We start from the raw sequence: 144,179 nt of genomic DNA, 5'->3' as shown, positions 1-144,179 counted from the left end.
AGGTAGTACCAAATTTTAAGGGTATATAGTACTCGTTAAAACAAATCAAAAAGTCTTAATGAACAGTACTTCGAAAACCTTTTATTTCTGAGTTATGAAGCATTTTTTTCTGCGAAAAATAGAAAATAACTTAAATTTACAATAAATGTTCAATGTGCCCTTCGTCATTTCAACACACAATTCGGCACGTCTCCTCATTGAAAATCGAACAAGTTCAAAGATGCCGGGTTTATTCTGTATTTGTTGACAACAGTTTTCAATTCTCTGAGTCAATTTATTGTATCAACTGATGGCATATACCATGCTCTTCAAGTGTCCCCAGATAATAATTGAACAGATTTAAATTCGGTGAGCGAGGTGGCCATACAACTGGACCGCCACGCCCTAGCCTTTCTTGAAAACGATTGGTTAAATAGCGTCTGACATTAACAAGGAAATGGACAAGGGCACCATCGTGCATGAACCACATTCGTTGTCTATGTTGTAAAGGAATATCTTCCAAAAGTTCGAATAAATTATTTTCGAGAAAATTAAGATACACTTACACCTAAAATTTGCTATCCTTTGAGATACCATCTTTTGGGAACACTCTGTATGTATGTATATATATATATATATATATATATATATATATATATAGTGTGTGTGTGTGTGTGTGTGTGTGTGTGTGTGTTTATAGTGTACACTTGTCAAAATTATCGCAACAAAAATGTATATCAAAATTTTGCATAACTTTAAATAAATATAACTTCGTGAAAAATAGTCATATTTAAGTTTTTTTCATCTTCAAGAGTAAAATTTATACTTTGAGAAACTTTCGATAAGTTTTTAATTTATTCTTACTTTCGTTTACTATCTTTTTTAAAGTATAGACTTGTTACGTCTCTAAAAAATTGCATAGTGTGAAGTATGACGCATTGGAATACAATAAATTTTTTTCGCAAATATCATGATAATTATCGTATAGATTTTTTCGTGCAAATTGAAAAAAATAAATCTTTTTACGATTTTTTGTTGCGAAAATACGTATTAAAGTTACCTATGTATTTTGTTTAATTATTTTCAACATTAGCATTAATCGATACGCATCAAGAAAAACTTGCTATTCAGATTTTGCGCAACATATGCATATATGCACAGATATGTATGTGTAAGTATGTGTGCGTGTGTTAGAGTTGACGCGTGGATACGTTGACACTTCAAAATCTCGTACTCCCGTTTCGTCTTTAAATGATTTCTTGCAAATGTACATACATATATATTGATGTAAGCTCTAATTGTGGCCTGAGAAATTTTTTATCATATTCAGTATAATGCTACTTTTAGTTCCTCAAAATTCGTTGGTAATTCTTTTTACATTTCATAGTCTTCTTCCCATCATCACACACATAAACGATAGTTAGTTTAAACGAGTTAGTTTAAACTGAAGTAAATACTGTACCATAAAAAATTTATTGCCATAAAAAAATTATGATGTATTAGGTGTTGGAATTAATTCGTAGCGTTTTTTAATGAAAGAATGTTATTTATTTCACATGAGCATTAAAAAATACATTAATGAAAGTACTTCCCATCACTTGTAAAACGCTACGAATTAATTCCAACACCTAATATATATATGTAATGTAAGCTATAGTTTTTTCAGCACTGAATTTTGAAATAAAGTCCATATACCATAACTGTCATTTTTTGATCACTTGATGTCATAAGTACGAACATGTCTAGTATTTGATGCCAAATGCACTTGTTATCTGAATAGTTTATAACTTATAATGAAATTATTATAATTTTCAATTCCAGGTCCATTCATTTCTAAAGAGATTAAAAAAATTTTTTATTATAAAAATCCGTTCAGTGTATTTTTTAAAGAATTATGTAATAATTGTTCAATTTAATCCTTCTCAGCTCCATATAAAAGTTAAAAAAAATGTTTTTATAAAAGAACATTTAAAAGTTTTAATATACTATATACTATATATAACTGTAGTGTCACTTTACCTTTTGTAATAATTCATTGTTCTTTCATATTTCAAATCAAGATTAAATAAGGATAGTGTTAAGCAACAAATGAAAGCTATAAACAAAATTGTTAATTTTTAGTCAACCGCTTAAAGTTTTAATTATTTTAATTAATCGCAAGAATTATTATTAGGTGTTGGAATTAATTCGTAGCGTTTTTTAATGAAAGAATGTTATTTATTTCACATGAGCATTAAAAAATACATTAATGAAAGTACTTCCCATCACTTGTAAAACGCTACGAATTAATTCCAACACCTAATATTATTTAATTTTCTTTTAAATATGTATATTCAAAGACATTTCATGCAGGTAACTCGAAATATACAATATATTTTTTGAGACTAAGAAATAAGAAAAAGGCATTAATATTTTGATCATTTTCAAAAGCACTCTTTCACACAATGCGCAAGGACAACATTCTCTTATTTGTAATCTTACAATTAATATAAAGTTATGATATATTAATTAATTACTTATTTATATATTTTGGAATAATATAAATTTTGTCAATTTTTTTCTTTATTGTATAGGCTTGTGATTTACCCTTGTATTGGAAAATACCACTTTTCCTGGCAGCAGGCGGTGAGCAAAAAGGATTTGTCGAGATGAATGTCTTTCTAGAATTTTGGAAAAAGTAAGTTATAGATTGCAATTTATATTTTGTATTAAGAATGTCTATTGTGAGAAATTGTATTCACTTCTTGAATTCTTATATTTTGAATTTATACAGTAAGTAAGAAGACGATTGATGCCGTATCTTAAGTACTTTAAATAATTCCATATGAATTTATATCATATTTATAGTCTCTTGAATTGCGCGTCGAAAAAAATTTATGGTCATCGCAATTACCCATCCGATCTACAACCTTACCCGATGCTTTACCTATATGATCGCGAACCCGAACTACTATGTTATGATGATACATAAATACTTAATGTGAATGGAGATATATTGGGTCATCTAAAAAGTATCCGCGGTTTTTTGTCACTAGATGATGTTGACCACAAAAAACCGCGGATACTTTTTAGATGACCCAATATTATTAAGTGTGTGGTAGAGTAGGTATACGTCAGTGTCTAACGCCATGCTTAGTGTCGAGACACTAGCAGTGTCTCCAGATAAAGAGAATGACGCAATTCCTCATCTTAATCTCTTCTTTCTTTAACGTTATCTTCTTTCTAACTAACAGTAAGGACACTAATGGCGAAGCATTAAGCGGGAAGCACAGACTCTTGCATAAGGCATAAAAGATGAGGCATAAGAAAATCAATCAATCAGAGTTCTTTATTTCATGGAAAGGAAGGAAATAAAGGACTTTGAGCGGTTCATTTTCTTATGCATAATATATGAGGCATAAGAAATTAAATCAACCAGAGTTCTTTATTTTATGAAAAGGAAGGAAACGAAGGATTTTGATTGGTGCATTTTCTTATGCATAATGCATAATGCATAGTGCATAAAGGAATCATTCAATAAAAATTCTTCTTTTCCGTGAAATGGCAGGGAAGAAAAGATTTTGATTGGTTAATTCGCTTATGCGTTATGCGTTATGGAAAAGTCTGTGTCGCGGCCCTCAGATACATGCATTGACGCCACTCTTTTTATACTCACTCTAGTATGTGGTAAAGTTACTAGATTTCCAAAGTACCGCAATTGATTTCAGAAATGTTGTATTAAAATGGCCGAAGTGCATTTAGAACACGATTTTGCATGGTGATTGATGGTTCATTTTTTAAATTACACTTGTCCCTTCATGTACTTTCATGCACTAAACTCTACGACAAATATACCTGCATTAAACTAAATAATACATAATTTAAGCATATTACATATATTTTTATGGCTATAAATAAACTAATTACAATTAAAGAACATATTTATTTACGTATTATTTAACAGTGTTATTTTCCAAAATAAAATGCGTATATATTGGGTCATCTAAAAACCGCGGATACTTTTTAGATGACCCAATATAATACAAATGCATAAATTTGAAATAGCCGCATTTCAGTCAAAATGGATGCGAGTTTACGGTACTTTAGAAATCTAACAACTTCAGTGTGTATACGCACGCGCGCGCGCGTGTGTGTGTGTGTGTGTGTATGGGATAGAATTCTTCTAGTAAGAGCCCTAACAGCACAAAGTCGACTCTAAATCGACTCTGAATCGACTATAGCTTCTAGACGTCTGAAAAATGAACGTAAGTCGATTTTAGATGATTTGGAGACATCTCTAAGTCATACAATGTCCCACTTCAAAGGCGACTGTAAGCCGACTTTAAATCAACTATTCTAGGCTGTGGTCCGATTCATCCCCATAATGAACAGCATTAATCCTTGTTTAATTATAATTAAACAATAAGGACGAAATGATTCCACATTTAAGCTTTGTGAGTATAAATCGCACTAGACGTCCTAGAATCAATATTGGAAGGATGTCTTTACAAAGTCGACTTACAGTCGACATATCGACATTTGTGGTGTTAGGGAGATAAGACATAAGAGCGGAAGGATGCCATTGCTGGGTATCGGGTATCGGCCGGAAACAACACAATTCCACCATGATTGACAGTTGTCCGATTTCATATTCGTGCCTTCTATACCATGAAACACATTGAAAGTATCTGCAAATGGCGGCGTTTAAAGAGACTCGAAATCTGACTAATCAGGAGATGCTCCTCATGACTTAACTCTTATTAGAGGGACCTTAGTGTCATACAATAATGCCATCTAATGATTCTGGGGAAGAAGCTTTTAACAGGAATCTTAAATCGGTTCTATATTAGTTGCAAGCCGATCGCAAGTTTGTTGCGACAGCCAATATTTCAAAATGCAAGCTTCAGATTGGCTGTCGCAACAAAACTTACGATCAGCTTGCAACTAGTGTAGAACGGCTTAAGGAATCGGTTTATAAATAGCAGCTTTGGACCGTCTGCTCTTATCCTCCTCGCCTCTCACCTCCTTAAACCTTGTCCCTCGCTCTTCCCCCTCACCCCGCCCCTCATAACCGAGCTCCTCATTCCCCTCGTCCTGCTGGAAAAATTTTGTTGAAATTATTCCACGTTTTGGAACATTTTTCAGCAAATTTCAGTATTTCAAGAAAATTTCAGTTTAATTTCAGTGATTTTTAACTGAAAAATTCATTTTCAACAAAATTTCATAAAAATTTTGCAAAAATTTCAGAAAAATTTCAATTCAATTTCAGTAAGTATGTTAATTGAAGAATTCACTTTCAGTGGAATTTTAACTTTTCAGCAATTTCGCTGAAATATTCCAAAACGTGGAATGATTTCAGCGAAATTTTTTCACGAGGACTATGTTAGAATCCTTCTGTATTACCTACTAGCAGTAAACAAATTTTGAATTTATCCTTACAGATTAACAACTATTCATCATGATCCTGCTAATAAATTTATCACTATAGTTACTCGGGGTCTTCGAAACAATATACTCCCTGAGGACCTGATACCACTTGTACAAGATGTAGTAGAAACACATCCAGGATTGACATTTTTAAAAGAAGCAACAGAATTTCATTCTCGCTACGTACACACGGTTTGTAAAATAACTTACATTTAATTTTAACTTATATTTTATTCTTTATTTATTAAAAATTTTTCTATTAATTATATTGATCTCTATTAAAATCAAATGTTATCAATTCGATTATTGTCGTACGAACATGAGAGAAATATTCGATATAATTATAAAGTTTTGGTTTAATATTCACCTAGAATTGCTTTAATGCATTTTTTTAAATAAAAATAAAAATTTATTATAACGAAATCTAGTTTTATAATCATTCCATGTATTTCGTTTAAACATTCAGATTTAAATAACTTTATATATTTTTATTTTTGAAACGATAATTCAGCTGTGCAATTAACAATGAAATCTTTTGGTATTGTATACGAGCTAAATTAATTATTTATGGATATTTATGAAAATAATTGCAGGTAATTGCCAGAATATTTTATTGTGTGAATCGAAGTTGGAGCGGTAAAATTTCAATTGCGGAATTAAGGAGAAGTAATTTATTGGCAATGATCGCTATGCTTGAGCACGAAGAAGATATTAATCAAGTTACAGCGTACTTCAGCTATGAACACTTTTATGTGATATATTGCAAATTCTGGGAATTGGATCGCGATCATGATCTATTTATAGATAAAATAGATTTAACAAGGCATAATGATCATGGTGAGAACATGATATTTAATGTGTAAATATGTATTATAATCATGGATTGATCTATTTTATTTAAATTGATTTTCCGTTTGATTTGTCAAATTATTTGATTCGTCAAATTATTTTCAGCGTTATCTACCCGAATGATTGAACGGATATTTAGTGGTGCTGTGACGAGAGGTAGTAAAGTAAAAAACAATAACGACGCGCAACAAACGGAAGGTAAGATGAGTTACACGGAGTTTGTATGGTTCCTTCTTAGTGAAGAAGACAAGAATCATCCAACTGCTATTGAATATTGGTTTAGGTAATTATTTTGCATTAGTCATAATATCAATACAATAAATTGTATTAATACTACTCCAATCGAGTCTTAATACTCATTTTATTAATTATATCAGTCATAGTAAGCAATAGAATTTATATAACCGTTTGTCATTTAATATACGTTAAGTTTTCATCATGTAGATGTATGGATCTCGATGGTGATGGATACTTGTCGATGTACGAATTGGAATATTTCTATGAAGAGCAATTACGTCGAATGGAAGCGATTGGTTTAGATACATTGCCTTTCGAAGATTGTCTTTGTCAGGTATTTAATATTTGTGTAGCTTATTAGTTTATTTCGTTAATTTTTAAAAATAATTTTATATCTTTAACCTTCACCGTGTATACATTCTTTTAGCTTGCCATTAAGTGTGTACGGGGGTCGTTAATGTTCGGCGTATTTTTTTAACGGATTATGGTTTACAAAGAATATTAAAAAATTCATATAGTTTCCTCAGTTATTATAAATGAAAGATTTATACGGAATTTTACAAATCTATTTGTTTAAATATTTTATTTTTGCAAATATATGAATCAAAATGTAAGTATGGTAGTGATATTTAAAAATTTGTAACTTTTGAACAAATCAATAAAATCTAATTATTGAAAATGAAAAATCAAGTTTAAGGTACATATATTTTAATTTAAAAAATATATGCTAACAAATTTTTTTTAATTTATATATAATATTTATATATGTACAATGCTTAAGTTTGGGACATGAAGTCTTACAATTTTAAAACTTATAAAAATAAATGTTTGTATGAGAAATTGACATTTAACTCTAAAAAATTAATTTTTTATTCTTTAATTTTTTAATTTTTTAAATCTATAATCTCATACACTTTTTTTAAATGTTTCGGGATGCAGCCTATTCACCTAGCGATTGGTTCTTTTTTATGGATATAACCACAAATTATAACTAATCACTCGGTGAGCAGACTTCCGAAACTCATGGAAAAAAATGTGTTGCAACCTTTTAGATGCTGACTGTACCTGTCCTCACTCCATAAGTTTTTTTAGGAACAGAACGACGCGTCCATACTCATGTTTTCAAAATATTCATAATTTAAATAAAATATTCAATATTAAAAAAATCGTCTAAACACAAATGACTCCCGTTTACACGAGGGTTAAATTTAAATTTTTGGATAATATCGAAAAGAATAACTTGAATCAAATGATAACAAAATACAAAATATTAAAAAAATAACATGTCTTAGATGTTGGATATGATTCATCCAGTGATACCAGGCAAGATATCATTAAATGATTTGAAAAAATGTAAAATGACATCCATCTTCTTTGATACTTTTTTCAATTTGGAAAAGTACCTAGATCATGAACAGAGGGATCCTTTTGCTTCTACAAGAGACCATGATCCTGATGGCCAAGAAGTATGTAATTGTATTTATTGTATTTATTATATTTAGTTTTTCCAAAATTTTAATTTAATTTTAGCACTACGTTGAACGTATTGCGTTTCAAATATCATGATTATAGTTTCTAGATATAATTTGTGCATTAAACATTTATCAACTTAAAACATTTATAAAGAAATATTTTCAAATTAAATTAATCAGAAAATTATTTATTACAGAAGTATAATAATATATTTTTTATTAATATAACTGTCATAAGTACACACACACACATACACACACACATACACACACATCCTATCACAGGGACTATTTTAATTTATTCAGTCGATTGTCTTAAAATCTGTAAGTTTAAGACATAAATATTTCCAACAAAAATTTTAAGGGTTTCAAGGGGGAAATAAGTTGGTGATCTTAGTTGATTTTGAAAAGATGAATTAAGGTCAGATTACATAAAATTTCAATGTTACTTAAAATTTTTTAATGGAATTCCTCTTTTTTATTATATATTCTTATAGCTGACTTCAAAACTTTTTCAAACTACTATGAAATAACCGTTAATCTTATTCACGAAATAACTCTTTCGAAGGATGCGGAAATAAGATCAAGTTCGTATCGAGGAGGGGGGGAGAGAGAGAGAGAGAGAGAGAGAGAGAGAGAGAGAGAGAGAGAGAGAGAGAGAGAGAGAGAGAAGTGCTTTTACAAAAAGATGATACGAGTCTTAATATTATAACAGAAATAGTATTTATTAAGTAGTTATGACGAGATACAAGAGAACGTATTGTATAATGTTCGCGGCGTGTGTGCGTGTGCGTGACATTTGCGTGCGCATGTGTGTGTCGGATGGTGCGTGGTAACTAAACACATACGTGTATGTTTATGTGTATATGTACGTGTATATGTCGTCTTGAAGTCAACTACAAGAATATGTAATAAAAAATGGGAGGTTTCCTGGTGGAAAAGTTTTATTGAAATTATTTCACGTTTTAGAACACTTTTCTGTAAAATTTCAGCATTTTAAAAAAATTTCTATTTAATTTTAGTGATTTTTAGCTGAAGCAAATTTTCAACAATTTCACTGAAATGTTCTAAAACGTAGAATAATTTCATTGAAATTTTTTCACCAAGGTTCCAAAAAAAATTTGAAATTATCTTAATATGATTTTAAGGATATCTTCTCAAATCAATTAAAGTCATCAATTAAAATCTTCTTTCCCCCTTAAAACCATAAAACTTTTGTTTAAAACATTTTTGTTTTAAACTTACAGATTTTGAGAAAATCGATTTGATAAATTAAAATGGTCATTCTGTATATATGTATATATACACACATATTTTTTCTAATTATAGCTCTCAGATTGGGATCGATTTGCAGCAGAGGAATACGAATTATTGGTTGCCGAAGAAAGTGGCAATGAACAACAAGAACAAACGTAAGTATTATTTACAATTTTAATCACAATATTATAAATCAATCTAATTTTTAAATCACGTTGTGATTTAATTTTACAATTTATACATAATATCCTATTACTTGATTATATGTATGTGTAATGTTATATAACAGTCGAAACTGAATGTTTGATATTTAAATAATTTAATGTGAATTATACAGGATGATTCAGAATAACCCCATGTCATTGCATAATCGTTTGACTGAATTCTGAGACGATTTTTCCTTTACGAAAATTTTATCCGACGCTTACTTTTGAGTTATTAAAAGATAAAGTTAGCGAATTACAGGCCGCGTATAAACGGTAAACAACGGCGCACTCACCGTCCGCCGCGAGCGATTACGAGGGGTACTCGTTCGATCAGCTGTCCAAGAACATAGGATTATTCTGTTTCACATAACGCGCACGCGCGCGCGCACATACGCACGCACGCGCGCACACACACACACACACACACACACACACACACACACACACACACACACACACACACACACACCGCACGCACACGCGCGCGCGCGCGCGCGTATATACATGGTGAAGAAAAAATACTCCGAAATATCTCGAAAAATATAAGAATTGTAGAAAATTATTTCAGATAAAAGTTGTAGGATTTAAAAACATCTGGCTTTAGATTGACTTTAAATGGCATGGCCAAGGTTAGGTCAAGATCATATCGATTTTTTTGTAATGAAAACTCTTATTTTTCATTGCATATTCTTATATTGAGAGCTCTTTAAAACACTATATTAAAATATTTTTTCATTAAATATTTTTCGAGTTATAAGGCTTGAAAGTTACAGTACCACTGGCACGGCGTTAGCATTATCTAAGATGTTCGACTGATGATTAAAACCTCTTGAATATTGTTCAAGGTCATGTTTTGAATAACATTTGTTAAAATCAATGGTATTGGAGCTTGTTCCTCTTCATTTTGCCGTTCATTTTTATTTTTACGTAAAAATTAATTTTAGTGCAAAAATGAAAATAAGAGGAACATATGGTATGTTACAACACAGATAGAGTATTTCTTAAATACCGCTCATATAACGTTATTTCTAATAAAAAATTGAATCAACAAGTTGCATTATAGAAAAAAATGCCTCAGGATTTTTCGAATCAATTTTTGATTACGAATAGCATTATGACTAGGTATTATTTACAACCTGGTATATATATATATATATGGTTCCGATATTAAGTCGCGCGTATTGCATGCGTTGTAAATAGATATTTTAAACTTCGCATTTCGATTAACAATATATAGGGTATTTTCCAATAGTGTACACAGATGGTATAGTGTAACACTGTGTCTTACATAAAATGTTTCAAGTATGAAACACAACTCAATTACACTACTCAATATTGTAAAAAGTTAAATATAAGCGTATAAAACATGTCAATATTAAATACCAACTTTTCAAAAAGTTATTTGATAGTCATATTTATTTTATAATAAAATTATCGAAAGCTTATCCTATAATCGAGAATGGATTGAAATAAATTGAAATGGATTCAGATTTTCAAAAATATGCATTCATAAACTGTTTCCCATAATTCCCGTAATTCCTTAATCTGACGCAAATATCCTAAGCAAGTACACTCTCCTCGCCTCTCTTTCCGGGAAATTTTTCGCTTTTCATGCCGTCCACTTCTATCAAGACGCACCGACCCTGCGCACGATCTGATAGATCAGAGAATATGCTTACAGCATTAAAATAAATCCTTTTCAATCCGGAATGTATTTTTATTCATTTATTGGAATTGCGTGAAGCACATTTCTATGCCTTTTAATCTAAAAATAATACTTATCAGCTTTTTCTGTGCATCGTGAATATTGCTAAATTCAAATTTTTGAATAGGAAATGCAATTTTTTAAACGGATTGCATTTAAATCTAATTGAATTCAATTATATTTGGATTTGAGTTCAATTAAATTTAATTGAATCCAAAAAAGTTTTTGCTATTTAAAAAGTACGCATTCGGATAGATAAAATTTCAATTCGTTTTAATCCATTTTCATTTACTAGATATAATTTAAATCTAAATGAAAATCATAAATCTATATTCATACGCAAAATATACTAAAAATAAGAATGGAAGTCTACAATGCTCTGATGTACAGTATGAAACTAAATTGCTTTCTTACAAGTATCTTACACAGTAAAACAGTGTAGTATCTCTGTGTTCTAGCTGGAAAATAGCCACTCTCTTCCTTTGTACTATAATCATAATGGTAATAATACGTTTCTTGCAGGCTGTGTGATGATGAAATGTAACCATCATCTACAGCTCAGTAAGTAAAGTATAAAATAGTATAATGAAAAAATGCACGTATTTATATAAATTAACATACTAAATTAATATTTAAGCTTATTTCATATTTATTTCATTTTACTTAGCAAAACATACTTTGCAAATGTTTTTTCGCTTGAATAGTATAATACAGTTAGAGAACATTTTTTGTTGTAACTATTTTAATATTTTTTATACATAGAGTAAAATTAAATTTGTGCGTTCATGTCATATGACAAATGTTTCAAATTTGTTGATTATAACATAAAGAGATCCGAAAACTTTTCTTCCTGCAACTTTATTCCTTAATTGTTGTACAACAAAAACGGATAAATGAAATAGTATCCAACATTGCAAATTTTGATTGAGTAAAGTTTTTTGTATATTACATTGTCCGACAAAAGACCTTTTTCTTTGTGAATAGTTATTGCCAACATATATTTGCCTGCTGAACATGAATTCGTTAGCAAAAGTTGCCCATCATGTCATAATTTTGAGACAACTGCCATTAACAAGGCCAAAAACAATTTTTTGAAGGTTTTCAAGACGTTGTAGCATTGGCAACTAATTTTTTTTGCATTGATTTCATTAATGCCATATGAAAATATCAATTTTTATAGCTTTAAAATGCATTTTAATTCATTTTTATATGATGTTTCTGAGATATAGCAATTTGAAAATAATTTTTTTTTCGTGTACACTATTTAATAAAATTTAACTGTTATTTAATACACGAATATGAATAATTATTTTCCTATTTTTGCATAATAAATGTGAATTTATTTACAAAAATTGGCTATCACGTCACAATTTTGAGAAAAATGTCATCAAATGAGATCATGTTTTTTGGCTTCTTTTTTCTCAAAATTGTTATGTGATAGTTAATTGTTGCCAACGGATTCATATTCAGCAAGTAAAAATACGTCAGAAATGACTATTCACATTCGTTTGATAAAACGATTGTTGACAGTGTTAATTATTGTTCTTATTATATACATTATTTTATATTATTAAATATTGATTAATATTTATGTTTTCATGTAGTTTTTGGCACGTGGTTTTTATAATCATTTCTAATACTCCATGAAAAATATGACAATTTTTTATAATTATATTGCCTGAAAAAATAAATTTTAGGAATAAAAAGATATATTCTTTATATAATTTGAGATTATGCTTGCTCATAGGTTACACACTATTGTCTCCTGGAAATTATCACCAAATGTGGATATTTTAATCGACAACTCAGTGGATATGGTCAAAGATTCAAATTCATTGATGAATTCATTGGATATTCATGTGCAACAGTCGAGACATGATAGTGGAGATACTGATTACGCTGACAGCGATAATTAACTTATTTTAATAAATACATTCAATATATAGTTAGAAGAAAAAGATAAAAATTATTATCGGATAATATATTTGCTCTCATTCCAATTTTCTCCTTTCACAATCACGGAATGCTGCAATATGTCGTATATATTTCAGAATAAGGAGTTTCCCAATTTCACACAAAAAATCTGGATCCTCAGAATACTATTTCTATCAAACAGTTGTTCTCCATCAACTGCCATTATCGCCTTAACAGGAAGATGTATTTTTTAACATCTAAATAACTTGTCTACAGTTCTTAAGATGATTCTCTGCGTATAAACGATCTACATCTACAAAGAGTGGCACTTGTATTAATAATTAGATATTACTTTTTCTTTGTAACAATCTTCATCAGCTGATAATCACATTGCTTACAGCAATGTAATATTAGATCTGTTATTTGTAACTGTACTAGTATATATTGTACTTAAGGAGATCCTAAAGACAATTAGTCACAGTATAAATAGAACTTACAGGCATTATATAATAAGTCATTAGTCATAAATCAGAAGGTAGAAGCTGAAAATTGATCAATCATAGTCATCAATTTTTAGCTTCTGACTTATGACTAATGTAAACTTATGACTTATTGTAAAAGACCCATTACACACAGACGTTTTACGTGTCACTGACACATCATACTACATAGAATAGTATGTAGTACATCAATATCTTACGCATACACACACATAAATTTTCGCATAACAACAATGTTTTACTTAGACGTTTAAGGCCCGGTTCCACCAATGTTATTTTGATTTTAAGCGAAACTTAAAACTCTCTTGTTTTAAAACCGAAAAGAGACAGGGACAAAGAAAGTTTTAAGCCTCGCTTAAAATTAAAGTAATGTTGGTGCAACCGGACTTAAAAACATTGTTTCTTCTGCAAACTTTTATTAGTCTTTTCGTAAGTACAGATTGCATAGCTTTTATATGAAATAAATGTCACGACGTCATGATCTTTAGAATCCCCTTAAGATACACACACACACACACACACACACACACACACATATTTACATATATATATATATATTTGAAGTTTGGAAAAAACGAGAAAAAACTGTTGGTGCAATGACAAAGAATAAATATGTCATTCGTGCCAATGATATTGGATATATTTGAAGTCCATAAGCTCATAAATCTCCAGTCGTATTACAGCAATATCATGAACAAACATTTGCAATAATATGTATTATCACGTTTATCAAAATAAAATCACTCGAAATAATTTTACAGTAAACTGCTAATAATATAATTTTTACTGCGATGGTACTGTCACAAAAATATTATATTACAGGAATGTCTGAAAATTTGACAAATATTTACTCACTCAAATTTTTGTAATTATCAAATATTGTATGATATTCATCAAGGCATATGAGTATTCATAAATATTCGTAGGGATAACGCAAGTGCGATTCTAATGGACATGTCATTGCTGCAATTTGACAATTTGCTGAAAAATAATTTTAAAACTAATTTTGTTAATCTTTAATAAAATTGGAATCGCTTGACACAGTCTCTGGTTATAATTGGCCGAATTTCTGAATAAAAGAAATGATCAAGTTATGTGTACATTCAGAAATAATAAAATTGATGTAAAGTTATTGAACCGATATTTATTAAATGATAATTTTTTTCTACACACGTTATCTTTAAACTTTTTCTATTGCTTTTTCCATTCTAGGTTCAGTATCTTTTGTTTCTTTTTTGCTTATATTATAGACTTACACTCTTTAATAATTTTTTCAAAAAATATATATAATAATTGATCTCTTTTTACTCAAATACGATATTTTTTGCCGATATATGCATATTTGTTTAAATTTTACATACACATGCGCGCGCACACACACACACGCACGCACGCACGCACGCACGCACGCACGCACACGCACACGCACATACACATAAATACACTCGATTAGGTATGCTTTAATACACCAATTATATATGCAGAATGGGAGGATCCCGTTTTCCTACAATCCCGATTGCACATTCATATTAGTGCCTAGTAATTTTTCACTGCTTTATCAATGAAAATATTTTATTTTTAAATTGGCCAATTAGCGATGCATGTGTGCAACATGTAATGTGTGCAATCGGAGCCTTCCCCAGAATATTATGTACAGAATATTAACATATATAAACCGAAGGAGTATATTTCGCAAATGTAAATTGAAATAGAAGAAAAATTGAAATAGAAAAAATTCTATAAACATTAAAGTTTACTTAAACTATAACATACTGGCACTTTTTTTATTGAAAATAAAAAGTGAAAAAAAACCTAAAGATCATATAAATTATTTAAATTCGATATTAATACATATAGTACGATCTAAAATAGCTGAAGTAATTACGAAGAATATCATAATTGTTTCTTGTTTATACACATCATTAATATACTATTAGTTTAACTTAATTATGTAACCTCACAGATATAAATTAATCTGAAGGAATGAAATACAGCATCTCAGTGAGTCAAAGTGATCATTTGTAGATGAACCGTTTTCAGCTCATGTTTATAAGAATTTTCATATTATTTTATATCAAAAATATATTATTTCAATTATGTCATATAATACTCTATATATATGTATCTCAACAATGCAACATTCTATTTTTTTTAGCTAAATTGATATTGTTTATTCTTGTTTATTTTACATCTAATCTTTTATCAAATACACTTCTAAGTCATGACATATGAATAATTGGACATGACAACTCTAGAGGTCTAAGTTGCGTTCCGTTTCATGCATGATGCGCCAATGATGCGCATGATGCATCATTTATCCTTGTTTAACAATCGTGAATAACAAGGATAAATAATGCAGCATGCGCATCATGCGTGAAACGGAACGCAGCCCTAGATAACAGAGATGCGATATTGCGTCGATTAGGTTAGGTAGTCACCGCCATTTTAATTTAGTATAAGTGCTCCTAATCTTATAAGCTGATGACAATAGGCTGCCAAGAATATCCATTTATTTGCCTTACATTAGTGATCTTCATATTTCTTATCTCAGAATTTATTAGGAAATAACGAAACAAAAGGAATGAATTTTCTTCTTTTTGGTGTTTCCCTTTTTTGTATACATTTTTACAGCCAAATACACAGCACTTTCTGCACAAAAAAAGTTCTCTAAAGAATCATAAGTCAAGACATAGATTTCAAGAAAAGATTAGATTAGATTAAGTTCGATACTAAATATTCACACAAATAAGAATACTTACACCATAATAATAGTTTTCTATTGCACTTTGTATTGTCTTAATTTTTCTGTACATAATCTATATGTATGTACAATACAAAGTTGTATCTTGATGCATTAGATGCAATAGTGAATTAAAATGGCGCTCTGATCACGTGATTCAGACAGCCAATTAGATCATACCGTTCTATGTCTCATCTCTGTTATCTAGGTCTCAAGACAATCCTAAATGTGGACATCAGTTTGTATGTTAAAAGCAAAGAGCTTGTATATATAGGCAAGGCATAGGGGTCCCTGTAAATGAAAATATTAGACAGTAGAAAAGGAAAGAATACGGGATGGCCAGAGAGAATCAAAGGAGAGTGGAGCGGTTGCACCCGGAAGCCGCCATGTGCACCGTTGGAAATATGGTAGGAATGTGATGAAACATGGTGCTGCGTACACTAGTATTGTACCGCACTAGTATTGTGTGTATGACATACATATACATATACACACATGCATATTCGCGGAAGTGCTTAGTGCATTAGATGGCGGAATCAATCAGAGAAGAGAAATCAGAGAAGAGAATCACTATCCGCTCCACTCTCCCTTGATTCTCTCTGGCCATCTCGTCTTTTCTATTCACCACGTATTTTTAGCTGGCTCCCCTACTCTATACACATATATATATATATATATATTAATATAATTATTTATTAATATATTATTTTATATATATATATATATATATTAGGTGTTGGAATTAATTCGTAGCGTTTTACAAGTGATGGGAAGTACTTTCATTAATGTATTTTTTAATGCTCATGTGAAATAAATAACATTCTTTCATTAAAAACGCTACGAATTAATTCCAACACCTAATACAATCTCTTTGGCCATAAGGGCACAGATTTTTGCATAACGCATAAAATATGAGACATAAGAAAATAAACCAATCAGAATTCTTTATTTTATGGAAAAGAAGGAAATAAAGAATTTTGATTGATTCATTTTTTTATGCATTATGCGTTATGCAAGAGTCTATGTTCTCCGTCATACCTAATGAAGATTACACATATATAACTGTGCATAGTATAAATAGAATTATAGGTAACGAAATAATTCACACACACACACACACGCGCGCGCGCGCGCGCGCGCGCGCGCACGTACGCACGCACACATGCACACCAGACAATTCATGTCCAAAATAAAAATAAAGACGTCAAAAATATGTAAGCATATATTTCTGAACATGCATCATTTCCTAGCTGAACATTCCTATTGTTCATTTGCGCTATCAAATATTTCGCGAGTATTGAATATGCTCTGGAGACAGAGTCTAGCTATGCTCACAAAATAGTGTACATAGATGTGAAATATACGTGCGTGTGTGTATGAGTAATATAACATTAATGATATATATATATATATATATATATATATATATATATATATGTATATACATAATTAATATATTAATTTTATACACATGCACAAACATAAACGTTTGTAAGAATGCATAGTTCATTAGGAATCTGATTATATAGAGAATTTCAGACATGGGAAAACCAAAAATTTACTTTTACACGAAACTTATTAAACGATACAATAAAACCAATCTTCGAGGACTTTAGCAAACTTTCTTGATATTTTTCCTTCCAGCTTCTTTCATTTGGCAAGTACTGTTTACATAACTAGTGCATTTCGACAAATTTCAGACAAAATACAATCGGATTTTTATCCTTTAATGTACTAAAAGATCTTTTAATAATATTCGTGTACGATTGGACTAAAAAAAAATACAAGACATGTTTCGTTGCTCTAAAGAAAGTTTCGGCTTCTTTTGATAATTACAATTCTTTAAGTTCCTTTTTTTTTTATTTTTTATCCCTCCAAAAAATATATTGTAATTCAGTATGAAAATTATTTATATAAATTATAATCAGAAAAAACTGTGTGCTTTCTTTCTGTAATTTTCTAATGTCATATCCAACATAATAAAAGATTAGTTTCATTATAGTGTTACTAATAATGAAAAGTTCATAAGTTTTCGTCAGAAAATCACTGCTTCAGTAAAGCAATTATTAAGGAGATGCTGGAGTGATCAAATTGTTCGGACATTGCAGATTGATATAAATCTCCGAATTTACTGAACAGAATCAAAAATCTTTTTACAGAATTAAAGTATAGACGCAAAATTGTGGGAGGTGCCGCAGTGGACTTTATACTACAATAAAAAAAAAATTAAAAATTTTTTAACTCGTAGAGCTATCATCTAATGTAAATGTTTCCTTAACAAAAGCTTTATAGCTCATATGGACAAAATGACAGTTCTGCACCCAGTTTTACGTGCACAAACAATACTGAGTTTAAACTAAGATTAAAAGCTTAAAAAGAAAGATTTGCAAATTACGTGTATACGAATGCAATTGAGTAACTGACTTGGAATGATAAATAAAGCAGTAATTGTGTCTAGTAATAGGTGTTCGATCTTAAAACGACGTTGCAATATATTAAATAAGGACAAATGTATGCGTCTGAATGAAACAGAACGATAATGTAAGAAATGACTTAAAGATATCACTATTATCAACTTTTTTTTATTTGAAATTTAAAAAATCTATACTATGGACGTCGATCAAGTTTGGCCGTCACTCCAGCATCTTAAAGAATCTAAGTAAAGAATTATCAATGATCTTTTTTTAGTTCCTTACTGGATCTAAATATATACACCAATGATATTAAAGAATTTTACAATAGTTACAACTTTTTATCTAATAATGCTACTTTTTATCTAAACGCAGCCATTAATTTCCATAATTTAATTATTTCTTCTTGCCAAAATTTAAGAAGAAAAATGCCCCCCATTTGCGTATGCCCATAAATCTGACCATTATTGTCCCAATCATATAATGACACAGAATGCTGTTAAATATGCTCACTGTAGACACTGCATATATCAGTTGAGGTTGTAAATAAAATATACTGGAAAAATTTGTAATTTACAATACTTTTACAAATGAACTGCAATAATATTTTTTACATATTCAGTGGAATAATATTAACGTATATTTTGAATTATATAGACATATATTTAAGAAATGACAAAAATTTAATGGAGAAAGAAAGAAAGAGAGAGTAATAAATTATTTTGTAGAATAAATCTCTTCTGTTAAAAAGAACATTCTATAAAACTTTAACGAATAACACTATAACGTTACACAAACAAAATTTAGGATTCTTCTCTTTCCCGCCTCCCTCTCCTTCCTCTCTCTCCCGCCTCTCATCCCCCCCTCTCACCCCCCCCTCTCTTTATCCATCCTTCTCTTTCTTCCTTTTCAAGTCCCTTCTTTGCGCATTACATGCTACTGTGATAATTCGAATTAATAAGACGATAGAATAATGGAAAAAAAAAGTCATATATTATATTGATGATTACAAACACTAACAAAGTAAAAATAAGTAATAAACAAATATGCATTTATTATTAATTTATTCATCTATACATATAGTCCGGAAAGTCGCGTGAAAAAATCATGACTGTTTTATAAAAACTTATTTTTTGAAATTTTATTGAATTTAGAATAAAAGTCAAAATGCTAGAATCAGCAGGTCAGGTGTTAGAACTTCTGGCGCCGGCACTTCTTCACAGACATCAAAAATAATAATTTAACAGAATAACAAAAATATTTTATAAAAGCTGAAAATTTATGTACAAATAGTTTTTGCAACAAAATTTAATACTATATACAAAAAAATAGTCAGCTTTCTGATGGGACTTCTGATGACTAACATCTTGCGTCAGATGCAATCTGTATTGATCCGAAAAACGGACACTCATTTTTAAATAAATATCAACATGATTAATATTTAAAAAAAGTTTTCAATTTCTAAATATAAATTTATTGTTTATAATTATATTTTATACATATATACTTTTGTTCTAAATTTTTCCTTACTTTTATCGAAAAGTTTTTAAATTAACACTATTTAATTAGATGTAAAAGTTATACAATAAAAACCTATTATATAGGATGGAGAGTAGCGCAAGTCCATGCAGCCGCACGCATATACTTTGATTGGGTCTGACTGTTAGTCCCATTAGAAAACTGACTGTTTTTTTCGTTTATAGTATTAAATAATTTAGTGCTTTACCAAATTTCAAATTTTACGAAATAATTACGTTGTGCTTTTTTTCATCTTTAAGGTAGCGCTGACGCGACATAAACCGATGCTGAGTTGTTTGATTATATTTTACAATATGATTATATTTGTACATTTTGTTGCAAAAATTATTTTCATACATAAATTTTCTTTCATAAAATACTTTTATTACATTACTTTTTTTGATATCTGTGAAAGAGTGCCGGCGCTAAAAGTTCTAACACCTGATCTGCTAACTTTTATTTAAATTCAATTTTATCTAAATTCAATCAAATTTTAAAAAACTAATTTTTGTAAAATAGTCACAATTTTTTCACGTCGTCTCCTGGACACTTGATGTATTTCCAAATACTATATTCTTAAAAATAATTTTTTACAAAAAATATTTTACTGTTTTTCTGAATTATTACATGAAAAATTACTGTTTTTGGTTGTATTAAAGTATGCTCTATCCTACACACTGCACAGCTATATACATTAGATTAAGAAAAAAAAATTTTTTTTAATCAGTCTCACACACAACTCAAAAACTTCTACTTCATGCCAAAGAACACCTCTAAATTTTTATCAAGAAAATATTATGATTTAGAGGTCGCTAGTAAATGATTTTTAAATCAAAGTTTCGATTTTCCTTAATACATATATTTAATTTGTTACAAAAATGACTTAATCCGGATTTTGAATGTCATACAGTATTTTTTTTTTTTTTGATCGCTGAACATGATGCAACAATTCATTTAGTTCTACGATATACACCTTAAGAAATACTACTTGATTAATTTGAAAAAAATAACCAAATTTCGATTTCAAAGTTGATTTTAGCAAGATTCCAAGCGTTCAAATGGGTCATTACTCCCCTCAAATTGTAGGTCTGTTCACTTAGAACAAGATCCAGTTTGAATTTTCCCGGGACCTCCTGTAAGGTCTTTAAAAATTACATTTAACTCGATTATAAAACATTTTTATGGATAGAAAAAATTAATTTTTTCACATTAAAATAGAGCTATATTTCTTAAAGTCATAAAACTAAATGAATGTATTGCGTCCAGCGATCAAAAAAACATACATATCATACAGTATCATATCACATAAAATCCGGATTAAGTCATTTTTGCAACAAATCAAACATGTAAGGAAAATCGAAACTTTGATTTAAAAATCGTTCACGAACAACCTCTAAATTTTAATTTTTTTTAAATAAAAATTTAGGGGTGTTCTTTTGATATAAAATGGAAGTCTTTGAGCTGAGAAGCCGATTAAAAAAAAATTTTATTTTTCTTGTCAGTCTAATATACCATACATACGAAATTACATATAATTACATATATGACAATTTCTATATACTTTGTCAAGAATGATAATTATAAAATGTTTTCATTTCCTAGTCATATGCTTAATTTAATCTCAATTTAAAAAGGAGGAAGAAATATACAAAAGAAATATCTATATACAAAAGAAATAAATTTTATGTCAATTACATATAGGATTACATATTCATTTTAATTGACGCATTCAAATATCTCTTGAACAGTGCATTTTAAAGAAAAATGTTTCAGACAAAAGTTATATGGTTTGGAGGGAGATGAGATGATAAGATGGTGCTACTGATAATTTGACCTGATAAAGTTATTTAAAGGTCACATAAAGGTCATCATCAATTTCTTAAATGGAATCACATATATTTCATTGCATATTCTTGCAGCTTACCCCGAGAGTTTTCCAAAACATTATAATTAAGTTCATTTTCATTAAGTACTTTTTAAATTATAAAGCTTGCAATTTACAGCACGCCGGCATTAAGCATTACCCAAGCGTCCGACTGACAGCTAAAATCTCTTGAATGTTGTTCATCATAATCTGGATAACATTTGTCAAGATCAAGGCCATTGTTCCTCTTCATTTTCATTTTTACGTAGAAATGTAATTTTTAGTGCAAAAATGAAAATAAGAGGAATAACCTCTAATAGCTTTGAGCTTGACAAATATTATCCAAATCATGATCCTGAACAACATACAAAAGATTTTAGTCGTCGATCGGACATCTTGGGTAATGCTTAATGCTGTGCTGTATATTGCAAGCCTTATAACTTAAAAAGTACTTAATGAAAATGAACTTAATTATAGTATTTTAGAAAGTTCTCGAGGTAAGCTTCAAGAATATGTAATGAAATATATGGGATTCCATTTAAGAAATTGATGATGATCTTTACGTGACCTTCAAACAACTTTCCAAGGTCAAACCATTAGCACCATCTTATCATCTCATCCCCCTCTAAACCATATAACTTTTTTTCCGTTTTTTATGGTTTTATTTAGAGGAGGTTATTAAAATTTCAACACAGTCATTATGAAACATTTTCACAACTTTCGTCCGACAATTATCGACGCGCAATCACATTTGGAACAAAAAATTGATTAAAAATCAATCCATAACATCTAACTTTAACCTTAACGTTCGGCGTTCTTTATTCCATATGACTTTTGTCTGAAACATTTTTCTCTAAAATTCTGTTCAAGAAATAGTATAGTGTGTCAATTAAAATGATATACCTTGTATATAGAGTGAATCAGAGTCGTTGAACTAATTTTTTACCCTATAAGAAAATTATCGACTTCATATCTAATTGAATTATAACATCAATTATTTTCTCATAAGGTAAAACAGTTGGTTCAATAACTCTGATGCATCCTGTATTATATAATATATATATATATATATATATTTTTTTTTTTATGTAAAATGTCACAACTGTATATGTCCAATTTAAGTTAGATAGCAGACTTTTTTTTCAATGATTATTCGAAAGTATATGTTAATTAGAATATTTATGTAAAATAGAGTGTTATATGATGTCTAATCATCATCATATATCAGTATATATCTATTTTATAAGTTCATATATGTATAATATTGTATAATAAAATAATATTAGTTCGTTACATTTTATTATATAATTATAATGTATATTCTCGACTCTGATTTTTTTTTTCAGTTAGATATTATTCAAACTATTAATACATGAGTATCAACATTTATATCCTGTAGCTTCTATAATAAGATTAATCGGCGTGCAAATGATCTCTGACACATGACCATATTTTAAGTTTCATAAATATGAAATAATATAAAAATCGTTAATGAATCTTTATTTAAAACAATTAATAACGATATTTATGATTAATTTTTTATTGCTAAATATTATATTGTATCATTATATCATATTGTTTTATCTTAAATAGTTTTATAAAAAAATATATGTATAAGCCGAATATGTTTCTTGTTCTCTAAATGTACTAAATAACTATATATTATGAAGTTATTAATTTATTTAAATGACAAATTGTAAAAATAAAGATATAAAAAAATATGTACGTGTGCATAACTTTTATTCAAATAATTATTATTCTTCCAAAACATATGTGAAATTTACATTTAATATGTTTTGTTTATCGTAGCATTACAATTTATCGTGTAATACATTAAATTACTTAAATAAAAATAAAAATTTTGCCATAACATTATTGATTGCGCATTTTAAACTTTTAATTTTTGTATAATAATAATAAGTCATCAATCAACTGATATGTGAATAATATAATTAATAAGCGAAGTGAGTCTTATATTAATTTTATTTTTGCGTGATTTTTACAATAACTAGAAATTGCAATATGTATATTAAGAATTAAGATCTGCTTCGACCGCGCGAATAAGATGTTTTCTCTTATTTGTATTTATATACCCTATTTATATTCCTATTTATTACACCCTATATTTTTATATCCTAAGGATATATCCACACAAACTTGCTAGCCACATAAACGTATGTGCAACGAAAATTATCCAATCACATTTTACGTGATATATAATCACATGATATATATATATAATATTTACAAAAGAAATACGATTGAATAATTTTTCTTTATGCATACGTTTATATGCAAGTTGTGTGGATATACTATCCGGTAAAAAATTTTTCATGCATGAATATGTATAAATATGTATAAACGTATATACACGCATAAATATTCATAAACATGTATAATTATATATGAAATATGTCCATACATGTTCATACATTCTTCTTTCTTTAAAATTACTTTTTAGTATATTTGAAATAGTAATAGTAATGTGAAAACATAAAAAATAATTAAAGGGATCATTTTCGCATTGTTTGTTTTAGAAAAAAACAAGTTTGCAAAAAAATATAAAAAAATTGCTCATACATAATTATGCATAATTTTATATATAATTATACATAAATAATTTTTTTACATTTCTTCAAACTTGATTTTTTCTAAAACAAACAAAATAGTGCGAAAATTATCTTTATAATTATTTTAATGTTTTTACATTACTATTATTATTTTTATTATACTAAAAAGTAATTTTATAAAAGAAAAAAGGACATATTTCATATATAATTATACATGTTTATGAATATATTTATGCGTGTTATGTATGTTTATATATATTTATATGTATATATTCATGCATGAAAAATTTTTTACCATGTTCTTCTAACTTCTAACAACGAAAATGTAAAATTCAAGCACTAAAAACATATCTCCACCACTTTTTTGACATTTCGAGAGCATGGCCATCATAAAACTTATAATAATGGAAAAGGAATAGTCTATCCAACTAATGAGTGGAAAGTATGAGCAAGACTGAGAGAAGATGTATATTTTTGTCCTGCTCAGTAACTTTTCTTCTGTCTGCGCATGTGCCAATAAGACGATAGAAAAGGATAGAAAGATATTTCTGTCCTTTTGATCTTGCTCACAGCTCGACGTCCGTATCTCTTTCATTACTGATGCAAGAAGACATGGTTTCCCAGCAAACGAGAATGGATTAAAATGGATTGGTATTTTTTTCTATCCGAATGCGTATTTTATATATATAAATAGCAAATATTTTTTTTGGATTTAATTGGATTCAATTAGATTCAATTGGATGCAATTGGATTGAAAAACTGCATTCCTAGTCAAAATTTTGAAGTGAATTGAACAGTATTCACAATTGTGTTTGTGTGCACAGAAAAAGCTAATATTATTTTTAGATTGAAAGGCATAGAGATGTGCTCCACGCATCTCCTATAAATGAATAAAAATGCATTCAGAATTGAAAAGCATACATTTAACATACGTGAATCAATATTTCTGAAAATCTGAATCTATTTCAATTTATTCAATCCATTCTCATTTGCTGAGGTGTTCTTGCGCATGTTATCTGCTGCAACCAATCAAAGTTTGACCTTTTTTCGCCATTTTTCGGTGGATTTTGTTTCAATATGCCCGCTATGACAGTAAAACTTAGTTTCATACATAGTAAATAATCGTTCAATAATAGTAAATAATTACTTATTTATTGTTTTTTTTACTATTATTTATTATTTTCCACTTAATATTTAATATATTTTTTAATCATTTCAAATCATATGACAACCGTGCGAATATATATGTTGTAAAATAAGAGGTTTGTTCGTTTGTAGCATGCTCCAATGTGCTCCTATTATAGTTTTTACACTTCAACGTCACGTTAGAGTGAGTAAATATTATAGTAAGAGCATTTTAGAACATATCAGAGCAAACAAACCTAAGATCAGTGCGTTGCTGTGGACAAATTTGTCTTAATTACAAACGCACCATGTCCACTTGCATCATGGGGGTTACGCCGTCTCGAACAAAAAAAAAATAGATTCTACTCGCTTTGGAACCTAATCGCCTAGAAGTTACAGCGTAGACAGTGTCCGCTTGGAATATTTCTAACTCATGAAGACAGTGGGATGTGAAAATAGTCTTTTTAGAGCAGTCTTTTTACTGTCTAGGATGCAACTTCTAAGCAATTAGGTCTCAAGCGAGTAGGATGTTATTTTTTTTTTGTTCGGGGCAGCGTGGAAATTGAATCGAAAACGGAGTCTTGCCCCTACATATTAGGTGTAGTAAAAAAAAATTCATTATTTTTCCAATAGATGGCTTTAGTAATCTGTATCTCGTCTACGCGTAATACAGATTACTAAAGCCATCTATTGGAAAAATAATGGATTTCTTTTTACTACACCTAATATATCCTTATAGTGTGGCCAGACCATGGTGGAAGAATTTACATGCTCTCAAATCTCGTGAGACCATTCGAGCGGGTCGGACGTGTTTCCTCTCGTCTCGGGTGTTATGTCACCTTATATTTTTGAAAAGCGCTGCTGCCTTTGACTGTGTCGTTGCATTACACTACTCACAGTCTCTTCATTCGTCTTGGCGCGCGGCGTGGAAGCGTCGCAGTCGCAGGCGTCCAGTATTTGAAGGGCCGCCTCGCCATTTTCATTTTGATTACATCATTTTTTGTTCTATTCATTCAGTTTGAGGTAGTCGGTGCATTGCATTCAATTTATGATTTGTTCAACTCCGAAGACCATTAATTTATGGCTAGATCGCGACCGGGTTGGCTGCGAGAGCCAATCAAAAAAAGAAGAAGAAGACATGATGCTCAGTTCGGGTAAACCACGCCTCTTTTGCGGATCGAAATATCATAGATTCAGGTTAGCCAACCTTAGTTGTATTGATGTCAACACCATCTAGTGATAAAAAACCGCGGATACTTTTTAGATGACCCAATATGTTTATTGGAGCTATAATAGAAATTGAAACATCTTTTAGAAATATACTCAAAATATTTGTTTTTCGAATTTTTTACATATATAAATTCTAAAATATTGTAAGAATATAAAAAAATTTGAGATATTTTCTAAACAGTTATAAAATGATACAGAAATTCTAAAAATTCTGAAATTTACATAAAAATTATGGAAAATTATATAAAAAATTTTATAAATCTGATGGAAATTTTTCCCATATCTTTTATATAATTTTTCAAAATTTACAATTTTTGTATAATTTTATAAGTTTTAGAAAATTTTTTTATACGAATCTTACAATATTTTATAATTTACATATAAAAAAGTTCTGAATTTTTAAAATTTCTTATCATTTTATAACTGTTTAGAAAATATCTCAAATTTTTTTATACGACTTTAAAAGCTTAAACACAATAGGCAACAGGGAATAACGAACCGTCCAATCAGAGCTCTGATATATGTAAGTTCGGTATTATATCCCAGAGTTCTGATTGGATGGCTCGTTATTCTCTATTGCCTGTGCCTATTGCCTGTGCCTATTGTGTTTAAGCCTTTACAATATTTTAAAATTCATATATATATAAAATTTTATAAAAAAGTATAGATATTTTGAGTATATATTTCTGAAAGGTGTTTTAATTTCTATTATAAAGCTTTAACGAATGCATTAAAGTGAGTAGGAGCTAGAGTAGGAGCATATGACGCTAACAAACATTGGTAGTACAAGGTAGCACATAAAAAAAGACCGAACTTAAATAATGTGCATGCGACGAAGCCAACTAAGGTTGGCTAACCTGAATACACACGATCACTGCGAGAGGGCAGAGAATTAAAGAGAGACGCTTGCAAACTGAGCACACCATATAAATCCTTCCATGGACTCTTTTTTTATAGACATAATAAGAATAGACCGAGTATCAGGTTTAAAACGTGAAGACTAGGTAGAAAAGAACAGACAATGTCGTATAGCTTTCTCTTTTTGACGAGGAAAGAGTAGGGGGAAGGAGGAAATAAGATGTGAAAAAAAAAAGAGAGACAGTTGAGTATGACAGAAAGAATGATGATACTCAACAGAAAAAAAAGCTACACGGCATCTGCTCTCTTTTTTTCTGATCTTTACGCCAAAGTAGAAGATGTGCTTGGTCTATTCTTAAGCGGAAAGCACAGACTTTTGCATGACGCATAAAACATGAGCCATAAAAAAATCAAAGTCCTTTATTTCTTTCTTTTCTATGAAATAAAGGATTCTGATTGATTGATTTTCTTATGCCTCATGTTTTATGCGTTATGTAAAAATCTGTGTCGCGACCCTTATTATGTTTATGTATTTTTCTAGGAACTCTAGCCAATCATAGACATACATTTACACGGCATTCTTATGGCTGCCGCATACAAAATTCCGCAATAATAATAGTGACTATAAGACGTAAACTTAAGCCAATCAGGATATTTCTTTAAGTCTACGTAATCTAACGGAAATGGAAATAACAGTAAACTTATTTATAACCTTGTAATAAAGTGAGTTTCAAATTTATCTTACCGATTGAAATTTACCTTATTGCGAGGTTATGGATACTATTATTTCCATTTTCGTTAGATTACGTAGACCTAAAGCAATATCCTGGCTCTTTGGCTCATCGGCTTAAGTCCACGTCTTATAGTTATTGATGCGGAATTTTATGTGCGGTAGCCCTTAATCGGATTTAATAACATCCGTAGTTGTGAAAATGGCCAATTATAGCTATTCTTCCGAAGAACACTACGGATGTTATTAAACCCGATTAAAAATGCCGTGTAAAAGTATAGTTAACGCAATGCTACAAATACTTTGAAGCGTTTTTTAATTGATCAATTTGCAAAATTCTTTTTTCTAAATTGGTCAACCAAACGCTTCAAAGCATTTGTAGTGAGACGTTGACCGTAGCCTAAATGTAGCATAGTAGAATATAATAAAAAATTATCAACTATGATTGATTAATTTCTTATGGCTTACGATCCTATTGTAGACCAGGCTTAAGGCTACTTTTAAAATTGACGCATCAGATTAGCAACAAGCTTGCGACCTGCGACCATGGAAAGCCATTAAGAGCTGTCTACATAAGTCGCAAACGTAGAATGCATTTGCGACAGCCAATCAGAAGTGCTAATAATACTAATAACAGCTTTTGATTGGTTGTCGCAAATGCGTCTGCAAACTGCGTTTTGTGTTTGCGACTTATGTAGACAGCCTTTTACATGGTGCAGTTCGGCTAAACCACTACTTTTGCATTGTCTATATATATATATATATATATATATATAAGCTATCAACTGTGAAACACGAAACATGGGACGGTATTTATAGTCCGTTCTTATTTTAAAACTGTCTTAAATAATGTCTTAAGATGCTAATATCAGAGAGAAACTTGAAAGAGGACATGATGGTCCAAAATCTGTAACCGCAAAATGCTGCCGCGCACTATCACCTTCTGAAGAAGTAAATATTAACTACACAACAATATCCATCTTTTTGCAGTGCTCCTGAGGAAATAAATTGCTGAAATTGTTAAAATTTTTATTAATTTAATAGATTTTAGTTATTTTAGCGATTTTAACTATCTATTTCCATCAGGAGCACCGCAAAAAGATGGCTATTGTTATGTAATTAACATCCATTTTTTCAAAGGGCGATAGTAGTGTGCGACAGCATTTTGCGGTTACAGGTTTTGGTCCGGCATATCCTCTCTCAGGTTTCTCTCTGCTAATACAGTCCCCGGATTGACTTATGACATCATTCTGGTCTAAGGCCGGAATTTATCAGTCAGTTTTTAATCTCAAGCAATGTCTAAGATGCCAATATGGCTTTCTGATTGGTTCATGCACTAGCTAAAGATCATCTCGAATCTTCAATAACATCTATGAATTCCGCTCTTAAGATTATACTTAAGACAGTCTTAAATGTAAGGAAGCGTTTATATTGGCCGTAATCATACGCCGTAATCTGTAAGAATTAACTAATCACAGTCAAATATTCCCCTCTCATTCAGTGATAAGAAGGGAATACTCGAAGATGATAGCATACATAAGGTTACAGCCAATATAAACGCTCTCTAAGAATCGAGTATGAATACCAACCTGTTTTTGTGTCGTGAAATTGGTATTGAATCTTTCCTTGTTTGATATACTTTGGCTGCGGTCAAAGTCTCACTACAAATGTTTAGAAACGTTTAGTTGACCAATTAGAAAAAAAATTTTACAAATTGACCAATCGAAAAGTGCTTTAAAGCATTTGTAGCCTCGCATTGACCGTATCCTTTTTAATGCTTCTTAGGCATTCTGCGACTTTTGTAGATTGGGTTTAAATGAATACTATTATCTATAACGAATAATTCTAATAAAATTATAAAATTAAAAAGATATAATTATATAATTGCAACAGATGTAATTTAGCTTCTATCAAATTTCTTTTCTTTTTATTGACTATTAAACAATACACTATATATTTTGTGAAATAATTATTACAAGTTAGACACAAAACGTACAATTAATATAAACTTAATATATCTTTAAGAAATTTGTTACAAAAATGTGAAGACAATGGAGTAAATAACGATTAAAATCTTAAGAATTAAGTAATTAAACAATGGATGCATTCAGAACGACAAAACCATTCATTGAGCATTTAATGAGCTCTTAGATTGGTCTACATTTTAAGGTCTAAAGAAATATGCCAATCAAGTGAAAGAGCTCATTGAGTGCTCAGTTAGCTCTTGTACCTGTGTAGTCTATATTTGTAGATCTAACAGAGTATGCTAATCAAATGCAAGAGCTTGCCGAGCGCTCAATACTGAATGCATCTATTAGTCAGTATTCATAGTCGGATCTTATATTTAAGACCGTCTTAAGTAATGTCTTAAGATATTAGTGCAGTTCTCTGATTGGTTCATGATATTTCAAGACTGTACTTAAGATCTTAAATTAAGGTTTTAATATAAGATCCGATTATGAATACCACCCATTATTGTAGTTCTGAATGCATCTAAATGCACCCAATAAAACATACAAAAGGCTTTTCTTTTTAGCTAAGAGCTTTTGCACTAGTTCATTTTTCTTTCTTTTCTCTCTAGAAGGAAAAAAAAGAAGAAAAAGAAAGATGATGTAAAAATTCAGTCAAAAAGAACAGGCCTCTTATAAGCAAGTAGGTATATAAATACGTTAGTAGAGTGCATTACATGGAAGAGATTTTTCTAATTGTAAGGTATACAGCATATATCGCAAGATTTTACTATATATGGTGATGGTACACAAAATTGATATGGATTTGATACAACTTGTTGATTGCAACTTGTATCGGACATTGGAGAAGCTTCATCATTCTCGCAATTATTTTTATCACACAATAGATTTTCTTTTTGATAAGCTTTGTCACAAGCTAATCTACAATATGCAGCTAGAGCTGACTCTCTAGCTTGGTCTGCACAGTAGAATTTTCTAAGGGCAGTGTCCATGTCACCTAAATCTGTCAACTGCAACAATGCAGTGCAACCGGGTTCACAAATTGGATACAGTTTTGTCATGCATTCTGGTCTACCCATGCAATTCCACATCATGCATCTATCTTGTAAACCATTCCTTTTTATGCATTCGCATTTATACATTATACTTGTTCGAAAATCAAACAATTTACATGATTTTACAGATTCCTGCAATATTTTTTTAACATTCAATGTATCATATATTTCATGAATGTTTCAACAGTTTAACATGTAATTTTATAAACAATTAAAAATATTTTAAAGATTAGGCTTTGATTAATATAAGTCATGAAAACTGTATAATCCTTCAAGAAGAAATAATAAAAAATATTGCTTTAATGAAAATTAACATTACTCACACAGTAAGGTGGAGTACATAAATTTGTAGGGCAATATACTATTGGTGGACAAGATGGCTCATCCCATTCACATGGTTTCCTATAATATACAAATTCAATAAATCACACTTTCTTATTTTTAGTAATGCAGACAAATACAATCTTACTTCCTATCCATTGAACTGATTAAACATTTTAATTGCGCTAGTAAATTGCGTCTTCTATCACAATTTGGGTTTTTACCATCGCAAGGCATTTTCTTTTGTAAATTCCTTATAACGCTCAATATTGACAATTTTTCTTCTAATTAGGTTTTTTCTTTTTTTTCTTTTTTCTACATTTGTATTTCAACTTACATGATATTGGTATACATCAAATTTAAAAATTGTATAAATTTAGGAGTATTAGTTAAACGACTTCTTGAGTAACATATTTGTTAATTTATTATGAACATCGAGTTTCCTAGCAACTACGTTTAATCCATCAATCATTCCTGGGGTGCGTTCCAAAACTTGACTATGTCAATTTCGAGTATCTTTTATCTTTATTCAATATTCGGTGATCGACAAGGATAAAGTAATACTCGAGTTGACAAAGTTGAATTTTGGAACGCAACCTTGAGAGTTGATTGTGTATCTTGAAATAAGACGAAAATTACAAAAGTGAGCAAATTCACTAGATATTGACCAATAAAATTATGAATATTCGTAAATTTGGTTATTTTTATTTTTGCCTCATTTTAATATACAATCGATTCCCTGGGTATTAATCATGAAACTTTTTTCCTAGGATGAAAGTGAAAAATTTCTCCACCAACTTCAATGATTAAAAATTTTCATTTTTCACTTTTCATCCTAGACTGTATTCGGATTCCCATCTGGATGCTACCTGGATCTCATATCATTCTTATTGTTTAGCCTGGATCTACAGATTTTTAAATCTTAAGCCATAAAGAATGGACGAATCACAATCAATTATTCTCCTTACATTTGACTGTAATTGGTCAGTTTCTTATGACTCAAAACTTAAAACTTAAAATCTATTGTAGATCCGAACTTACCAAAACAAACGATTAGTTTGCATGAAATCTCCAAATCTTCTTGATTACTTTTTGAGAACTTAAATAGAACGGATATATATTTTGCTTTAAAAAGAAAGAAAACGAAGATGTCGAGTGCCAAAAGTGCAAGCAACGCGAATAGATCTACTGATGACATGACACCCGAGGAGTACCCGTGTAGGAACGCCCCTATTGATAAGGTGTGCCTTTCAACAAGCAACAAATGACACGGTGTGACACATCATGGATCATTATATCCTTGTTGTTTATCAATGTTAAACAAAGATGACATGATCACTGTGTCGCACTGTGTCGCTTGTTGGAAGGCACACAAAGTTTCATAATAGATATTCTGATGTATTGTCTATTTTCTAGGGATCGATTCTGGTAGTCGATTGAGTATCTTGAAATGAAGTTAAAATTACAAAAGTGAGCAAATTCACTAGATATTGACTAATATTAAATTATGAATATTCTAGTAAATTTGCTCGCTTTTGTAATTTTCACTTCAATTCGAGATACACTCCTTGTATCTTGAAACGAGATGAAAATTACAAAAATGAGCAAATTTACTAGAATATTGATTTTATTGGTCAACACTTCCCTAACAGCACAAACATCAATATGTCGATTGTAAGTTTGCTAAGTTACTTTGCTAAGTCAGGCCTTTAGAGTCGACTTTGTATTGTTAGGAGCTCCGCACATTAAAAGGAATAGGGAACAGAAAACAGTGAATAAGAATTTCAATATTAGAAATCATACTTTGTGGAATACATAATTTCTGATAGGTTGAAATTCTTATTCTTTGTTTTCTGTTCTTTTTATTGTGCGGAGCCCTTTAGAATTATAGCGTTTTCGACCCGACCGGGGTTGGTTTGCACCAACTTGGGTTAGAAAATGCTTCGCTATTGGTTGACATTATACGCTCTACTAATAAGAGAGCACGAAACATCATTATTTCAACCCAGGTTAGTGCAAACTCGGTCGGGCCAAAAACGCTATTAATAAATTTACTCATTTTTGTAATTTTCATTTTGTTTGAAGATACAGAATTGACCCCCTGTTCCTATATTAGACTGTTCTAAAACTCTCTTTCTCGCTTTCAATAAATATCAAACATGTATCTATTTCACTTTAAGTTCCAAAAGTGTACACTAGCCACAGAAAACAGACCTATAATCATAGACATAATAAGAATAGACCGAGCGTGAGGTTTGAAACGTGAAAACTAGGTAGAAAAGGCCGTGCTTTCTCTTTCTGACGAGAAAAGGGGGAGGGGAATAAGGTGTGAATATTTTGCTCTCAGTCTAATATCTACTCTCTGTCTTTTTTTTACCTAATCTTCACGCTAAAATAGAGGACACGCTCGATTTATTCTTATTATGTCTATTGCTTAGTTTACATGCATTTGATACACATACTAATAGTAACAACTAGTTATAGCATTTTCGGCCCAAATTTGCACTAACCTGGATTGAAGTAATGATGTTTCGTGTTCTCTTATTGGTGAAGCGTGTAACATCAACCAATAGCGAAGCATTTTCTAACCCAAGTTGCAAACCCGGTTGGATCGAAAACGTTGTAACTAATAATTTTCTATTAAATTATTTTAACTTCAGTGAATTTCAAAGAATGATGTACTAAATTGATACAATATACATCAAAATAATTAATTAAATATACATATCTTATAGATGTTTACACGTATCGTCGAAATTAAGATTATTCAATAGAAAGTTATTAGTTAGTATCCGTATCAAGTGCACGATGTAAATTAGGCCTATGGCCTATAATAAAGTGCGTTCGGCAATGTAAGATCTGGTTGTTCCATCTTTTGATAAATTTTACCTGTTGGGTAAAGGTGAAATCACAGTGTGGAATAGGACTGCAGAATAGAGCGTTATTCAATAATGCATTATTGAAACAACCACTATTTGATGTTGCGGAATAGCGAGTACATCATTGTTCTTGTAATGAACCATCATATTTTGAGAGGTTAAAATAATTTAATGCTGATTGATATGATGGAATTGCATAATATCGAAGCAAAATGACAAAATCTGAGTGCCTAAATATAAATACAAAGATCAAAAAAATAATTATGCATTACGTGCGATTTCAGTGTGTCCTTTTTCGCACTTATTTTTAACGTCAATGTCTAGTGTCATGCTTAGCGCCGAGCTACTACCATGTCTGCAGATTGTGCACAATTACATCAACTTGACAAGTCCAATCGTAATACCGTTTTTGATATGACATTTTAGACTTTCTAGTACTTTATATGACAATTAATATAATTACCAAATTCAAAAATTTATCGCTGCTAACCCATTTATATGCGACATTTGAGATTAGCGACATATGAAATCATGTGACTTGTTTGTCATTGAATATGAACGACAAGTGACATCATGAACACTTACCTTAAATTATACAGTTTAAAACTATAGTTAATGGCAAAAGTGAGGAAAAGTGAAATTATATAATTTGATAATTTTGGCATTCAGAAAATAAGACGTATTCTTATTTTGTTCATTTGCATATCTTACAAAAATACATCGTTTTGCGTGTCTTTTGAGCTATTTATTTATTAAGTTAAGTTAAAAAGTGTTTGAGTAATCATTTTTATCAAATCAATTCGCGGCGGATAATTGTGCGCATGGACAATTCAAAGTTTCCTCTCAATGAAAAGTATACTATTTGCGAAGAATTCGGAAGATATAGAACTCTGTTCAGTTGATAAACTAAAAGTAACATGATATTAATATTGTGTGATTTTGTATTCCACAATATACATATAACAACACATGGTGCTACATAACAGCCCAAGGAACACACTAAGGCGTTCCACTTAACACTCGCACGTTCGCGAGTATCGTTTGTTCTTGTTTAACATTTGATTAACGACAAAGATGAAATGATTCCATGAGCGTTGTGAACGTTAAATGGAATGCAGCCTAAGTCGAGAGAAAATCAAAATGGACGTATTTCAAATTTCAACGTCAAAATGATTTTTGGGTAGAAAATTTGATTGTTTATTGACTTTAAATATCATCAAAGTCATTTTGATTTTGTATTGATTTGTATGTGTTGCTTGAGAGTTACATTGTGGACTGCAAAATTATAAAATTAATATTATGTTACTTTTAGTTTGTGTCGACTGGGTAGTTTCAATGCTGCCTGTGTTCCAAACGAGTACATGAACAATGCAGGAGCTGATTACTCTGAGGGTTGTTCGCGTCGCACACTCCAACATGCCCACCCCGCTCGCAATACGTTCGCGTCACCAGGACTAATATGGCGACTAGATGTTCGCGTCGCGTTAGAGCATATGGATCAATTAAGAGTATGCTCCATTTGCTTCACCTCAGAAGATAGTACGATTGGAGCATGTTATGCACGCATACGTAATAGTTGAAAACGTACTGTATCGAAAAAAATATTTCAGATTCATTTTGTATAAAAACGCATTTAATAAATGACATAAATATAAAAATATAATATAACAATATAATATATTAATCAAATAAAATAAAATAACATAAAATAAAATAAAAGGAATAAATTAATAAAATAAATAAAAATAAAAAAATTTAAATAAAATAATATTAACACAATAAAATAAAATATAATATAAAAAATATAATATAATATTTATTAAAAACGCATTTATTTTGTATAAAAGCTTTTCAAGTAATCGAGGTAACACAAAATACCGAAACGAAACGAGTCTGACTCGTTCAAGTGGTCTCACAGATTAGATTAGGTGATATACTCACTTGTCCTAAATCCGTTCGTGTCGCTGAACATTGGAGCACATGAATGCAATCACTACCTTACCTGTGATCCAAGTGCTCTCTGGGTTAATTTGGAGCATGCGACGCAAACAAACCTTGAAAATTACATATGCGATTTTTGTTTAAATAATTAATTTTTCCAATTTTTATATTATTTTTTCAAAGTTTATATTAATTTTGTATCAACATTGGTATAATAACAGAATTTTCATTTTTTTATCAACATTTTATGAAACATTTTCCATGAAATATTTATTTTATTAATTTTATATTTATTTCTTACGATTTTGGCTTTGCGTACAATTACCTAACTCATGCGCACAATACTCGACGCAAAATTTTTTCGTTTTTGCTTTTTTTTTTGCTAAATACATTATTGAATGAAAAATTGTTCAATATAAAAATGCATATCATCATTAAAAGAATGTTTATACTTTGTATTTTCGTGTTTATATTGACTTCAACTTCAAAAATTACATCACAGCAATGAATTCCCTTTAAGTGCGCACAATTCCCCCACTTTCCCCTATATTAGCACACTAACATCGTTGTACGAGCCATAAGGTCTGCTTTTTATTCTTGCATTATCTGAACTGATGCACATGGTGCAATAAGTTGAGATAAAACAAATGTATATTTGTTCTTCTTCAATTTATTGCACCATGTACTACACCAATTCAGAGAATGCAGGAATAAGAACAAACCTAATGAGGATGTAATCTTATGTATTACGTGTAGTAAAAAGAAATCCATTATTTTTCCAATAGATGGTTTTAGTAATCTGTATCTCGTCTACGCGTGATACAGATTACTAAAGCCATCTATTGGAAAAATAATGGATTTCTTTTCACTACATCTAATATATATATATATAATATATATATATATATATGTACATATGTAAGTACGTAATGTCTTAATACTAAATCTTAGTATTAAATCGTCTTAAATTTACTTTCTATTGTTGAAGAATATGATATTAAAAATCATTCTCGATCTTTGTCCTAACCAACAATATTGTTAATATTCTCCTGTTGAACGAAATATATATGAGAAATAAATATTTAAGTCGATAGTTAATGGTAATTAAAAATAAAATTCGCTGGATTTTTTAAAAGAGTATGAATTACAAGCCTTAAATTATACAAGCAGATTAATATTAGATTTGACATATTTCAGCTTCCATGATGAATATTATAAACAAAATTTTGATACTCCGATGGATTTGCCACTCTCTCATTGCAGATTTGGTTTTACAAGATTTTGAAACCTGGGCTCTTAAGATGTTAGGATTACAATTGCCTTTTTACCTGAGATATGTAAATGACACAGCATTGGCAGCTCTTTTTAACTTAATTGATGATATATTAAAAACTTTTAATTCATTTCATAGTAGACTCAAATTTACAATGGAAATGAGAGAATTAACTTTTTAGACTTTACTATAATTAAAAATAACAATATTTTAGAATTTGACTGGTATCACAAGTCCTCGTTTTTAAGGAGATACCTTAATTATTTATCTTCTCAATTTCTTAGAAAAAAAGAGTACAATGATAGAAATGATAGAGATTTTATTCTCAAAAATCCTAAATTTCATGACAAAATGTTAGGCTTTTTTATTAAAAAATTATATTATTAAAAATTATTTTAATAATATTATTAAAATATTTTTAAAAAATTATTTTAAAAAAAAATGACTATACAGCGGATTTTATTTTCAATTAACTATCGACTTAAATATTTATTTCTCAAACGTATTTCATTTGAACAAGAGAATATTAATAATAATGTTGATGAGGACAAAGATTGAGAATCATGGTTTTTAACCATATTCTTCAACAATAGAAAGTAAATTTAAAACGATTAGTACATTGTGAATAAAGAAAACATTACACAGATATTGGAGTTAAGTTATCATTCCATATTAAGATTACGCACTTCGTCCTGCGTTGACTCTTATTAGCCTTAAATTGGTATTATTGTTGTTTTACACTATTATTTAAAATAAAAAATACAATAATATTTTCACGTATTGATATATAATATTTTCGCAATGTAATTTGTGTAATTACTATGTAACAGAAATTTATAAATTTAGAAAAATAAATTTATATTTATTTTTGCATAATTAATATCACATGTTTTACATATCCACATATTAAATTTTTATATTACACTATATATAAACATTATATTACATTACGAAGTATAATGAATAAATTTATACATATCTTTTCTAATTTTTAATAAAATACCCTCTTCATTTAATTTTGAAATTAAAACAGTTAAATTGTCCATTAAAATATTTTCAGATATTGCAAGTGCTTCCAATTCTTTTACTGAAAATGTTTGTTCCTTACCTACAGCTACCTTTTTTTCTAACATCTTTATGAATGTTTTCAGCTGTAAGAAAGAATTATTATAAATATAGAATATAAAGTGTGTAAACAATTGAATTTTTCATGTAATTTAAATATATAAAAAAATGTACATATGCACATATGCATAATTTACCTTTCTGTTTGTCAATTTTCCATCAGAATGTAATTTTGGCATTACATCACGATCATCTTCTATTGTATCTATCATTGCATATCGCAATATATCTATTACGTCCAATGCATCCGATTCAGTTGCTTCCATACGTAATTCCAGTTTTGCCCTAGCCTATAATAAAATGATATAAATTATCTTATTTGATATATTTTGATTTATGACACATATAAAGTATTAAACCTCAGTTAATCGAATCATAGCTTCTAATTGCCTGTTGAATATTGGTATGCTATTAAATTGCTCATTTTTCGCTCGAAGTTTTAAATAATAATTTTGTAATACTGTTGCGGCTTCAACGGATAATTTCGGTTTCACATATTCTCGGGCATAGGAAATATAAGTTCGAAGAATAGGCTGTGGTATAATTTCAGAGGCCAATGGCAGCATCAGCTTTTTTCTGAAAATATTTATTTCACAGTTAAATTCACTGTTTTATTTAAAATAAAAATAATTACAACAATACTTTAAAATCCGAAGCGTCACTACGGTCTGAGTATTGAGATGTTGAACTAATATATATATTTTTAAACAAATGAATTAATTTCAGAAATGATAATTACGTGCCGATATAGTTGTCGGCATTAAATGCAATTGATCTGAAATATTAATAATCCCCCCAAATTTCCCAAATTAATCTTAAAATATAATTACAATAAAATAATTACAACAATATTAAGGAATTGGGAATAAAGATCCTGAACGATCAAGCTGGAAATTTAGCGCTGAAATAATTCTATGTGAATTTATACATTACATATCCAGTTTCTCAAACTACGTGCTGAGTTTATTTTCAGTCTTGAAACGCAATTCTAAAGTCGCGTATAAACTTAGCGAATAAACACCGAACGCGAATATTCGGACATGTTTGTGTTTGTAAGCAGTTTATTCTTTTTCTAGATTGTATATACTAGCATTCGATTAAATTCAATGTTCGTTGCACATAGCAATTAAACTTGTGCAATTTTTATGTAACAAATAATATCATAAAGTTTTGCGTTCGCTGTTTGTTCGATGTTCGTTCGCTAAGTATACACATATATGACTTAATGTTGATATTTTTTCTATATACATATTACACGTGTACTACATTCGGGAATATTACGAATTCTGAAATGGCTTTGTTCTTTACGTCTGATCGTAAAGTCATCTCAAGGTCATAGTAGCAGGTCATTGAACTCATCTTGACACCAGTTACAATATTATGAAGTAAAAAATATGTAAAAATATGCCATTTAAAAAAATTAGGGTGACTGACTTTTTTCTTAAAAAGAGTATTTTGAAAATTTTTAATAATGCAATTTGTAGCCGATTGAAAATTGATTAATTTTTATCCAAACTTTGTCAGATCATCGGAAGTGCTGGAAAAATCGTGATCACAGTTACGTGGGACATCCTCTCTGTGTGTGTGTGTATCTTAAACTGTTATTTGTTATATGGCGATACTTTCCATTTTTTAAATGGAACAATATGTAAATTTCTGCATTTCATTGATAGATTTTACTTAATATGACAATATTTATTTAAAACATTTTTTTTCCATTTCATTTTTCCCATTTTTCCTAATAAGACAAGTTAAATTAATCAAAATTAATTAAATTAATTAATTATGATGAAAATTATTAATAACAAATTTGAAAATCATTACTGTTAATAACAAAATCTATTTTATTAAAAAAAAATGGAATATCGCTTTTTTTTATTCCTTTTTGAAGGATTGGAAATAGTATCCCCGTTTGTCATTTAAAATATCTCAATTAGAAAAGTTTTAAAAACATTTTTTCGCTATCTTTAATGATTTTGAAAAAAATACATTATAACACTTAAATTTTGGACTCTATAGTATACAAAATTAATATAATTATATTAATATAATTATTTCTTACCTCAAAGCACATTCATTGTGGAAAAATAATTTCGTAATTTCTTCATTGGAATTTGTATGTGAATTGGTATGAACAGTCATGATATGTTTACATAATAGATTATCAAAATGCTATTATATATAGAGAAAAAAATAATTATAATAATTATTATACAAAGAGTCCTATTTTAAATAATCTAGTTAAATATCTTAAGAATTGAGCCCGACAAACAAAAATATTTTATATAATTTTATTATAAGAGCAATTGAACCGAATGATATGAAATTTTATTACAATACACAGTATACATATAGTTTTTGCCCCTACTTTAAAATTACATATTTATTTTTTTATTATTCGACTAAACTATATAATTTTTGTGTAACAATCACATTTTTCTTTTACAGATTCGAAAATCCCTTTCCAGGATTAAAGTATATGAGTTAATACATGTGTGTGAAGTAGAAATTTATGCCAAGAACAATAATAAATTTCGAAATTGCAATCTTTACTATTTTTTAGTCCAACATGGTGCTCTAGAGATGTCACGTCGTGAAAACATTTGCTTAACATAAAAGCTGTACAATCCATATTACGAACAATTAATAATAATAAAAATAATTATTTTGATAAATAATTATTTTAGGAACTCCTTTAAGTCATAAAATAATACATAGATTCATGAGGCATTGGAGTACTACTCAGCGCTGATACTAATTTGCGCAAATATACTCTCTCTCTCTCTCTCTCTCTCTCTCTCTCTCTCTCTCTCTCTCTCTCTCTCTCTCTCAATGATAAAAATTTATATAAAAATAAAATTTAATAATTTCTGAACATTTCGGCTCGGCTTTGAGCCAGTATATACATATGTAATTAAGTACCGATCTTCAAACATTGTATCGTTGTTAAATGAATCGCAAAATACATATATTCTTCCTTTCAAATGCAAATTATGTAGACATGCAGTGTGACGCGACCATCCTCAACATTAATCAATTGTGACACTTTAGTTTCATAGCTGAGTAGTGGTGGATTAACCATCAATACTCATAGAACACAGCAATCCGCACTTAATAATAGTTCAGTTACTCTTTGTTTTGTGATCAATATACTTAACAGTTACATTTTTGAGTGTATAACTTGTGATACATGATAAATTCCTTGTCGATTAATATTTTAAACTTAATATTTGACTAATATTCTTGAGGCTTCCATGGATGCTTTCTATATGAAGATTCTATATGAAGACCCGTTTCATGGGTTTTCTCCATGTCCAGATCCATTCTTGGAATGCTAACGTTTCGTAAACCTTGCAGTCCACTTCATCAGGACGAGGAGCAGCTTGATACTGTATAGTATGGATCTAGACACGGAGGAAATCCGTGAAACGCATAATCTTCTTAATGTTTGACTATTGTGCAATATACAATTGATTCTTTATATTCTTTTTATTATCAATGTAACGAATTATTGTTAAGTGCGAATTGCTGTATTCTGTGAGCATTGAGATGGTCAATCCATCACCACTTAGCTACGAAATTGAAGTGTCACAACATTGATTAATGTTGAGGATGGTTGCGCCTCACTACATGATCCACGTAATTTACATTTGAAAGGAAGAATATATGTATTTTGCGATTCACTTAACAACGATACAATGTTTGAAGGTCGGTAATTAATTATATATGTATATGCTGGCTCAAAGCCGAGCCGAAACGTCCAGAAATTATTAAATTTTATTTTTATATGAATTTTTATCATTGAGTTTATATTTGAGCAAATTAGTACCAGCTCCTAAAACGTCATAAATCTATGTATCATATTTAAACCACCAACCAATAGTCCATACCAATAGACTAGCACGAAAAAACAACAGGAGTTCTTAGAATTGAACTTAGAAATTCAATTAAAAAATGTTATCGTTATACGAAAATTTATGTATATGTGTGCTTGAAATATTAATGTTAGTAGTATATAGTGATAGTCATGTCAATGACACGTAAATCGTCTGTGTGAAAGTAAATCTTATATACACTACGACTAATTATCTTTAGAATAATTTTAAAAGTTAAAAAAATCTTGATTTTTTAATTTTTATAAAGTTCTTATTTTTCCAAATTTGATTTTATTTTATTATATTATAGGCGATAATTAAATCTATATTTTAAGACTGCTCTGAAACTTTTTTGTTTCAAAGCAATGGAAGATCTATAGCGAGATTCTCTAAACATTTTATCGATGATTGTCGCTATCGTTAACTAACGACAGCCAATGGTGGAGAACTATCCTGGAAGAAAGCACTCATTGGCTATCGCTAGTTAATGATTGCGACAATTATCGATAAAACGTTTAGAAAGTTCCGCAATTGGAATCGTGTCGATATATAATTAACATAGCGCTCTCAAAAGAATGACTAAATTTGTTTTAGTTTAATTACTGAAAACTGAATTGACCAAAATTATTTATTTAAATAAAATAAATGTTATAAATTTAATTAAAATAGTTTTTTGTACCTTTTTAAGTAGTAAATATAAATTTTAGTCAATTGGTTGTGCGGTTTTTTTGAAAAAAAAAAAAAATCTGTCTTAAAAGCGGTCTTCAGCAAAGAAACCTCTCAAAAATCAATTTAATTTTATTATTTATTCCTCCCCAGATCATATAACATTTATCTAAAACGTTTTTACTTTTTGGCTCAGTTTTCAAGATATTTTGTTAGATTGTTTGAAATAAGGTGTTCTGTATAAAAATCATTCTATATATATTGCACTAATATTTTATTTATGAATATTTACCTTATTTGGTTTATCTAATAATAAAAAAATTAAATCAAATCGTGAGAGAATAGGTTGACTTATATGCAAATTTTCATTTAATGTTTTGCTTTTGTCATATTGGCCTCCAATAGGATTAGCCGCTGCCAGAATTGATATCCGTGCAGGAAGGGAACATATTACACCTGATTTTGCAACAGTAATGCTTTGTTGTTCCATTGATTCTAATAATGCCTGGAATAATATATGTAAAAATAATTTAGCCATTTATAAAGCTTTATACTGTATCAATATAATTAAAAAATGATTTATTAAAAATGTTAAAATTATTGAACGCTACAATTTCTATATTAATAACATTCATTTATTGTATATATTTTAGTATGTTTGCTATACAAGTATTGTAAACAATATCCATGTTACTTTACTTGATGCTGAGAGCACATTTTATCGAATTCATCAATGCAGCAGCAACCTTGATCTGCTAAAACTAAAGCACCAGGTTCTAAAGCAAAATCATTTGATCCCGTTTCTTTTGTAAGAGTTACTGTTAATCCAGAGGATGTACTTGAATTGCCACAGATGTATACACCTTTTAACAATATTTATATATTTTCATATAAAATATAAGTATTTTATATTCATAAAGAAGCTTAGAAAACTGCTAGTTTTCTCATGTATACCTTTTGCAGATATTCGAGCACAAGCTTGTAACATCTGCGATTTGCCAAGACCAGGATCTCCGACTAACAGAATATGTATATCGTCTCGTAATTGCGTACGTTTTGCATTACCTCCAAATAAACTCAATATCAATCCAGCTTTAACTATCTCATGGCCATATATATTAGGACATAACGAATGTACTAATAATGCAAAAAGATTTGATTTTTTATATATGTCCTATACGTAACAAAAAACAAATTATGTTAAAATGTAAAATTAGCTTCATCTTATATTTAATAGAAAAAAGTACCTGTATAGCTAAATAATTTTTTAAAGAAATTTCAGTGCTCATAGAACTTTTATTTTGATATCTATGCTTGTTATTAACAACCGTTATCGCTTTCATGTATAACGAAAATGGAGTTCCAACTTGTACTTTATTTGTACCATCATCGACTCCTAAAACCTAACATGTTATACAAATAATATTTCTTCTTTGTTTGTGTATTAAATACAGGGTTGCCACAGAAAATAAAATTTTAAAATTTCCTAACTTTTCCAGGTTTTCCAGATGAAAATGGAAAATTTTTCATGACCAATATCAAATATGTAAATTTTAACATTTAGAATCAAGAATTGTAGAAAAGCTAGCCTATATTATTTAACCCTTACAATACAAGGTACAATTTGATGCCTCATCTATCCAAACATGGGGAAGGGGGGAGGGTCATTAGAATCCGTCCATTTTTTTTACCTATTCAGAAGAGTTCAAAAAATCTCTAAAAATTCACCATGCTTTCAACTTTCTAGAATAAATATCGAAACTTCATTTTGGAAAATAATAAAATATAGTATAATTTATAATTATCGAAAGACAAAGAAACTTGCACGAACAGGAATTGTTCGGTCACTAGTAATCCGACCTTGTACGGTAAAGGTTAAAAACAATGTAAAAAAAGTTTAGTAGCATTTTGAATATAAATTCAACAAAAAATTAATTAGTATTGGAAAAAAGAAGTTATGATAAAAAATAGCAATCAAATAAAAATACTAAATAAAATATAAATTTTAATTATTTTATTAAAATCGTTTAAAGTGCACGAGTTTTTAACGTATTGAACTATAAATATCAGATATAATATTTAAAAAATTATAACAATTATTTGAAATAGAAGCAATTTAAAGAAATTTTGAGCAAGTTTCGAAATTTCAGACTTTTCCTAGTTTTCCCAGTCTGTGGCAACCATATAAATAAAAATATTTAAATATATAAATAAATTCGTTTTTCTTATTAATAATAGATGTATATTATTATTATAAATATAGTTAATATAGTTAATATCTATATGATAAAAATATATAGAAGAGAAAAATTTTTTAATTTAAAATACAAGATATTATCTATAATCATTTTTTTAGAAATACCTTGATTATGCCTGTAAGTGTTATATCATCGCCAGGCATACAAATATTGACTAAATCATCTAGAAGTTCTACATCAAGTATTTTAGGTACTTTACTTTTATTTTCCTGCAAGATGATATTACATATTAATATTATATATACAATTTTATGAATATTTTATATCAAAATGATTGGACATTCCATTTATATACATATAATATTATAACGTATTTAAAATATATTATATATATTGTCTTTCTAAGATCACAAAAATGTATTAAGTATGATATACACATACTACTATTAAAACATAGAAGATCATTCTTAAATAAGTGTACAAAATTTAAGAGAATAATATTTCTTGATTTATTTTGAAGAAAAGACCCTATGAACGATGTCCTAAAGTTTTAAGTGCTTTTATTATTCATACGAATGCTTCTAGATATAAAAATGTTTCATTGGTACTAGAAAATGATTCTTGATACTATATGTAAGAATACTAATAACGTTTTCTTTTGGGATATACTAGGTGCAGCCTCGTATTGTACCAATTGCGTGTAAGCAGCTACACTACACTAAAATACCATGGTGTACATCATTATTGCGCTAAAACCCTGTTTCTATCTGTCCCCTATTGATTTCCATTTTCAAATTTTAAATGTCACACTGGCTTTACATCATCCCTTTGAAATGGTGTAGCAAAATCCCACTTAGTGCATAAAATTTGCATTACACCATAGCCACGGAAACACGGTACATCGAATGTTCGCTTACCACCAGCTATGGAAACACAGTTTGAGTGTTGCACTAGTGAGCGATAGTGTCAGCTAAGAGAAAATGTTATTTGACAGTACAATTTAGCATAGCATCAAAGTGGTTCTCGCACCATGTCAGAACAGTATTAGAGCAGAGTCAATGCATGTGCCAAATTCAATATTTTTTTTAGATTTTCGAAATTTTTATACATATTTCTTTTCTCAACTGTGACACCCTGTATTTTGAAAACAAAGACATTTATGGAACCCTTCATAAAATAAATCAAGAAATACCTCTTTAAATTAAATTTTTTTTAGAAATCATCCTGTATAGATAAAATAAAATATACGTATATATAATATTATTTATGCTTATCTATTTAGCTATATTTAAATAAATTACTTTAAACGAAAAACATAGAGGATTGCGCTATCCATGACATACATCAAATTGATCGACAAAAATGAACGAGATAGAACGCCAATCTATTTCTGTCTATTAAAGAATGTTAAATTAAGGGAGAGAGAATGAGAGAGAGATGCTGTCTTCACACTCTTACGCTCTTATTTTCATTGCCCATATTTAATATATGCTATTTGGATACGGATGGCGCAGTTCATTCTATATGTCTTTGGTTTAAATCAGGTCTGTCCAATTTGAGCACCGGAGCCAAAAAGCAAAGCCATCGACGTAAATAAATTTAATGTGAATAAGATTTTATGAACTATAAAGTGTTGATAAGCGTCGCTCAGATGCGTATCAACACTTTACAGTCTTCGAAATCTTATCCATATTGATCTTTTTATCAATTGCTTTGCTTTTTAACTTCATTAAATCTATTTTAGCTCATTAAATTTATTTTAGCTCATTTATTTTATGTACTAGGTAATTGAATTACCTGTTCATCATTTAACGGTTCTTGAATTCTAATTATTTGACATAAGACAGTTTTTGTATAAGATGAATCTAAAATTGGATAAAATTTTGATATACCACAGACATCACATTTTTTTGGTAATGTATACATTTCTTGCCACTGTTTGACTAACTTTTGCAAATGGCATTTGGAACAGGCAAATACTATCCATTGTGCAAGATGTCTTACTCTGCTAACTCTTATTACACAGCCTCTGGTGGATATCAATTTCTCTGTAACCATTTTTATAAAGTAACATTTATTGTTCAGTTCAGCAAGAAAAAATACACAAACAAGAATTATTATATGTACCTTCGAATAAAAATCTATATTTGTATATACATATACATATGTAAAAAATATATATAATAGTATGTCTGTATACGCGTGCGCTTGCTATATATATTATTTGTACATTTGCATGTGTATGTATGCACGCACGCACGCACGCACAATTATACATACAGATATACAAGATGTCTCGTAAGTTTTGACCAATCGATTTTGTGTAGATAGAGCGAACTAAACTTAGTCGAAAAGTCCTCTACCATTTTGCAATTTTCGCAATGATTAATGAAGTATTAGTTATTAAAACGTGCGGCCAAAACTTACGGGACACCCTGTATACATTTACATACACACACACACACACACACACACCGCGCGCGCGCGCGCACGCACACATATATAGAAATACTTACCATAACAGTTTAATTTGAGATCTCGCAAGTATATAATTGGTTTATAATTTAATATACCTATTTTAACTGTTGGTAAATTGCTAATAGAATTCAGAACATGTTGCAAATTTTTGTCCGGTACTGTTTCAAAAATTTTCTAAAATCATAATATAAAAAATTTATAACAGGAACAATTAAAACAAAGCAGAAAATAATCTATGATTATGTTATCCCTATTAAACAGGAGTCCGTTCAGGACTCCAGAGCATTTATTTTAAAGTAATATAGAAATTTTTACAAATATAAACTTAATTTATGTTGGGCTGCGTTCGAATTCCTACCTAGGTGCTCCCCGGATGTTATACCATCCTTGTTGTTTACCGAATGTTAAACAAGGATGACATGACACTCGAGAAGCACCCGGGTGGGAATCTGAGCGCAGTCCAATATAAATTAAGTTTGTATTTGTAAAAATTTCTATATTAATTTGTTACTATATATATTTCCAATTTTATTGCTAAAACTATTTAGGAAATTTTGTTTAAAAAAAAGAAGGGAAAATTACTTGAAATTAAACTGGCTTCACTCGCATATATTAAAAACAAAGTGTAACAAAAAAATATGAGAAATTATTTTATTGCTCTCTAACAATAATTTAGCACAAACATATTTTAGAAATATATTATTTAAGAAATATTATATCACTTATTGAGTTGCGTCTAATAGCTGCATAAGTATATCCACTAAAATATTTGCTTAAAATATTTTTGCGTTAAAAATTTTTTAAAAGTATAAAAGTCTAAATTAATATATTTTAGATATATGTTTAAGCTACAATACATCACTCACTATTAAAAGAAAAAAAAAGAAGAAAAAAAAAAACAAAAACATTATAATATTAAGTGGTAAAGCAATTTCCAAAATTCCTTTGATTTAATGCAAAGAAATTTTGCACTTATATTATTAAAACCCTATAGTTACTTTCGAAATATTACAAAGATCGAATTTGTTGTTTTATTTAAAATGTTAAGAATAAATAACATTTCTTGTTATCTTGAATCTTAAAAGCAATAAATTTCATCTTTTGTGTTTTAAAAAGTATTAATTATACCAGGTAGGTAGACTAAGGCTATGGTCAGTCTCGCTACAAATGCTTTTGATGGATCAGCTAGAAGAATTTTACAAACTGAGCAATTAAAAAACGCTTCAAAGCGTTTGCAGCATCGCAAACTAATTGCCTAGTTAGTTATTATTAATTACTGTACTGCGTATCGCGCTCCATGTAATCACACCCAAAGGGTACGATCAACGCGATGCTGCAAACGCTTTGAAAAGTTTTTTAATTGGTCAGCAATTTCTAAGGAGACTCCACTTACGTAATAAAAGTGGACCCGATTTTGAATTTCGAATTAAGTTTCGATTCTCGACACTCGCGGCGCTTGCGAACTTAGTATTCTTGCGCATAATGAGTGCGCCGTAGAAAAGTGTCACGAACATAACTTAACTCCGATTTGTAAAGACGATTTTGTCTGTGATTAATCTTCGTCAGGATTGTCAGGAAGGAAGATTAATCGCAGATAAAATCGCTTTTACGAGGTTAAGTTACGTTCGTGACACTTTTCTACGGCGCACGTAACATGCGCCGCGAGTGTCGAGAATTGAAACTTAACTCGAAATCGGTCCATTTTCTGAGGACTGGTTAGACTGAGTGGAGTCTCCTTAGTCCAGGGATCGGCAGATGGGCACTGCTCGTGGACGCCCAGCTGCTCTGCGAGCAATAGTTGAACGTCTTTGGGCAATAAATGATATGAGAAAAAATAATAAGGGATATCAATCATATGAAAGATACATTTTCTTTCTCTTGTATAATTTCGATTCGTATGTAAATATGTAACAGAAAAAAAATAAGATAATTAGAAAAATAATTTTTACATACTTTGAAATTCTTTTGTATTATGTAAATATAAAATATCTATATGTTTTTTTTCTTTTTACAATCGCTGTTTGACATATTAGAAAAATATTAAGAATTAAAAAATAATTAAAAGAACAATTTTTACTTTGTTTTTAAATAAAAACTGCAGATTAAGGATATGAGAAAAAATGTACATAATCAAATAATATATAAAAAAAAATATAATTATATAATATTCTATATATAATTATATTATACTTTTTATATTAGGTGTAGTAAAAAGAAATCCATTATTTTTACTACACCTAATATATTATTATATATGATTATGTATATTTTTTTTCATTTCTTTAACTTGTTTTATTTAAAACAAAGTAAAAATTGTTCTAATTATTTTTCAATTCTTTTTAATATTTTTCTAATATGTCGAACAGCGACATATTATAAAAAAGAAAGAAAACGTATATAAACATTTCATATATAATACAAAAAAAAATAATGTCAGATACCATTCAAGTATTAAAAAATATTCTTTTATACAAATTTAGATAACTCAGAATTAATATAAAATAATAATAATGTATGTTTTGAATAAACGTCTTATTTATTAGGTGTTGGAATTAATTCGTAGCGTTTTACAAGTGATGGGAAGTACTTTCATTAATGTATTTTTTAATGCTCATGTGAAATAAATAACATTCTTTCATTAAAAACGCTACGAATTAATTCCAACACCTAATATAATAATAATAACACTTGATTCGTAAGTATTTGATTATAATTTCATATTATTTGCGAAATAAGTAAGTATTGTGAATGAAGTTAACTGTAGACATGCACAATAGCCGGGCATTCGCTCCGCGCGAGCGCCCGTGTCCAATTTTAGCATTTTGCCAATCCCTGCCTTAGTCTATCTCCTTTGTACATATGTATATGTTGTCAGATATATTCCATTACTTTAAATCCAATTTCTTTATAAATAATTTGAGCCATGTGAATAAAACAATAAACTAGCAGATAAATAGCACTAAATTTTTAATTTTATAAATTGATTTGTGATAGTCTTTAATAGAAATAATTATATTAGTAATGGCTATGTTTCGAAATATACATATATGCATAGCGCTCATAAATATTTTGACTAATATTTTTGTTACACTTAACAAAAAGTTAAATATTTCGGTAAAAAAAACCCGTAGAGAAGTTTTCAACCACGCATTTTAACGTCCAATGATAGGATTTCAAATCTTTATTTTTCATATTATGATATTGACATTCGAGCACAATGCAGCACAAATCTAGCACAATTCAATATAATTCTCAAAATACGCTAATTCTAAAAGTAGGGGAAGTCTAACTTCGTATAGACTAAGATGAACCTATGTCCATACTGCTCGCATCTGCATTATGTTGTTAATTATGAAGCTTCGAAGAAAAAAAATGAAATATTTTAATATTTATTTTTATATTTATTTTTAAATATTTATTTTAAATTTATACTTTAATTCTTTTTTCTAGTTCTTAATATTTTACTATTATTATAGTTGAAATGTATTGTATATTATAATAATTTCACTTATTATTATAATTTTTAATTTAATATAAATCTTTGCAGAAGATTTTTTTTAGCTATAAAACGTGATTCCTTCTTTGGAAATCTTTTGAAAACGTTATGTTCCATTGTAAAACTCTTTTGTAAAAGTTCATATTATATTTATAAAAGTTCATAAATAAAAAATCATAATAAATAAAAACTATTAATTATAATACAAATAAAGATTATAGTAAAGAATAAAAGTATTAAAAATAAAAAATAAGAATTAAATATAAATATTATATGAAAAATATTCAAAAATAAATATAAGAATGTAAATGTTACAAGAACTATTATACTTTTAAATATTATTTTAAAGAGCATGTGAACACACAAGAAATAAAGACTAAGCAATCAAACTGGATTTTAAAGCTGAAAACAATTTCGTCTGAATTTATATCACAATTCCAATATTGTAAACGCGCCGAAATTATTTTCAGTCTTAAAACACCATCAGAACTAGAATAGTGATTGACACAAATGAAATTGACAAGCAATTTAATAATATTGATGCTTACTAGGCATCTTTATAATAATCTTTAAGCATCTTAAAATTTGTAAATAATTGTAATACAAAAAATATTATCCCGGCCACGGATCGAACCGGATGTCACATATTCCGTGCGAGCGTCCTAGCCATTAGTCCATCGAAGCCATAATAATATTCTTCACAATACATAATCGAAATGTGTTGTAGCCTTTCTCGGCCGTGATCATCGCGAGTAATAATAAAAAAATAGTACCTGATGAATACTAAGTTTAATACAATTTAGTGTGTTTATTGGATTCTCATATATCTCATCTTTAAAATTTGGCCACTCCTTCATAAATTCAGCATCATTATACAATTCACATATATCAACATCGAAGGACATTCCTGTTTCAAAATTTGTCATTGTGCATAACGAAGATAATTCTTTGTGCCTCCTTATAAAGCCTTCCATAGCTTTAGTTTGCTTTGCAATAATACAGTCAGGTTTATATTCTGTACAAAAATAATTTATTAATACATACAATACATATATTAAAGCCCAGACACAATGAAAAGCATAGGCAATAAAAACAGAAAATAATATACAGGCAATAGATTTCGATCTATCAGAAATCATTAATGTATAGTAATTTTGCAATCTATTGCCTGTGTTATTTTTTGTGTTATTTCTAATGCTTTTTATTTAAGCTCTTAAGTATGCGATGTGTGCAAACACGCACACACACACACACACACACACACACACACACACACACACACACACACACACACACACGATATTTACCTTTATCAGAAAAAAACAATCTCCATCCATAATATGGAATATCTGCATTTCTGCCAATGTCTAAATTATCTGAATTATAATTTGTTTCACTTTGATCTAAAATAAAAATAAATAATTTATCCATTTTAAAGAAACATAAAATATTATACACTTATTCTTCACAAAACAATAACAGGCTCCAAGGAATACATCAAATAACGTAAAATAAAGCCAAATGTGAGTCATCACAAGATCTTCATGTATTTAAAAATAAATATAACGCTGCACTCCAAAATTAACTACCAGTATTGAAAAACTATAGTACACGTAAAACGTAAACTACAGATTTTTAGTACTAGCAGTAAATTTTGAAACACAGTCTTAGTTGTTTATTTCATTACAAGGATAAATAGTGGTAGGATAATCGTGTCCTTAGCGACCTAGTTAGACTGCGTAAGATTTTGTGCAAATTAAAAATTTGGATTCATTTTCGTGTTTTACATCTTTTTGATACTAATTTTAATAAGTATATAAAAATTTAATTTTTAAAAAAGATTTTTCAGTGTTTCATCATTTTTTTACTGATAATATTGATATAATTCAACATTTATGGAGAGATGTAGAATGTAGTCCAATTTAATCAATACTAAATAATATTTTCAATTTTTTAAATTTTCTAATTAATTACATATTTTATATGAATTTAGACTGTTTTCTTTATATTTATTTGTCTTTATTTATACTTTATTCTATCTAATTGTATTAAATTTTGAATGTGTTTGATTCTTACTTTGCCTTTTATTTATTGTTATTTAACAGTCAATTTTTTCCAAAATTATTAATAATACAAAAAATGTTTCAGATAAAAGTGAACCCATTTCAAAGGGATATTTTAATCTTATTATTTTTCTTGTGAGTGGAGGTGACAAAAAGATCACGAATCACGATCACTTTTTTAAATAGAATTATATAATTTTTTACATAATATGATATTCTTCTAATTTTTCTATATATGAAAACACTAAAGTAGATATAAAAAAAACCAATAGTTTACGAAACATTTTATATTTCATTATGACATGTATTCATATAAAATGTTAAATATCATCGTAAACTATTAATTTTTTTATTACCGTACTTTGACACTTTTATGAACAAACTAATGAGACGAGTTAATTGATGTAAAGAAAACACATAATTGTTTAAAAAAAATATGTAGACAAAATGGAGACTTTTTTAAATGAACAACTATGTTTTCTTTATATCAATCGATTCATGTCGTTATTTTCATAAAAATATTAAAATATAATAATAAAACAATTAAAATTTACGAGATATTTAACATTTTATGTCAAAATATGCCAGAATAAAGTATAAAATATTTTTTAAGTTATTGTTGGTTTTTTCATATTTCTACCTTAATACTTTAATATGTTAAGTAATTGAGGAAATCTATAAAGGAATGTAAAGCTGAAATTCCTTCAGAAAGAGATGTTCATTTTGTCATTGATCAAATGATAGAAAAACTAAATATACTGTGCTTTATATGGCAAATCAGTATCGAAACATCATACACATTATATAAGCTATGCCATATAATATACTTTTTTTATTTTAGAATCTTTATAATTATTTTGGTTAAAATAAGAGGAATTTAATAATTAGTATGTTATAAAAATGATTTTATTTCTTTCACAAAAAACTTGATCTCTTTTTCACTTATAAAATCTTCATATTTCAGTATGTTCAAATAAATCAACTTCATGAAGCCCCAACGATATAATTACATTTTTAACCTGAAGTATATAACCTAAAGAATTACAAATAGCATAAAGATTTTTTTCATTCATTTACATAAAAATTATAAATTCTTAATATATATGTTTTTTCAAAACTTACATACTCGTATATCTAAATTTATAAAAAATAAATAAAATAGAATCTGGTTTCTATTATGGTAAAAATTTGTTGTCAAAGTATAAAAGAATTTCACAAATGTACAAAACTATAAAGCAAAAAAATCTGCTATAGTTCCAAAATGTAGACTTTAGATCAAAAATTTCATATTGTTGATGGAAAGTATCTGTACATTTGTTATATACATACATTGTTTACATTTTGGGAAGTTAATATAAGTATGGTATTTATTCAGAAGACGCATCTCGCCTTCAATGAAATTATGCTCATTCAACGCATTTTAAAAATAAAACGAAAGAATCTGGCAATAAAATGTACTCAGTCCTGCAAAGCAAGATATTAATCGTAAAAAGTTGATTTTACAATGAGTCTGTAATTGGTAGTCCTAAGTCTCATCGGTGAATCAGTGAAGTTGGCCAACAGCCAACTTGTACGATTAATGCCAAATTTCTTCGCGTCTAGATAACTACATCCAAAGATATCTCCCAAAATACAATGGAAATATCTCTCAGATAAGGTTATCCGCAACTTATCTGGAAGTAAAGAAATTGGGCATTAGACTACTGATTTTCTTAAGACTGATCAAATTCGACTTTATTCCTTCCCATTAGTCGAGCTAAACGACTATAAACTCACTACAACTAACAACTAGTAGATGCGAAAAATTAGTCGCCTAGGTTAAAACTGGTTAAGATCGATCAATGCGATGCTACGCTTTGAAGCGTTTTTTATTTGGTCAGTTGTAAAATTCTTTCTTTTAATTGGTCCATCAAACGCTTCAAAGCATTTGTAATAAGACTTGGACCACAGCCCAAAACTCAAGATTCCCAACTACCGACTCATTGTAAAATCAGGATAAAATTTTGTTAGGTTAGGAAATCTGCCACATCGATGGCATAGAGGGTTACACAAATTATGTTTTATAAACACAAATTATCTGTTTTAAAAACTCAAATTCTCTACTATAAAAACAAAAATTATTAATTAGAAAATATGTCCTCTATGTAGAATAAATTATGTAAAAAATGTATCTTTCTAAAGTAGAAAATTTGTATTTTTAAAGCAGAGAAAGTGTTTTTAAAGCAAAGAATTTATATTATATAATCCTCTATGCCACGATATGACAAATTTCCTAATCTAACAACTTAAACAATTAAAAAAAAAACTTTAACGATTAATATCTCGCTTCGAGGAACTGAACACAACATTTTATTGTCAGATTCTTTCGTTTTATGCAAAAATATATCGAATGAGCATAATTTTATTAAAATTAAAGATGAAGAATGTCTTCTGGATAATTATCCATAAAAAATAAAAAAATTAATGTAGAAAATCTCAATACTTACTTAGTTCAATAGATTTCTCGATAGTTTGCTTTTTTATCCGTTGCTTTTTTCTCTTTTTTAAAAAATTTGATTTGTCTCCCATAATAATCTATAATACGTATATACATATATGTGATATAATTATTCAGGATACCCTCCTTATGCTTAGACATACATAAATAGAAGGGGAATAGAGCGCCGAGCTTGATGCAAAAATCTGTGCGAGAAAGAAAGGTAATAATGGACAAATATTAGTAAATGCGTCTGTTCCTCGTTCCTGCTGTCCATCATCGCTCCATAGTTGAATCCTTGCTTAGCTGCGTTCGGTAATGCAAATCTGAGGCGTCGGAGTGCTCTTATATTATAGCATATATCACGTGCACTAAAAAAAGAGCACTCCGATGCCTTAGATTTGCGTTGCCGAACGCAGCCGACCCCACACGCGGTATTTGAACAAAGAACGCCGGAACCGACGCCGCATTGAGAACATTTATCCCTTACTATCTTTTTTTCTCGCACAGATTTTTGCATCAGCGCGAGCCATAGGCAAGTATGAGCATTTATATTGGCTGTAACCGTATGCCGTATGCTGTAATCTGTAAGAATTGACTAATCACAGTCGAGTATTCCCCTCTCATTCAACTATAAGAAGGGAATATTAACAATGATTGGTTAATTTTTACAGATTACGGCATATGATTACGGCCAATATAAATGCTCTCTAATGCATCGTCTATAATACACAGAGTAAGAAGTAAGAGTAAAAAATTGACCAATCACAGTCGAATGTGAGAAAAATAATCGATTGTGATTGGTCAATTTTTTACTTCTTACTCCGTGTATTGTAGATGACGCATAAGATGATGCGTAGTCTACAATGGGCAGTAGCAGTAGTGGATTAAGGAGTAGACATAGAAATCGACCAATCATAGTTGATCATTATTTTTCTCACATTCAAGTATAATTATAGACCATTATAGACCATGCAAAAAAATTGAAGCATCGGATTGGTAAAAGCAACAAGCTTGTGACTTGCGACGTCTACGATACGACCGATGTAGAATGGCCTTAAATCCAACAATCGTAACGATGAATGACGGATGTCGTACGTAATGTAAATTCTACATTTCAAGTACGCTAGGTTTGTTCGGAACTACTCCAAGCAGCTCCCGAGAGACAAAACGAACGCTAATAAATCTAATTTTTCAGAATCAAGGTAAATTTTCACGAACTGCTCTAATTGGCTGTTTCGGCGACAAAAAGCGATTAAAATGAACGCTTGATATTCGTCAATTTTGACTATGTGATCCTTTTTGTCGCTAAAACAGCCGGTTTGAACAGTTCGTGAAAATTTACCTTCAGTTAAACATTCGATTCTTGAAGATGAAAAAGAATCGATTCTCGAGGCATCGAATCAGAATCTGGCATCACGAATCTATACTTATTATGTTACATCTATGGTCGTAGCGAATGTTCCGCCATCATCGTCACTCACAGTCACTAGTAATACTAGTATACGCCATTTTTCCTTTGTCGTTCGCTTACGCTTGTTTGATCACTGATCGTCATAACTGTCAACGAAGATTCCACGTAATCTCACGCATCTTACTACAAGGACCGAGGACGTGACGCTCGAGAGGGAAGAATGAGTTACGGTAGGCCACCGCCCCGCATCGACGGGATGGTTTCCCTGAAAGTCGACAATCTCACGTATAGGACGACACCGGAAGATTTGAGGCGCGTGTTCGAGCGATGTGGCGAGGTTGGCGACATTTATATTCCCCGGGATCGCTTCACGCGCGAAAGCCGCGGCTTTGCGTTTGTCAGGTGAGCCACGTTATCCCGTTTCAATAATCGCGTCTCGTAATTGTGCACGCCCGCCATATGGGCGGTACATTCAATTAACCGCTCTCTTGTGGGCAATGGTGTGCCTTTGATACACGCCAACGGTGATGGTGACGTCACGATGCGAGCGCATTAGTTCGCAAATCGGCGTTTCCGAATGGAACGCTATACTCCTATATGTTAAGATGACCAACCGTCTCAAATTAGAAGTCTCAAATTTTGAGTCTATTTTCCGTGGCTTAACTAAGGTACACATTTTCGAACTTAAAGTGAGATAAGTACATGTTTTATATTTGGCGAAAGCAGGAAAGAGAATTCTAGTATCAAGTACTTATCATGGAACATGTCGGAATTTTGATCGGAATCATTCTGGTTTTTCTAGAAAACAATAGAAATCTAGAGAATAATTGAATAATTCCGATCGGAATTCATTCCGACTTGTTATTAGGAGGGGTGTACTTTCGAAAATGTGAACCCTCTGATTTTCTTCTCGATTGATATACTACTGTATTTGATGCTCTAATTACGAATATGATCGTGAAAATTATTAACAAGATCATTTTCAAGGTCAAATATTTAAAAAACGATTTTTTTCACATTTTTTCACGCTTTTTTCGTAGAAAATAAGCGTCCCTTTGCATTGGGGAGGCAGGGGGGATGAGAGTCGCTTTGCGTGAAAGTCGAAACCCACGTGCAACAATACAATTATGGAAGTCGTGTGCCCTTAGCAGAGGGAAGGTGAGCCAAAATGAACCAAAAAAATCTAACAGCCCTACTTGTGATCACATAAAATGTAAAAGTTTATATTTAATCGTAAAAATGATCTTGTCAACTATTTCTATGATCATATTTATAATCAGCACACACAAGTACAATAGTACAGATAAAAATCGGTTTTTAAATATTTGACCTTGAAAATGATCTTATCAGTAATTTTCATGATCATATATATATTCGTAGGGTATCAAAATATAGTATACCAATTAACAAGAAAATCAGGGGATTTACCTTTTCGGAAGTACACTCCAATATTGAATTTTTTTTTAATGTCCCTCTCTCTTTTTGAGGAATTGGTCATCTTACATATGTATTTTTTGTTATAATACGATTTTTTTCGAACGACTTAATATAAAGTAACAACATATCTTTAATACCAAGATTATTAGGGCGATGTCACAAATCATTTTTGAAATTCACATGTTTTATATACATGATAAGTCCATTTTAATCAATTCAGTCAATTTTCTTTGAAATTATTAATGATACGAAGAAATGTGTTAGATGAAAATGGAACGGTTTTGAGAGATATGTATTCTGGTCATGTTTTTCTTCTAGGTGAAGGCGTAAAAAAGATATGAAAGTCACCTCTTTTTTTTAAATAGAATTATATAATATGATTTTTTTTATCAGACATAGACTGATTTCTCTAATTCTGCATATAAAAGTATTAAGGTAGAGTATAAAAAAAATCAATAGTTTACAAGTATTTTATACTTTATTCTGATACATTTTAACATAAAATGTTAAATATCTCATAAACTTTCAATTTTTTTTATTATCATACTTTAATATGGTTATGAACAGAATAATAAATTGAATCGGTTGATATAAAGAAAATACATAGTTGCTTATTTAAGAAAGTATCCATTTTGTTTACATATTTTTTCTGAAGCGACTGTCTTTACACCAATTTTTGATCCATCTCATTTTTTTGTTTATAAAAATATTAAGGTACGATTATTAAAAAATTATTAATTTATACGCACGCACGCGCGCGCGCGCACATACACGCGCGCGCGCGCGCGCACACACACACACACACACACACAAAATATTTAACATTTTATGTCAACATGCCAGAATGAACTATAAAATATCTCGTAAACTATTGGTTTTTTTTATATCTGTACTTTGTAATTTTTATATAGCTGAATAACTAGAGGAATCATTAAAAATATTATAATTTCATTTAAAAAAGTGGAGATGAATCTTTATATCTTTTTGGTGCCTCCATCTAGAAAAAAAAACCTAAAATATCCAAAATAAATAAATAAAAACAATGCAAAATATGTTCCTCTCTAAACTATTCCACCTTTATGTGAAACATTTTTTTATATTATTAATAATTGGAAAAAAAATCGATTATATTAATTAAAATGGATTACTTTATACATATCTGTGTGATGTAAAATCGAAAAATTTCATCGCTCTCACCTTATTACTTTTATATAATCCGATTTGGAAATAAACGCGCTTTATTTATTATTTTTATAACAGGGTACAAGGATACTACAATTGAAAGAACTAGAAAAATCGAGAAAAATCATGGAAATTTAAATTGGTCGTAGAAAATCTGAAACAATCAGGGAACTAGTATAAGAGTATAGAATTTTGAGCTTTGCTCAATTTCCTAAAAATGCTTTTATTCTAAACAATATTGTTAAAATTAAGAAAAAAATATCTAATACTTCTAATCAAATACTGATTTTTTTTATAGTGAATTCGATTGAACGTACTCAGTGCGCATTCAAGACGTTGTACACAAAATAAACATAAAGATCGATGTTTGTACATAAACATAAAAATCGATTAAAAATCTTGAAATACTCAATAAATTTATTGTACTATTAAGTGAAATATGTGTTTTATAACTTTAAATATTTGCATTTCACTTTTATACACAAATTAAATCAGTGTACAATGCTTTAATGTGCACCAGTGCGCACTGTGCTTCCAATCGAATTCATCGTTACTCAATATTGCAAACTATGTGTACTAGACCATGTATCATTATGTAAAAGAAATTTAATTATTGTTTAAATGTAGAAATTAGACATTTCTCACAATGTCAAGTTTATTTTTTGTTTTAATTTTTGTACTGTTTAATATTTTTTCCTCTTATGCTTCCAAAAAAAAAAAAGAAAAAAGAAAAAAAAGAAAAAATTAACGTAGGCATTAATTCTGATTCGGACGATAATGTTCTTGGATAACCCCTGAAATAGAAGTCGATCGGACGAATATAGTTCGTTTGGAATCGTGATCGTCATGTTCAAAAACACGGCTTCGAGAAAAACGCGTTTAAAGTTTTGAAATATTTTAGTACAAATACCGCTCTTTTTTCCATTAGAAACGAAAGATTTTCACGTAAAGCGAGATTCACTTCGCCTCCCTTCTAGTCTAAGAGAAAGTCGGTGGGGTGGACTTCACTTCGCGTAGAAAGTCTTACGCCCCTGATAGAATATAGTTTTTAATCCTTCATAGTCACCGTGAGTCAAAATGACCCGAACATGTAAATCATCTCAAGAGGATTAGGCGAATATGCATTTGAAAATATTATAAATTTAAAAAGTTATTTTTTCAGTAATAAAACTCATTTTTCCGAAGTTAACACGTTTGCGGTTTTTCTTAGTGTTAAAATTAAATTTTTTACTACGTTATTGTTCCATTTTCTCAAAGGATAAAATTACTGTAATTTTTTGAAGTCAATGGAACTAATACTATTGATTTGATAACACTTAATAAAAAATAGTCATTTTAACCATCGTGTAGCTTTTTTGAAATGTGACCATGAAGGATTAAAATTGTGTATGGTAAAAGTAAGACATTTTTTAAACTTTATTTGTTAATAGCTTTGAATGAACAGTAATCGTCATCTAAAACCTTTTCAAGGTCACTTATGTACAACATCCATTCTACATAAAGTTTTGTATACAGAAAATAAGGAAATTTTTAAAATTAGTCTTATGTAAATATATCTCGAAAATTATAAGAGACACCAATTAATTCATAAGAAAAAGTTGATTAGTACTCTTACTTTTATAACATGTTAAGGTCATCGAAGAGGTTTCCTCTAAAAGAAATACCTTTGTTACATACAATGTTAAGAACTATCGCTATCGCAAACCCTTCTCTCTTTGCGTTATGATTCCACACAAAGTGAAGGAATCCATCCCATTTCCCTTTTGCCTATGGCGTCCGACTTTCCATTAAGCGAGGTCCACTCCATCCCCCTTTCTTACAGGGCAATCGATTTTCTAAGCAGGGAAAATATAGTGTGGATCTCGCTTCGCGGGAAAATTTGAACATCTCTAAGCTGGGGGAAGTGAGATGGAGTCATGAGGCCTGTTCTTTTTGGTTGAACTTTTGCACCAGTTCATCTTTTTCCCTCTTCTTTCCTTCTGGAGAGAAAAGGAACAAAGATGAACTGATGCAAAAGTTCAGCCAAAAAGAACAGGCCTATGGAGTCTCATCTTCGCCTTGTATGGAAAGTCATTACGCAAGGGGAAAAGTGTGGGATAGTCAGATTTCTATATGTGTAATATACAAGATGGTTTAAAATAATCTTTTGTCCTTAAAGATACATATTCCTGACCATATTTTGAGATGATTTTTCCTTTGTCAAAAATTTGTCCGAAGCTTCGTTTTTAAGTTATAAAAAGAAATAGTTAGCGTATCACAAGTCAAGTACGACAGATAAGCAGGGGTGACGCGCTCACCGATGCATGTGAGTGCTTACGCTCCTATTAGACTCAACAGTTACACGACAGTATGCACGTCTACAGTATACATTCGAATTTTCTCTCTTTTTCTCCCTCTTTCTCACACACGCGTGCGCGCGTATTTAAATATATTTAATATAGTTTTATCTTGAAATTGATATTTAAATAATCTGATATCTATGTAAAGTTACATTTGTAATGGAAATTCATTGCAATAAATTTTTATTTTGGACAATAATCTAACGGAAAATTGTTTATCCATCTTTCTTCATGAATTATCAAAAGCTGGAGTTATCAAAATTATCGAAATTATCTCTACAATATGTTTAATAGTTTTATACTTATAATTTTATACTTTTTAACTCGAAATTAACTTTGGTTTATTCCATATTATTAATTGGTTCAGTGTTGAGGAAGAAGCATAGTCGTTTCTCACAAGAAACGTTTTACTTAAAACGCGATTTGCAAATACTTATGTCGACTTCGCGTTATTATTTTGTCTAATTCTACATTTATATAAAAAATTCTTTAATACTTAATTTTTATTAGAAATGTACGTACAAAGATGACAAATGTTTTGGTATTATTTACAAGTTAAAGTTAGTAATAATTAATCTAGATAACTGAATAAGTGAATAAGTGCGAGGAATTAGAGAAAGGAGGGAGGAGAGAATAATCCCAAATCTTGTTTGTGTAAAGATAAAAATATTTATCTTGCTTAGAATATAAGTGAATCACGCAGTGCTACATGAGGAAAATGTATAGATAGTTAAGGATAGTTATATATGTTAAGGAAAGAAATGAAATATACTGAAAATATTAAAGCAGTAAGTCGAGCATTTTGAATATATTTCTTGGCAGATTTTATGATAAGCGCGATGCGGAAGACGCATTAGATGCCATGGATGGAAGGCTGTTGGACGGTAGGGAACTCCGAGTTCAAATGGCGCGGTATGGACGTCCGACGTCTCCGCATCGTAGCCGTGGAAGTCGTCGTCGTGGAAGGTAAATTTGTGTTGTTTTTATTTTAGAGTGTACAAATAGAACAAAAGAGGGGGGGAGGGGAGGGGAGGAAGAAAGGGGAATGGAGGGATGGAAAGAATAAATTATTTTTCAGTGCACATAAATATTTTGTTTATTAGAGAAATTTTCGATTATTTATTTACAGATCACGAAGTAGAAGTAGAGATCGCAGGCGTTCGCGATCTCGATCCCGTAGTAGGTCGCGTAGTCGTGACAGAGACCGCAGGCGCTCTTACAGCCGCAGCCGTAGTCGCTCTCGTTCGGATAGCAAGAGCTCACGTGGCAAATCACGCTCGCGTAGCAAATCTCAGGACAGGCAAAAAGATAGTCGTTCCAAATCCAGGTGAGAATTGCCTCGGTTAATTTCGAGATAAGAAAGTAAGTCTTCACGTTTTATTAAATCATTGAAACGTTTTTCTCTCATGATTTATCAATTGTTATGTATGTTTCCAGGGACTGAACTAATCGAAGAGTGTGCGAGAGGATAAGAATGAATGCGCGCGTATCCAACGAGTGCCGAATAATCTATATTGAGATTGAAAAAAAAAAAGGTATTCCATTACCCTCTATAGCAACACTCGCACGCTTCTTCTATCATTTAAATACATACATGTTAAACAGATATGTGTGTGTGTGTATATATATATATATATATATATATATATATATATATATATATTTGAATCAATACTATGGATTTCACATCAATTTGGATACGTAATTAGTTTCTCTATAACATAAATATTCTTTTTTTTTTCTTATATGCTTCTTTATTCGCGCTATATACATAGTTTTGACAGTTACACCGCTCCTGTTTCATGATTAAATTAATAAAAATTTTGCTCGCGTGATCTAACTTTGGATTGTTCTTCGTATTTCAATAAGAAATTCTAGTTGGTAAATTTTATGATATAAGATTTTATGTATTACACATTTCATAAAACTAAGAATCTACATGTATCATTCGCTATTTTTGGTTAAGATCAATATTACAAACTGGAAGTAAAGGTCTTTACGATATTTTATTCTTCTACTTTTTGAATCATTATCTGTTTTTTATCAGTATATTATAGTGTTACGCTGATAAAACTCAGTACATACTTTCAAATAATGTTGACAAACATTGTTTGCGGATAAAATTCACTTGCAAATTTTTAGGTACGCATTGTAAGTAATGAGCATTTTACAACTAACTCTTTTTGAAGACTCAAAACTTAGATAAATGTAAAAGAATTGTACTATGAGATGTTAACTTTGCGAATAATATCCGGATTAATATTAATATCTTATATTTTCATTAATATAATATTTATAAGATTGTAATTTTGTTAACATCTATTAATAATCAACGAAATTAATTATACTTTTATTGATCTAATTAATATCAATTTTATAGATATCAAGACAATTTTAAATATAATGCAAATGTTTATATGATTATTTTTTAAGCTTTTAAGAAAAAAATAAAAGAACTATTGATGTCAATAGTGAATATTATATTTCTAATATAACATTAATATAATATTTCTATGTAAGATAAAATACAAATATAATTTCTTGAAAGCTTAAAATACAACAAATTGATTGAAAATTGAAAAAATATTTCGATAATTTTCCTAACGTCCCACAAATAATGTTTGTCAATAATCTTTAGGTGTACTAAGCTCAAAGGAAATCTTTTAATAATTGAGAATGAATTCAAAGTTTTAGGTTTATTTTCACGCACGACAATACATTTCTAGAAGTAAGTTTTGCGTTGATAGGCAATCGTCTATGTAAGTTTGCACTTCGTAGATTCATTTGTAATAAAGCGCAGTGAATTGCTGAGAAGACAAAACTGCCTACGTATTCTTTGTTTTTCCTTTGTGAATTTTAATGTGTAAATGGATGATTCATCTAAGTTATTCATTAAAATAACTTTTTAATTACAATGTATTAGGAACGAAGTATTATAAAGTAGCTTTTATTAGAATATAGATCTTTTCCAGGCACTAATAATAAAATAGTTGTCGCTGCTTATTCAGCTTTACTAATAAGGAAGATAACCATGTAAACATCTTATTAGTCTTGCAATACGATAGTAACAAAATATTTAGGCAAAATATTTGTATTAGGCGCATAATATATGTATATATATAATTCATTGAGTGATATGTAGGAGAAAGAAAAATATGTTTTCTTTTAGTAAGTACAATTTAATATATACATTCACAGTGTGTAAGAAAAAGATAATTTAAAATTACAACATTTTAAATGTTCAACATTTTAAAAGTATATATTTAATATATGTTTCTTTCCGAATACATGTTACACATATGTACACGTTTATACATGTATATATAAAATATTAATATACATGTGTATGTATATAATTGCATTAATTTATATACATTAGAGAGGCCCTTATTTTTTTATTTTTGAATTTTTTCCGTGACTCTCCCAAGAATGGTTTCAATCTGCAAAGAAATAATTCTTACTAAATATCAGTTTGATTGGATAATGGGAACCCATATCTTTGTTAAACATTTGAATTACCTTGTATTAAACTTTCTACACTATCAATAGTTTTTAAAGTGTATTTTTCACAAAAATTGATGTAAAACTTATCTTCTTTTTATCATGTGTGCCTTATTTTTCTGCATCGTTTGAGATCTTATGTTTCATTTAAATAATTAGGTGAATTGTTAATGATTAAGAAAATAAAAATAAATAGTTATTGCATTTTTTTAATTATTTAAGCTGCAAAAATTGGACTAAAAATATCTATGGACTAAAAAGTGTAAATGGATGATCCATCTAAGTTATTTATTAAAATAACTTTTTAATTACAATGCATTAGGAACGAAATATTATAAAATAGCTTTTACTAGAATATAGATCTTTTCCAGGCACTAATAAAATAATTGTCGCTGCTTATTCAGCTTTACTAAAACGTAAAAACTAAAGACTAATAGCTTTTTAATTTTTTTTCTCTTTTTTTCTTTTTTCTTTTCTCTCTTTTTTTTCTTTTTCTTCTCTCTCCCCCCTTTTTTTAAGAATAAAACATTGTATCTCTTTTTAAACATTTTTAATACCTTAAACGTGCTTTAAGTATTAGGTTGATACAAATAAAATGTCGGTTTTCTATATTACTGTTAAAAGCAACTGTAATTTATTAAAAAATGAAGAAAATTTAAATTTACAAGAGGATTTTACAGCTTAAAAACTTTACTTTTAAAAACTTACTATATTTTTTGAATTTACTATATTTGTGTGAGTTTGGTAATTTTTACATATAGAAAACTACCAGCTGAAAATAATGAAAAAATGTTCTCATTTTGTAGATGCGTGACGTGCCTCCCCTTCTCTCCAAAATTGAGCCTACAAAATTGTTTTTTTAATAATGTAGTACACAAGAAGGGCAAAGAGCCAGTAATATAAAAGAATTTTAATTTAAAATAGCAAAATTCATACAAAACAATTACAATTAACGACAAACGTTTCGACTTCAATTGAGTCATTTTCAATGTAGTCTTAATATATCAACATCGTTCTAAATCAAAAATATGCACATGGTCTTACAATATTATTATAATTCTTTAATCAAATTTTTCATTCTGTGTAGTACGCTGCTGTTTTTTAAATAATTCTTATAATTTTTTTGTTCCTAAGTTACTCGCGGATTAAGTAAATAGAGCATTCTGATTTTAATTACTCATAACTTTTTAACGTTAAAAATCATTATATCGCAATAAAAAAATTATAGATTCTTAAAGCTGAAACTTAGCTCTATCGAATGGTACAATCGCTACCTTTTAAAAAATATTGTAGAATATTACCTATATTTGGAAAAGAAAAATCATTATTTTATACAGAAAACCAACATTTTATTTGCATCATAATAGTATTATAAAAAATGTATTTAAAACTTGTTAAAAACATCAATATATAATTAAGCATGTTTTAAACTGTTTAAAACATGTTTTTTTTTATCAATCCTAGATAGAAATATGAACAACAAAGTTCGAAACATGATGAATTTCATGTTTCTATTAATAAAACAGTTTTGTACAATTTAACATTATGTAATAATTAGTAATTATATTATAATCGTAATTTTATTAGTCAGCACTACCTTGAATAATTCCCCAAGTTAATAAAAAAAAATTTATGAAATTTTAATTCGATTTAATGATGGGAAATTGTGCCCTTGGCTGTTTTTTTATATAAATTATCAAACCTCAAATCACTCACATGATTTTAAAATTGATATCTGTGTTATACTTGTCATCATTCCACACGTTTTTTGTTCAACAAGAAATGAAGTCTCCCAGAAGCTATGTCCAGATTTCCATCCAAGTGTCATCTAAGTATCATTTTATCCTTATTTAAAAATGATACTTCAGTACTTGGTGAATCTGAACATAGTTCTGGGATTTTATTTATCCTTATTAATCCCCCTGAGAGAGGATCTTACCTTGTATAACACAGATTTTAAAATAACTGAATAATGAAATTTGTAACAATCATGGGCACGATTTTTCCTTTTGAATTGAATCAAAGTTTCATAGATTTTTTTTTTAGTAACTTGACATTATTCAAGATAATTTTGATAACTAATAATTATGATTGTAATGTAACTATTAATTATGTAATGTTAAATGTAAAAAACCATTTTATTAATAAAAACATGGAATTCATCATATTTTTATCTCATTTTGTCTCTCAAACATACTATTAACACTTTCTTAGTCCATAAGTTAATTAATTTTTGCAATTTGAATAGTTAAAAAATGCGATAACTATTTTTACTTTTTTAATTAACAATTTACCTAAATTGTTTAAAAGAAATGTATAACATTTTATACAATGCAAGAAAATAATTTTTGTGAAAACTACGTTTTAAAAACAGATATTGATAATGTAGAAAGTTTAAGGGACTCAATGTTGTAACGAGCCGGAGGCAGGTTCCCATTGTCGGCATGAAATTTGACGAGGATTATTTTGTTGTGGATTGGAACCATTTCACTTGGGAGGTGTCGCAGAAAAAATTTGAAAGTCGAAATATAAGAACCATCCTAAATTACACATTTGTATATGTATATATGTTAGGCAAAGTCAGCATACAGTGTTGTCATTGCTCGAATTGTCTGCTGTACAATGCCAGCATTGATCGGGCCGTGTCAACATTGCTTAATTCAACCACGTTTGGCAATACACTGCCCACTTTGCTCATAATATATACATATACAGGGTGTCTCGTAAGTTTTTGCCAAGCGCTTTTGTGTAGATAGAGCAGACTTATTTGAAAAGTCCTGTACCATTTTGCAATTTTTGCAATGATTAACGAGATATTAATTACTAAAAGTACCCTGAATATTGGTTTTTAATAATTTTTTACTCAAATTTCAGAATTTTTTTTATCAACTTTTTAATACTATATTTTCTTATTTTTACTAACATGAGAAAATACAATATTAAAAAATTTTGAAAAAATTCTCATAACTTTATGAGAAGAAAATAAACAACTTTTATCTCTCGCTGTTTTTCTGTAAAGTTGATAGTATTTGGATAAACAATTATTAAAGACCTATATTCGGCAATTTTTAGTAATTAATATCTTGTTAATTATTGCAAAAATTGCAAAATATTACAGAACTTTTTGATTCAGTTTAATCCACTCTATATACACAAAAGCTTGGCAAAAATTTATGGGACATACTCTGTGTGTGTATATGTGTGTGTGCGTGCGTTGCGTGCGCGCGCCCACATATGGGAAAGTGGTAGAATTGTGCGCATTAAGGGGAATTTATTGCTGTAATGTAATTTTGGAAGTTAAAGTCAATGTAAACACGGAAATACAAAGTATAAACATTCTTCTAACGACATGCATTTTTATATTGCATGATTTGATAATGTTGTATTTGGCAAAAATTCTTATTTTTACTAACATGAGAAAATACAATATTAAAAAATTTTGAAAAAAATTCTCAGAACTTTATGAGAACAAAATAAACAATTCTTGTCTCTCGCTATTTTTCTGTAAAAATTAAAGAAGCATAAACAACAAAATTTTTTCGCGTCGGGTAATTGTGCACAAAGCCAAAACCGTAAGAAATTAATGTAAAATTATTAAAATATTTCATGGAAAATGTTTCAAAGAATGTTGATAAGAAAATGAAAACATATATTATTATGCCAATGTTAACAAAATTAATATGAAATTTGAAAAAAATAATATAAAAGTTAGAAAAATTAATATTATTTAAACCAAAATCGCATATGTAATTCTCAACGTCATCAGTTTCACTGCATTCTTCATGGATCCATTCAGAACACAGACAGCATTGAAACCACTTAGTCGATACAAACTAAAAGCAACATAATGTCAATGTTATAATTTCATACTCTACGGTGTATCTCCCTTAGAACATATAGAAATCAACAAAAAATCAAAATGACATTTACTTCAAAATAATTTTATTTTAAAGTAAATAAACAGTCAAATTTTGTATCCAAAAATCATTTTGACGTTAAAGTACGTCATTTTGATTTTTTCTCGATTTGATGTGTTCTTTGGACTATTATGTAATACCATGTGTTATATTACATTTATATTGTGGAATACGAAATTACAACATTAATATTATGTTTTGTCGACTGGATAGAGTTCCATATCTTCCGAAATTCTTCGCAAATAGTGCACTTTTCATTGGGACGAAATTTTAAATTGTTTCATGCGCACAATTTCCCGCCGCGAATTGATTTAATAAGAAAAACGATTACAAAGACTTTTTAACTTAATTCAATGAATAATAATACCTCAAAAGTCGCACATAATAATGCATTTTAGTAAGGTATGCACAATTAAATAAACAAAATAAGAATACTTATCATTTTATTTTCTGGATGTTAAAATTACTATCAAAATATAATGTAATTTCACTTTGTTTTTCTCACTTTTGCCGTTAACTACGTTTTCAAATTATATAACTTATGGTTATATCTAAAAAGAATTACTAGAGAAAAGAATTATTAAAGTCTCTAGCCTAGACATTTTTAGAAATTCGCGATAGCGGTTCTATTTATCAAAATAGTACTGAACTAAACTGCTCACAATTATCCTATTCTCCTCTATATGTGTGTGCGCGCGCGCGCACACACACACTCACACTCACACTCACACTCACACACATGTATGTTCATTTTAATTGACGCCCTTCACATTTCATTGCATATTTTTGTAGTTTACCTTGAAAACTTTCGAAAACACTATAATGAAGTTTTCTCTCATTAAGTACTTTCGAGTTATCAAACTTAGAAAGTTACAATACTGCTGGCATTGCCATTATCCAAGATGTACGACCGGTTGAAACTTCTTAAATGTTGTTCAGGATCATGACTTGATAATATTTTATATCAAAATGAATTTTTATGCAAAAATAAAAATAAGAGGGACAACCCAATGGCCTTGATCTTAAACAATGTTATATTCATGTTATGATTCTGAACAACATTTAAGAAATTTTAGCCATCAGTCGGACACCTTGTAATGCAAATGCCGCCGCGCCAGTATTGTAACTTTCAAGCTTCATGTTTATTTTCATTGAGTATTTTTCAATACACTTGAAAAGTACTTAATGAAATAAACTTCATTATATAGTGTTTTGAAAGAGTCTTCAGACGCTTTAAGAATACGCAATGAAATATATGGAGTTCCATTTAAGAAATTGATGGTGATCTTCACGTTAACTTCTCAAACAACTCTTCAAGATCAGATCATTGTGATACCATCTTATGCCTCCTTCCAAACCATACAACTTTTGTCTGAAACGTTTTTCTCTAAAATGCATTATTTAAAAGATTTTGGGACGTCAATTAAAATAAAACATCCAATACACACACACACACACACACACACAGAGTGGCATGAATATACGGCCCCACTCGTCCCGAGCAGATAGAACGGACTAAACTGAGTAGAAAAGTCCTCTACCATTTTGTAATGCTTGCAATAATTAACGTTTAGCGGAGCTTACCGTCGCGAGCCTCTAAGCTTGAATGGCGCGGCGCGCCTGCTAGGCCATTCCCGCTCCTCACGGCCCGCGCTCGGTGGGCCGTACCTTCGACAATAGTAAGTCGGGCGGACGCGCGTATTCGGCTATCTTTAAACATTAATATCTCGTTAATTATTGCGAGCATTGCAAAATAGTAGAGGACTTTTCTACTCAGTTTAGTCCGTTCTACCTGCTCGGGACGAGTGGACCGTATATTCATGCCACCCTGTATATATACACATATATAATATGTTTCAGAATGACCGCAAAATATTTCACGTATAGGTAGAGCGGACTAAACTGAGTTGAAAAGTCCTTTACCATTTTGAAATTTTGGAAATATTTAACGAGATATTAATTTCTGAAGAGCCGAATGAGCGTTCGACTATGTCGCCAAATGCACGCATTAGTTGTGCTCGCTAAGTGCTTGGAATTAGTTTCTTTCGCCGTCGTGCGTAACTATTGTTGTTTGTAATAAACAACTCCCCGCGTGCTTAGCGATCACTGATGACTGATGGGCGAGCATTTGTTGGTATGGCCGGGCGGACATGCATTTACTCGGTCAATCTTTAGAAATTGATATCTCGTTAGCTATTCTGAAAATTGCAAAATTGCAGAAAACTTTTTGACTCAGTTTAATCCGTTTTACTTGTACACGAAATATTTTGCGGTCATTCCGAAACATACTGTATGTATATATATGTATGTACAGATTATCTAATTAACAATTAAAATCAATATTTACACTCTATGCAAACCGAAATTAAATTTAAATAAAAAAAAATAACCAATTACGGAAAGTAAGTGAGTTATCAGAGACACTATCAATAACTGATAATTAGTACTTAGTCGTCTTTTTGCTGCAATTACGGCCTCTAATCATCGTGATGTACTATTTATTATAAAACTTAATTCTATATAATCTTTGTCAATATTTTCAAAAACTGATTTAAGTTATTAAAAAAATCCATTTTATTCTCTCGATTGTCCAAGGAAATTTTGGAATCTAATACATATCACATATTTTCAATCGGATTCAAGTCAAGACTCTATTTCATTCAAGTACTTTAATATTTTAATTACTTAAAAATTTTTATACTTTTTTTGGCAACGTACTTCGGATTGTTGTCCTGTTGAAAAATAAATTCTTCCTTCAAATTCATGTTGCCTCTTCCAAATTTTCATTTATTATATTAATGTACTTATCGGCATTCATTATACCCTCAACTGATATCAAAGTTCCATTCCATGAAAAAACAGCCCTACATCATCAATGAACCGTCACCAAATTTAACTATTGGTGTAATGAATGACTTCTTGTATGTTTCATTTTTCTTTTTTCAGCCATTTGCTTCTTTTTTAATTGTCGCATTTCAAATTTTGATTCAACTAACCATAGTATCTTCTTCCAGAATGATATTTTATTATCATGATATTTCATTATTTATATGCTTAACGGTCGTATGGGCACATATGAAAAAATACTTGTGTCTTTTACTTTGACTTAGATTACAACAATATTCAAAGCTTATCAAAATCGGAACTTGACACTTCGGTGAGTTTACTGTAATTACTAATTATATTACAGTTATTGATAGTGTTCACTTACTTTTATCTTTCCATAATTGATTGTTTTTTTGTTTAAACTTAATTTTGATTTGCAGAGTATGAATATTGTATAGATTAATTTTTTGTGTGAATCTTTTGTTGAGACATTCTACGTTACAATACGTGAAGTTGACTTTGTGAATTGCTTATTATAGTACAATTAAGTTCGAAGATACATTATCAATTCATTTTGATTGTAATATGTCCCTCTCGTTTCCATCGGTCTATTCGCACTTGTATCCCTACAGTCCTATAAAAAAAAAAGTAGAGAAACTATTCTCATACACGGATTCAACATCCATATTCTCTGATAACTAAGTTGTAATTTTATGGTGCCACAGGCGGTGGAAAGGAGTGGCGTGGCGCGGGTGTAGCCGATGATGGGGTAGCTGAGAGTAAGCAGTAAGCCGAGTAGCAGGGGGCTGTAAGCAGTTTGCAGTAGCGAGAGAGAGCGGTGTTGGTGGTGCGGTGCGATGCGGTGCGATGCGGTCCGGTCCATTCCGATGCAATGGTCTGGTGATCCGATTCGTTTTGCGGGTTTGCAAAAAATCAGGGCGAAAGAGAGACGGGGAGATAGAAAGTGACGTATGTCGAGCGACAGAGATAGTAAGAAAGGATAGATGCCAGTTCATCTGCAAGTTAACAATCATCGCGGATCCACTGTCGACTTCTTCGGGCGTCGTCAGGGATGCAGTGTCGGGTTCTAGCATCGCGCGACAGACCATCACCAGACCTCGTGAACATAGAAATGACTGATTACAGAACGTCATATTCATCGATCGATCATCGATAAACGGAGTCATGTGTTCATGGTAAACTCACAACGCACACATTGTGTGTAGAGTATGGTAGCTTTAACCCTCAGTTACCATACTTCAGTCACGGTCACCACACTATTATCACACTAATGCAAATTTGGCTTTTTCATTTTTCATTATGTAACTTTGAAACAAAAAAAGCAAAAGTAGTTCAATTATATAGTTTTTCAGGGTAAAATTTTCCTGACAACTCATCGATAATAATAAAATTAAGCAAAAACAATATTTTATTGCAAGAAATTGTTAATTAAGAAAGTAATAAATTAAAAAGTAAACTTTTTTAAAAAAATTACTGATGCGATTTCGCACTAATGTGGTAACTGAGTGTTAAAACGAATAAAATTAGGGAAGAATGTTTTATTCTGATTATTTCAATTTGATATAATTTGAATGAACAAAAATTCCCTAATCTGCCGAAGATCATTTATTTTTGATAAAATTATTGAATATTCACATGAAGCATTACATTAAAATTGTCTGAAAACTGTTGGATGTTTTTGACAAACTTTGGCCGTGTTCTGATATGTACACTGTCACTACTAAAAATTTATGCGTGTTACGTATACTTTTAGATATACTTTTAGATAGACGTAGATTTTTAGTTTTGACAATGTATATCAGAGCTTTTGACTGATTTTAGTATCAAGTTTCCTTAATGAAATTATTAAGAAAAATCATCTTTCGTTGCCATTTTCCAATTATTGTGAATTCGTCTGTTTTGATATAAAACTTTGATACTAAATTTCAAATTTAATTTTTTTAAAGTAAAATGTGATTTAAAATTAATTAACGTAGAGAACCTCCATATTAATTAACTAGAAGTATTCATCGAGTTTTTCGAAGCTAATTTTTTTTTATGATATAAAAAAGCTCATCAGAGCCTATATCAGCTATTCGGATGCACAGAAAACTCTGAGTTGGTTGTCTCAAAATATATGTGCCGTTAATAGTTTTTATATGCAAAACTAATTTTTAACGATTTAGCAACGCTTTTTATTTTATGTTTTAATAAGAAACATTATAATATTCTAATTGTTTGAAAGAAATAACAAATGCAACAAAACACATATTTCAAAGAAAAAGAAAAATTGGTGGACCTCGAATGCGAATCCGATTCGCTGGAGCAATCATTTAATTTTTCAGATTTAAAAACATTTATAACTCGATAAGGAAGCCACATTGATAAATGAACGTCTCGATGTGTATATTTCTTTTTACCTCAAGAATGGCTAAAAATTGGCATCGAAAAACTCGATAAACACTTCTGAGGTTTCCCTTGTAAAAAAGATAACGGTTTTTTAAAATTTGTTTTCCAAAATTTAGTTTGTAAAAAAATTTCACTTTTAATCACATTTGGAAAATTATTGAGATTCAAATTTGGGAACATTACTTCATAAAAGTAATGCGTTACTGTTACTTTTTGTAAAAAATATTTTGTTACAATTATTCGTTACTAATTTTAAAATGTAACGCGTTGTCGTTATTTTGAAGATAACGATTCATTACTTTTTACGTTATTCTTTTGCTAAAGATATTAGATCACAAAATTGCATTATTTAATTCTCAGTATCCACAAAGGGCTAGCGTAACCCCTCCCCTCCCCCCTCCGATTTTCATAATTCAGACGTTTTTTTCCGATCTCTTTTCACTTATTGCAAAATATCTTTTGTACTACGACATTTTAGACTTTCTAACTCAAAAATTCTTTTTTTTTCAGTCTTCTAACGATAGATTAAAAAAAAATAGTTAAAATCAATGCACTATAATCTGAGATACAAGTAAAAGAAAATTGGGATAAATATCCGGATGTGGGTAGATAGGGATTTTTAAAGATGTGAGTACTAAGGTTAATAAAATTAATTGTAAAAATCAATATTAAAACTCAAAATTCTGAGCTCTAGTTTTATAGCAAATTTTTCTTTATATTAAACTTGTATCTCTATAATAAATCTTTGAAAATTTTTTACATTAATTTTTTTTTAATATATATTATTAGGAACTTAGATTTACAAATGCAGATTTTTTTATTAAGCATTATTTTTAAATATTGATGTTATTAAGAGTGTAATTCCAATATTTATTGCCTATACTGAAAATTTATAGTTCACGTTACATATACACTACAGATTTTCAGTATTGATAGTGATTATCGGAATGCAGCCTAAGGTATGAGGTACAATTTTTCGATATTTAAATTTCTGTTATAAAATATTTCTAGTCAGTTATATAATATAAAAATATGTGATCTATTGAATAAAGATAATAAGGAATTAAATGCGATAATAAGTAATTGCAGAATTCGTTACTGTTATTGTAAAAATGTAACGACATTACCGTTACAGACAGAAAAATGTAACGATCCTAAAACAAAATAATGAAAACGATAACGGCGTTACAAGTAACGCGTTACTTCTCAACTTTGTTAAGATCTCATCATCTCCGCTAAGAAAAAATTGAATCTAAATTGATCACAGAATTTGTTATTAAGAGAATATTCAACATTTTTGAAATATCTTATATTATATTGTGAGTCCCTTTCACAATACAATTCTTTTACAACGAAAAATGTATGACATGATTTTTATTATAATTATTTTTATGTTAAACACAGCATTAATAATTGAGCTTGATACTGAATTGTTATAAATGATAACCGGTAAGAAATCGCGCGAAGGTCTTATAAGAATCTTTAGTTCGACGTCCTCTCATCAAAAAACTGCTATTGACTGTGTTTGTCACGTATCATTCGTAATCCGTTCTCCTAGATCGTTTCCATAGCATATTTATCAACAAAATTAAGAATGCTCATTTATTCTGATCGCTTGAAATAATTCATATTCAATGCCATTAAAAAATTACTATATAATTTACGTAAAATATATCTATTTAAAATATACCTATTTTTGATATAAAATTATTTTTAAAGAAACACATTTATCTGTATATATTGTAAAATTTCTTCACATAAACATATTGAATTGTGATATAAAAGGCAATAAATTATATGATTTTTATCTTTCGTCTACATACGTTAAAATAAATTTATTTTTTCATTTTACTTGTATTAATATATATAAGATAAAAATATGCTAAAATGTTTTATTTTTCGCAATAAATTTACACTTTTTTAGTACATTAACATGTTTTTAATAAGATTTCAGATTGAGCATCAAATTATTAAATTGTTTATCAATCTAATTTGTGATATCACTATAGTAGTTTGATATCACTATAGTATTTAATTTTTATTTTGTTATATTGTTATTTTAATTTATATATTTACATGTATATATTAGTATATTGTACATCTTACTTAATACTGACTAATTTTCAGTCGAAACAATTATTTTAATTGACAATGAATAAGAATTACAAATGATCAAGGATAAATGAGTTATTCCATGCATGTCTTACAGAACTTTCGCTTTGCGTTTTCAAATTTTTTAGTCATTAAATTGTCAATTCATTTTATATAGAGAGAATATCGACAATAAAATGTCAAATTTAGAAAATTTCAAGATATGTAAAATTTCAAAGTTTTTAATATCGACTAAATTAAAGAGTTTATTAGCGAGATACATTGTTATTTCATTTATCAGATTCGGACAATCAGCTGATACATCGGCTGATTGAGAAAGGTTTAATACTCGGCGGCGCCACATCAACCAAAAATAATTAAAAGAAAACGAAGGCTCTCTCTTGAGTGTTCCCCTGAGATATTTTTTCCGTGTCTTTCTTTCAGGTATAAATGTCAATCTACCTATGGGTATACTATAAATTAATGTAAGTATTTTTATATAAAATTATTTGTAGAAATGACATAAAATTTTATTCTATAGAGAGACAACATATACGGCGGTGGATTGCGGAGATGTGCAAAATATATGAAAGGTATTATCAATAAAATGTATAAATAGAGAAATAGACTTTTTATTATGTGCACTTCTTGACAAGTGTTTAGAAGTGTTGCTCTTGAATATCTTTTACATTCTAGTAATATATTAGGTCAGGGAAAAAGTTTCTTCGTATTTAAAAAAAATTTTTCGCAAAAGTTTTTCATTTGTTGCAAAATTTTCGTTACAATTATATTATTCGTTAGAGCAAAGTTTTAGCTTTAAGAATCTGTTTTTTAAATTGCGGTGAGATGATTTTTATCGGAGTTACGAGCAATCAAAGTTAGAATGCTCCTTTACTTAATTCGTGAATAACTCAGTAACAAAAAATCATAGGAACATTTTTAAAAAATGATTTTGTAGGAAAAGCTTCGAGCTTTCACGATAGGTAGTCGAAAATTTTTGTAAATTTTTTTTGGACACGTGAGAGATCCTCAAAATGAAAAGAAAAATTTTCATCTTTTTCAGCTCGCAGTTTTTTTGATGTAAAAATTATCAAATTCACAGAAACTGAAAAAATATAGTAATCTTTCGAAAGTAGAGATTTCAAGCTTTAAAACTCTCTTTTTAAATTGAAATTTCATTTATTTTTGACGAAGATAATGTATGGTATATACAATTTTGAATTAAAAAATACGAAGAAACTTTTTCCCCAATCCAATATATGGCAATTTCCTTTTTCTGACTCCGTAAGTTAATTTTGTAGCAATTTTAGCAAATCTTAAGATGTCTAGAGTATCCATTAACAAGTGGCATTCGGATTTGTATTTGTGATATCTTTTAACATTCAACAACCATGACAAGTAAAAAGATATTAACAATGGACGCTATTAAAAACTACAAACCGAGAATAATATAATATATTTCGGTTTGAAAACAAATCTTTTCAAACTTTAAAGGCATTCCTGTCTTTTATTTAAAAAATATTTTCTCTCTTTTAATAATATAGAATCATGTTCACTTAATATTTTCATAAAAACGGAATTACTTTTCGAACCCTATTAAAAATCTTAAATTAGTAGATATATACATTACATAATTAATGGCTTGGAAAAACGAACTCGACGTTTAATATATATAGTTTAACATACATAGTATTGTGTATATGAATTATAAAAGATAAAACAATAAAAGTCGCTAAACATCAGAAATGTTATGAAAGGATTTCTCGTATAATATTATAAAATATATATTTTATGATAATTATTATCAAATTATTGTTTTCTGTATATTTATAAGTATATGAAATATTGTAATGACCTACAAATTTAAATAATTACTTAATTTAAAATTAAATTGATTAATTATTTAATTAATTTAACTTTTTACATCAAGATGGAATTCTCAGCATTTCATTTTTGCTTGCTCAGTTTTTAATTATTTGACGAATTTCTTGCCGTTAAACACTGATTTATTTGTTTTCATAAAATCTGTAGAACATGAATAAGCATAAAAAAGTAGGCAACTATACATTTTTGTTTGTATAATTATTATAACTAAACAAATAGACCAAATTTATACTTCTTTCGAAAAAAGAAATTTTTATTAAATTTTATTATCAATATCAAAACGGCAATTTAAGTTTTTAGACTTATTTAGAATATCCTAAAATATTTTTCAGAATTTTTTCAAATTTTAAAATAAAATATCTTGTATATATACAGATTTCCTAACATATGGGATCTACTTCGGCAGCGGATAGGAGACACTTTAATAATAAACACTTTAATAATGATAAAAGTTTATACAAACATTGTAATTTATTTATGTGAAATTGTTTCAGAATTACAGTCATTTTTGTTTTCCAAGTAATACATAGCTGACTTATCTTCATGGATTTGAAAAAAAAAATGATTAGCTTTGATCTACTTTATAAGCAATACTCGATATCTTGATATTTCCTATCTCGTTGATTGCAAAAATTTTGTTCATTATGTTTACTCAGTTATTTTAGTTTGTTCTTTTGTTAGGAATATTTAATTTAATTTGCTATGCGTTGAAAGTAATAATGAATAAGTATTCAATTCAGGAAATGGCAGACATACATTTGATGTATGAACGTGCCAAATGTAATTGAAAGTGTCTTGTTTGATTACGATCCAATTCCACAACTCATTATTACTTAAAACATGTAAAATAAGTTAAACCTCAGTTAAAAGTCAACCATGAGTTGTGAAACTGGGTCTTAAATGAATCTCATGTAATCGTCGGTTAACTTTAACAGAGGTGGAAATAGACCCTACGTTGCGATTAACCATCTTCACTTACAGCGACCGATGCCTAGGGACTTTCCATTGTTCAAGCACTGTGAGTGACTGGTGGTCAATTGCAACGTTCAAACGGGTGCCAATCAATGTATAATTCAGCTGAAATAAGACGTCTACACAGATTGTTTCCCGAATAGATATCATCTATCAGATAAGAAAACATTTCAATGATTATATCATAAAGAATAGAGACCAGGAGACCGAACTAGACTTTCAGAAAATTGGTGGTGCTCAGTAGGCAGCATTTGAATCGCAAAACTTACGCACATATAAAACTCATACGCTTAGGCTAATTCTACAATGTGCTTTTTGTTTTCTGTTTCTTGCTGTTTGTCTCTTATCTTATTGACCAAAAAGACAAGAGGCAAACAGAGACAAACAGCAAGAAACAGGAAACAAAGAGCACGTGAATTAGCCTTATGCATATACAACCGAACATACAAAACCAAACAATAGAAACGTTATTCTTTGACATTATGCTTTGACCAGTTCTGAATCACTCGTCCGCGGCGGACACGTCTCGACTGCCTTTTTTTTTGTATATTTTTGAAAGTGTTGCTGACTGAGCATTGAAACTAGCTGTCCCGCGGTTTTGGACAATCGTCCGTTCGTCCTGACGCGCATCCATGTGACGCAGACGCCCAGTATCCAGCGGGCTTCGCCATTTTCGCGGACACTACATCATACATTTTTAGTTTTTGTATCTCATAAAACATGATCTAGTCGTATCGATCTCCGTTTACTATTTCAGGAGGCATGAGCTATTAATTAAAGAAGATCATAAAACTTTGACAATAAACACAATGGGTACTTTCCATTTGATAACACAAGTCGACACAAGTGTCGTTCTGTCTTTATCACTCTCTAACTATCGAGAAGGATAGAACGATGCTTGTATCGACTTGTGTCATCAAATAGAAAGCACTCAATGAAAAGCACAGATAAGAACAATTTTTTAACGCATTAGAATTTCCTGTTGCCTGATCTGTTTTGAGATTATATGTTCATTCGCGAATATAGTTTTATGGAATAAATTGTCAAAATAAATATTAAAGATAATCGTTGAGTTTTCTTTATCCGTTGATTTATCTCATTAAAAAAATTAAATTGAACTAAGAAAAATTAATTAAAATTGGCAAAATAGTTACAAAAAATATTGCAAATAGCAATCCAATTTCAATATACATAAGTATTTATATCTCATAATTGTTGACACATGTCTGTGCGGCAATTGCAATACAATATCAAAAGATAAGAAAAAAATGGTGTTAATTGCATAAATTAAGTTGAAAAGAACGTATAGATTTTTAAAATTTACCAAATAAACATACCATTCTTTCAGAAATAAGATATTTTTTGATTTTTTGAATATTTTATTTAAAGCTAAAGGAGAGTACAAATTTTTGGGATTATTTAATTTTTACATTGGGCGCATTTAACTTGACAAAACAGCTAGTCTACTCGCCGAGCAAAACATAACATTAGTTGTTACTTATAGATTCAACCAATAATATACAATCGCTCGGTAAGCATGCCTAGCCGCTTTGCCGTCTTGAACTCGTCCAATGTCTTATTTTTCTTCATGGAATCCGAAAATTATCATAATAATAACGCTAAAGCAAAAATTGATACATCAATATAAAGTTAATAAAATGATCCTTGTATCGTTACGAAAGAAAGAGGGGGGGAGGGGAATAATTAGTTTTTAAATTATTAAAGCATAATTGACAGCGATTTTATAATTTTATTAATTTCATTTAAAGTTTGAATCCCTGAATGGTCGCAAAAATTTGTACTCTTCTTTAGCTCTATTTCTTCTAAATAAAATATTCAAAATACGGTAAATATTGAAGACAACGAACCACCTCCAATGTCCTTGACATATATTGTGAAGGTCATGACCCTGAATGATTCTAGGAAGGTTTTAGTCTGCGCTCATTATTCATTAGAAAGTTTATTAGCAAAATATGTTTTTTATAAATAGAACACAAAATTTACCCCATTCTCCCTGTTTACAGAAATTAATGACTTTTTACGCGGAGCGAGTTCCACCCCACCTTCTTCCCCTGCCTAGGAGTGTGTGATTTTCCACACAAACCGAAGTTCATCTCACAATCAGATAAAGATTGAATAGGTCAGGATAAATCGCGGGGTAAGGATGTAGGGGAAAGAGTGGAGCTCCTGGAAGAAAGATTGAGAAATTCTTTAATACAATTGCATGCTTTGCAAATCAAAGGTGATTATTTCGAATATTTCTATAAAGATAAGTAGCTATACATTATTGGAGGAAAAAAATGACTATAATTCTGAAACAAAATCAAAAGGATACATGTCTATGGGATCTTTTTTCATTATATAGGTATCCTCCACCCAAAGTGCGTTTCACATGTTAGGAAACATTTTGTATAGCAGTTTACGTAAGATTTTAATGTAAAGAAAGTACTATATCATACAAAAAAATAGCAATTATAAACGAATATCAAATAATAATTGAAAATCGATTTCCTCTAGTGGATCAACAGTTTAAAAAATGGTTAAATCGAAACATGTTTCTCTCGCGTTGAAATACGAACCTTTTTTTCTTTTTTTTAAAGCCAACATAAAGCAAGAAAAATTATTTCTTTTTGTGTTCTTCCGTTTGTTGTTTAAGAGAGCGAGTTTTTAGGATTCGTGAGAAGAGATAAGCTATAAGTCCTAAGATATGTCCGGAGAAATATAAACTTTTGTAAAAATGTATTATTTCTTGGAAGCGCAGTAATTGGAAGGGCACGCCAAGATACGCCATGCATGTAAGTTTCGCCCACCAGAGGAAGAATCTCCAGGCCTTCTTGCCCTGCATTTCATTGTGAGAAAATATTATAAATAACATGAATTAATATTGGCAATATATGAGAACATCGCTTTAGAAAAATTTTGTTTTATTTAAAATATATTGATATATCTTTATCTCAAGATATTTATAAGTTTAATATAACTAATAAATATAATTTATATAACTCAATTTATACATTACATATTTTCTACGTAGACGATTTTTAAATTTCGAGATAAACAAAATTCTTCAAATAATGATTCACAAAGAAAGGATATCTTTCTAAGACGATATTCTCTGATATAATATATTCAGGATATTTCTTCATATAGAACGTATTTACTAATTAAAGAAATAAAAATTACAAGGGCTTTCATATATCAAATAAAAAATATAAGTAATAATATGATTTGTTTTGATAAGAATCAAAGCAAGCTTTTCATGATACCAAAGTGTATTTATGAAGCTTAATTAAACACTTCTGAAATAATCCGTTTTGACTCTTATAGCCATATTATAACTATATATTTTTTTATTTGTTTATTAATAGTCAATAAGACACGTGAAGATATGTAAAGACACTATAATGCCAACTAATTTGTGACGAGAATTAATGAAACACGAAAACATCTATAACTATAACTCGAATATAATAATAAGATCAGATAAAATAAATGTTTATATAAATGTTTTCTTTTTGTGTTATTTTTGCGTCTCGAATTCATTTTTGAAGTTATGCCCTCATGTTATGAAACATCTTATACAATTCTAACTATTACACTAATATATATTAATATTGGGTCATCTAAAAAGCATCCGCGGTTTTTTGTCATTAGATGGTGTTGGTCAACCCATCTAGTGACAAAAAACCGCGGATACTTTTTAGATGACCCAATATAAGGAATAGAAATAATTACTGTAACTGCCGTTACTTACATCTTAGTTATCTTGTTGTAATACTGATTTAATAATAATGTTGCGAATTTTTTTATTATGTTGATAATGTAACACCATAGTTGGAACAGTCATAATTATTTGTAACGGATTGGAAAAGTCATTCGTTACTGAAAAAAAATGACTCAATTTGCAACTCGTTACTTATTTTTCTCAATGAGTATACGTAATGATAACAATTTACTTTTCAAAGTGATTTTCTTAGTGTAACCTTAGCATTAATCATCATTACAATTATAAAAAATTGCAACATCATTATTAAATTGATATTATAAAAAGTAACCGTAAAGTAACGGAAAAGAAACTTTTCCATTCTCTACTAATATAATAATCAAAATAATTATAAATTGAAGAAGTGCGATTGTAAAATTATAAAGCAGAACTTTTTATCTTTATGCTTAATTTTTTCATTACAATGCTTTTTTTTATAATACTTTACTTTTTTTATAAGTAAATCCTTCCTGAATTTTAATTTTGGAAAATTTAATTTTTTTACAACTTTGCTTATAACTTTGGAAAAAATTACTTTTTTTAATTTAACGGTCAAATAATATTCCATTTTTATTTTTTGTCATTCAAAAAAAAATATAGTTATTTCCGCTTAAGGGATCCGTTTTATCCTATCTTTCTCTATTAGGTAATATCAAAATAGATTTTATATCTCTATATCATTAAATTTACATATAAACGACTTACAAATTCATTTTCTTCGTATTGATTATAAAATTTAATACAGATGTCCTCGAAAGGTAGATAGAGCGGGACTTGACAGATGCAAAAGTAGTATCCGGCAGCATAACCATGCCATAGAGCAGATAAAGTCATTGTGGCGATGGTTCTTAAACCTTTATGAGGGAATCTTTTGTAAATGCATACAGCCATCCAATATTGTACGCATGTATTCCACATTTTCATCGTGTGCCTAATAAATGGAGATGATTCCACTTCCCACACATTCATGTTATGCACCGTTTCGAAATCCTGTTTCTCTTTTTCCATTCTCTCGTGATCAAGCGATCTAAAAAATTATTATATTAACAGATTGCTTGCTTGTGAACTTTCTATATTCTCTGATTATAGATACAAGGGATGCTATTATTGAAAAAATACGTAGAAGTGCAATTTACTCCTTTGCAGAGATTATTTTTTAGTGCCCCAGAATAACCATGCAAAAGCTGATCAAAATCCATGAAATACATATGTGAGTCTCTCCTTGTTAGCGCTGAGAAACAGCATAATAACATGGCATATAAATGTAATCATGTAAATCATTGACTAATAGAAAAGCGGCTTGCTGAATATAAATATCTCAAAATGGAATAAAGAAATCGTACAATTTTTCGATCATTTTGTAATCACGTGGGCCTAGACCAGGTGTAGGTTGACAGCAGACCGGATAAGCTCCTAATCCTGACATTTGGCAAACACATTCGGCCAGCGCCATACCAATAAACATTCTCAATCGAAAACCAGCGAATGCCGGATACATATAGAAAAATCTATAGAGGAAACAGTGCTCTTCGAACATTACTGTTTGCGTGTACTGAAATCGAAAAGGACGAATCATTAAAATCATTATAATGATCATTATGCTGTCACCTCATTTGCAATCAGAAAAACGTAATTAGAAACTCAATTTCAGATTGTTATTAATTAGTATGAATGGGTATCTTATTGCACAATAGTATCTCATAGACGAATCAATATTTCATAAGTTGTATAACAACATATTTCAAAAAACTTTTGATTAACAAAATATATTGACAAGGGATATGTCACAACTGTAATCGATTTAATTCATCTTGAAGTATGTTGTTAAATATAACAAAAAATCAAAGAATTTTTTTATACTGCAGAATCTGACATGTTTAGGAAATATCCCTTCAAAAAAAAAACTTCTCTTTAAGGCAAATATCGTCGAAAGTATAAAAGATAGAAAAAAAATTTTTAAACAAAAATTATATGGTTTCAAGAGTACTTATGCAGCCTTTTTTTTTAACAAGATTTTTTGGAAGAGTGTAAATTATGCGAGATTACATTTATACTAGCTTGTAAGTTTTTTTTATTCATTGAAGATAGTATCAATGTGGATCGAAACATTTGAGAGGTTAAATTTATTAATAAAGAGAGTGTTTAACACTAAATTTCTCTAGTTTTGTGCACCAACATCGTGCTCATTACGCCGTTACTGTTACTTTTTTAATACATTACTATTTCTTTTTAAAAAATTAAAGAGGTATCCTAATGTAATGAGTAAAAAAAAAAAATTTCTTTGCATTTTTCGCAAGTGTATGTTGTGGAAAATGTATGCAAAAAGTTATAAGTTCAATTCGCAAAACTTACGGAGTTACAACGGTTAAAAGAGACAGATTTACAACGCGCTCGCCATGCGAAAAAGGTGATGTACAATAATATTGGATGCTTTCCATTTGATGACACAAATCGGCACAAGTGTCGTTCTATCTTTGTCACTCTCTGAATGTCAACAAGGAACGACGCTTGTTATAATCGATTAGAATATATTTACGTTTATTTTGTAATTTTTTAGTTTTTCAACATAAAATTTATATACTTTAGATTCTTACATGTCTTATATTGCTTTTATTATTTACTAATTAAGAATCATTTTGAATTTTTTATTTCGAACAAGCAGAACCTCCCTCGCTCCAACTATGGAAGCCATGTGCAAACATTTTTTTTTTATCGATAACGTCAAAGCGGTCCATTGAGGATAATTTTTATTTTTTTTACATAAAAATTCCTACAAATTGCTTAAATATTAATAAGTATATAGAAAAAAAAATTGATATCAATAACTTTTATGAGTTCTTCTATAAATAAATTCTAGAAAAAATGCCTATTACACTAGAGTACCTCCTTAAAAGTTTTATTCCCTTATTTATTGTGTGATCAACTTTTATCTTAAACATTTTTTGCTGCGACGCATACTTTCAGGGATAATACTTTAAATGTCTCATCTTGTATTTTACAAAAGTGCAATAGCACATATTATATAACAATAATATTAATTGTCTAGGAGCTACTGTAAATAATAATGCAATAAGATTAAAATTATCCCATTCTATCGCAAAGTTTATATTTGGCTCTTTGTAATGTAATGTGAACATTACATCGCTGGGAAAGAGATAGTTTATCACTAGAAACAACGCGATGAACGCCGTGATTTGTTTGAGTTTGTAATAGGTGAGTGGCCACGGATCAACGTAGTTGGAAAATGGTCTATGCAAAGAGTCCCAGTACGTCCTGTAACGGTAATACGGACCTGCAAAAATTAATATAATTTGTATTCGAATTTTTTAACATTTATAATTTTGTGTCTATAGTTATTCGTCCTATCTTACCTGTTAGTACACCCATATAACTAAAGCTATAATGTATCACATCCATGAAATTAATTTTCTTGAGCGCGTCGGAATTTGCTCCTTGAATATCATCGGCTGGCGCAGTTGCTGCCGAATTGATTTCGAATGCTAGCCCGGATAGCTTTAAGGTGAGAATCATTACAACGAGATTCGTGTGAGTTGATGGACTCGGTAAACCAAAATAGTGTCCCAATCGAAAGATTACCAGTAAGTAGAAAAAGGAGAAATATAGGCTGATCAAGTGACATTTTCTGCAAGATCAAAGTCTATCGAATCACTCCTGTGACGGATACAATTATATGGTACTCCGGATTCGGGAAAACCTGGATTTCTTGTTTTTTACATTTTTTTTTATTAAATTAGTCTTATAAATTATAATTCCTCTCATGAATTTTTTTTATTAAAATTTTAGTAAGTATATCGTGGAGAATATATTATATTAGCCATGATTTTCCTTTATTGGATTACCATTCATTACTTAGTTACGCTAAATGTTGAATATTTCATTTTGAGTATGCTCTACCGATTTGCAGAATTCCACTTAAATATGTATTTTAGAATTATTTTGAGTATGTTGAACTGTTGTTAATTGAAAGAGAGTGAAAGAAAGATTGAATGGAATGCATTATTATATATGTAATCGATTGGACTATTTCTCTCACTGCAGATGTCATGTTTTAAGCAAAGTTGAAAACTCAAGTCAATCATCAGACTAAAGATGAATAATGAAATTTTAGTGCGCTTATCAAAGTTTATCATTTGTATTAAGTACAAAATTCAGGATGTACATCGAAAATTAATGGTTTAATAAATAATATGCTTTAAAGAAATATTGCCATTATCATTGGTTTTTTTTTATATAGAAATTTTACATTTTTTATATAGAAATTTTACAATATAAAACACCCACCTGATGTCGATTTTAAACTATTTGTCATGTATGCTATACGATGATACTATGAATTGAATTTTTTGTATATATTAGTTTTTTTTGTATGTACTCTACATTAAAGATATACAATAGTTTGTGATATTTTATATTTTATCTCACAATATATTTTTACATAAAATATGACATTTTATAAAATATTTCAATTCTTGTTTTAATCCTTTCCTGCTCAATTCAATGTAATGACCGATTATGATTTTTTAAAAATCATATTTTTGAAAAATAAGTTACAAAAGAGATTTCAAACTGAAGGCCGAACTCCAATAGCGTCGTTGTTTTTACCGATAAAATGCAATTTACACACGTAAAATTTACAAACCTTAACACATTCTGAGATACTATTATACTATACTAGTATCACATACATATATATATATATGCGTAGGATTGGAAAATTACTTTATAAAAGTAATTCGTTACCGTTACTCATTACTGATTAAAAAAAATAATTTGTTATTGTTACCGTTACTTAAAAAGTAAAGAACTATTATAATTTCCGTTACATTTTCATTGAATTTTGACAATTCCTCTTTTAAAGTGACGTTCAATACCTAATCTTACAACGAATTCGATTGAATGCATTAGTGTGCACTAACAATAAGTGCGCCCTCTTTCAGTGTCATAGTATTGGCTTGCACTCCAACGTGTGCTTCACTATTGAAAAAAAATTTATCCAATCCAAAAAAATGATTTGAACAAATAATTTACTTACATAATACTAACGATCAATTAATTGGAATCAAATTAAAATATTGTTTAGAATAAGTTTCTAGTTTAAGATATTATTTGTTAAACAGTAATAAATCATTAATTACATTCAAAATACACAAAGTGAAATGTATAAAATATTTATTTAAACAAGTACACTACTTACTGTTTTTAAATGTAATGCTAATAAAATTGGGTAGTTATTTATCAGGTTTAAATAAACAATTGTCGAATTTAAACAATCTATAAATTAAATTTTGTAATAAACGTTTATTGTAATAAAATATTAACTTGAATTCTATTAATTGTTTTAGAAAAAAAAACTTACGAATTTTAAACAGACTAAATGTTTACTTCTTATCATCCAATTATCAAAATAAGAAAGCATAATCTCCTTTTAAAATAATGTTTATTTCATTAAACTATGTAACTAAAATTTATTTATTTTATATATATTTTATATATATTTGATAAACTTACTAAATATTTATTGAAATGTAACATAAAATAATAATATATATAAAAAATAATAATATATATACATATAAATATATAAATATTCACGCACACACGCGCGCGCGCGCACACACACACACACACACACACACACAAAATTTATTTAAAATAATTAAAATTAAAATGGAGTAAAAATGCTCGTGTATTTTCTTAAAATTAAAACAATGTTATGGCTTATTTCGAGCTTTAATTAAATTAACTTTGAATTAATATAATTAACAAACGTTTCGGCTTACAAACCCTTTCTCAGTGCTACAACGCAGAAATACAATTTTAAATTAATTGCATTAAAGAATAACAAATGAATAACAATGAAAATTTAAGAACTATCAATGGTGAAGTGTCAAAATATAAAAAAATATCAAACGTCAATAAGTATCTGGCCAGATGACAATAAGGTAGGAACATTTAAATACTTTAGTCAACAATAGATTAATTATGTTTATCGATAAAGACTTGCCAAATTCCTCAATTGAGATCGAGAATCCAGTTTACCACAGACTTGTATTATACGATTTGAGAATTCTTTAGTTAAGAGTATTTTATGATATTCTGTAGAACAAATAGACATTAAGATAATATATTAATAGTGAGAATAAAAGGTACAGAATCAAATAATAACTTACAATAATTTATATAAAATACTGTAATCTACAATCAAAGATTCAGTTAAATACATTAAAGATACTGATTGTTGCTCGTTTGAAAATTAACTGAAGTGTAGGTCAAATAAAAGTAAGTCAATAAAATCGAGAAAACAAGTCTGTTCAAAACTGTGAACATTTATGTTTTTGTCAAGTATGTTAAAATAGAGTTATCCAATAACTCAGTAAATTTAAACCGTTTTTTTGTTCTTTAATATATCATTTCAGAAATATTTCTTTTACGATAATTCTTTTCGAAATCAAGAATACTAATTTTTTCCCAATCAAAGTCATGATTAGTTTCCGTTATATGTTTCGAGATTACTGAATTTGGACTGGTCTAATTTTATATTATTACGATGTTCTTTAATTCTTGTCTGCAATTGTCTCTTCGTTTGGCCAACATATGATGCATCGTAGTTATTACAGTTTACTTTATATATGACATTATTTTTATCATGTTGATTTTTGTCTTTATGAACTTTTATAAATTTATTGAGCTTGTTTAAACACCTATAGCCAATCATGTTTTTGGATTTATCAATAGACTTAGTAATTTTATTAGAAATAGATCTTATATATGGGAAAACTATTCTCTCTTTCAAAACTTCATCAGTGTCAACGTTAACTGAGCTGATGTTATTAACCATCATAGATTTTCTACAAGCCAACTTTTGATCCTTTTGTTAATATAATAAAAAATCAACAAATATAGAATTTATAATAGAAAATTCGAAGGATAACGGTTATCCTTTAGGAATGATTTTTTATCTTCTTTTTTATTCTTTATTTATTTATTTAGGAATTTGGCAAATCTATCTTTATCGATAAACATAATCTACTGAAGTATCCAATTGACTGAAGTATCCAAATGTTCTTACCTTATTGTTATCTGGCGGAATACTTATTGACATTCGATATTTTTTTATATTTTTTTATATTTTGACTTCACCATTGATAGTTTTTAAATTTTCATTATATTCGTTATTCTTTAATGCATTAATTTAAGATTGTATTTCTGCGTTGTAGCACTGAGGAAGGCTTTGAAATGTTTGTTATATTAATTCAAAGTAATTTAATTAAAGCCGAAATAAGCCATGACATTGTGTTAATTAAAATTAGCTTAAAATTGATTTCATATTAATCTCATCTTAAAAGTGTCCCAGATCTAACGTACCACTTGCTAATAGCAGATTCCTAAAGTTGTTTTAAAATGAAAATTCTAATACCAAAATGTCGAGGCTATAATTATATACAATTTGAAAACTATTATAGCCTCAACATTTTGATATTATAATTTTTATCTCAAACTTCAGAAATCTAGTAAGTGATGCAGTAGGTCTAGGACATCATGTATATTATATAATAAATCTCGAATTGAACGTTATAGCATGCAGGCAGATGATACACCCGTTGTCGCCAAAATAACAGATCGCAAGACGTGTACAGAATGTTCTATATGTAATTAATGTTGTAATTGCTAAATAACCAACGGTGAAATTTGGTAAAAAAATCACAAAAATTTTTTATCTTCTCAATTCTGTAGAATTAAATTTAAAAACGATCAAAAGCTTATTAAAGTATAAACTTCGAGCTCCAAAATGCTTCTTCAATTTTTTCCAATGATATTTCATCGAATTTTAATGTTGGTTGTGAGCTATGCAAATTTAGCTTCAATAATGTGCAATTCAGTCAAGAAAAGTCATAAGAAAATTTTTAAAAAAGCATTTTGAAAGTAAATCTTTGTACTATTTTACAAAAATATTGAACTTTTTGAAAAAAAAAAAACTTTATTAAACTGCGCACTATTAATTGTAAAAAATACAACATGATATTTATTAAGAACTGTAAAAACAAAAATTTTTTTGAAAAGTAGTCAAAAGCATGTTAAAGTATAAGTTTCAAGCTTTAAAATGCTTTTTTATTTTTTTATCTGCGATGATTTTTTTACCGAATTACAGTGACCTGAATATTATGCAATTTTAAGTTCCATGTTCGAAAATTTTTCGGGGGTATATACGTGAAATATAGTAATTATACAGTAATAAATTGAATTTCAATACGAAAAATCATTCAATCACTATTAATAATCATTTAGTGCAAAAAATATACAGTTTGAAATAGAATAATAGCATTTCTGTTCTATTTTATTTATTACGACATTTATTGATTCTACAAATACAAATACATATATATTTGTTAATTCTACAAATACAAATTTATAATATTTTTATTTCGAATCACTTATCTTTTGTTTATATACTAAGAAAAAAATGTGCATGGAATATAATTTCTTTTATTAAACAAATGTTTTTTATAAACTTTATATAGTCTAGTACGAATACATTTTGCTGTAATGTAACTTAATTGTTACTTCATTTTATCTCAAATAATTTAAAATAATTGCAATAACAAATATTTGAATATATTTGACAAAGAAAATAAACTTTCTTTTAAAGATTTTACCACTAAATACTTAATTTTTACAAATAAAAAATGAAAATTATTACTCATATTATTTTCATTGTAATATTATTTGTCATTTCGGTACAGTTTCCGCCACTTGAAACGTTGCGCATCGCATGGTACCGAGATAATAAATGTTATAATGGAAAATATAATCAAATTAACGTTTTGTAGTGCAATATTATTCACATTTGACCCAATTTGGAGTTAATTTTATAAATAAATTATTGAAATATAACTGACAGTGATTTTATAACGATGTGAATAAGGATTTTATTCATTTCATTTCGATATACTAATTTTTCTTTAAGTCTGGCGTGATTATTTTCGGTTTCTACGAAGAAAAATACGTAAGAAAACATAAAAATATTATACAATGATCCCCGAAGAGAAATCTTTGAAAATTTCTATCCTCCTTTGATGAATAGAATAAAAGAGTTAATAAATTAATAGAATTCTAAAATAAAATGGCACAGATAATAATTTCATATCTAGAAATACCAGGAAGTAGTTCATTTTTCCGTATATACGGGATTTCTAATAAAGATATTTCTTTATATTAGGAGACACCACAGACATAACAAGAATAGACCGAGCATGTCCTCTTTGGCGTAAAGATCAGGTAAAAAAGGACAGAGAGCAAGATATTCACACCTTACTTCTCCTCCCCATTTTTTCCTAGTTAGAAAGAGAAAGCTATACGACATTCATTATCCGTCCTTTTCTACCTAGTCTTCACATTTCAAACCTCACGCTCGGTCTATTCTTATTATAATAATAATTATGTATGTAGGGGACACCTCTTGGATAACCTTGACCTTAACATATGTTATAGAGGTAAGGGTATGGCGATCAACTTTTTTTTTATAAATTAATTGGCGGTCTCATATGATTTTCGAGATATATTTATATAAAGCTCATTTTCAAAATTTTCTTATTTTTTCTATGATACCCTGCATATGATAGATAGTATACATAAGTGACCTTCAAAAGGTTTTACGTAACGGTCACTTGTATTGTTCGTTCAAAAGTTATTAATCAATAAAGTTTAAAAAATAATGTCTTATTTCTATCATATACAATATTAAAAATTACCATATACTCTTCCTGCCTATGGACGCACGACTTTCGACATGAAATGAGAACCATACCAAATGTCCCCTGCTTAGAAGTGTTAAGACTTTCCACGCGAAGCATCCTACCTCCCTTCCTGCTTAGAAGCGATCGACTTTTCACGCGAAGCGAGGCTCACTTCATCGGCTTTCTCCTCACAAAAGTCCAGATAACATTTATGTTGCATAAGATATCTAAAACACGTTTTTTAGATATCTTATACAACATGCATGTTATCTGGGAGAGAAGGTGAGGTGGACCTTGCTTCGCATGGAAAGTTATATGCTCCGAAGTAGAGAGAGAGAGAGAGAGAGAGAGAGAGAGAGAGAGAGAGGGGAGGGGAGCTTTCATAAAAAATCGTATGCCCCTAGGTAAGAAGAAAATGAGGTGAAAACCTTTCGCGTGAAAAGTTGTGTGCTCGTCAATATAGCAAAAATAAGACATTATTTTTAAAATTTTATTTGTTAATAACTTTTGAACGAACACACGCACGCACGCAAGTGACCGCCATCTAAAACCTTTTGAAGGCTATTTGAGTCCTGACCTTTACAACATGTCAGGGTTATTGGTGCGACCGTCAATTCGAATAATTACCGAATATTTATTACTGGTAGCAACATATATATGTTATAGCTTTGCTTGTATTACACGATACATTCTACCTTGCTGAGGAATCTGTCTAATTTTTTTAGTTTTCATTATTTCTAGTGTATTGTAGACTTATTTATTTAGTAAGACGAAGATTTAATACAATATATCTTAATACAATAAATAAGATTTAATAGAATAAATCTTCGTCTTACTAAATAAATGAGTCTACAATATACTAAAAATAATAAAAACTAAAAAAATTAGACAGATTCCTCAGCAAAGTAGAATGTATCATGTAACATATAATATATATAATGTGCATGTGATCACACGTAACTCCAGCATGCTGTCTGCTCATTTGCTAGCAAGTTTTATTGATATATTTTTGCTTGAGGATACTTATTAAACAAGCATGAAAATGTGTTTACTAGTAAAAGTTTTTATTGTTTATGAATATATTTATTAAATTAGTATTTGTGTAATAAATTTTAAACTCAGAAAGAAGAGTCATAATTACACGGTTGGCTTCTCAAAATAACATATACCGAAATTAACTCGCTTTAAGGAGTGCCGGAATGCACCCTTCACAGAATCGGTTATAAAGTAGGATCGTAGGAAGAACTCGGCGAAGCACCGAAATCTGTTGGGAACCAAAAAAGCCACAGTGCGGAGATCGAGCGCTCCTTAACAAGGAGCTCCTCAACTACTCATTACGCAAAAGCGTTTTTGCATCCAACACCGATGGGATACCTATGGGGCATTTGCCAATATATATAAATGATATCACATGCTCAGTTTTGATTTAGTGTTTGATGACACATTGTGTCAGCATGTAATATTCAGAATCTACTAATTTATGCTAATTAATTTTTACAAGATTTTTAATAATATATCTTGATACTTTGTTTTGGAACTGTTTCGTGCTGTATTTTTATCGACATTAACTGAGACGGCAGATTATTGTCACTACTGCTAGAATTCTGTCAACATAGTACGTATATGTGACACACAAATTGTAATACATGATCTTGGCAGACTTTGCTAGGTATATTTATTTTTCCAATCTGAAAATACTAATAATTTTTTGTATATTAACATATTATTTTTTGAATTTTTGCTATTACATATGATGATAGATTATGCCCCTACAGTACAAAGTTGCACAAAAATTGCAGCAACACTGCTGCATCATTACAGCAACATTGCATGTTATGGCAATATTGCAGATTTTACAGCGATATTACACATTTTGTGCTGTATGGGTGATTTCTGCTATATTTTTGTTTTTAACAGCTGATAAAGCAGATCACAACATATATATGCTGCATTTTGGACAGATACTTCGTGACGGCAGGCTATGCTCGATTTTTATTGATTTTTGCTGTATTTGATATGATAAATCAGTATTCCTACTGCTTTATCGTTCTCACATAGCAATATGCCAGACTTTTAAATATATTTTCTAACTTAACATGACATGTTAAATTCAGCTTTGATTTATTTTTTGTTTATATATTATACGTGCCAACATATAATGTTTGAATTTTGTTGTATTTATGTCGAATTATTTTGCTTAATTTTTATAATATATTATTTTTTACTATGTTATAATGCAGTTTCTGTAGAATTTTTGCTGTATTTTTGTTAAGACTAGTTGAAATGACAAAATGCTCGACTACTGCCTGATTTTTGCCAATATATATAGTATAAGTTTGCAGTAGGTAATTTCGGCACGTCTAGTTATCTGGGTATATATGTATATCAGATATTGGGAAGCACTGAAAATATACAAAAATTTCATGAAAAAAAATTCTAAATTAATAACATATACAGTTTAAATAATTAAAAAAAATTATTAGACACAAATTTTGCATTTTAAAATACATACTTACATAAAATTTTAGCAGAATCAGTGAGCAATACTCTAAATGTAAGTCAATTTTATAAAAAAAGGTTTACTTTAAAAAAATATATATATCTATATATTCGTACTTCCATGATAAGTTGGTTATGATAACTGCGTTGATGAGAACGGTAACGATTGGATGCAAGACCGACAGTCCTGAAACACAGACGACTAATGCAAAGCCGAAAAGGGTCGCGACCCATTGTTTTGTACGAAGTCCTCCTATTTTACAATAAAATGGCCCGAACGCTATGGAAAGTAATAGCAATAGTACATAAATAACATCATCCCACAACATTGTTCGAATGTAAATGAATGGCACTTCCTCTTCTTTTTTCGTTAATATAGCACCTGATTTCCAAGTCCAGATTCGATTAAAATTCCTTGGTTTTAGATTATATAAACAGCAGGAGTTAGTTCATTAAATAAGCACAGACACATAACATACAATCAACATCATAATATGATCACAGACCACGATGTTAGTATAGATCATGATATAAAGGTGCGATTACATGTAGCGCGGTACGCGGATTAAGAAGTCACGAACTAATCAGAGGGCCGCATTAGCGTCTTAAAACATTACTTAAGACGGTCTTGAAATAAGAATCGACTATGAATACTGGCCTAGGTTTGTTCGTATATTCCATAGACATAATAAGAATGAACCGAACGCGAGCTTTGAAACGTGTAGAGAGCTTATAATCAGAGTGGCGCCATACGAGAGATGACATCATGTTTTAGCGAAATTCTGCGAGAGAGAAAGAGATATACGGTCTCAGTCTATTCAACAGATTGTCAGTTTTAGGGTTAGGTGCAACAGCATTGAACAACAGATATGTAAAGATACATTGATAAAAATAAAGTTATCGAAATCATTTTAGAAATATGGTTTGATGTACAATACCATTTTGTAACAAGTCATTATAAAAGGATATGAAAATAATTCCGAAAGACATAGAACGCCGAATGAATTGGTTAAAGAGTATAAATGGCAAATATAAAAATTGGACCGTCAAAAAATTCATCTGTATGTGAGGTAAAGTAATTTATTCTTTATAAATAATGTATTTAAAATATTAAAATAAAAATGTAACACAAAATATACACAGATTAATTATAATATCTGAAGACACGGTAGTGTCTTGACTAAGTATATGTACAGTCACATTGGTTACGAATTTAATTCTTTCTCCTTTTTGTCGTAATCTTTTCAATTATATATCATTGCATTGTGAGTCTAAATCAAATAATATGATAATTACGATATTTAATATATAATGTTTTATGAAATGATATATACATATATAATATTTTTCTGAATTTTTGATTTCTTTTATATTACAGATGCATTTTGCTCCTAAAATGTGGGAACAGAAAATGGATAATAAACTAGCGCATTTAATAGCGCAAATAATGTGCAATAAATAACGTTTTGTATAAAGTAATGTGCAATATTACAAAATGTACAATATTGCAATAGTACAAGATAAATGAAATTTTATAATAAATAATATATGTAAAAGTTTTATTATTTTATATATAATATTATATATATTATTATTTTATATACAATATTTATTTATTATCATTTTTTAATTTGTCACAATTTTTGAGCATTTTTTAGCATGAATTCAAAATTTAGAAAATAATGCGTTTAAAAAACTGGAGGGAATGACTAAAACATGGCGGATCAATCACAAGTGATAGCCGTATGGCGTCACTCTGATTGTAGACTTTCTAAAAACGTGAAGTTTATTTGTCACTAGTCTATGCCGCTTACCGCGCTACATGTAAGGCCGGGTTCCCACTTTGACAAAAAAACGGAAAGCGGAAAAGCGGAAACCAATCGAAACTCGCAGTAGTAGTAGTAGGCGATACATTTCGCTTGTCTGCTTCTGTCTTTCCGCGAGTTCTGATTGACTTCCACTGTTCCGCTTTCCATTTTTCCGTAAAGGTGTAAAACCGGCTTAATAGAGGAGAAAAGAAGTAGGTTCTACGCAACGACACTGAACTGTCGGCGCTTACTCAACTGTTGAGTCCGCTGAACGCAGCCAGTATTGTAAATATTATTGTAATTGTAAAATATTAAATACCACACAGTGATAATTTTTTTTATATTATATATCATTTTAATAAGTAAATTATTAACATAAAGTTAATAGTGTTTAAATTATATTCATCCTGGATGCATCTTTGACGTAAACATAGCACAAAATGCGTGATGGAAAAGTACGGAATAGCGCTGATTGGTTGTTTCAATGACACATTCTCTATTCCGCAGTTCTATATCGCACCATGTGATTTCATCCTTACAATTTGAGACAACGTTTTGATTGGTCAAAGAGCAGTCTCCATGTTCAAGACGATTGCGCATCCTTGCGAATTGGAAATGGAACACCTTATATCACCTTATATTCTTATGCCATGAGTACTCCATTCACAATTTTGCAACACTACGACGATTTGGCCGGAATCGTCATTATTTCATCGGCGAGCGCCATTAAATTAGAAGAAGAAGGAAACGCCTCGATACCGCCCGACAGCAACATTGGCTTGCATTGATTGACTGTTACTGGTTCATACTGTCTGATCCGTCCCGCATCAGCAACGGCCAGCAACGGCCGTCGAACTGTCGAAAATCGAAACGTGGCTGACTGCTGAATGCGTCATCCGGAAATGATGGACTTCAGATCAAAGCAAACGTGAAACATACATGATGCTTGGGTATATAAAAGTTATTGACGTCATCTCGCACTCTTTCCTTTTCTTTATCTTTCCCCTCCTTTATCTTTCTTTTTTTCTTCCATTTCATACATCGCACATATGTACATACCACACATACATACGCTACGCTTGCATCCGTAATACATTACATGCATCAAGCGATGCGTAGTTCGTAGCGATATTTTTCCTCAGGCACTAAGTACGAACTACGAAGGTCTGTCGATTTATGCACGACTCTTTGGAAAAACATCATTGCTTCATAATCTAAGGGATGCTGTATACCGATGTAAGATGCACTTCTGAGATACATGTGTGTACCCTATTTTTCTGTTTAATTTTTTCTTTTCATTGCGAAGTGTTTCTCATAAAATTACGAGATCCATCATATCTTCTTACATCATGATGAGATCAACAATCCATTGATCAGATTTGTGAGGATATAATGTATGTAGCTCATTGTCAATAACATCAAAATTTACTTCCTTGTTAGAGAGAGAGAGAGAGAGAGAGAGAGAGAGAGAGAGAGAGAGAGAGGGGGGGAGGGAGGGAGGGAAAGAGTAGAAAGTATGTACCGTTACATAAATATGTGTAAATGTAGTTAAACAATGTATCTAAACTGGTTTATGTAATGTCTCGGCTGCTTTTTTCAGTTCATTTTCCTAAAGCAAAAAAATGCTTTTTTATAACTTTTTAGAATAAGATGTGTCTAGCTTATAAATTTATTATCACCATACAATTCTCAGATGTTAATAAACGCGAGAAAAATGTTCCAGATCAAATAGTTATAAGATCTTCCCTTGTTCGCAGGTTTTAGCTGGATTATGCATCAGCTTTCATTGAATATACTTGCTGCTTTTCAGTTTGTAAATGCTACAACATGCCACCAAAACAGAGGAAAATAGCTATTATGGGCTATAGATCTGTAGGTAAGATATATGTTATATAATAAGATATCCTTTTTGCATAAATATCATAGATTATAGGTACAGACTTTCTTGATCTTAGTGTCTGTATTCTGTTTGAAAGAAAACATCTAATCGTATCAGCATTTCTTCAACTTGGTACTTTAGAGAAAGAGAGAGAGGAAGAGGGAGAGAGAGAGTGTGTATATGTGTAATAAAAATTAAGTTAATTCATTCTAAAAACCAAACTGATAGTTACAACCTTTATAGGATATCACAGTCTGTACCTATTATTATAGGGAATGTAACTTGAAATTTTTTGCAGTAAGACATGATTAACATTATATAACTGAAGATACATTTATATATTTACTTAAATATGTATTTAATATATATTTAATTTTAATAGGTAAATCATCCCTTAGTATACAATTTGTCGAGGGACAGTTTGTAGACTCATATGATCCTACAATAGAAAATAGTAAGAAACACTTTTCTTATTTAGTTTTTATTATTTTATTTTATTCTATTATTTTATTATTTTATTCTACGAATCTATAATTTATGAAAATTGAATGCATTATGCAATTTAAAAGTATTACAAGTCTTTCGCATGTTACAGCGTTCACAAAAAGTACACGAGTAAATAGTCAAGATTATGAACTCAAACTAGTAGATACAGCTGGTCAGGATGAATATAGTATATTTCCTACTCAGTATTCGATGGATATTCATGGCTATGTTCTAGTATATAGCATAACCAGTGCAAAGAGTTTTGAGATTGTACAAATTATTTATGACAAATTACTCGACATTACTGGAAAACTCCAGTAAGTATCTAAGTTCTCAAATGTTCAATATTTGTTCGATGTTCATGCAGCATTTATAGATGTTGAAGATGATAACATCTTCGGTTTTATAGTGTTCCAATCGTATTAGTGGGTAACAAAACAGATCTGTATGTTGATCGTATGATCACGACAGATCAAGGAAAACGTTTAGCAAACTCTTGGAATGCAGCATTTCTAGAAACTAGTGCAAAACAAAATGAGGTATCTACAGATGCTTTTCCAGTCTAGAAGTATATTGCAAAATTTTTATTGATCGCATTTTCCGTAGTCTGTTGCAGATATTTTTCACACACTATTAAAAGAGATCGAGAAAGCCAATGGGAATGTACAAGAAAAGCCGAATTGTATTATTTGTTGAATTGTTTGAATCAATGGCTTTAACAAAAATGTAAATGTGTAAAATTTGGTAAAAGAAACCATCATCGTTATACTCTGATACCTTTACAATCCCATTAAGATAAATACAAGTGTCAAAAAATGTAAATGAAAAGTGCATGTTAAATGATTATATTTTATTTTTTCTCGCTATACATTATAGATAATTTAGTTATCAATATACATGATACACAACCATGAATAATATTCATGGTTATATTAATTATACAATGGTTATTATTTTTATGATATAATTATACTTATATACATTCTTATATACATACATTTTGGTTTAACGTTCGAATTATATAATTAAGATAATCTAGTATTTTATTATTATAATTTCTATTTGATTATGTTTTGGATCCCCAAATAGATGTAGAATCTATTATTAAGATCAACACTCATATAAGTTAAATTATAATTTTAGTTAAGTCTAAGGTTTCTATCCTTTTTAATACATTTAAATACATCTCCTTTTATAAAAAAAAATACATATTGAAAGGCTAACTTAAAAAATATATTTCTACACTAAATATCAATTATACAAAACGTTTTCATTTGTTATGATTGTTATAATTATGATTCTCACTGATGATAGTGCACAAGAAAATAAGGCGATAGAATGTATATCGTTATGTAAAAAAAATTAAAAAAGATGTGTCAGATAGCACTGTTCCAAAACGGCCACCCATCCATAATGAATAATTTACAGGATTGAGAAGTAATTAATTACTCGTAATTAAGTTACAGTTTGACTTCCTTCCTTTTTTCAGTATAGCTTAATTTCATTCCTTTTTTTACAATTGTAACTTTATTTAATTACATTTTATTAGTAATTAGTAACTAATTTGAATTACTTTTTCAGTTACTTTATTTTGTATTTATTTGTTAATTTAATATGGTTAGAATTTAAATAGTTGCGCTACTGCTGCTGCTGATTGCGTATAAGACAAAAACTAAACCTTAGACATATTGTGTCTAAAGTATCCGCGGTTTTTTGTCACTAGATGTGTGTTGATGGTCATATATCTAGTGACAAAGTACCGCGGATATTTTTTAGATGACCAATATATAAATTGAAGGGGAATAGAACACTGAGCTTGATACAAAAATCTGTGCGGGAGAAAGATAATAACGGACAAATATTGGTAAAGCGCATGCGTCTGTTCCTCGTTCTTGTTGTCCATCATCGCCCTGGAAATCGATTCTGTATCTTGAAACGAAGTGAAAATTACAAAAATGAACGAATTTACTAGAATATCGATAATTTCATTGGTCAATACTTAGTAAATTTGCTCACTTTTGTAATTTTCACCTTGTTTGAAGATACGGAATTAACCCCTTGTAATTGAATCCCTGCTTCCCGATCCCACATGCGGTATTAGAACAAGGAACACCGCAACCGACGTCGGCGCATTGGGAACATTTATTCCTTACTACCTTTTTCTCTCGCATAGATTTTCGCATCAGCGCGGGTCATGAGCAAGTATTGGGTCATGTAAAAAATATCCGCGGTTTTTTATCACTAGATGTGTGTTGATAGTCATATATCTAGTGACAAAGTACCGCGGATACTTTTTAGATGACCCAATATGACCAACACACATCTAGTGACAAAAAACCGCGGATACTTTTTAGATGACCCAATATGTTAAGTACATGTATTGTATAAGATGTGTGATGTAAAGCCGGTTCTATATTAGTTGCAAGCTGATCGCAAGTTTGTGCAACAGCCAATATGAAGCTTGCATTTTGAAATTAACGCTTACAATTAATGTAGAACTGAATTAGCTATGCTCCATGCAATTCCTATAAATGAATATAAATGCATTCAGGATTGAAAAGTATTCATTTTAACATTCGTGAATCAATATTTCTGAAAATCTGAATCCATTTCAATTTATTTCAATCCATTTTTGTTTGCTGGGACGTCGTTGGTATAAGACTCTAAGAGCATTTTGCGGTTACAGAAATTAAAAAGGCCCTCATGTCCTTTTTGAGATTTCTTTCTGGTTCTATTCATCATTTCTAGAGCTATATTCCGAAACATCTTCTCCGAGGAAAATTTTCCTCGAAGAATACGTTTTAGTTAGAATTTAACCTAGATATATATATCTTATTATTTATTAATTTTATTAATTGTTTATTAACAAAACAAAAGGAAAGTTATGATATATTTTACAAGTCAGATTAATCGATTGTTTTATTGAAACACATATATTAATATATTTTGCAAGAATTTTTATTATATTTTTTCGCTTCTGAGTATTATGAAATTGTTCAGAATAGATCTTGATTTGTAATTCGATTATTTTCTAGATTTCTATTGTATTTTGTGAAAAAAAACGAAATACTTAATTTCAATTGAAACCTATTTCAAAACAGTTCGCAATAATAGTCTCATGAAACCATCCGAGCGGAGGTTGAACGTGATTCTCGCTTCGGGTGTTACGTCACCTCAACTATTTTTTCGTAAAGCATGGCCGGCTTTGACTGCATTTGCATCTTCTAACTCTCAATCCCTTCATTCATCTGGACGCGCGTCCGTGCGGCGCGAAAGTGTTGTAAACCATTATAGATGCAGGCACCCAAGGTCCAAGGTCTGGAAGGTTTTATCATTTTTTTTGTTTGGTTTACATTATCCTGTTTCGAGATTCTCGTTTGTCTGGTTCGAGATGGCCGGTGCCTTGCATTTCTATATACAGATTAGTCATTTCAAAGACCATTAATTCATTACTGGCTAAATTGCCTCGGTAGTCTCGGTACAAAGGGCGCAGGCCAATCAAAGAGGAAGGAAGGAAATTGCATAATACGTGCCCGGAGCATGTATTATTTAACTCTTTATTTTTACACGTATTATTTTCTGATGTCACAAATTGAGATAGTAGTGATGAGCAAACAGGAGTATTAAGTCTATAATCAAATCCATAATTAAACCCACAATAGGTAAATAAAAGAGTGAAGTGTATTAGTATTGTGTCTGATTATATGACTATTAATTGTAGTCAAGTTGTGTTCAGTAGAACACAATAGTTTTGCAATCATTTTATGATTGCTGCTGAGATAGGACCATTTCTAGGGCTGGGTTCGGGGAGATATTAGTGTTATTAGGTCATTCTATCTTCATCGTTATTAAATGTGAAACAAGGAAATATGACACAAATAGCGTTGATAACGTGCTCCCCGAACACAGCCTAGATCTAAAAATATAATTCAATCAAGAAGTTGAAGAAAACCTCTACCAATTGCAAAATAAACTTTCTGTTGAACGCAACCAATATCGTATTACAATGCAAATATTCGCAAGCGTCCACAAGAAGGATAAATCACGAACGCATAGTTCAATGAACGAATTCGGAACAAACTCAGCTTTTTCTTTTTCTCAACGATAAGACGAGACTTTAATATACTAAAAAATATTCTTCCAACCTGACTTATTTCTTGTTTACATTTAAATAGATAGCCATAATTTATAACCGTGTTATATGGATGTACAATAAAATACAATACATATATGTACGTAAATTCTAAAAACGGTATGTGTACTTTGGCTCAAGGTTCCATACATATGGAAATTCAAATATTCCTTACACATGACTTAATTTACAATGTTAATCCTACTTTAAGCACTTTGCGAATCAGTAACGCGCCAGTACAGACGCCGGCGATGCAATTAATTCGTTTTTATAAATCAATTTCATTTATGTAATTATTTTCACGACTTTTCTAAATTTATTAATAATTAGCTTTCGTTTTATACTCGAATAAAGTAGATGAATAAAAATTTGGCTTTTATTTTATTAAATTGTCTCTTATGACATCTTTATTTATTTCGAGTGACTGTAATTTGTAGTTTTTTCTCATAAGATATCTATAAAAAATCAATTTATTCGAATTTCATTATTCATAGAATTTATACATAGAAATTCTACTGAAATCAATCTAAATGGAATTTCTATTAAATATAATATAAAAAAAATTAACAATAAAATTTATTTAAAATTCGAAAAATAAATTAACGAATTAATAATGATAAATAATGGTGGTATTTGTATTAAACCATTAAAATACAAATATTACAATTATTACGAAAAATGACTAATCATTTAATTATTTTTAGATTTAAACCGATTTTTAATTTATTTCATTTTTTTATTCTAATTATAATAAAAATTTGATAATTAAATTCAGATAATTAAAATAATGTTCAAAGATATCAGAAGGTTTGTAGGTTATCGCCGTGTTTTTATCCATTACTAATGATAACCTTTTCGTGAACCTTGTCATTCACTTCTATTAGGACGAGGAGCACACTGATAATGAGCTGCTGCTCCAGGAAACACTCTGTAGACGCTGTAGAGAGGGGTAAGGATATGTTGGGGAAGGAGGAGGTCTTTCTTGACTTGTCAAGAGAGCAATCTTTCATATCCTATTTACATTATAACCTGAGTCTTTGTTCAAATTATCTGGATGTTTTTGTATTTCTAGGACCTCTGTATTTCTTTAGGAAATATGACGTTGTTGTAGCTAGTAATCGTTTTGTCGAATATTTGATGTCCTATCTCAACACTATGTTCTGCCAATGCTGATTGTGTGGTATGTTTCAGCCCGTTGACCCTTTATGCGTCTTTAGGATTTCTCAAGATTTGCTCGAGCTTTCTTGGAGGCTTGAAAATGGTTTGGATGTTGTGTTTGTTCAAAATGTCGATTCGGTCTGTTGTTCCTTTTACATATGGAAAAATGGAAAGGCTTCTTTTGTTTAACTCTTCTTGTGATTGTGTGTCCAAGTTGTTTGCCCCGCTTCTATGTTTGCTGATTGTCCTGTCCACTTTTTTCTTATTGCATCCGCTGCATTCCGCTGTAAGGTTTGTTTCAAATAGTTGAGTTCTGTTTGTAGATGTTTTTTCATCAGAGATACTGAATGCTCCATGTATAAGTAAATGTATTGCCACTGTTTTTGTGTTGGATGATGGTGCAACTTGGCATATAAGTATCTGTGTATTGGCTTCCTGTATACTTCATGGCCCAAATATTGTCAGCCTTCTTTGTGACAAGAACATCCAAGGGAAGCTTATCATTCTCTTGTCCATGAAGAATGGAATATTAGGATGTTGGTTGTTGAGGAAGTTCAAGAATTTGTGAAATTCATCACTACCATATCTCCAGATTACGAAAGTGTCATCTACATAATGAAACCAATTTTTAGTTTATTGATCGCCTTACAAAGGATCTATTCTTCAAGTGCTTCATGAACATGTATGCAATTACAGAAGAGATGGGAGAGCTCATAGCCGCTCCAGACATCTGTTTGTAGAATTAGTTAAGTGTGTAGGAATTATTATATTATAGGAGTTGAATTATTGTAGGAAAAATATGTGATCATTAGGCAATTAAATGGGATGATGTTATTGGGGACATTATGTGAGGTTTTAATTATATTTAGGATTTCTTTTATTGGGACGTTTGTGAAAAGTGATTCTATATGACAAGGAAGACCTCCCCCTTTTCCAATATACCCTCATTCCCTTCTACAGAGTCTACAAAAAGTTTTCCGGAGGAGCAGTTAAGTATCAGTGTGCTCCTCGCACTGATGAAGTGAACGGTAAAGTTCACGAAACGTTGGCATTAGTAATGGACAAAAACACAGCGATAACCCACAAATCTTTTGGTATCTTTAAAGATAACAGTGAAAGCATAAAAAGCGTCAAAATAATGTTCATTATAATATAAATAATTATAAGATAAAAGTTTGTGTGTAGAGTATATTTCTAAAAAAACATCCACCGTGAGGAAAATAATTATTTTAAACTTCTACAAAAAAAATGTAACAAAAGATCCAAAAGGATTCCATGAATTCTCTCAATTCTGAACTGGAAACCATTCTCATGCTTATCTCAGGTTATCTATGGACGGTGAGTATCTAACACGATCACTTAGCCCTGTTTATGTCTGTTAGAGATCCTTAAGTAAGAGCTTGGACACAGTTTAGACAATTTTTATTGATCCACCATATTTTTAAAGATCATTAAGATAGAATGTGATATACAGGGTGGGCCAAAAGTTTGGATACATCCAAATATCTCATAAACGATGCATTCAACGATAGTAGTTATTTGATCTAGAATGACGTTGTCAAAGTCAGGTCAAGATCAACATGAATTTTTTAAATGGAATTTCCTCCTTTTTCATTACATATTCTTGTAGCTTATCTCGAGAGCTTTCTAAAACACTATAATTACTACACTATAATAGGCTTTCTACAATAATCATTATTATAGTCTACAAGTCATTATTTCTAAACTGTAAGAAATTGACCAACCAAGGTTGAATATGAAAAGAATAATTGATCAATTTCTTATGGCTTTTAAGACTTAAAGCTTAGGTAATAACTTATTGTAGAAAGCCTATGAGATAGAATGAGATGGGTGTATATTCCATTTTATCTTAAGCAGGTCCTGAAACATATAGCACACCAAATTCTCATGTCCAATCTCTTATTTGAGGATTTTCAGGCTGCCTTACTGCTTATCCTACCAGAGATTAATGACTTAATCTTTTACAATATGTCAGAAAAGCTTGTTGCAAAATGTCAAGCGAATCTTAAGGAACGAATGTCATTCGCGAGAATAGACTCCACTATGCTCTATGCGAAAAGTGCAAATTTCATTGTAATAATTTGTAATGGACACCGTCTTCCCCCTTCCCTCTCTCTATCAACTTTATATTAAAATAAAAGTATTATACTTATTTGACAGATGCAACTGCTTGTGATTGTAACTGTAAAATGTGAACAGAACTCTTCATAAATCAACATGAATTAACATAAATTAATTTTGTGAAAATAGCCGTTGTTAATCAGTTGTCGCATGATGAAATCTATTTTTGTGCCGCGAAACAAAAACTGAAATATCAATTGATAACTGTTGATGATCAATTGATAATGGTGCAAAACTAATACATGATCTACAGTTACTTATCGCCATTGGTTATCCATATTGTACAATATATATAATTTAAATTTTATAAAATCATTAATTAATTCTAAAGTAATTTTGGCTTATCGACATATTGTTTGCCATGATGGATAATGGTGGCAAAGGTGCCGGCCACCATGGCGCCCCAGAATAGCATATAGAGTAATATTTCTGTTGTGTATCGCGATGGTAAGATTATGTGAGCGACCAACATTGAGGACGCGACTAAAAGAACAAGTGGGAATGTAGCATAACGCCAATTTCGTTCGGATTCTAAGGGACATTGAATGGAAGTACATTCGCCATCTTGGACGATGTAACGACCTAGAAAGAGCTCCAACGAATCCTGTACAACATAAAATATTGTTCACAATATCATCAAAAGAGAGAAGAATGTTTTTAAGAATTATTTACCTGTCTATATCCATCGGCGAAATTGTTCTTGTAATATCTCGTCAGAGAATTTAAACCGTCTTTCATCGCACCCAATTTAGTACGTTTTCCAGTTCGCGTAAAGTCAGTTTTCAATGCCCCTGTACCTGAATATTGGATGCTTATTACATCTGCGTTATCCGCCCAAATCTAAAAATATTAATAAACAATTTTTTTTTCACAATTTTTTAATCAAAACTTTTTATTATTAAAAATTCATTTACTTGTCAGACTATCTCATTTTTATTATTATTTAGTATTATAATTATTATTTATCTATATATTATAAGACTACTCCTTGATTTTGTTTAATATTAAAAATTTGGAAAAAGTTATATGAAAAGTTATTTGAAAAAATAAAATACCTGTTTGAAAAGATTTTCAAATGCAGGATGATCTTCCACCTTTCTAAGTATCTCTAACCTGCTCAATACTTCGTTAAGAACTCGCTTCGCTAGCATGCTTTGTACAACATTTGTTCGGTCTAAACAGTCGATACAATTTGTCCGGAAAACACCATCTTGAGCCAAAAGCAATGCTCCGTCTCTCATTAATAAGAAATATCCCATCTGTTCTTGATCATGTGCTAATCGGTCCATTAAAGTGTTCAATTTGTCCCATCTCAGTCTTCTGCATTCCGCATGAAAATCAAAAGCTTCATATCGAATATTTTGGTTGTTAATTCTTTGCACTAAATTACGATATGCGTTTTCTAGCAATGCTTCTGGTCCACGTTGATCAATCTATTAAAAATACTGGTATGTTTATAAATATATAACAATAACAGTTTTTTCTACGAAATAAAAAATGTCTAAGCCAATCCCTGCAGATAGTAGGAATAATATAATTTATGAAAAAGTTTTTTTCACAATTAATTTAATTTTAATTTAATGTTAATTTATAATATCTAAATATCATAAATACATATATATAAATATAAAAAGAAAAAAAAAGAAAACTTACCAAATTCACTAAAATTTGCTTTCCATAATGAAAGATTTGGACATCAAAGTGACGAGCACAAGCGCTTTGATGATCCTCGTGTGGACTAATCTGCGGCTTTGGCTTGTACTTCAAGTTTGGTGCTTGACACCAAAACAGAGGAATGGATCCACGCGTTTGCACGAAGGAACTGCAATTGCCATTCACCTCGATCAGCTGCTCTGTCTCTACATAATTGGATACATTCCCAGTGGCATCTATACCACGTGAAAATAATCTTGTTCCAGCACGATGTATACCACGTCTAGAGACAATACCCCAATTGAATGCAACGCCATTTACAACCACTGTGTTTAGTGAGATGACTATATAATCAATTGTTAAGGGAGCTCATTACAGAAAAATATAAACTTAAAAATTTTAATGATATTATTGAAGGATACAGCCATGAATGATAGGTAAACAAAATTTGTATTGCTCTGGTCTTGCGCTTAGGTCCTGCAGAAGATACGCGTTCCATACGAACCTGGGATCTGCTCTGTCATGAAGTGGCATCTAAATAATGACATGTCCTTTACCATAAAACTTACAACACTAAAAAGTGGCAATCTAAACATACAACATATTTACTTGCAAGAATTCAGGTGTTGTGTTATGCAGCCTCTGCATAGTATGACTGAGGTCATAGGTATAACTGAAGTAAAAGTATGGTGTGTTTAAGACAGATTTTACCATCTCCAGGTATGTAGAATTATTTTGGACCTGTTTCTCAGTCAAATGCAAAAAGGACCTAGTATAGGGTATCACATCTGTTGAAGATATTTTAAAGATGTTATGCCCAGCTATAGTCCCACACATCTGAGCATCCGTAACAACAATAAGGTAACGACATGCCAAGAGATGTATAGTTCCTACCAGTCCCCATATTTTTCTACGGCTGGCAGTTGTTGGAATCTGATTAGCAGTGCCGACTACAAGGAAACAAAGATCATCAACTTTAGTTTAATTCAAACACATAAAATTGTCTGTTAATTACCTTGAGTATAGATCTGCTGACTCACTCTATCGACTACTAGTAGGACTTTAGTTCCAACTGATTCCACGAAAAACTTCTCTGGAGTGGCATATCTTGGCAAAAATACAATTGATAATTAGAGTGAGCAATAAAATTGGCAGCACACATAATTTTTCCACATGTATATTTTACAAAATAAAGTGCATTCTATGCAAATGTATTCTTTTTATAATCTACTCACAAGTATAAACTGTCATATATATCCATATTTGGCATCATATTGTCAAATGATAAATAGATCGGAAGCAAGTAGATATGCTGAGCAGAAAGACGAGCAAGCGAGAAAATAATAATAAAATAATGCTTGGGAAAAATAAATTACTATCTTCTAGTGAAACACAATCCATACATACACATAGTAATTATACAGTTTAGCTCCCTGCACCTCAAAAATCAATAAAATTAGACTTTTTCGACGCGTTTTTACGTAAAATGAAAGAATTGATACAAAAAAGGATAAACGTTGAGAATACCTTGATCACCACAAATTTTGATAAAAATATACTTAATTGATTTGTTTTCGCGTAAAAATTAAGATTTGATGAGAAAAGAACGTCGTTCTGCTCTGTGAACCGAAATATAAATCGTTAAAGTTGACGATTATTCAGGTTAGGAAATCTGTCACATCCACGAAATACTACAATCATGAAGACTTAGAAGCACAGATTATCAAAAATTAGAAGGAGACCTATAGTACAGTATAAGTACATACAGTATGGGCACTGGCGTCGGCACCTTTGATGTGGATCCCAGGTCACATGACTCGCCGCCATGTTGTGGATTGGAAAGGTGCTTATAAATTTGAATTTTTATAAAGCTACAGAATGATTTTTCTGAAAAAAAGACATAATTCGATCATGTCATGAAAATTGCTTATAGCGTATATATTTTTAAATCAGAATTATATAATAATATAATGTTAACGAACTTATTATATAAAGATAATATTCACATTAGTAATAATAATAATAATAATAATATTAAACAGTAATAAGTAAATTAAAAATAATAATTGATTAAATACTTTACGAAAATTGTAATTGAATAATTATGTATGAAAAAATAATATATTGCATGAAAATTGTAATTAAATAATACACGAACACACACATACCTATATATCCTAAATATCTAGCTCCTAAATTTTTTTCACATACGTACTCTAAATGTTTGAAAATCCCTCGACATACATCTGCGAGCAAAGAGATATTTCTTTGAAATTAAAATTTTTTTTCAGCGTAGTTCTTTTGGACACCTATCATGGAATAATAAAGGTACCGGTTCATGTATACGGAATCGGAACGACGGAACGAATTTATTATTAGAAATGAGTTCACTAGCATTTCGTTCCGTAAGAAATTTTTCTACTGTATTGGAACCACCAGAATCATGGCCGAAATGGTATAGAAACGATTCGGAATCAATGGAATGTCATATCGATTGCACACTATGTCGATCCGGCTATTGTTGATGATTGAGAATTTGACAACTTCGAAGAAGAAAATTAATAATAATTTTTATTTTTCAATAAGAATTACGACATATTCTTGTTTTACATATACGTAGTTCAACGAATGCCAGCAGTTCTTCAAATAATTTCGATATTATTCTGAAGAATTTCTCGCTCGGTCGTTTGCATTTCAACGGCTAAATTGTGCCTTAGAAACGCTTATTCTTTGTGTAAATATTGACTGTATCCAGAATTTTTGTTTTGTATATTTCTGCTGTTGCAATAAAACATTATAAGCGAAATAAAATTTTCGTCTACTCTTAAATATCGAAATAACATGCCACGCTTGGCACATTTCTTACCTTTCACAATAATTTTAACAGTAGTAATAACACTACTTCTTTATTCATCGTTGTAGATTTAAAAAGTTTCTGAATATTCATTCCAATTTTTAAATTCAACCAACTTAGCTGAACATGCCATTCCGTTCCGTAAAAATTTTCTCTACCCGTTCAATATAGCCGGAATACATTGGAATTTTGGTAACAAAATATATCTCACTCTTATAATTCAATATATTTGAGTATTCAAAGTAATGTTATAAGTAAGATAATTACACAAATTATACATATTACTGCTTTAGTCGCATTAAAATAACGAAATATCGATTAAATTAAACAAATTAGCTTGAGATCGAGGCGATATTCCGTCCGTTTTCATTCCGTTTCGGCTACATGGGACAGGAAGAGAAATTTCTTACGGAATGGAATTGTAATGAACTCTAGTAGAATTTTCTAGTAAAAAATCCGTTCTATCGTTCCGATTCCGTGTACATGGGACGGCATCCTAAGTAGGAATGGATTCTGATAGGAATTATTTAATTATTTCCTTATTATCTAGATTTCTATTGTGTTTTCTAGGAAAAATGGAATAATTCCGATCGGAATCATTTCGACATGATAGGTACCATGATAGGTATATTCGCAGCCCTATTCTTTAATTCTTAACACAAGTTTCATTATCGTTATTGCTGGAGTTTCATGTGTATTTGTCGCGTATCGCGTAATCGCGTAACCAATTAGAAGCGATCTGCTGTGGTTTCGTGTTTTACTGATTACTGGTTGGTTACACGTACGATTATGCGATGCGCAGCAAATACATCTCTTGAAGACTGAACTTGTACGGATATTTAGAACAATAATAAACAAAAATTTATTATATTGTAAATAGTTAAATAATTTTTAATAATAAATAATTAAAAAAGAATGTTTTAAATTATATTAGGTGTTGGAATTAATTCGTAGCGTTTTACAAGTGATGGGAAGTACTTTCATTAATGTATTTTTTAATGCTCATGTGAAATAAATAACATTCTTTCATTAAAAAACGCTACGAATTAATTCCAACACCTAATAGTTTTAAGAAGTACTCTTAAAATCATTTAATTTTTATTCTGGAAAATTTTTTCTAATTTTTTCTATTTCTTATAGTTTCGATAATATTTGCTTCGAAAGAAAAAAATTTTTTCGATTTTTTTTCGAAAGGTTTCGCACCGTCTAAACCTCGAGATAAACACAAATGGGTCTTGTTACATACCAATAAAATCCCCTTATTCTTTATAGAATAATATATTCGTCATAGGTATACAATTTATACTTTACTTTATCTTATCGCTAGATTTCCCTATTTTATCCTTATTTCGAAACTGGAAATTCCGTTTTTCTTTTATATTAGAATATTCTATAGATAATTTTTATGACGCATAAAAGTACATAACGTGATCTATCTGTTAGAGTTTGAATGTTCAAATAAAGAAACTGAATATAAAAGAAAAACGGAATTTCCAGTTTCGAAATAAGGATAAAATAGGGAAATCTAGCGATAAGATAAAGTAAAGTATAAATTGTATACCTATGACGAATATATTATTCTATAAAGAATAAGGGGATTTTATTGGTATGTAACAGTCTAATACTTGTTTATGTTCTACAATATATCCAAAACTCATTAAAATCGGTGAGGGTTAGTTCCACAGCTCTCTTGTTATGCAGTGCTTAAATATATATTTCTTGTGTTATATATATATTCAGAATTTTATCGCGCGTCGAAATATTTTTTCGAATTTTAAACGCATTCATGAGCAGAACCAGAATAGTAATTTATTTATTAAATAGTAATAGTAATTTAATAATTTTTTGATGCTAATAAACATCTTTTAATAAGAATATTAATTGTCATATGTTGATAAAATCTAAAAATTGCGAATAATATATGAGAACACTCGCCTAGCAAGTAGGAGATCCGGATTCAATTTCTGATCTAGATAATGCTTTCTGCAATAAATTATTTGCAGTTTTTAGATTTCTTTCATCAACATAACATTAACAATTAATATTCTTGTTAAAAGATGCTTATGAGCATCACAAAATTATTTAATTACTTGTACAATTTAATAATTATATTAAAGATATTATTCTAGTTCTGCTCATGAATTTTAAAAGTATCTTTTCATGGTGACGCTCATTTTTAATGTTAAAATAGATCACGAGATCAAAATTGATGCTTAATATTTGTCAATTTCTATCACGTGATTTATTTTGACGCCGAAAATGAGCATCGAGCGTCAGCATGAAAGGACACCTTAAGTCCGGAAAATCATTTCGGCGCGATATGCCCAAAATCAATGCATATCAATTCACACAAAAAATATATATTTGAACACTAAGATTTATTCCGATCGAATCTAAGATTCTTCTTATTTAAAATTTTTCTTCTTATTTAAAATTATTCATGTTGGTCTAATAGCTATTTCGTATTGTTTATCGTGATTTTCTTTAATGTTGAAATAGCATTTATTATGTGGTAGTTCGCTGATATACATATATTCGCTGCGTAATGAATGCTTTATGCCCATTTCCACCAATATAGATTAACTTTAATTATTTCAATTTATTCTTCATCTTTTTTTAATCTTTAAAACTAGAAAAAGACGAAGAATAAGTTGATTAGAGATTAAAGGGCCGCGATCCGATTCACTTCTTGGGCCTATATTCTGTAACTGTTTTACATGCCACCGACAGTTGTCGGTGTTGCGCAGCTTTTTCACCATATAAAATATCTGCGCAACGACACTGACAATTATCGGTAGGGGTGTAAAGACAGTTATGGAATCGTGCCCCTGAATGTTTTGCGTAAGCAAAGTGACGTCATGGATTTTTGAATTTGCATGCTTACGGTGACCATCCGAAGATGAGTCCGGCATGAGCGTCCATTTTATTTGTACGGGAAAAGAGGACTAATATGAATTGTTAGTGTGGAATAGATGCATCCAGGTAGTATAATCGCTTACTAAAAATAATCAAATGTAATTGATAATAATATAATAATAATAATTAATAATATTAATTGTTTCAATAATTAAATGATTGATTGAATCGAGGTTATAACATCATTGATTACCACCGGATTCACATCACATTGAACTGATTTGACAACAAAAATTTATACACAACGAGCGTTTTTATCAATTCTTTCCGAAATGGTAGATACTCGCACGCTATTTGACAATATGATCCATATATATATATATATCTATTATTGAGTTTCTATTATACAAGTATGATACACAGGTTATGAGCCTCGTGATTTGATATCCATATCAACAGGCGATTCGAAATAAAATCATCGATAGCGCGATAACAAATCGGACTGATCATTAACATCGTGAGAATTGTAAACGCTGTGGGCGTGAATCGGACAGCAGCCACAGAAAACAGAAGGGTAAATACATGACTGTCAACAAGTTACGTCAGCCTCAAGTGATTTCGATTAATTCCGGAGTAGTTCGGGTTCATACAATATGAACTGTGTTCGCTTTGACGCTTACAGCACTTATGAACATTATTTGTTCTTGTTTAATATTTAATAAACAACAAGGATGAAACGATGTTTAAAGTGTTGTGAGCGACAAAGCGACATAGCCATGGTCACAAATCACGGCTACGAGCACGTCTGTTTATAAAATGATTATATTTTATAATCACAGATTAAAATGAAGTGTGTAGTAAAAGGCTGTAAAAATTATTATCGGAAAACGAAAAATTTTCCGGTGAAATATTTTTAATTTCCAAAAGATAAAACAATTTGTATTAAATAGTGAAGTCTGCAAATCGAGATATTTCGTTATCAAAGGTAAAGCTCTAAGAAAGTATATATTTGAGTCAGCGTTAGCAATGAGGAATTTAGTATTTTCGAAATGTGTGTTATACAGATAAATTAATTAATTTCAGAATAATAATTTATAATATTCATTTATATATAATATAATAATTCATTTATATATAATAGTTGAACATGAATATATCAGGTGTACAAGTATGAAATGCGGATTTTTTTCCAAAAAAAAACACGTTAAATTCGAAGAATGATAAAAAGTAATTTATTCAAAGTATTTTAATGTGTTTTTTTTGAAAAAAAAATCCGCATTTCATACTTGTACACCTGATATATAATAGTTCAACATCTTAACATTCAGACTGTAGTGGCGCTTATTTCCAATCTTATTGTTTATACAGGGTGGGCCATCTATTGGTACGTTTTTGAATTTCGTCGTATGGCAACACCGAACGAGCTACAGACCCGAAATTTTGACAGTTTATTAGTCATACCGTCCGCGGCACGAAACAACATGTTTTCTCTTGAAGAGCGTTTTGAAATTTTAAAAACTTATTTTCAAAGTCAGTGCTGTGTCGCCGAAACTGTACGAATTTTGAAAAGAAATATGGGTCGTGATAGAGCACCCACCGAAGGAGCTATACGCAAATTGGTGAGGAAAGTTCGTGAGAAAGGGATGTTAGTGGATGACAGAAGTGGTCCCAGAGCTCGGACAGTGCGCACACCCGAGAATATTGAGGCTGTGGCCCAAAGTGTGAGACAATTCCAGCTTTGAAAAACAATATTACGACTGTTTTGAGTGAAATTGGCGCCGAGGTAGTCCAAAATGTCATTAATAATTTGGGTGACCGAATGGCATACTGTAAGGCCAGTAGAGGGAGCCACATGAACGAAATCGTTTTTCATTCTTGACGCGGATACTTTTAGCTTCACAACAAAAAAAAAATTAATAAAAAATATCAATGTATGCTCATTTGATCGCATTTTTAAAAACGTACCAATAGATGGCCCACCCTGTACATGCTCGCTCACAATGCGGAATTCTCTATATATATCGATTATTGCGAGAAATATTGCTAAGGTCTCGGTAGTCTAAAGGCTTAGGACACTCGCACGGAATGCAACAGATCCGGGTTTGACTCCCGGTTGAGGCAATATTTTTCACAATAAGTTTATTACAGTTTAAGATTAAATTTGGGAAATTTGGAGGGATTATTAATATTTCAGATTGATTGCGTTGAAAGTCCGATAACCATATCGGCACACAATTATCATTTCTGAAATTAATTCATTTATATGAATATATAATATATACAATAATAGTTCAACATCTTAACATTCAGACTGTACTGGCGCTTCGTATTTAAAGTAAATAATTATTAATAATATTAATAATAATATTAATTAATAATATTAGTATATATAATAAAATAATAATTAATCAAATGTATAAAAGTTTTCGATTCTTGATTTGAAATAAATTATGGAGAAAATATATTTAAAAAAAAAATGATAAACTTTTCACAACTTAAAGAGCTAGCTAAGTAATAAAAAATATTAAATACATTTTTGAAATCTATTTCTTGTTTGATTTTTAATCCTTTAAACTAAGGTAAAATAACGACTTTTACTGAGCTTTTACTTGGTTGGTCCCTGAGACAGTGATTAAAAGAAAAAAAAATTGGAATAAAAATAGCAATTTTATAAATCCATATTTTATTAATCAAATCGATATAGCATAGAGCATACGGATACAGATGTAGCGTTTCTTTTTTTTGTGTGGTCGCGCATGTTTTCAATCTTACTACTTGAGGGTTAAATAAATTTCTGGAATATATTATATATTTTTATATATTTATTTTTAGTATTCCTTTTTATATTATAATATTTTTATATTTATAATATTGCTTTTTAATATTTATTTTGTGTTTAATATCTTTTGTATTTTTTAAAGTGTATTATAAGGAGCGTTGTAAGTATACTAATAAATTAGACATTTAAATTTACCACAAAACGATAATGTAACTTGATAACAATTCTGATTGGTCGCTCAACTGTCACGTGATTACATCCTATATATAGATATACTCTTGTCTTTATACTTAGATATCCCTACTGCCGTATGTCTTAATAATATATATGCTGATAATCGTTGAGTAATCATTCAAACGGTTGGCTGTATTCAGCCAACGTTCCTACCACGTTTAAATTACCAGTTCTCGTCCAATCATTGAAGTTGACTGTATGCTGAAAGAATAGACGGACAGGCTGATTGACTGATTTTCAATTCGCCTGTTGTCGATGAGGGTCTATGAAAAAAATCGATTGTTATTTAGTGAAATTGTCAACTTATCTTGAATTAATTTATTTCAACATATTTGCGACATGCGGAAGACACATTCATTCATTGTTTTCTTTTTAATCGTGGTGTTCTCTACTTGTTGTTTGGCTGTCAATCAGACTTTTGTGAATACAATAAAAACAAAACTTAAAATACTTGGTGTCTTCGGTCATCCTGGCAAGAGTCATTTTGATGTGTTCAAGCCTCTTCTAGAAGAACTAGCTCGAAGAGGTCACGAGCTCACTGTGATCTCGTATTTTCCTAGAACCGATAATGCTAAGGTGAAAGAGCCATTGCCCAATTACAAGGACATCAGCCTGGTGATTCCCAAAGACGGTATCTTTGTAAACGTTATAGATCTTCAACAGATCAACCATGGATGGTATCGTCCCATGCTGAATCTCTACATGTTGAGGATCATGGCAGATTACTCGTGCAGTACCGGTCTGCGAAGTTCGAGTGTCAAAAAGTTTCTTCAATCCGACGAAAAATTTGATTTAATTCTCACAGAAAATTTCAACACCGATTGTTTTTTGGGTTTTATTCATCGTTTTAAGGCGCCATATATGGCCTTATCATCGCATCAAATCATGCCGTGGACTAACAGTGACATGGCTAATACTGATAATCCCAGTTACATCCCGATTACATTACTTGGATTAATTAAACCTCTAGATTTCTTCAGTCGAATAAAAAATGCATTATGGCTGTTTTTGTCTAAAGCGATTTATGAATATTACTTCCGATCTGTCGATCAAGTTGTCGCCAATGAAGTCTTCGGTCCGGATCTTCCTAAGTTGAAAGAAATCGCCCTGCAATCGCAAGCGTTATTGGTGAATACCCACAGTAGCATTTATGGCAGCAGGCCTCAGTTGCCGAATGTGATAGAAATTGGTGGACTTCACATTCCGTCTAGAGTCAATCCGCTACCGAAGGACGTAGCTGAATTTCTTGACAGCGCCCATGAAGGAGTGCTGTATTTCAATTTAGGCTCCATGATTAAGATGTCATCGATACCACAGGAGAAGTTGAATATTATATTAAAGGTGATTGGCTCTATACCGCGGAAAATGATTTTGAAATGGGAGACTGATGAACTACCGCGCAAGCTGGATAACGTTATGGTCAGAAAGTGGCTGCCTCAGTTCGACGTAATGAGTAAGTGAAAGAATGTTCCCTTCTTTTTTTATGGAACAGCATGTGTTCAAGATCGAGTACTTGTATTAGATCTATTTGACTTTAAGTTAGTCTGAAAACACAAAAAGAATGATTATATAAACTATTAACTAGTACAGTGGGGAGAAAAATGAAATTATCTTTTCTTTTTTGAAGGTCTTAACAATTTTACATAGAAATATTTTTTGTTTCTTCTTAATCCCTTCAAACCCAGCATATATTGTGATATACATCAAATTCGAAAACGTTAGCTGTTGAAATTATTTAATTCTGTTTTCTAAGATCAATATTTTCTAAGATATACATGCACTGGCAATAATGGTATCCCCTGGAGGTGCTACATACCGAAGCGCATACATACATGTACTGAAGAGGCGAGGAGCGCGAAGCGAGAAAGTAGTGGGGGAGGAGGACGCTTCGATATTCTGTCCTTAACGCAAGGCGCACGATGAGAGAGAAAGCGTAATTAGACATAATGCCGGCTTGCGGTCCTTTCGCTGTCTCACATTTGTTACGAGTGAAAGTCCAGTGTCTCTCGCTCGCCAATATTCATAATAATACTTTTATTATGAATTATATATAATGAATTATATAATATGAATTATTATTATGAATTATATAATATTATTATGCAAAATGTTGTAATTATGCATAAAAATTTTTAATGTTGTAAAAAAATTTTTGTGCATAATATTACAACATTATGTGTAATTTTGAGACTCATTGTAATAGCTTTGCATGTATTTATAAATTTGTAGTGTGCAAATGAAATTAATATTTTGTATTGCAAGATTGCAAAATTAAATTTACAGTTAAATATAAGAATATATAATAAAATAAATAAAAAAAATATAATATAATATATAATGCCGCGCGCTGAACGCCAGGAGACACCATTTCTGTCGGTGCGTGTACATAATACATAATAATGTATATTTTGGAGAAGTAGACAAAATTTTGAAAAAAATTGTTTAGTATAGACTACTTATTAAAGTGCGCATAAATTAAATTAAAAAAATTTTTTTTAAATAATAATAAAATCAGATCTAAAGGGGTTAAAAAAAGTAATAAAAGTTTATTATGTATTTTAATAATCTGTTGCAAGGTTCGGCACGATATTTGCACTTCTCGATTTTCGATTCGGTTCCGCCCTCTGCTACTCTTCTTACCTCTTCGCGCAGTTCAAATGTCACTCGATGCTTAGGAGCGTATAATATTCATAGATATGAGTCCACTCGCTTTGGGCGTTCACGCTAACGTAAATTTCATTCTATCTTTTTTTTTCCGTTTATTACATAACTAAGATAGAATGAAGCAACATATAAGTGCTCAATCTTACGTGTGAGAAGAGTACCTATTTAAAATGGAGTCGAGTCGAAAATCGGCCGAGAAGTGCAAATCGTGCCTGATCTATTGCATAATATGCGATTTATTTATTCAAATTTAATTGGCGAGTATTATAATAAACAAAAAATAATGTCAATTATATAAAATGGAAGTTAAATGACGTATAATTGTCTAACATTTCAAAGTAAATGATGTCTAATCGTCTGACATTTCAAAGTAAAGTATGTGTATGTGTTTATTTATGAGTATTTATTATCTATGCTGCATCATTCACATAATAATTTCTTGTTTCTATTGATGATAAGTAGTATGACGCATAGATTACACATTGCATTTTCACTTATACGTAACATTAAAACATCGAATATAACATAAGATATCCAAATTGATTTACAATTAAGATATATTACAATTAAGATTTATAAAGAAGATTAAATATTTACGAAATAAGAGTTGAATAACAACAAAATTAGCTTATTGTTATTGCTCGGTACATAATTCAATTAAAAATTTTCAATCTCGATTTTAGCAAAGAGTTTTTTAACGAATATTAAATCATTATAAAAAAAAAAGATATTTATATTATGTACTCTTAATATTATTATTTTAAGCATTATTATTTATTTATATTTTTACTGATGACTTTTTTTATTGATTACACGTATATCACATGCTTTTAAAATAGAATGCATGAATTTTGCGATTTAATATGTAAAGATAAATGCGTAAATTTTCAAAATAATTATAGAGAAATCAGGTGTGCTGTAACAGTATCCATGCATGTGAGTATAAATGTACTCAGATGGTAGTGATCATTAATAATTATATCACATTAAATTAGTAATTTTCTCGAATTATATATAAGTTGCTCAAGGACGTGAGAAATAATAATTTTTATTTTTTAAAGTATTATTCCAGTCGACACCAACTGAATTAAGTAACATCAATGTTATAGTTTATTACTGATTAACAATATAACTGTTGTGTAACACCATGTTTTATTACATTTATGTTGTTAAACGCAAAATTATACTATCAGTGGCACAAGAGCGTATTATTCATAATTCTATTCATATATGTCAATTGTAAAATTTATGGATGTTAATATTGGCAATACATCAGGCTTAAATATTTTGAAGTTTGATTTAGTTGCTATAACAGTTATAATCGAATACAAACAAAATGAGTATAGCGTATACACTAGTTGTTTCAAAGGAGTATTTTCGTGTAATCACCTAAAAAAAGCAAAATTATCATATGCAGTTTCTGACTGTTACATGAAAAAGGCAGTGTTTGGACTTGACCTTCATATGCTGTAAGCTTTATTTTACTTTTATCACTCATTACTCATAAAAAGAAAGAAGATAGAATGAAGCTTACATTACGTGAACGTCAATTCCGAACATAGAATAGTCTCAGCAATTCATAAAGAAGTTGTATATATAGAGTAGGGGAGTCAGCTAAGAATGCGTGAGCGAATAGAAAGAAACAGAAAACGAGATAGCCATCAGCATCCTTAGCTGCGCTCACGCGCTTTAAGTGCTTGTAATAATCATTTTGTCTTTATCGTTCATTAAATATATAAAATAAGAATAGAAGTAAAAGTATTAAAAAGCGCTGAAAGCGTCCAAATCGATCGCAGCTCTTGTTTAATCGCGCATGCACTGTTGATTTTCAGTGTTAAGTGAGGAGATTTCAGAAGAGCAATATATTGATACCGTCCCATTCAGCTTTCAAAGTTTTATGCATGGCGCAATATTAGACAAAGATAAAAATGACCATCCCCAGAAAGAATCAAGGAAGAGTGGAGCGGATTCAGCCGGAAGCCGCTATGTATAGCTCACCGAAGTGAGTAGGAGATATGATAGGAGCATGATGGAACTATTGTACTGCACTAGTATTATGTGTATGACATATATGTACATACGCACACATACACATTTGGGAACCTTCAATCAGAGAAAAGAATTACTATCCGCTCCATTCTCCCTTGATTCTCTCTAGCCATCCCGTATCTTTTCCTTTTCTACTGTCTAACATTTTCACTTACAGGGACTCCTATGCCTTGCTTATTCTATATATACAATCTCTTTGGCAATTCGTCGTGAAGTGGATGAAAAAACAAACAAAAAGTGTTGACGATCTGCCTGAAAGAAGTCGGCAGCGCTTTACATTAGAAAGAGATAATAAAGTAATCAAATTATAAGATTTTTGAGAAAAATCCAACTTATATTCAGAAAATCGAGTTCAGAAAATATTGTCCAAAAAGGATATAAATATAAATCTGTGAATGATTAAACATTGATAACTTGCTTCTGATTACAACTGGCGAAGTACAAAACTCAAACCATTTTTGAAGTAATTACACGTGGAAAAATGTTTACAGTCAGAAAATACGATTAATATCGACTTCACAAGCTGATGTTAATCTAATCGAAAATGTGTGTGGGCTACTATGAAGATCAAGATGACAGAAAAGCATGTCTTCACTTTGAAACAATTATCATATCATATTCGATCTGGAAATCATTTTCTAAGATTTTGATAGAAAATCTCATAGAAAGTATGCCAAACTGTAATCGACACTGGAGGGGACTGGATGACATATTAGGTAAATTATATACGCATTAAAGCGTATATAATTCAAGGTCATATATTTATTTTTCAAAAATCTTTTCCAGGAAAAACAGCTAACACGCTCTTGTGCCAATAACTGTAATATTAGGGTGCCGTCCCATGACGCTTATTGCTATACGCGCATATTCGCGTATCAAACGATCCAATTAATCATTGACGTTCCACCATTATATTTATATACGCGACAATTTTGTTCCTTATGCTCTATGCAGCGAATCGCGCGTAAGCGGATTAATGGATCACTAATTACACAATCGTTCTGTTAGATCTGTTTACAAATTTTGCAAGCTAATAATTAGGAATACTTGTGCAAACTAGATTATTGGATTGCAACAACTTTCATCCTCTCACATATTTCTTAACTTAATATAAAAAATATTATCTTTTTTTATCTTTGATTGACGATTACAGTAAGTCAAGTAAAAGCGTGGTCGATCAGCATGGTGTTACACCATTTCATGTTATTAGTCTTGAGATAGGTTCGAATAATTTCGTACGATATATTTAAACCTTTCTGCTTCAATTTTGTTTGTTCTTAACGCAGTGTTAAGTCAGGATTCCGCGAAAACAGATTCATTATTTTTTATCGTCTTTTTTATCCACTTTGCATATCGAGCCACGTTCCGATAAATCATCAACATTTTTTGCCACATTATATCGTTGCACCCACTTCTGTACGAATGATTTCGACTTTTTCATATATTTAGCAGCCGCTAATTGTGATATTTTTGGACCTTTTGGGTGAGTGCAGAGGAACACAGCGTGATGCATATTTGGTACTCGTGACTCTTAATGTGATTCTCTTAAGAAAGTTCAACTGAATCTTCCTTGATAGTGCATCAAGGACAAAGATACCCTCTATGGATTCATGATAGATTTAGGGCGATATCTTTTATTAGCTTTGAGTAAGGTCGATCACGATCTTACTTGACTTACTGTATATATCGAAGAAGACGGAAAACGTACAGATAAAAAGTAATTTATGTATGAAATAGTTTTTTGTCAGTTTGTACACTGGAAAAAAATCTGATTGCATAAAAACTGATAGATTCAACAAATTTTGTTAAAAGAAAAAAAAAGATCGAATCAGACTACTTTTAGAAATTATCAAATAAGCATGGTTAATAATTTATCACACAAAATTTCTTAATAATATCTACTAAATTTATTTAGATCAGCATAATCTTTTAGTAAAATAAATTATAATTAGTTTAGAATAAATTTAATTAAAAATTTTATAGAGAAAGAGCTATTCAAAAATATTAAGTAAATCCTTATAGTTAAGTCTATTAAACGACCTAATAAAATATCAGGTTAAATCATGAAACTAGTAATTCTGTTCTCAATCAAAATGTATTCTACCATGTACATCTCGTAGCACACATTTTTTATAATGTCGCAATCATACTTATGCAATCGTAACTTACGCAATAATGAATCAGCAAGTTATGCGAGATGCATTCTTGCATCATCAATCGCGTGATAAATTCGCACTGGATTGTGGTCACGAGATAATTCTATCTCGTGATAATTCTATACGCGTTTCCATACGAGTAACGATCATACTTTTACAGCACAGACCAGTCTATGCGCACGCTGCGGATTTGCAATGGTATAAATGCTTTGCTAAAAATAGGGTCGTTTTAGACATCATTTGACATATTTTATTGCTTTTGCACTGCGTGCGCGCGCGCGCAACGACGTTAATGATCAACGGTCGCACCTGCGTGTGGCGTATCTTTCCACTTATATTTTTTCCTTTTTATCATCATTTTTGCCTTTTTGACGCATTGTTTATGGCTATGTTATGGCATGTTTACTGCTGATGACCTAACACGTGTTGTTATTCCGTTTGTTCTCTCCTTCCGATCTCGCTATATTTCTTGTTAATAATAATATTCTTTTCCCCGGCTTTTCATGACATAAAATTTCAAAACTAAAAAAGTTTATTAATTACGGGTTATAAATTGCTTCTACACTTTACGTATTGATAATCGATTTTGCGCTATTGTGATATTTTCTTTAATCAAAGTTGTTCCTGTTCCTTACTTTGATTGTATTCGCAAGTAGTAACTATTTTTATTGAAAATATTTTTGATAGATCAACTTTTTATGAAGAATTATATGCATACTCAATTTCGTAATATTTATTCGTAATCATACATATGAATATTCACAGATATACGCAATTATATTATTTTTTTATCTTTCTTGTTTCGAAATATTCGTAATGTTATTTATAAGATATAAAATTCTTTCTATTCGTTATAACTATAGCGTGCGGATGTTGGGCACGCGCGCGCGCGATCCTGGGCCGTACGCGGAGAACAATGTTGCAATAAAGATCTAGATATATCAAAGTAGCGCAAAAATTTTCCATTTTTATCTACTAATCATGCCAATAACATTAAGTGCTTATTGAACTACAGGCCAAAATAGCTCGAAGTAGCCAATAGGAAATATTGTCGAAGAAAGTTTTCGGCTTAGCGCTTATTAAAAGACTTGCGCTACTTTGCTATATTTAGGCCGATATTCATAGTCGATTCTTATTTCAAGACCATCTTAAGTAATGTCTTATGACGCTAATGCGGTCCTCTGATTGGTTCATGACGTAATTCATGAAGTAATGTCTTAAGACTGAACTTAAGATGGTCTTGAATATAAGAATCGATTATGAAGCGGCTTTAGATTAGAGCTTTATGTTGCAAGACTCGTGGAACAAACTCACGCATGCGTGCTAGTATAAACCGCCATCAGTGGTGTACATATTTTACTATTATATGGTTATCGTTATGCCCCTCTTATAAAAGTATAGAATGTGATAATAATGCATTAGAGATTTTATATCAGAGATTATACAATCAATGTGGATAAGATTGAATCAATCTTGTACACAAGAGAAAGAGAACATATTATATATAATAAATTCTGAAAAGCCTTCTCAGAATCGCTGTGTGCGAGTGAGTCGAATGCTCTGAAATGAGATAGCAACATTTCTCGAGGAGACTCGAAATCCGCCAATTGCATCTGATCTAATACAGTATGTCTATCCGAATATATCTATCTCGGTTGCATGGCTTACTCAATGTAAACTAAGCGTGAAGATTTTTTTCTGTATTTTTCTGTATTTTTTTATTCGAGATCGTATGAGGATGTTTTTCTTCAAAATGCCAAAATCTAGAGGAAAAAAGTAACCTTACTCTGAACCTCGACAAAAATATTTATGATGTTTTTACAAAGTTGGACTTTATTGTAATGTTGTTTTACCAACTTGTATAAGATCACTTAAGTATCTCCCGGACTATAACTGATCTTTCTCTCTTCTGTTTATTTTAACTTTTATTTAAAAAAGTTCCTTTAGTGAGATAAATTTTCTAATCTTGAGATTTTTTTTGCAGTTGTTTTGTTCGGTTCTTTCTTAATTTTTTAAATTGTCAATTTGATCCTGTATTGTTGTAATTGTCTTATTATTATATTTCCAGATCATCGGAATGTTAAATGTTATTTTGGTCATGGCGGACTTCTCGGTCTCTCGGAGAGTGTTTACGTAGGTCTACCAATGATTTTAATGCCGATATACGGTGATCAGTTTCATAATTCTGCTGCTGTAGAGACCAGAGGTGCTGCGGTAGTGGTTGCATACGACGATTTAACCGAAGAAACATTAAAAAGTGCTCTAGACAAAGTTTTTAATGATACCAGGTACGCCTCTTCTTTTTGTTTTAATCCTAAAATGAGAAACTTGTTTCTTACACGGAAAAAAACGTTTTGTTGAAATGTCTTAATATTTAGTTAGATATAAGTCTGAAAACAGTTTTGTTGAAAACTATCAAAATAATAAGATGGTTTAAGTTGGTTGCTAGAATATCAAAATTTTTTGCAGCGTTGCTTATTATGCTTGAGACTTCATAATTATATTTATATGATCCAACAAAGTTATTTTTTCAGATCTACACTGTTAAAAAAGATATTAAAAAAAATTTAATGTACTTTTAAGTTACACAAGTATACTAAATTTAATGTAACTAAAATGTATATCTGTATACATTTGCATAAAATTTAATGTCGTTACATAAAATTTTTATGAAATTTAGTATTCATGTATATGATATTCCAACATAGAGTGAATGTATTGCATATCAATGTACACATGCATGGAATGTAATGTACATACGTGTGTATGAAATTTAATAATCTATATGCGAAGTTTAATGCAAAATGTAATGTACATGCACGTTACATTCAATAGGAACGATTCACTTACACACTGTATAGCAATTGCCCACTGCCAATCACAGCAACTTCTGCAGGGAGTTTTTATATTTTTTTTCTAGCACTATGATGAGCCTGTGCGCAAGTGTGCAATTGATATACACTCACATTTAATTTAAAGAATAGGATCCGACGTAAAAATACAATATTACTAATAATGTAAGCATTACCAATAATGTAATTTTTTCAAGCGTTACAGTTTAAGGTTAAGTCAATCATTTTTGATTATTGACATAGTAACGTATATCTAGCTTATTCGTGACACAATAGGGAGTTTTTATAATATCCAAATACGGTGAACGCTAAAGTCATCTTCTCCTTACTTAAGAAAAGGATAACATATTTAGTGCATGATGGAAAGGATAACATGGTATGTGTTTTGTAAGCATCTCTCTCTGAATCTCCGCCGTCTCTGTCTATGAATGTCGATAAGAAACTAAGGCTGTCAATTGTGAAACGCTAAACATGGGATGATATTCATAGTCCGTTTTTATTTTCTGCCTTAAATAATATCTTAAGATGTTAATACAATCCTCGGATTGACTTATGACATCTTAAGACTTAAGGCAGTCTTAAATGTAAGAATCGACTATGTATAGTACTTAAGACAGTCTTAAATGTAAGAATCGACTACCGACCTGCTTCGCGTCTAAAATTGGTACTGAATCTTTTCGAAAGAGAAACATAAAGTGTACCTTCCAACAAATGACACAATGGATCATTAGTTACAATTTTCATAAAAAAAAAGTAATGTTGGTAGCAATAAAAACCCTTGAGGCACCATAGTTTTATTTTCTACGGATTCGTAACATTTATAAGTAGTAATCCGTTAGTTTGCATCGATCGTGTCTGATCGAGTGTAAAAGTAATGTAATACATGATAATTCGTGAACTGTTCGTGAACGGCTGTCATCGCGGAGGCTGTTCATCGTATCTAGATTCATGTTATTGCATAAATTCCCTATTATAAGGTAATCGGGTTTTTATTTGTGTTACTTTTGAAGTTAGAGAAGTAAAATTTAATATTCGAATAGAATATATGAAAAGAACAATGAAAAGGGATAGAAAGATCATTTATTTTTCTTTCTTTAGAAAAAGAATAAAAGAAGTATGCAGGCTCAAATATATAATTCATCAAAATATCTTTTGCTTTCAGTTACCATGAGAATGCCCAACGGCTTTCGAAAGCTTATCGTGATCGACCTACCACGCCGATGGAGACGGCAATATGGTGGACGGAATACATCGCCCGGGGCAATGGCAGATTTTACTTTCGTAGTGACAGCACGGGTTTATTCTGGTACCAGCGTCATCTTGTCGATATAACACTTGTTTTGATTATCATCTCCATGATGTTCATATACATCCTCTTCCGGTTGATTAAACTGCTATTGACGTTGTTCAGATACTTCAAAAGAACATCTAGAAATCAGGTCGGGGAAAAGAGAAAGTTGAAGAAGGACAACTGATTATGTTGTATTATTGTAAAATATCGGCTGCGTTCAGAGAAAACAATTCTTCAATATGATTGGTTTATACATTTAGATCTATAAGGAACCAAAAGCAAGAACCAATCGTATTGAAGAATTTTACAACAGTTGCAAAATTGCTTTCTCTGCTGAACACAGCCAATTGTGTCGATATGAAAGCGATTTTTTGAGATAAAAAATAGGAGAGAACGTGATCTTTCACATCAAATTACGGGCAAATTTTGGAAACGGAATGATATTCAAATTTCGAATAGAAATAAATCGATTAATGCGAAAAATCCATTTAGTAAAAAATTTGTTGGAGAAAATAAACTCTTGCGGTCATTTGTGATTAGCCCTCCTATAGTAAAAGGGATCAGATGTGACCTTCAGTTTTGTCCATTTTGCAAAATACATGAGCAGTTTAACAGAGAAAGAAGTTTTATGATATATTATTGGGTCATCTAAAAAGTATCTTCGTGGTACTTTGTCACTAGATATATGACCATCAACACACATCTAGTGACAAAAAACCGCGGATACTTTTTAGATGACCCAATATTTACTTTTTTTGTTACTTATTTCGTTGTATTGATTAGAAGAGAGAGAGGATATATAATAAAGAAAAAAGTTTTATAATATATTATTTACTTTTTTTACTCATTTCGTTGTATTGATTAGAAGAAATATATTGGGTCTAAAAAACCGCGGATATTTTTTAGATGACCCAATATATCATTACAATAATATGTGCACTGTATATTTAATATAATCCCTGTTTAAAATAGTTGATAGAAAACAATTTATAAAATTTTATCGAAATAAATCGTGTCTTTTGTTCGTGCTTTTCATAAGCATCCAGCAAACGAGAATGTTAAAATGGATCCTTTTCAATCCTGAATGCATTTTTATTCATTTATAGGAATTGCATAGAACATATCTCTATGCCTTTCAATTTAAAAATAATATTAGTATTTTCTGTGCACATCGTGAATACTACTCAATTCAGAATTGTAAATAGGAAGTACAGTTTTTTAATTCAGCTAAATTCAAAAATAATATCAGCAATTTCTGTGCAACGTGAATACTGCTCAATTTAATATTCTGAATATGAAATGCAGTTTTTCAATCTAATTGAATAAAAAAAGTTTTTATTTAAAAATGGAACATAAATGCTACTTAAATTATTCAAAATTATAAGTAGAAAATTTTTCGTTTTAATCTAACTAAGTTCAAAAAAGTTGTAACGTAAAAATAATTGAGCAATGTTCTTTTGTTTCTCTTTGATTAGAAGTAAAATGAATGATCGATGTGAACACTCGTAAACCAAGTTAAACACAGCCCGAATATTAGGCTAATCACGGCATGCGACATCGGCCAAGCGAGATTAGATTATTCGACACTTATCCAATGTTGTCTCATAATAATGTAAATTGTTTATACTTTATTATATCTGTTAAATGATGATATTTTTATTAGATCTATATAATTTCGTTACTAGTTTAGCTGGTTGTAATTGAAGTAGAGAATGAATAACACATTTATCAATTGAAGAAGTGGTATAGCGAATAATGTAGAAGATTCAACCCATTGCAGGTTCGAATCCCACTAAAGATACGTTTTTTAATACCAATTTGAAATAGTTAATTTTAGGTATAATTATTACAAATATCTTATAGGAATAAAATTTGTAACCCTTAAATATAAATGTTTTTTTTTTAAACTAGTGTCAGCTCGGATCCAATCCATTTTAATCCATTCAATCCATTTTCGTGGATTTAAAGCACGCATTAAAAAAATTTTAATCCATTTTAATCCATTCTCGTTTACTGGGAAATGAGTTATTGTTAGTATATTACCGATAAAGTTTAATGTAGATTTTTTTACATATTCCACATACCTTGTGTCGCGAATAAAATATAATTTAAGTACACTCTATATATCATTTGATCGTTCCTTGAAAACAGTTAATCCAAAGGCTTGGCCTTGACCGAGTACGAAATAAATATCTCGAATCTGAAGTCAATTGACTTACGATCTACGGCTTGTGCTGTCTTATTTTTCTGGTAGTTTTTAAAAAAGTAACGGAAAAGTAACGAATAATTATTTTCTCAAATAATGTTAACTGTAACGAGTTACTTTTAAAAATTGGTAAATAGTAATGGTAACTTATTACTTTTCCTACTCAGTAACGAGTAACTGTAACTTGTTTTGTTGCTTTTAAAAAGTAACTTTTCATTTCCTGTTAAATAATATGTAGTATTAATTTAATTTAACCTAATTATCTTAAACAATTAATTATTTAAAAAATTGATATTCATAGTTAGCTTTTATATTTAACATCTTCATGTTTGGCGCAAAAGTATTTTCAGTAAGATTAAATATTTAAAACTCAGAGCAAATGGATACATGATAGCAAAAAGAGTTGTATGTCATCAATTCATTTTCAGATGCAAAAGGAACTGTTCATAAAAAGAATTCTTTTTGTATCTAAAAATAAATTCTAAATTAATGACATAACAACTAAACTTTTAAAATTCTTTTAGAATTCTCTGTGCTATCTGGAAAATTATTTCTTTTCATGTTTATAAAAAGTCATTTTCTATGTCTCTAACTTTCTTTTTCTTTTCTACTCTCATAAGTTAGGAATATCTGGTACTAATCTATTCTTCAAAATAATTTCTTCTAAAGTTATTCTTTTGATATATGTATATTTAGAACAGATGATATATATATATATATATATATATATATATATATATATATAGAAAATTCTTAAGCTAAAAGTACAATTTTTTCGCTATGGTCTATTAGAAAAAAGAAGAAATTATCGTTAGAGTAATTTAAACATATTCAGCAATGCGCGATACTGTAAAAAGATGGAACTGGAAAAAGTTTAAAGAAGAAGCAGTGTTCCTAGATTTTACTGAACCATTTTTAATTACACAATATTTTTCTGCGGTAACGAGTGATAAGTTAATTTTAACTTAATATGAATTAATTCTAACGAATGATAAGCGAGTATCGATATTTCTATTTATCGATGAAAAACTAACAGACGTGCAACGAATCAATAATATTGAAATCCAAATAAAGAGTAAAATAACTGTTGCAAATGTCTTATGTATTTGCATACCAGTGCAACAAAACATAAATATTATTCGTAAAAGATATTCTTCCAGTCTAGATAAAACAAATAGCCGCCATATATTAAAACTCGTGTTTATGTGACGATTTGTATTTGTTGTATTTTTGTAAGTTTTTGTAAGTTATCTTATTGAGAATCATACTTCATCGCAACTTCATCAACAACGTTAATGAATGAGAGGCAAAAGTTAAATAATGTTTAACAGAAACCATATTTTAAATTACAAAATATTTCAGTTCTTTTTCCGTATAATTTAAATATTATTTTTGATGGTATTTAATTAGCTTTCGCTTCCACTCTTCGTTCAGGATCAATGATTTATCAATGTCATTAATTAATCTTGTGCTTCCGCACGCGATCACGTCACCGTTGGTCTCTTATTCGGAGTTTTTACAAGCAGCACCCGGGCGGAAGTGCCGACGGAATATTCCGGCAAGTATAATACACGTTTATGACGCGAGGGGGAAAACCGCGAGGCGCGCATCGCGAATCATCGTCTACCTATTGTTTTATTATAGACGACAGGATAAGGTTGGTTCCGGGGATAGTAGGGCGGCACGGTAATCTTTCTCTAGCAGCGTGAAATATGCATCTACAATTGCGAGCTTCACGGTACGCCAGGGATTATATTCTCAGCAGTCATACTTGTTGTTCTATTATACATGACGAGAGAAAGGTATTTCCCCTAAGAAGAGCTTTTTCATCCCTTCCATCCCTTTTTTTTTCTTATATAAGAGGGGCCCAAAGTTTGAACTAGTCTTCTGTCATAATGTTCCTTTCCTACATTGGAAATATTTTTAGTACAAATTTTAATTTTGCGAGCTGACGGGACTATAGCTCTTCCTTTGTCAAGATATTGTATATCGTATGATGATTTCAATGATCCATATGGCAAAATTAAGGCTTAAATGACATACAGATTAATTATCAATCCTTTTAATTTGTCCGTAATAATTTGTCAAAATTACATAATAAATAAAAATATAGTAGTTTAACCAATATATTATGATATTGGATTTAATATACAGTACATGCGTAAAGTATTATAGAGAAGATTTTTATAAAAATGTAAAAAATAAATATTAATTAGCTATTTGTAAAAAATAAATATTAATTAGCAATTTATTAATAAAAAATGCGTTAAAATGTCCTAATGCAAACAAAAGAGCTTTGCAAAAATAACTGTATTTACTGATTTTACCAGTTTTTCTTGATCGTTAAATACTTTCTATATAAATGTATACGCTTGTATGTACTATCATATAAAATATATTGAAGTTAAGAGAAGCGCGCGCGCGCGTGTACACAACAAGAGGATCTATAATTTTGAATTAAGGGCTTGCTGTCATTTCGCCATGTCAGTGCATCATAGCTGCTTTTGGTAATCGTGAATCAAGTTTGCTTTTCACAACAGAGATCCACGGGAAATTTGATTATACTATCATCATGTGCTGTGTACGCGACAATCTACGCGAAAATAGGATTTTTCGAAATTATACGGCCCGATCCTTCGATTTAAAAACGACATCGATCATCTTCTTGACGCGAGCATACAACCACGTCTGCATATATACTTTGACCATTTTACATCATATCATTCAAATATGAAGCATGCATTATTTTTACAGTGTGAGCGTACCGTTTTCTTGAAATTCTTCCGTGATGTCCGATGAATCTTGATATTTTATATTAGAAGAGAAAGATTAATATTTGTTAAGTGTCATATTGATATAAAAGAAAATATCAATTTAAAATGCTATTAAAAATATTATAAATATCATTTATTATTGAATGTCCTTTAATTTGAATTAAAGGATATAATTCAACAAATCAATTTTTGGACTTTGAAACTTTTATATTTACATTCAGAGAAAAACATAGTGATAGCAATTATACTGATAATAATTTTATATTATGTAGAATTAATATACAGAGTGTCTTAAACTTTTTAACATTCGTGGATAGATAGATCTCACTAAACTGAATCGAAAAGTCCTCAACCATTTTGCAATTTTCGAAATTCTTTTTTTTTTTTACTCAAGCAGAATATCTAAAATCAATATCTCTAAAAGTTCTTTAAAAAAATATCTAAGATATTTTTAGGGGTTTTATTTAGAGAGAGTTATTAAACATTTCATAATGATTGTGTTGAACGTCCAATAATTATCGGCACATAATCACATTTGGAAAAAATTGATTAAAAAAATATATTCGTAACATCTAACTTTAACCCCCCGTTCGGCATTCTTTACTTTATTCGATTTATTCATACACAGTCGTTCTTCTTATAATGTTTAAGATATTTCAAGTGCTGCATTAGTGCTGCACTATACAAGTGTACATACACCTTGATGTACACTACTTCATGCTATCGTGTTTAATTCTACTGCAGATTGACTTTCATTTTCAAATAATTTTTATGTCACACTGACTCTACACCGTTTCTTTGAGATCGTACAGCAAAACCCCACTTCGTGCATAAAATTTGCACTACACTATAGCCACGAAAATACGTTACACTGAATGAATTTGCTTACTACCAGCAAGGAAACACGCTACATTGTTTGAGTTGCACTGGTAGGCGATAGTGCAGTCAAGAGAAAACGCTATTAGCAATCTTTAGAAATTAATATTCCGTTAACTATTGCAAAAATTACAAAATGGTATAGAACTTTTTGATTTAGTTCGATCCTGCTCACAAGCGATATATCAAAAAGTTTGGAACTCTTTATATATATAGTTAAGTAATATATTATATTGCAACCATAAAATTCAAATATGTACATTAATTCTACGTATAAAACTTATAAAATTTGTGTCACTTACATAGCTGGCAGCACTGTCTTTTTCTTTGAGTGCAGGGAAAGATTAATGTTGGTAAAAAAAAGCCGTGATTAAAATTACTAGACATATTGCGGAATTTTTGCGACTGACAATTCAGCAAGCGCAAGTATTGTGATATCATTCGTATATATTCTGCATGTTTTATCAAGTAACGAGACACTGGCTGTCTATATCGAGATGTTATTTCAAACATGCATTCCCAGCGTCGACCTTTTCACTTTGACGATAACAGCGACGACGAGAACGACGAGGGACGACCAGAGGAAATTTCTCATGGGCTGGATATTGGTTTCTCCGCAGTACACGAATAATTCCATCCTTGACAATATGTAGAACAGCCTTCAATAGAACTTCGCGGGAAAGGGGGATGCCAGGAAACATCGCGTTCCTCGAATTTCGTGCTTCCTTCTGAACTCTGGAATGGATTGCATTCTGTTCCTTGCAACCATCCTGCCTAACATACTTGGTTGTCGGATTTCTCGTCCTCTTCGTGTCGTTATATGTCCTTTGTACGCTTGTCTTTTAATGTTCTCTCTCTCTCTCTCTCTCTCTCTCTCTCAGAAAGCTTCGGTTTCCACACGTTCGATTTAGGACAGAGTGGAGAACGATTCTGTAGCAGATCCTATCCTACTTCCCAACGAATCACCTCGTTATTTTCGTGCAAGAGACAGAGCGGAGCCTTGGACAATCCCGACTTCGACGATGCTTGTTCAAATTTGTTGTTTTCCATTGTATAGTAAACGACGGATGCGTCGGCAAACTGGTATTGAATATACCTATGCATTGAATATACTTGTGCGCGCCGCGCGCAGCGCGCGCGAGATTTATCGTATTACTCGTGTTCTCTTGTACTCCTTCTCTCACCTTGTTGTCATTACCACTTGCGTTTGTTACTATCGCCATTCGGATCTCGGATCCGAATGCGATCACGCTCCAAAATAATTCGAGAGTAATGCTGAAAACAAAAACCAGACAGAACGTAATAGCGTGCAAGATGTATTTTGCATACTTGTTCTATAAAAAGGCATTCGTGAATAATTCAGCAACGGAATATTAAAAATGTAATGACGAGATTAAAATACAAAAATTTTTACAATTAGTAGCATATCCTGATATATAATCTTACGTAAAAATAAAGTTTCGTTTTTGGTACTTAATTAAGTATATCTTATATCATTATTTTATAATTCTTTTTAATAATTTCTTCGGTGATTTTAGTCAAAACCACATATTCATTATGTAATCCCTCAAAATTATGAATGACTTAGAGGATTCTAAGTTTAAGTAAACTTCAAGCATAATAAAAACCAGAAATAGATTATTAATAAAAAATTACTGTCTACAATATCGGTCCCTTCAAAACTAATACTAAAAAACATAAATTATCGAATTATTTTACATTGAATGAGTTAGATAAACATTATTCCATTAATTATCAAAAATAAACTAATTTAACTTAATAAAAAAATCATTAAAATATTATAACTCAAAGAGCTAAAAAAAGCGTCAATTGTCACGGCTCAAAGAAGATTTTTAAGATGGTTCTTTGTTAAATCGAATTATCACAGAAATGTTTAATTTCTTTATATAGAATGTTCGGAATTTAAATGTCAAAACTTCGGCAGCGTGTAGAGGATCGATAAATTAAGAAAAAAACTCTATGAGAGATATATTCGTTTTTGCTTCGTTTTAGAGAAAATCGCAAAAAAGACAAAATATAATTTCTATTTTTGTGCTTTTTTATTATTTATTCACTAGATTTATTCACCAGTATTTATTCAACAGATCGTAATGTTTATCTGATTTTTTGTGGCATTTCTTTACAAATAAATGTTTCATTAAGGTAATTAATTAAAGTCGTTAATAATGAAGATTAAAGAATGTGTGAATGTCAATGTAGAATTAATGCAACGGTTAAAATTAAACTGCTAATGAGTCGATCATGGAGCATATTGCAATTGTTTTCTGGCATCGACTAAATGGTGTAGCGGTATTTTACGAACTGTCGAATCGTACCGACGACAACTTCAAGATTTATTACCTCTTTGTCGTCTGCGAACTCAACCACTTCTCTTCCATCGTTCTGTTTGCCTTTTTATTCTGTGCTCCTAGTCTTCTTGCTTTCCTACGCTATCTGGTTGGCATGTCCTCTCCTTCTTTTCTGCGGCACATCAACCTTTGTCGCTCCTTGTTTTTCCGCGATTTAGCCTTCGAGATCCTGTTACCATGATTAAAAGAATCCGTCGACTCTTCCGGATTTCCCTGAAAGGTCACCCGAGCTATTCGAAAAAAGCTCGATTCTTCCCTCTGCTTCTCTCTCTCTTACTTTAAGTTTTCATCGTCTCCACCAACAAAATATAACGAAATATTACATTGTGAACATAATGTCACAACTCTACTACAACTATCACAAAATAATTTTGTGTCGCACATAATAACTTTCCGGAATTTTAAGCTAATTATTTCTAAATCATTTTTTCTAAAAAAAACTTTGCTGAAAAATAAAGTTTTAATTATTTATTTATATCTGAAAAGATTAAGAAGTATTTTAGAAGGAACGAAAGATTTTTTTATATTGTGAAATATGCAAATTAAAAAATTATACAAATATAAAAAAAAGATTGCAGAAAATTATTTTAGACTCTCTGAGCTGGTAAAAATAACTTGAATCTGAAGTTTTATAAGATTTCATACAGATCAGTCTCGCTATGGTTCTCTTACATCTTTTTACGCTTCAATAAAACGAACAACAAAATTTCTATCGAGATTTGTTCCTTAGTCCTTTATTGATTTTCTTGCTTTGTCTGTTGATTCTGGAGTGAGAAGCCCTTCCGCGTTCTTTTCACTCTTCTCAAGTCCGCGCGTCTTCGTTTTTACTTCGATCGACTTTGAAGATCCTATTTCTAGGTGTAAAAACATCCTGCAGCTTGCTCGATAAGGCTTCTTGTGTCGTCATGTCTGTATGTGCCATCTCTTGGTCGTTGCTCTCTCATGGCTGCTTTGACTTATCGATTCGTCATACGTTCGTATATGCAATATACAATAATTAAATATTGATAAAAATATCTTCTTTTTTTTCTTAATTTAGGGAATTCCCTGTTCTATCCACTATCACTGCTCGGAATTCTCTTGACGATGATGTCCAAGACTGCATCTATCGTTTTGCTTTGCCGGCCTCCTGTTTTATGGTCTCTCGTTTTTGGCTATTTTTTTATAAATATCTACTGAACGCTATTCATTCGCAATATATAACAGATAGAAATCGAAACATAACGGCAAGAATAAGAAACAGATACACAAGATATTTTAAAATTACTAGTGATTTTAATCATAGACTTTATACTGTTATTATCACAAATATAATCACATTTATTAATTATGTAGAGACTGACCATCCTCCGATGACCTTGACATATGTTGTCAAGGTCATCATCCTAAGTGACCTTCATCAAACTTTATAGTTTCATTATCCATTAAAAAGTTATTAACAAAAAAGTTTGAAAAATAACGTCTTATTTCTATATATAATATTAAAAATTATTCCATATTCTTCCTTGTTTACGTAATGATTTTCTATGCATAGGGAGGTCTATCCCCCCCCCCCCCATGATGAAGTATTTTCTGTTTTATGTATAACATTATGTATACGTATTATGTGTATCCCATTCTATCCTACACTGAGAGAAAAATGTTGATTCAATTAAAGTCTGTATTACAGACTGTTACTAACATAAATAATTAATTTATGTATATTTTTATTGACATGAAGGCTTGATTATTGAAATAATAATTTATGTCTTTATGTCAATAAAAATATACATGAATTAATCACTTATGTTAGTGATAGCCCGTAATATTAATATATTTAATTAAATCAACAGCATTTTTTTCTCAGTGTATACAAAAGTCTATGCTGCGGCTTTAAAAATCGATAAAGTATTCTTTATGTTTTTTGTTTCTGTATTTTTTTCTAAATTATCATTCTATCAGTTTTCCAAAATTATTGATTATCACATTATAGAAAAAATTCTTACTTTCTTTTTTTCTATTCTAATTTTAATTTAGGAGGGATTATTAGCGTTTCAAAATGATTGAAACCGAGAGTTTTTCAGCTCTCAATTTGAGTATCTGAAATAAATTAAATTAATTTAATATAAGAATATACAATATAATGTATTATGTAAAACATCCAACTTTAATCGATCTTGGTATTTAAAGAAAGAATCTTATATTGAATTGCGCGTGAATACACAACCAATGGGAGAAATAAAAGCCTTCAACTTATTAATTTACCGAATAAATTATTATCAGATTGGGTAATTTTCATTTCTAAGAAAAAATTCATTTTATCTGCTAATTCTGTCCAAATAAATAGAAACATTATTTAATGAATATTTAGCAGTTTTTGGACACCTAGTGCGTTATTTTTTTTCAAATTGCTTTACATTTTATGATCTTCTTTTCTAATTTTTCTAGACCTAAATCTCGTTTTCATTTATATGCTTTTTTAGCTTTAGTGCTCTAATTCGATTAGTTTCTGCGGATTCGTTTTTCAGACTGAAGAACTTGTATCTTCGTTGGATCCCTTTGTATCACAAACTTTGATAGGAAAATCTTTCGATATAGGAAATTGGAGAAAATAGTGCGTTACAAAAGGATAAATAACGAAAAATTAACTTCATCGCTCTGTTTCTACGTCTTTAGAATTTTTCAATATGATTGATTCTTATTTTTGATTTCTTACGGATTTAAATGTATAAATTACAATATATTGAAGAATTTTACAACAGTTGCAAAACTGCTTCTTCTGCTAAACGCAGCCATTGTTTCCTAATATTACGTCAATATTTTGTGCTACTAAAGAAGAAAATGTAACGTTGTTACATACTCGTTACCGAAAAAAGTAATCGGAACGATAATGGGTTACTTCTCAACTCTGATTTTTATGATGCGCTGTTTGATGTTAATTAAAAGATAAACTAAATCACGAGAAAATCTATAATAGTATTTATTTTTTAATTTCCTTTGACAATTCTGATGATGTTGATTTGTTCAAACGTTTGCTTTTCTCTACTGAACGGAGCTAATGTACAGCCAATATTAAACATTGGGTAAGAATCCACGATATATTATGAGGTATATTACAATATTGTAAGGTAGATGTCTAATATTGGGAAATCTATCTCTAAAATAACCAATGTTCACTAACTAATTTTCATCAATGTGTAGTCATTGTACTGTGCTATTAGAGTTATTTGTAACTTTATTTCTATTGTTTTCCTTATTTGTAATGCAATTATTTCTTTTGGATAACAATATAATCGTCACATTTATTTATATCGTTACTTTGTATACGTACAATACATGTAGACAAATATAAATACATGCATAAGCGAGTTTTAAAAGAAGAAGTTATTATTAAGAAGTTATTATAAAGAAGAAGTTTGACCATGTTATGATTAATCTCAACCATCATAATACTATTTCAATAGGACATAATATGGTTATTAGAATGTTATACATAAATTAAAAGAAATAAATAATATTTATATAATATTGTGAATATTGTGTGCTTATAAAATTGGAGCTCATTGAATTGATGAACTAGTGGCAACTAAGAAACTGGCATTCTAAAAGAGAAATCATAAAAAATCAATGAAAAAGTAATGGAAATTGTAATGTGCCGTAACAATGATAATAAAAAGTTCTTTTTTAAAGTCAGTAACGAATAATGATAATGAGTTAGTTTATAGAAAAAAGAATGGTAACGATAAGGGTAACGATTTATTTTTATGAAGTAACTTTCCCAACTCTGATAAAAATACGAAGGCAATAAACGCAAAAATAATTCCAAAACCTTTTTTAAGCTAGAACGTTTGTTAAGTTAAAACGTCTCTTTGTTGCCTTGCTTAGTCTTCTTTTTTTCGTTAGAAATCTAGCAGGATTAAAAAAAGTAACTCGAATAATCTTAAAGTACTTGGGAATTACAAGCTCACTAAGCATGCTTGTCGATTCTAGTCTGCGCACTCGGCGCCATTAATGTGAGATGTTTGCGACAAAAAAGCCTCCAAGTACTCTCCTACTCGGTTTGAATTGTAGGTCCTTTTATAATCAGATCTTTTATCGTTAGAAAAATTACGATATTTAAAATTTTGTGTCGTAACTTTCTGCGGTTTAATCGTTAAAGGTTCTTATCTCTTAATGCATCAACTAATGCTTTAATTATGTATATTTTTGCTTAATAAAATATTATTATCAATATTTAAGCTTTTTAATATAAAATCTATTATAGAGAAATATATAATTTGAATGTTGAAAGCGCAATAAGTAATAAAGTTTGCAATTAACATATTTCCTGATATACAGAAATTTGTTGACATCAATTTGCGTGTTCGCCAACTCTCGTTATTCTATCGTTTTTTTGCAATCTTTCCATATTAATACAGTTTCTTCATACTTCAACTCTCTGGCTTCGATCGATTTTTGGTACGCCACTTGCGGATGTAAAAGAAGCCGTAACTACGCCCGAGAGTCTTCCTCGTAGAGATGTAAGAAGGAAAAGGATGCTTGGCGGGTATTGCTCACGTAATTGGCACTTTGAACGTATAAGATCGGCATGAGCAGTAATAAAATGGTTTGGAGAAAAAGAGAAGGAAATCAAAATGAGGGGAAAAAAGAGGGGAAACGAGGAAAAAGTTAGATAGGGGTGGCGGAAGGAGGGAGGGAGGGAGGGAGGGATATAGATAGGAGGAAGGAAGAGAGAGAGAGAGAGAGAGAGGGGGGGGAGGGGGCGTTTCAAGCTGCAGTGAAAGATCTGCGAATCAAATTGGGAAGTTGAGTAAGTGAACCTTCACGTCGGAATAACTAACCGATTTGAATTGCTTACATTTAATGGTATGGCGGAATTATTCAAGGACCGTGGACATCTCTCTGTAATGCAGACTTCGCCGCAAACCACTTATATTTAACATAAGTGCCGTGGCAGTCGCGATATAGTCGCGACGTAATGACATAAGCGCGGCATGAAATATGTTATATTATTCGCTACGAGAAATAGAAAACGTCGAAATTAATTGCTTAATGAAGCGCTGAACGGCAATTAGGATTGTTAGCAAAGTTGTGTTGTTCTTGTTACTGAGGTTTACTTTTGCTTCAGGAAGAAATTAACTTTCTTCGTGATGCAACTTATAATTGTCCAAGAACGAAGTATTATTAATCTTCTCATTGTATTTTTTTTTGCTCGAGCGAAAAGAAAACTTAATGCTTTTGTATGAAGGCTGCGTGAAAAAAAATGGATTTTTTAAACTATGTTTTGAAGTTAAAACTTACTTCTAAATACAACAAATAACTTGTATTAAACGTAATTTCAAATATGTTAGTTTATAGAGGCTATTGATATTAATGCGTAATTGAAGTATAGCATTAAATTAGCAAAATGTAATATATGTAAATTGTTGTCGGCAAATTTGTAAAAATAGAAAATGTATCGCTGGCATTTATATTGTATCATTTAAGATAAAATAACATATCAAAGTTGAATAATTGTCAATATTCTATATACATTATATACATTTAAGATAAAATAACATGTTAAAATTGATTAATTGAGTAATAGTGAATAATTACTATATTTTGATATTTGTATTATATAAGAAAATGTATGTTTGTATTGAGTCTTTTTAAGATAATTCTTTTACAGTTATTTATAAATATTATTTATTGAATCTTAAGAACATTTTTACAAATATTTCTTTTTGTAAAAACTAATTGTTTATTAGAAGATTGTTTATTAAAAATGCATTTAGAACTCAGTGGTACAGTTTAACGACCCGGTCTCTAAATCATACGGAAAGCTACTTTTTTAAAATTTGATTTAAATAATTCAATGTTTATTTTCATTAAAGTGTTATTTTATTTTATTGCCAATGAATTAAAGTTTGATATAAGTACAGAAATATTCTGATCTTTTCAGTGATTTTTTTGATTAAAATTTTTTAAAATGTTTCTTGTTTTAAACGTTAAGAGGATCCTAAAATGAAGCTCGAATTCCAATGAGATATTTTACCGATAAAAATGCGAAATATCGACATGTATATAGCTATTACATCAATATCGCATTTATACATACGTACAAATTTTCAAACTAATTAATCTTTCGTATTAAGTATTTAAACATAATTCTAAGTATTCAACATTGATTGTTCATATAATCTCTAGTCTAAACCAAGATTGTTTTATACGTACGAAGTATAAAACTCGTATATAAAGCGAACATTATTATTTCGTTTTATAAAGATACTAATTCGCGAAAATGGATAATGCGAACGGAGCTTTACAAGGATTTCTGCGGTGGTGTCTTATTGAAATCAGCCCGTATGGTAGAATTTTATATGATGTGGAAAATAACGACGAATCAGTAATCAAATAGCTCGAAGGTTTTATGGTACGAGAGAGATGTCATAATCTCCTGAGATCTCAAAATGAGAAGAAAGAAAGAAGGATAATAGAAAAAAAGAAAAAATAAAAAAAAGAACAAATAAGAAAAGAAAATAAATGAAATAAAAGAAAAGAAGATAAAAAAGACTATGAATAGCGTCTTGTGTTAAGCTTCGTTTTCTCCCGTCTGTGAACGTA

The 144,179-nt window shown here is 30.0% G+C and overlaps 8 protein-coding genes and 1 long non-coding RNA gene across 25 annotated transcripts in view; 4 read left to right on the top strand and 5 right to left on the bottom strand.

Moving 5' to 3' along the window:
- Positions 1 to 23,779, top strand: part of LOC105152335 (uncharacterized) — a 56,988-nt gene extending 33,209 nt beyond the window's left edge. For 4 of the 6 annotated variants that reach the window (XM_087409505.1, XM_087409504.1, XM_087409503.1 and 1 more), the window contains 8 exons: positions 2,553 to 2,656; positions 5,400 to 5,577; positions 5,979 to 6,222; positions 6,340 to 6,517; positions 6,679 to 6,805; positions 7,764 to 7,937; positions 9,273 to 9,355; positions 12,859 to 23,779. In XM_087409505.1, the coding sequence (XP_087265631.1) occupies positions 2,553 to 2,656; positions 5,400 to 5,577; positions 5,979 to 6,222; positions 6,340 to 6,517; positions 6,679 to 6,805; positions 7,764 to 7,937; positions 9,273 to 9,355; positions 12,859 to 13,027 (1,257 nt within the window). In that variant the 3' untranslated portion in view covers positions 13,028 to 23,779. The other 2 variants (XM_011066549.2, XM_011066550.2) reach the window with 2 other exon arrangements.
- A 6,691-nt stretch (positions 23,780 to 30,470) lies between these two features.
- On the bottom strand, positions 30,471 to 32,386 carry LOC105149885 (uncharacterized). Of its 2 annotated transcripts, none has more exons than XM_087409515.1 (3): positions 32,255 to 32,386; positions 31,920 to 31,998; positions 30,471 to 31,728 (listed from the first exon to the last, which is right to left on the bottom strand). In XM_087409515.1, the coding sequence occupies exons 1-3, from the start codon at positions 32,269 to 32,271 to the stop codon at positions 31,273 to 31,275; spliced, it is 552 nt and encodes a 183-aa protein (XP_087265641.1). In that variant the 5' UTR covers positions 32,272 to 32,386; the 3' UTR covers positions 30,471 to 31,272. The 2 variants fall into 2 exon arrangements, with proteins under 2 accessions (XP_087265641.1, XP_087265640.1); XM_087409514.1 differs by lacking the exon at positions 32,255 to 32,386 and adding an exon at positions 32,066 to 32,246.
- A 6,465-nt stretch (positions 32,387 to 38,851) lies between these two features.
- Positions 38,852 to 56,785, bottom strand: LOC105149904 (DNA helicase MCM8). Of its 2 annotated transcripts, XM_087409508.1 has the most exons (15): positions 56,398 to 56,785; positions 55,241 to 55,584; positions 53,156 to 53,251; positions 52,622 to 52,863; positions 48,391 to 48,526; positions 47,672 to 47,922; positions 46,039 to 46,143; positions 44,924 to 45,079; positions 44,631 to 44,850; positions 44,376 to 44,539; positions 43,969 to 44,181; positions 41,198 to 41,307; positions 39,495 to 39,711; positions 39,273 to 39,425; positions 38,852 to 39,161 (listed from the first exon to the last, which is right to left on the bottom strand). In XM_087409508.1, the coding sequence occupies exons 2-15, from the start codon at positions 55,293 to 55,295 to the stop codon at positions 38,958 to 38,960; spliced, it is 2,322 nt and encodes a 773-aa protein (XP_087265634.1). In that variant the 5' UTR covers positions 55,296 to 55,584; positions 56,398 to 56,785; the 3' UTR covers positions 38,852 to 38,957. The 2 variants fall into 2 exon arrangements, with proteins under 2 accessions (XP_087265634.1, XP_087265633.1); XM_087409507.1 differs by lacking the exon at positions 55,241 to 55,584 and having other exon boundaries at positions 56,398 to 56,782.
- A 1,035-nt stretch (positions 56,786 to 57,820) lies between these two features.
- Positions 57,821 to 78,127, top strand: SC35 (SR family splicing factor SC35). 3 transcript variants are annotated; one of them, XR_015546159.1, is made up of 6 exons: positions 57,821 to 58,203; positions 63,582 to 63,725; positions 63,889 to 64,086; positions 64,197 to 64,294; positions 73,729 to 74,199; positions 77,805 to 78,127. XR_015546159.1 is itself a non-coding variant. In XM_011062608.2 (4 exons), exons 1-4 carry the CDS (start codon positions 58,022 to 58,024, stop codon positions 64,201 to 64,203), a joined length of 531 nt encoding a protein of 176 aa, XP_011060910.1. In that variant the 5' UTR covers positions 57,821 to 58,021; the 3' UTR covers positions 64,204 to 65,580. The 3 variants fall into 3 exon arrangements, 1 of the variants encoding a protein (XP_011060910.1); XR_846648.2 differs by lacking the exon at positions 77,805 to 78,127 and having other exon boundaries at positions 73,729 to 75,293; XM_011062608.2 differs by lacking the exons at positions 73,729 to 74,199; positions 77,805 to 78,127 and having other exon boundaries at positions 64,197 to 65,580.
- frj (membrane bound O-acyltransferase domain containing farjavit) lies at positions 78,120 to 98,808 on the bottom strand. 4 transcript variants are annotated; one of them, XM_087409512.1, is made up of 8 exons: positions 98,724 to 98,808; positions 96,494 to 96,656; positions 87,494 to 87,765; positions 87,263 to 87,414; positions 85,466 to 85,674; positions 84,828 to 85,149; positions 82,939 to 83,198; positions 78,120 to 79,528 (listed from the first exon to the last, which is right to left on the bottom strand). In XM_087409512.1, exons 1-7 carry the CDS (start codon positions 98,782 to 98,784, stop codon positions 82,980 to 82,982), a joined length of 1,398 nt encoding a protein of 465 aa, XP_087265638.1. In that variant the 5' UTR covers positions 98,785 to 98,808; the 3' UTR covers positions 78,120 to 79,528; positions 82,939 to 82,979. The 4 variants fall into 4 exon arrangements, with proteins under 4 accessions (XP_087265638.1, XP_087265636.1, XP_011060905.1 ...); XM_087409510.1 differs by lacking the exon at positions 78,120 to 79,528 and adding an exon at positions 82,301 to 82,546; XM_011062603.2 differs by lacking the exon at positions 78,120 to 79,528 and having other exon boundaries at positions 82,585 to 83,198.
- LOC147908648 (uncharacterized) lies at positions 83,745 to 84,820 on the bottom strand. The gene is made up of 2 exons (XR_015546160.1): positions 84,069 to 84,820; positions 83,745 to 83,957 (listed from the first exon to the last, which is right to left on the bottom strand). It is a non-coding gene; the product is annotated as an uncharacterized LOC147908648 (long non-coding RNA).
- Positions 98,809 to 98,842: 34 nt separating the features above from the next.
- On the top strand, positions 98,843 to 101,932 carry Rheb (Ras homolog enriched in brain). 3 transcript variants are annotated; one of them, XM_011062604.2, is made up of 6 exons: positions 98,843 to 99,134; positions 99,942 to 100,060; positions 100,446 to 100,517; positions 100,659 to 100,866; positions 100,959 to 101,088; positions 101,156 to 101,932. In XM_011062604.2, exons 2-6 carry the CDS (start codon positions 100,012 to 100,014, stop codon positions 101,243 to 101,245), a joined length of 549 nt encoding a protein of 182 aa, XP_011060906.1. In that variant the 5' UTR covers positions 98,843 to 99,134; positions 99,942 to 100,011; the 3' UTR covers positions 101,246 to 101,932. The 3 variants fall into 3 exon arrangements, with proteins under 3 accessions (XP_011060906.1, XP_011060909.1, XP_011060907.1); XM_011062607.2 differs by lacking the exon at positions 98,843 to 99,134 and adding an exon at positions 99,254 to 99,420; XM_011062605.2 differs by lacking the exon at positions 98,843 to 99,134 and adding an exon at positions 99,254 to 99,444.
- A 2,160-nt stretch (positions 101,933 to 104,092) lies between these two features.
- On the bottom strand, positions 104,093 to 111,343 carry Sac1 (phosphatidylinositol-3-phosphatase SAC1). 3 transcript variants are annotated; one of them, XM_011062599.2, is made up of 10 exons: positions 111,162 to 111,343; positions 111,042 to 111,073; positions 110,870 to 110,946; positions 110,650 to 110,741; positions 110,244 to 110,584; positions 110,057 to 110,168; positions 109,635 to 109,978; positions 109,037 to 109,414; positions 108,654 to 108,821; positions 104,093 to 108,585 (listed from the first exon to the last, which is right to left on the bottom strand). In XM_011062599.2, exons 3-10 carry the CDS (start codon positions 110,905 to 110,907, stop codon positions 108,307 to 108,309), a joined length of 1,752 nt encoding a protein of 583 aa, XP_011060901.1. In that variant the 5' UTR covers positions 110,908 to 110,946; positions 111,042 to 111,073; positions 111,162 to 111,343; the 3' UTR covers positions 104,093 to 108,306. The 3 variants fall into 3 exon arrangements, with proteins under 3 accessions (XP_011060901.1, XP_087265635.1, XP_011060900.1); XM_087409509.1 differs by having other exon boundaries at positions 110,870 to 111,073; XM_011062598.2 differs by having other exon boundaries at positions 110,870 to 111,343.
- A 7,112-nt stretch (positions 111,344 to 118,455) lies between these two features.
- LOC105149876 (UDP-glycosyltransferase UGT5) lies at positions 118,456 to 131,486 on the top strand. Its single transcript, XM_011062596.2, has 3 exons — positions 118,456 to 119,810; positions 127,295 to 127,514; positions 129,241 to 131,486. The coding sequence occupies exons 1-3, from the start codon at positions 118,697 to 118,699 to the stop codon at positions 129,551 to 129,553; spliced, it is 1,647 nt and encodes a 548-aa protein (XP_011060898.1). The 5' UTR covers positions 118,456 to 118,696; the 3' UTR covers positions 129,554 to 131,486.
- The last annotated feature ends 12,693 nt before the right edge of the window (positions 131,487 to 144,179 follow it).

This window comes from Acromyrmex echinatior, chromosome 9, assembly GCF_024713525.1.
Source record: "Acromyrmex echinatior isolate Ae372 chromosome 9, ASM2471352v2, whole genome shotgun sequence".
Lineage (NCBI taxonomy): Eukaryota > Metazoa > Arthropoda > Insecta > Hymenoptera > Formicidae > Acromyrmex > Acromyrmex echinatior.
Note: the sequence above shows the minus strand (reverse complement) of the source record. Positions and strands in the feature narration are given on the sequence as shown.

Coding starts and splice junctions, on each gene's coding strand:
- frj (XM_087409512.1), bottom strand. CDS start 98,784: ATGCGCAATCGTCTTGAACATGGAGACTGCTCTTTGACCAATCAAAAC. Junction 85,150..85,465: donor TACAAAATGATCGAAAAATT/GTACGATTTCTT, acceptor ATAATTTTTTAG/ATCGCTTGATCACGAGAGAA. Junction 83,199..84,827: donor AATACGAAGAAAATGAATTT/GTAAGTCGTTTA, acceptor AATGAAATGCAG/GGCAAGAAGGCCTGGAGATT.
- LOC105149904 (XM_087409507.1), bottom strand. CDS start 56,479: ATGGGAGACAAATCAAATTTTTTAAAAAAGAGAAAAAAGCAACGGATA. Junction 46,144..47,671: donor AACCGTTAAATGATGAACAG/GTAATTCAATTA, acceptor ATCATCTTGCAG/GAAAATAAAAGTAAAGTACC. Junction 39,162..39,272: donor GAAAATTGACAAACAGAAAG/GTAAATTATGCA, acceptor TCTTTCTTACAG/CTGAAAACATTCATAAAGAT.
- SC35 (XM_011062608.2), top strand. CDS start 58,022: ATGAGTTACGGTAGGCCACCGCCCCGCATCGACGGGATGGTTTCCCTG. Junction 58,204..63,581: donor CGCGGCTTTGCGTTTGTCAG/GTGAGCCACGTT, acceptor ATTTCTTGGCAG/ATTTTATGATAAGCGCGATG. Junction 63,726..63,888: donor GGAAGTCGTCGTCGTGGAAG/GTAAATTTGTGT, acceptor ATTTATTTACAG/ATCACGAAGTAGAAGTAGAG.
- Sac1 (XM_011062598.2), bottom strand. CDS start 110,907: ATGATGCCAAATATGGATATATATGACAGTTTATACTT. Junction 109,979..110,056: donor TTTACCTATCATTCATGGCT/GTATCCTTCAAT, acceptor TTGATTATATAG/TCATCTCACTAAACACAGTG. Junction 108,822..109,036: donor TTGAAAATCTTTTCAAACAG/GTATTTTATTTT, acceptor TAATATTTTTAG/ATTTGGGCGGATAACGCAGA.
- LOC105149885 (XM_087409514.1), bottom strand. CDS start 32,154: ATGCCTTGCGATGGTAAAAACCCAAATTGTGATAGAAGACGCAATTTA. Junction 31,999..32,065: donor ATCAGTTCAATGGATAGGAA/GTAAGATTGTAT, acceptor TGTATATTATAG/GAAACCATGTGAATGGGATG. Junction 31,729..31,919: donor TATGTACTCCACCTTACTGT/GTGAGTAATGTT, acceptor AAAATATTGCAG/GAATCTGTAAAATCATGTAA.
- LOC105149876 (XM_011062596.2), top strand. CDS start 118,697: ATGCGGAAGACACATTCATTCATTGTTTTCTTTTTAATCGTGGTGTTC. Junction 119,811..127,294: donor GCCTCAGTTCGACGTAATGA/GTAAGTGAAAGA, acceptor TTATATTTCCAG/ATCATCGGAATGTTAAATGT. Junction 127,515..129,240: donor AAAGTTTTTAATGATACCAG/GTACGCCTCTTC, acceptor TTTTGCTTTCAG/TTACCATGAGAATGCCCAAC.
- Rheb (XM_011062604.2), top strand. CDS start 100,012: ATGCCACCAAAACAGAGGAAAATAGCTATTATGGGCTATAGATCTGTA. Junction 100,061..100,445: donor TATGGGCTATAGATCTGTAG/GTAAGATATATG, acceptor TAATTTTAATAG/GTAAATCATCCCTTAGTATA. Junction 100,867..100,958: donor GACATTACTGGAAAACTCCA/GTAAGTATCTAA, acceptor TCGGTTTTATAG/TGTTCCAATCGTATTAGTGG.